Source organism: Empidonax traillii, unplaced genomic scaffold, assembly GCF_003031625.1.
Source record: "Empidonax traillii isolate 1590-97213 ecotype Southwest subspecies unplaced genomic scaffold, ASM303162v1 scaffold62:size2133460, whole genome shotgun sequence".
Lineage (NCBI taxonomy): Eukaryota > Metazoa > Chordata > Aves > Passeriformes > Tyrannidae > Empidonax > Empidonax traillii.
Genome location: NW_020955255.1, coordinates 1,390,737 through 1,534,915, shown reverse-complemented (window position 1 = coordinate 1,534,915; position 144,179 = coordinate 1,390,737). Strand labels below are relative to the sequence as shown.

The 144,179-nt window shown below is 39.0% G+C and overlaps 4 protein-coding genes and 3 long non-coding RNA genes across 12 annotated transcripts in view; 3 read left to right on the top strand and 4 right to left on the bottom strand.

Annotated features, from left to right (window-relative positions):
* The window catches only part of ABCD3 (ATP binding cassette subfamily D member 3), a 43,802-nt gene extending 42,089 nt beyond the window's left edge, over positions 1 to 1,713 (top strand). For 4 of the 5 annotated variants that reach the window (XM_027879952.1, XM_027879951.1, XM_027879949.1 and 1 more), the window contains exons 22-23: positions 223 to 279; positions 1,081 to 1,222. In XM_027879952.1, coding sequence (XP_027735753.1) covers positions 223 to 279; positions 1,081 to 1,158 — 135 coding nt within the window. In that variant the 3' untranslated portion in view covers positions 1,159 to 1,222. Of the gene's footprint in view, positions 1 to 222; positions 280 to 1,080 lie in introns of all 5 variants that reach the window. The other variant, XM_027879948.1, reaches the window with a different exon arrangement.
* Positions 1,714 to 2,067: 354 nt separating this feature from the next.
* On the top strand, positions 2,068 to 5,480 carry LOC114055622. The gene is made up of 2 exons (XR_003570783.1): positions 2,068 to 4,850; positions 5,378 to 5,480. It is a non-coding gene; the product is annotated as an uncharacterized LOC114055622 (long non-coding RNA).
* A 9,043-nt stretch (positions 5,481 to 14,523) lies between these two features.
* Positions 14,524 to 20,413, bottom strand: F3 (coagulation factor III, tissue factor). The gene is made up of 7 exons (XM_027879947.1): positions 20,288 to 20,413; positions 19,231 to 19,345; positions 17,022 to 17,206; positions 16,506 to 16,687; positions 16,231 to 16,390; positions 14,857 to 15,128; positions 14,524 to 14,786 (listed from the first exon to the last, which is right to left on the bottom strand). Exons 1-6 carry the CDS (start codon positions 20,355 to 20,357, stop codon positions 14,989 to 14,991), a joined length of 852 nt encoding a protein of 283 aa, XP_027735748.1. The 5' UTR covers positions 20,358 to 20,413; the 3' UTR covers positions 14,524 to 14,786; positions 14,857 to 14,988.
* An 8,372-nt stretch (positions 20,414 to 28,785) lies between these two features.
* On the bottom strand, positions 28,786 to 66,858 carry LOC114055619. Of its 2 annotated transcripts, XR_003570781.1 has the most exons (5): positions 65,009 to 66,858; positions 61,210 to 61,299; positions 48,157 to 48,284; positions 31,192 to 31,247; positions 28,791 to 29,358 (listed from the first exon to the last, which is right to left on the bottom strand). It is a non-coding gene; the product is annotated as an uncharacterized LOC114055619 (long non-coding RNA). The 2 variants fall into 2 exon arrangements; XR_003570780.1 differs by having other exon boundaries at positions 28,786 to 31,247.
* On the bottom strand, positions 39,372 to 42,887 carry LOC114055620. The gene is made up of 3 exons (XR_003570782.1): positions 42,690 to 42,887; positions 40,676 to 40,783; positions 39,372 to 39,521 (listed from the first exon to the last, which is right to left on the bottom strand). It is a non-coding gene; the product is annotated as an uncharacterized LOC114055620 (long non-coding RNA).
* Positions 66,859 to 78,782: 11,924 nt separating the features above from the next.
* Positions 78,783 to 115,556, top strand: SLC44A3 (solute carrier family 44 member 3). The gene is made up of 16 exons (XM_027879944.1): positions 78,783 to 78,869; positions 78,975 to 79,082; positions 81,577 to 81,719; positions 82,303 to 82,439; positions 83,825 to 83,918; positions 85,261 to 85,430; positions 85,986 to 86,075; positions 86,730 to 86,854; positions 87,967 to 88,153; positions 95,571 to 95,736; positions 100,154 to 100,310; positions 102,652 to 102,729; positions 111,382 to 111,519; positions 112,081 to 112,317; positions 114,120 to 114,218; positions 115,303 to 115,556. Exons 1-16 carry the CDS (start codon positions 78,813 to 78,815, stop codon positions 115,306 to 115,308), a joined length of 1,992 nt encoding a protein of 663 aa, XP_027735745.1. The 5' UTR covers positions 78,783 to 78,812; the 3' UTR covers positions 115,309 to 115,556.
* A 3,717-nt stretch (positions 115,557 to 119,273) lies between these two features.
* Positions 119,274 to 142,374, bottom strand: CNN3 (calponin 3). Its single transcript, XM_027879945.1, has 7 exons — positions 142,220 to 142,374; positions 124,289 to 124,410; positions 123,778 to 123,844; positions 122,434 to 122,571; positions 121,818 to 121,934; positions 120,945 to 121,091; positions 119,274 to 120,390 (listed from the first exon to the last, which is right to left on the bottom strand). The coding sequence occupies exons 1-7, from the start codon at positions 142,274 to 142,276 to the stop codon at positions 120,043 to 120,045; spliced, it is 996 nt and encodes a 331-aa protein (XP_027735746.1). The 5' UTR covers positions 142,277 to 142,374; the 3' UTR covers positions 119,274 to 120,042.
* Between the last annotated feature and the right edge of the window lie 1,805 nt (positions 142,375 to 144,179).

Below are 144,179 nucleotides of genomic sequence, written 5' to 3'. Positions count from 1 at the left end.
GAGCAAAAGAATGATGAAATAATTTAAAAAGGATAAAACCCTTGTTTGCCTTTTTTCCCCCTGCAAAATATTGTATTAAGGCTATATATGTCTAGTGTTAATAATAGTCTGGAAGTTTGTGGCTGTGAATTTAAGACCTTCATCTGATATCATGCTGAAAAATAAATAACACCTAACCCATAAGAAAAAAATAACTGTTTTTTGGGTATTTTCATCATACAGGTTGGCATCACTCTCTTCACTGTTTCCCACAGGAAGTCACTCTGGAAACACCATGATGTATGTAGTCTTTGCTTTACTCAGAATATGTGTAGGTCTGAGGGGTGTGGTTTTTTACTGACTTTATTAAATTGACTTTGCAATTCTAGCTGTTGTCATTTTACATCCTAATAGGTCATGTTCTGGCTTTGATTTTTTTATTTTTTCAAGAATTTACTTTCATATTCCCCTTTCACTATTTGAAATAATCTTACACTTCTAGTTTTGAAGAAACACTATCCAAAAATCTCTCTGTGTATCTGTAAAAGTAGCTACAAAAATATGAAAGACTCACTAGGTGGTTAAGTCTTGTGTCTTAGACTGAAAAAAAGTCTTGAACTAGAATCCAGTTAACAGCATGGAGGTTTTTTGCTTTCACTATACCTAATATACCTATGCTTTAAAGAAAAGTTCATCTCTAATACATGGATTTCTTTTCTTGCAAACTTAAAATTTTACTACTCTTTTTGTGCAGACAGACTGTATGTGTGGGTTAAATTACTGAATGAACACACAGGGATTAATGTATAACTCAAAGTATGTTGTCACAAAACCCAAGAGAGCAGTGTTGTGTAGGTGTGGCTGTTAGCAGACTGATGTATGATATGCAAAAAACCCAGTTTAACGTTTTTATAGAGGCAGTTGAATGTAATGAAATGTGAAGCAGAAGCAGCTTACCCTCTGGTTAGCTGAGTTTAAGATTTTGCTAAAACTTTTAAAATTTTTTTTATTTTTAAAACTACTTCAAAATACAATTTATTTAGGGCTTTATAGACCTAGTAATTTTTTGGAGGTTAATAACATATATTCTTTGTTTTTCAGTTCTACTTGCATATGGATGGCAGAGGAAACTACGAGTTCAAGAAAATAACTGAAGACACAGTTGAATTTGGATCTTGAAGTCATAAACTGAACTGCTAGAGACTGATGATTGCAGGAAGTGTGTAGAATGTCAGAAAATGTACCATAAAATTACTCAGCTTGTTAAGCATTTACTATTATGTAGGATATTGCTAATTGTGTATATGTTGGTTTAATTATTGATATGTACTAAGAATGTCCTTATTCTTGTGGTTTAAAAACCTGCCTAAATTAAATTGGGCTTAAATTGGTGTAACCTGATTCATCCTGGGATGCAAACCATTTGAAATCGGCTGATTTGACTTTTGTAGACCTTCTTTCCCTTCACTGAAAAACCCTGTTAAAATTAGGGTTGCTACCTCTCTTGTTCCTGCAAAGCAGTCCTGGATTTTTGCTCTGTTCTATGCATATTTCAGAGTGATCTTATGCAGTGCAGGACATTGTCCCATCTTCAGATCTGTGCCCTGTGAAATGAAAGAGCCTTTTCCTTGTCCAAGCCTTGTGATGTAGCCAATGTGCCCTTGCTGAAAAAGGATGAACTGAAACTAAAAGACAAAACTAATTCCTTCTGGTGGTAAAAAAAAAAAAAAAAAATTAAGCTTGTTCTTTACTGGGTTTTGGATTCTGTTTAGCTTCTGTCTGTCCATGCAGTTCTCTCTGCAGCTCAGCAGTCCCGTTGTCTCCCAGTTTAGTAAGAGCTTCATCCATCCCGTACCCCAAATGCCCTTTTTCTCTCAGAAATTGTGGTAGTGAATAGTTGAGGCTGAGGGAGGAAAGGACTGACACACAAAAGAAAGGGGGGAAAGAAAAGAGATTATATTTGTATCAAACAATCTTGTGAATGTTTTTAGCTCTGAAAAAAATGAATGACTCCCACAAGAAGAAACAGAGAAAAGATTGTGGGTCCAGTCATTCCCCTCCTTAAATCACTAAAGGTTAGAATGGGCTCAAGCATGTTAAAGCAGTTACTTTTTCCAAGTTACTCCTTTTCTCCCTCTTCAGGAAATCAGATCTACTTATGATCTGAATTTGAAAGTCAGGATAATGGTACTCCCCGTTTGGTCTTCTAGGATGTGAAGCCAGAAACAATGCTTTCATTTTTATGTTTATTCTCTTATTTGTCATGATGTTTCTTGGTTTCTGATACAAATTATTTACTAGTGATTCTTGCTGTTGTCTAAGGATCTCTAGTCCTTGCTGGTTTTTTTGTTGCAGCTGCCAAATCCCTGTGAAGAAACCAAACTCTTAAGATGGTTTACTGGGACAGTTTTTTCCATACAAATGATTACTGTGGTTGTCATTTGACTTTGACAAACATAAATGAAGCAAGGTGTTTTTTGTGATCAGGGAATAAGAAGGTATAATTCAAACTGAATTGCAGTTTAGGCTTTAAAACAAAAATTTACCATACCTGTTGTACAGTGAAGGTCTAGTAGTTTTTTAGTGTTCCATGTAAGATACAATATAGGAATGCACTACATGAAGGCATGCAGAAAATATGCAATACATCACTTCTCTGTGCATCTTTTATCAAGGGTTTAGGTTAAAAAAACCACCCCGAGTTTTTATAAAATGGATATGTACTTGGATGCACTGCTGATTGTTAATTTTTACCCAGTTTGATTAGTCATGATCTTTCATGCTGAAGTTGCTGTCTATTAATGTTTTTTTCCTTTTATCACGTTTCTTGCCCTTACCTGCCACTTTCAAAGTACTCCAATGCTGGTATAAGAATCTAATCACCACAGTAGATTCAGAGTACAATGCATCAGTGAAAATCAAAAAAAGCTGCTCTGTGAAGTATAGCATATTCAAGAGAATAAGGTACCAGAATAATTTTTTGTGCTTGTTTAACAAGAAGGCAAATAGATACCTGATTTAACTAATCTCTTTTTCCTGTTCACTCAGATTCTCACATCAGCTGTAACGTAGCAGGTAGCAGCATGCTGTATGTGAGGTCATAGTCTTTTTTTAATTGTAACCATGAAAATAGGGATGCCAGGTAGGTTGTTGTGTCAGGAGGTTTTTTTGATTTAAGTTTTATTTTGTGGAAGTTCTCAGCACAGATGCAACTGCTTCTCTTGGAAGGGCTGTTTCAGTAGCCTTTCGGAGAAACAAAGGAAAAATTAATCTCTAAAATGAGAAAGTTGCTGTGTTCCTTGTGATTAGGGCAGTCTTTTGCAGTGGAGTAGTAAACTTGGGATACTCTAATGTATTTTTTAATGGTGACAAGCAAAACCACACACAGCACACTTACATAGCCCCCCAGCAGCCAGTCCCAATTGTACTTTACAATTTAACTGGTTATAACAGAATTTTGTGTAATCTCTTATTTTTAAAACTAACAACAAACGAACAAACTAAAATCCACCTCCAAAAGCAAGGAGGAATAGGTTTGCCTTTAGATGCAATGAAGTTTGTTGAAACTGAGGATGCTGGTATCTCCTTAGGGCCAGAACTTAGTGTTTCTAAACATACTAGAAGGAAAGAAAAATATTATTCTGTGCTCAATTGTAAGAAAGACTTATAAAAAAAGTATAAAAAATAATGATGTTTTAGAATTATATTCTTAAAAGGCCTTACACTAAAGTGTTTGAGATAGACTTGATCTAATGGGAGATTGTAAAAACTCTAATGAAAATGATCCAAGTCTCAGTTCTGTTGCAGAATTGCACTGTGATACTGTATTTTAGTTGTTATGTTTCTTTAATAGCACAAGCTGGAAGTTTGTAAATTGGAATTCTGCACTATCTTGGTAAGACAAAGTACTGATGAATACTTTCAGTCTCAAACTGTTGGTGCTTTGAAGACGGTACTGGTAGTAGTCAGATGGCTGCATTTCAACAGTGGTGGGAAACATTCCTGTGTGTAAATACTGTAAAGTGTTTTGGAGGGGGAAATGGCGCTATATAAATGTAAGACATTAAGTGCCTCTGAAATAATAAACCTAAAGATAAAATATATCTAGGCTTTTTGTTTCTTAATTATGTGAGTAGGAATTTTGTAATAATTCAGTGAATGCATATTCAGTAAGTGTTGGGTTACTCAACAAGCCAGTTGACTTGTGTTCCACTTATAAAACATCTGCAGTACTGCCTGAAATCTGACTTGGAATCAGCCAGGTGATGCCATCCAGTTGTAGGCTTAACCAAGTACATGAGCTCAGTACTTGAAGATATGTTCTTAGAGCAAGTGGATTATAGGTGCTTTTATCTCTTTTAAACTTGCACTGAGATTACCTCAGTTGGTTACAGCCTGGTGCTCATAATGCTGAGGTCATGGATTCAATCCCTGTATGGGCCATTCATTTAAGAGCTGGACTCGAAGATCCCTGTTAGTCCCTTCCAGCTCAGAATATTCTGTGACTCTGACTTCTCTCTCCTTTGTCTGCTGACCACTTCTTTTCCCTTTATTGATTTTAGAAGAGTATGGACTTGAACAAGATTAATTTAATAGCAGTACATACTGTGGTAATTCTTTTGAGTGCTCCCTAATCTTTGTACTTTGAAGAAAATAAGATAATCACTTTCCACTTTTATTGTATTTTGTATTTATGTGGTGAATTTTAATCATTTTCCTTTGTTGTGGTAAACATACCAGCTATCGGGGACTTGAAGCACAATAGTGTAAAAGTGCAACCAAGATATGCTTGAATTAACTGATTCTAAAGTGATCATTGTTTTCTAATACTAATTAGTACTGATTTTTCCATTTCTTAACTGAGATTAGTTGTGCAACAAGTGTATTGTGTAGCATTCTTAAAGGGTAGAGCTCCCTTAAAAAAGGAAATGTCTCAACCAAGGATGTAGTTTTAAAAATCCAAGTGTCATTCAATTTAGCCGATGAGCTAGAGAGATAAAAAAGGAACTTCTGTGTTGTGGATGGCATGTTTAATATTTAAATTTATCTTTAAATTAGCGTGAAGTCTGTTACTTGTTCAACTCTGGGCTTTCAACTATGCAGTTCTTTCCAAATGTTTGGTTTGTGTGCCTCAACACTTAACTTTTTCCTTATATAGAGGGAAGATACTAGTTCCTTGAAGAGTAGAACTGAAACCATGGAGCAAAAAATTCAAACTCCTTTACAAAGATCAACCCCCCATATTTTGAGCACGTTCAATAACCTCGGTCCAGTATTTCTGAACGTTTACTAAAGCTCCAGGCAGCTCTCCCCTCTCAGCAAAAATTAGGCATTCTTGACAAAGACTGTTTGGCAGATGATGGTGCTTTCTGCAGGACTAGCACGACAGTGGAATAAGCTGCAAGGTGAACAGAACATCACAGTGCACCTTATCTTCCATGTCAAGTGCAAAGCATGCTTTACTGCATCATGGATTTATTTTTCTTACAAAACCAAACCAAAAAAAAAAAAAAAAAAAACTGCAGCAGGAAATGTCCACAAAAATCCAACCTACCTCTGACCCTTGTCATTTTTCTGGGGAAAGTTGTCAATGTCCTGACCACTATGCAGGTTGCGGGGGCGTTTCTTGCCCGTATGTGGCACAGATAGAACAGGTTAGACACACCTGACTGTACAGCCTAAATTCAAGATGGCTTTAGCACCATTTGAAAGTGACTTTACTATATACAGTACTATATAAAAATTCTGGATGAATTGCCAGTGCGTTAGCGCTGTGCTGTACGCTGGAGAGGATGGTTAGTGAGAAACAAAGCGTCATGGGATGCTTCCATGACACTTGACACACTTTTAATTAAACCTCATCCAGTACTGACAACTTAAACAACTTGAGTTTGGCAGAATAGGGAATTCAGTCTTCATATGTCTTAACTCTCTAAAGGCACAATATCCTATGGCTTAGGATGGGAGAGAAAGAACTAATTTGGTGGTTCTTCTATCGAATTAATCTCTGCACACTCAACAGTCTGTCACCTAATCCTTGATGTTCTGAAATAATCTGGAAATGTGAAAAAAATAATAAGATGGCCTATTATCGAGGTAGGAGTTAAAAATCCATTATTAAAATTGAAATGTAACTGTCATGCGTACGAAGAGATGTCCTTAGAAACGTCCAGGATAGTGATCATCTGAAATCCCACTGTGAGAAATAGCAGGGGAAAAATGGTTGTCTCAATTTTAAAGAGAAAATAAACCACAACTTTGGTCTGTCAAGAAAATCAACAGTGTGCAAATTGAAATTTCTGCTTATAAAGCTGCTGTTCAAAACAACTATTTCTATATATAATGTATTTGCTTCTATATTAGATGTAGATAACCAGGTGGTTTGTGCCAGTCCCTTTCATGAGCATGGAAAGAGCTTTCTTGGTTTTATTAAGCAGTGATATATAGCTATGTCTGGAGGAGGTTTGCTGGGTTTTTTCCTTTCACATGTTGAAGGTTTTTATTATGATGCCTTAAACTTGACCTGGAAGTTTAGAGTGGCTGTGCACGTTACAGGTTCCTATATTATGTTTGTTTGTATCTTCTGCTGAAACCCATCCTGTCATGTGTATTCAAACATTAGATGAAACTGGTTTCATTCAACTCAAACCATTCTGTGATTCATCTTGAAACAGAAATATAGCCAGGCTAGGTTACTATGAAAGCAACTTGTCTTTTGTATTAAAACCTTAGAAAAATTAAAAGCAGTCTTTGAACTGCTGCATCGTTTTCTCTCCTTGTATTCAAAAGCAGAGCCAGGTGACAAGCATCCTGGAACTTCACAGACAGAAGCTGTTTCAAGGGAATAATTTGAAAAATATGAGAAATTCGGGGATTAAATAGGAATAATACTCCTAAGCATCTGGTGACATTCCCCAGGGGTAGACTTGGGAAACTAAAGACATTTTGCCAGTAATCCTGAAATGAATGCAACATAATTGTCCAACTGGCATTTTAAAAAGGAGAGGAGGGAAACTTGGACACTGCACTTATGTGGAATGTATCTTTCACAAACCAGGCTTAATAATCACAAACTCTCTTACCCTGGTTAGAAACCTCCCTCTTTGTGATGTTTGACAAGTCTGAACCATAAAGATTGAACTCATTTAGTGGTGAAAGGAGCACTTTTGCTGTAGCTCCCAATCCCATTCCCTGCTCTGTCCATAAACCAGCATCCTTATTCCCCACCCATCCCTTGTCTTGGGAGACAAGTGGCATCTACACATGGTGCTGCACCAAAATAGAACAGAACTGGAAAAATTAGGTCAATTCTGTCTAGATGAAACTAAAACTGCTGGGATTGATTTCCTTGGTTAGAAATAGGGAACTCCACCTACATGACTGAGCAAGTTTTCTATATTAAAATAACTTCAAAGTATGGCACAAATTGAAGCTGACTTTTTAAGCTTGATTATAGAAGTTTTGGGAAATGATGCTCTGAAAAATACACTCCATGTGTGCAGTTGAAGAGACATCTTCTATGTAACCAAATATACCTCTAATCTTCCTAGACTGAGTGGTTTACTGCAAGCAGGTGCTAAAAAAATTTTGATTAATTTTAATTGTTGTGAATCGTGACAAGGTAAGTAGTGTGAAGGTGCTCCCCAAAATAACCTACCCTTTATTTTTTTATTGTAGCACTCTACTGCAGGCATTTGTTGCCACAAAAGCAGCAGAGCTAAACAGCTGTGTCAGAAGGTACTAATGTGACAGACTTGGTAACACACTAAAAGGTGAAGTATCTTTAGAGGAGTTAATAAGTGGATATGTTTAGGAAAAATAATGGTTAAAAAGCAAGGCTTGTGTGCTGGAGGCTTCTTAAAATTTGGATCCAATCATATATTGCAACAGAACTCTGAAAAGCCAGGAACCCTTTGCAAAATTTTTTCGAGCTTAGAGGGAATTAAGGGCCAAGGTCAAATCTACACATTGATATGCTTTTCTGTTTTAACCCACAAATGCTAACTACATTTGAAAAAAAAAAACCTTTTTTTTTCTTTTTCTTTTTTTTTTTTTCATTATTAGAATACTTGTATTTATAATAGTTCTAAGTAGAGAGTTTTGGAAAGGGGGCTTGAGGTTAGTTCACAAAATTCTCTTCATGCTTAGGATGTTACCTCTGTGAACTTCCTCAAAAAGGCCCTGGGGTGCATCATGCTAGTGGGATAGAAGGTACTTAAATAGATGTGTCTGAGGGACAGTGGAGTTCCTGTGCACACCACTTACTGTCCCCAAGTTTGTCCTACAGTGTAATGACCTGTGTGAGAGACTGGGCACAGAAGAGCAGCCCCTCAGCAGGGACCTGTTTTGACTTCTTGTGCCTGTCACTGCCTTTAGAGTGGGAGGTCATTTCCCTCAAAAGATGTTTTTGGGTTTGCTCCTGGTTGCAAACACAGCTGCCTTCCAGCTATTTCTACCCATGCCTTTCTTTTCCTTGCTACTGGACAGATAGTGTGTTATCACAGTTCCAAACATAGCTTGTACTTCAATGTTACTTACAGGGCTTCTGAATTTATGATGTGCTTCTAGAAGACTTCAGTCCCTTCTCTGAGGTTCTCAGTCCATTCCTCTGAGAGTTAAAAGGGCAGCAAGAAGAATCTGTTTTCTGTTTGAAGCATACTAAGGAAAAAAATTCTGGTAAGAAGCTTAACAATCAGCATGAAAATCTCCTAATTCTGAGCTACTTCCAAGTTTTCTGAGACTAAAGTTTGTCAGGAGAAAGGAGTATGGTTTTTGTGTGGGCTTCAACACCAAAGTGCAAACAATGGGTAAATAAGTACTAATGGATTGTTAACTGGAGCCTGGTTTCCAGCAGTGCTTGGACAACATAGGGTATGTTACAACCCAAGGTTCCTGGAAAACCTGTCATAGGGAAGTACGGAACAGAAGATGGGGGGTGTTTGGGAGGAGGGAGCTGCTCCAGCCCTTAATATGTTTGAACAGCACAATGATACCTATCTATTGCTCTTCATTACTAGAAAAGAGAAGATCTAAAAAATTTCACGTGCCCTTTTCCTTCAAATTTTGGTGAAATCTGGATTCGAAGTGGGTCTTGGTGTGCTAGCCATTTAGGAATATTTAGGTTGTTAATGTGCTGGTTATGCCTTTTTTTGCCACTTGGTGTCAGCTTTTCTAGGCATATGAAGCGTAATAACCTGATACAGATTGCAGAATCAATGTTGTAGAGATTGCTCACAGAGTGCAAGTTGTGTGCTGGGCCACTGTTGCAATGTAAGGAACCTGCAGTGTGAAGGGCAGAGGAGGAACAGATCTGTGGTGTTCACAGTCCCACCACTGTAGTGACTGTGGTGGTGGGGACAGACAATGGTGTGGTTGCACTCTTGGGAGCTTTACAGAAGCAAGTGATTGTGTTAAGAGTAAAGGGGAAAGATGGGAAATCAGACTGAGGATCATGTCTGTGGATGGTGTGAGTTGGTGTGAGTGGATGGTAAAGTATGAAGGCAGCAGAGGGAAAAAAAACACCACCAAAACCACACACAATAAAACCACATGCGCACACACACACAAACCCAATCAACAAACCAAAAAAACCCCAGCAAAACAACCCAACCACAAAAATCCACAAACTCCAAGAAAAAAAACAAACCCACATTTCTACCTGGAATAATGAGTCCTTCTTAGTAGCGTAGGTTTTAAAATCTCACTTGTCATTCTAGCTCTTTTATTACACTAGCTTTTTAACTGAGATATGTGACTACTGAGTAACTAATTAAAAATTACCATGTGATCTCATTGGGAAAATATTCCTCCGTTCAGAGGAAGGTGGGTTTTAATTAAACCTCTTTTGATGAAATAATTTTGTGAATGTAACAGTGACAGTACTTTGCTACTTTAATATTTCTTGAAGTAATAATGTGGAAAATTTGAAAATAAAAATAGAAGAAAATCCATCGGGAGGAGTAAATGAGATCTGAAACTTTGAATAGTCTTTAAGTTCAGTTTAGTAAGTTCATTGCTATTTTAAACAAGCCACTAAAAAAAGTAGGTACAATAAGAAGGTACTCAAAGCAGTGCCAGCAAATGTTCTGGACGTTAATGGCTTAATAATAGTGACCAAGTGAAGCCGCAGAGTGTAAAGCAAAAAATGCTTCCACGATACTAGTATGTTCTTGATTGTGATTACGGGATATAGATTTATTCAGGTTCTATATTTTGATTGAAATGTGATCCTGCCCAGTTGTTGGCAGAAATGAGGCAGTGGGTTTGTCTCTGGGGAAGAACAGGTAATGGAAGTGAGTAGGAGAAGGGGGAGAGGAATGGAAACATCACCAAAGGAGCCAGGGGAAGTCAGGAGCAGAAACACGGCGAGCTTCTTACAGAAGCCAGTCACTAAACGGTGCCACTAACAGTGCTCAGCTTTGACAAGATGTGAAATGGGCACAATCTTTGCAATTGGGCATATGAGACAGGACCTGGCTGTGAAACCCTGGAGGAAGTCAACGTGGCTTTGTGTTTATAACTGGATTTTACTGGAAGAAATCATCCTGAGGGAAATCTTCCTATGAACTTGACTAATTCAGCTACAGTTAGAGGCTGAGGAATTATAGGGAAAGATGGTCTTTCTGGTCTTTTGGGGAAAGAGGCTCTGTGGGCTGAATGAGAACCTGTGCCAGAAGAAACAGAAGGATCTCACTGGTGGGAAGATTTCTCATCATATGGTGTAAGGAAGAGATTTGCAGCACATCTCATGGTCTTTACACCTTGAGCTTTTTTAACAGTCCTGCTGTAGAGCACTGGAGGGCACACATCACCAAATAAGGGAAGAGCAGCCTTTGTGGCAGTTTCTTTTTAAGGGAATGGGCGTACTGTGTCGGGGAGTGCATGCTATGGTGAGTAACAACACACCTAAGGGTTGGGAAAGGATTTTCAGCCGGCCAGTTCCTGATTCTGTCCTCTCTAGCAGGTTATTCTTTTCCTGTCATTCTCAAACATGAACAGCAGGACAAACATAGACTTTGGAAATCATGGTTAGTTGTATGTGGATAAATTCTGTGTAATTAGAAGATTATTCAGTTGACTTTTGGATCTGGTACTGTGTATTACAAGGTTCTGAAACTGTGTGGCAATCACTATAAACCTGCAAAACAATCAGCTTTACAAAACTGAACCGAGAGGGTAATCTATCACAGCTATTTATTCTCACAGTGCAGAAACTCTTTGTCCCGAGTTGTCACATAACTAGCGATACAAGTTAAGCTTCTAATCATGTTCTTCTCTCACATGCCTCTCAGCAGCAGCCTTCTCACAGTGGAAAGCTGAGTCGGCCAGAAATAGATTAGCTAAGGTGTTTGCTGCCACATCTATCATAGATACATTTGTGAAGTCCTGTACCATTGTTAATTTTAAATAATGGCAGTAATTTAATTGTCTGTAATGCTGTTAGGGCTGACAAAAAAGCAGCAGAACAGTATCAGCCTTTATTCACTGATGTGAAGAAGAATGAGGTTTTAAAGCAGTACTATAATATCAAATTGGTTTATCATAGTATGCAATGTTACATGTTCACTTGTACAAGGACAGAACACAAATACGGTGTCATGGAACGGTGCAAATGTATTTATACACTTGAAACAGCTGGATAACTTTTCCGGTTGACAAGGAGCAAGGCAGAACAGGGGAACTGGGAGCATTGGTAGGAACCTGCTTGCTTCCAGGAACCTGCTTAGAAGATGAGCCGGGAACTTTAGTTGCATAGGAAAAGTCTTCCCTATATTCTATCATTTCCCTGGGTGTCTGGCTCCGTCTTAAATCCATACAGTGCTGAAGTGGCCACATGTGTGTTGTAGATAGGACCTAGTCCTTCTCCCTGCTGCCAATACCTTTACTGGTAAACAACAACTTCTGCCCACTCTGATACTCTGAGAAAAATCTCTGCATAAAACATTTTGCGTGGGCTCAGCCCAAGGGATGATACTTGCGGAAGTTTGCAATTAAAAAACCCCTTTCTCAGCTGTCTCCACAGAAAGCAAAAAAGTTGAAATAGGATCTGTGAGCCCCGTGACTCTGGTTACGCAGCATTGTTGGATGATAACATGCTGCAGCTAGGAAACAGAAGTGCTTCAGATTTCCACCACTTCTGCAGTCACGGGGCACTCTTTTGCCATTTAAGGCACTTGTTTGCAAGTGGGTATTTTCTTCCCTCCTCTTTCCCCACCTTCTTCCCCCTTCTTACCCCCTCCTTCTCCCCCTTTATATTCAGAACAAACCAAAAATCTCTTTAAGTAATGAAGTATGATTTGTAGCATCGTTCTATGTAGTTTATAACAAGCTGCTGCATGGTCCAGTTTAATAAATATTATCCTGTAATCTGCAGGCTTTCTTTTTCCTATTAGCTTCCTCTTCCCTTTTCTGAGCTGGGTACTGAATGAAGCTGAGGAAGCAGAACACCACAGGGAAGGGAAGTAATGATGACATCTTTGGAATGTTTTTAAATTTACTCCCACAAGCTCTTGTGTTTTTGATTGCTGTTGTAAGATTCTTTTTCCATACAAGGCTTATGAATCAGCACAAAATGCATTAAGCATTTATTTCACAATATTAGGTATTAAGTAAATGAGGTTTTTTTGGGGGTGATGCTGGTGTTTGTTTTCTTCCCTCTGTAAACTGAGAAATTCAAGAACAAAGAAAACCCCCATAAAACACACACATTCGCCAGAGTCTTAATCCATACATAGATGGATTTATCCCTGTAACACAGGGATAAAAAATATAAAATACAATTCTGTACAAGTTGATAGTTTGGGCTATTAATTTTTTAAGGTATTCCTTCTCATGAATACAATGGAATACATACCACTGTGGGAATCCCTATGTGATACATCTGGAGATGTCTGCTATGCTTTCCCTTAGAATAAAAAGCTCTGAATGCAAACCCTGACTTATTGCTCACGTAAGTGGACAGCCAAAAAGTGACTCAGGACTTTTCAAAACCTTTCATCAGCTTGTGAACTGTGGCTTCTCATAGTTTTATCCTCACAAGTAGTAGGTGCCCTGGTAGTCTGTTTTGCAGAGTCCTGGTTAGACTTCTGGCAGCTTCCCCACAGTGCTGTCACAAAATAAGTTTCCTAAACATATTGTTAATTTAATTCTGAAATGAAAACTGTACATTGTTTTGAAAATTAAAAGGAAGTCTTATTTTTCCAGTCACCTTTATTTCACTAGAAAAGTATAAATTATCATCATAAATACAGATATCACCAGTATAAAAGTTAGATTCTCATTTATAAAATAAATATTAAAAGACAAAGAAACATGTACCTTCAAATCCCAATACCAAGAAAATTTGATTCTATGCCACAGAAACCATTCATCCATCACCTGTTTAGTTAAAAATGATGTTCAAAATGTACTCAATACTGCTACCTATTCAGTGCTTGCATGAAGTGAGTTATTACTGACTCAAAGCCTGCAATGTATTTGTTCTAACACTTACTTGGATCTGTCAGACTACCCTGTCAGTTCAACTCTCAATGTAGTGTAATCTGGATATACTTTCCAGATGAATTGCAGGTACCTGCTTCAAGAGAGTTCCTTACAAGTCACCAGTAGAGTAGTTTCAGTTTGTTTACCTTCAATTGTCTATATTCAAAGATAAATAGACCGAGTTAACTTTATCCAAGAAGTGCAGAAATAATAGTAGCAATTCTGTCACATCTGAACTAATAGATCATTTCACCAGTTAATAATATTAAAAGGCAGATAAATACAGGTTTTGTTTCACAGAAACAGAATTATGTTCCTTTAGTTAGGTAAAGTACACGTATTTTTCAGAAGTAGTGTTCTTTCCCCTCACAAGTACCATAAAGCCGTACCATAAATCTTCTGGCTTAATAAGGCCACACTGATCAAGTCAAAAGTACCTTTAGTTCAGAGTCCTGTTTCAGACAGGACAATAGAAGAGGCTTGGGAACAGTCTATGAGAAGGGTTAAGCTCTCTGCAGAGAGAGCTTAAATTAGAGATATGGGCAATCACCAACCGTATGAAGTATAACAAGGGCAAGTGCTGGATTCTGCACCTGGGACAGGTGCTTTGTTTGTAGACTGGGGAGTGAGAGGCTGGAGAGCAGCACTGCAGAAAGGGCACTGAGGGTCCTGGTCGATGGCAAGCTGAATCTGAGTCAGCAGTGCCTTGGCAGTCAGGAGGGCCAACCATGTCCCGGGGGGCAGCAGGCAAAGCATCACCAGCCAGCCGAGGGAGGGGATTGTTCCACTCTGCTCTGACCTGGGGCGGCCTCACCTTGAGTATTGTGTGCAGTCCAAAGGAGGGCAATGAAGATGGTGAAGAGCCTTGAGGGAAAGCCGTATGAGGAGCAGCTGAGGTCACTTGTTCTGTTCAGCCTGGATAAGAAGAGACTGAGGGGAGACTTCTTTGCCATCTACAACATCCTCATGAGGGGAAGCAGAGGACAGACACTGACTCTTCACTCTTGTGACCAGTGACAGAACTCAGAAAAATGGTATGAAGCCAAGTCAGGGGAGGTTTAGGTTGGATATCAGGAGGTGGTTTTTCACACAGAGGGTGGCTGGGCACTGGAACAGCCTCCCCAAGGAAGTGGTCACAGCACTAAGCCTGTCTGGGTTCAAGAACTGTTTGGACAACGTTCTCAGACATGCTGTGTGTGCCTTAGGGTATCCTACGCAGGGCCGGGAGTTGGACTTTATGATCCTTGTGGGTCACTTCCAACTCAGCATATTCTATGATTCTATGATTGTAACAGATCACCAGAATACTCCTCCAGCTCCGGCCACTAGTGATACAGGGGCTTCCTGATAGCTAGATTTTTCATCTGTGACTGCCTAATGGAATTTTTAATCCACATAAAATTTGGGCTTCAAAATTCCTGTTTCAGAAAGCCTAAAAAGCTCCACCCAATTATCCAATTTATGGTTTTTTGTTGTGGTGGATTTTTTTGCCTTGGTGCTGCCACTGGTGTCCACAATACTTTTTCCTTAGACACCATTAAGTGGTTCCTTTTCTCTCGCAGCTCTTGCTTTCTTGCGTTTACACAGAATCACTGGCAGGACGATGGCAAGAGTGATGACTGCAATTGCAATCACTGCTATGATGATAAAGACTTCTGCTCCATATTCTGTAGGGGAGAAAAAAAGTACAAGATTGAGTTATCAAAATCCATAATGACACAGTGCTACAAACTCTTAGCACTCATTCCACTGAATGAAAGAATGCTTTCTATATTTTACAGTACCGCAGAATTCAGTGTGATCTAAACACATTTTACATGAATTTGCTGAACTGAGGAAAAGCTTTATTTCACCTGGTTCACACTAGGTTTTAATCTAGTTTAGTTAGTGCACTAAAATGCCACACTAACACCACAAGAATAAGTCAAACCATTCCCCCTGTCCCCACATTATTTCTGTTCAAGTAGGAATTTATTCTAGGTTATAAGCTAGAAAACACCAAGAGAAGAGTTTTCTATTTAAGTTGTAATTAAATTGTAATTTATCATTATTGTGATAAAGAAAAATACATATTTAGATAGGGAAGTTACTTTGAGTTCATTTGCCAATTTTAGAAGTAATTTTCTAGAGTGCAAATATTCTTATCTAGGGGAGAAGAAAGATACATTACAGCAATGTGATATTATTTGAATAATATTGATGACTTTTTATTGAAGAAAGTGTTACCCAGATTGTCTAAAATTTGACTGGCTGATGCACTGACCACTCCTTAATTTATCTACCAGTAAAGAAGCCAATCTGCCAACCTCTGACCTTGTAATAGTAAAGAATGTCTTAGTCTCACCATCTGCTTTAGGGGTAACTAAAGGTCAGTTCAAAGTACAAGTCAGGGGACAGGTTTCCAGCACTCGTATGTTTTAGAGCTAATCCTTCAAGCACTTACTATGGCACCTCCTATTGAAGGGATTTGAGAGAAGCAATGGGGGAAAAAACCAAAGCTGAAGGCTAGTGATGAGATCTGAAGCCTCAGTGACCAGTTATCAATTCAGACAATTTAATCAATACAGTTGAGCAAAACCCTAATACCAACTCTAACTAGCTGAAGATGGTGAACCCTTTCTTGAAGTGAGTTCTTCGAATGAGTTTCCATGTTCTGACTGTGTCTTCTAACTTACACAGTAAATGGTTTATAACAGGCATCCCAATTTAAAGACATGTCTTTTCGTTAGAATGATGAAGACTGTGTGACAAACGTCAGCCGGTACTCACCGTCGAAGATCCCCCTTTCTCCAGTGGTGCAGTGCACCACGCTGGTTTGGCCATTACGGTTTTCTCTGCGGGACGGAACGAATCCCTGGACATAGAAGCAATAGTTCTTTGTGCTCTCAACACTTACTTCAAATGTATGGCTTTTTGTTGTTGCATCTTTCTAAAAAGGGAAAAAAAAATATTTCAAGTGTCAACTAGCACAGAAATTGTGTAACTATAATACAGCTACAGAATATACAAATTTTTACAGAATGAAAACTAGAGTTAGACCTTACCTTTCCAGAACTTTGATCTTTCCAGTAATAGAGCTTGTATTCCAGGTCATGCTGGAAAATATCTCGAATACTTTGAAAGCTTCCATTAGGAAATGTATACGGTGTAAGTGGATCTTTGATCACGACATTCAGTTTGGAACCTTTTTGAGTATAATTCTTTATTTCTGGTTTTCCTATAACAGCTAAACGAAGATTTTTAGAGTTAAAAAACTGACATCATCTTTTCTACACGACATGCTCTTCTTTCTTCCACTCTCTATTAACTTCCCATTTCAAATCTATTCTAAGTTTGCAAAGCCAAAGTAATAGGGTTAAGTCCTGGATTGTAAACAAGTATCTTTATCTAGTACACAGTGTTAACAAAGCTTTATGCCTGAATGTCTTCTTCAATATCAGCATGGCTACTATAAGAATCTATTGAAAAAACCTTTAAGCTCAATCTAAACCTTGTTTGAATCAGTGGAACTAATTTTGAAAGGAAGTTTATAATAAAATTTAATTGGAAATCCTACTTACTCTGACTATAAGGAGTAAATTTTTCAGAAAGTGCATAAGGTGGTTCTTCAAAGTTATCCATCCCCGCGGGCATTACGGACAGTATGTGGGCTACGTAGGTCTCTTTTACATCCTTGAGTGCATCAGTAACATCACACTCTGTTTCTGTTGTCAGGATGCATTTTTTTTTAATGTCAGATGTCTGTCTGAAAAGAGCAAGAAAGAAGTGTCAACAGTTTCCTACCAGCCACTTACATATTCAGATAAGTTGAAAAACATTTTCCACTTAAACTGTGTAGATTTCCCTCATCCAGTAGAACAGTCTTGCAGGGGTAATTGGCCAAAAAGGAGAAGACAAAACTTCAGAAAAACCTACTGTGTACAGCTATATTTCACAATTCAAAGTAGAATCAAGCAAAGTAACTATGATCCATATGACAGAAATATGTTATTGGACCCATACATGAATTAAACATTCAGTTTTTATATTAATTGATAGAAACCATAAGTAATTCTGATTTTGCACTTTTTTGCAGCTGCAGAATTTATTTTTAAAAATATAAGATGCCTAAATTACTTTGAATGTTTTATCCTTGATGCACGTGAGAACTATTGCCTTAAGAAACATCAGCTGTTATAGGAAGCTCTATTGACACAGTTTAATGTGACAACGTCCCCACATATATGGTTTTGCATCTACGCAGTGGCAAATGTCACTAAGAACCAGACAGTAGCAGCAAATGTCATTGCAGAATTACAATTTAAAAGATATTGACAAAAACCACTTATCTTGATTTTTAAAGAATAGAAAGCAGGTCCATTTACTTGAGAACTAGCAATGAGACCAGACTTCCTAACAAGAAGGATTGGAAAAAAATGTTATTACTCCATTTTTTCCTTTTTTTATTTTTTTTTTCTGGTGAATTAAGGAAAAGAAAAATTGTGTGATCTGAGCTGAAAGAGCAAGAGTGCTGACTTTTGAAATTAACAAATAGGTTTTCCTCAAAATAGGTCAAGTTTTATTTTCAAGAGTCAGCTGAACTCCCTTCTCACCTCACCAGATTTCTTATGTCACAGATCAGTTATTGATAGTGTCACAAGAGACGCTTTGAAGAGGGACAGAGATTTGATCTTTGTGATGAAACAAATGTACTCTGTAAATGTACAGACACGAGAAAGCAAACATTTAAGCACATTTACTATGGAACAGCAACCTGCCTAAAGAGGTGCTTCTGTTGCAGAACTACACCTGATTCTACACTAAATCTTGGGCAAACAGATTTCAATTTTTTGCAAGCAAAATCACTGGAAAGAAACTCTAGGTTCATGAATTAAAAAAATTTTGTTCTGCTAAGTGTGTGCTTTTAAGTCTACTAATCTAATCACTCCCTTAAAGAATGAAAGAGCACACTGGGCCCTTGCACTGGTATTTCATCCATTAGTCATGAGAGAGCTCTCCTGCCACTTTCAGAGACAGAAGAGACTGCAGTACCACTTTTTCATTAGTATGTAGGAGGTTTGATGATGCATTTTCCCTTTGAAACGTATTTAATAATGCTCTATATATTAAAATGGGAGCTAAGAACAATATAGAATTATTACTGAACTTCATGGAAGTTCCTGTGCAGTTCTGAAAGACGTGTTAGACACTTTACATAAGCTGGCTACCTTTTATGTCCACAATGTTTTATAGCTTACATAAAACATGATTACAGAGGAAGTGTTGGCAGAGGTAGACAAAGGTGATTTTTAGTATTATCCAGCAAGACAAATTATTCATTTATCATGATTCACCAATTAGAATAAAATGCGGACTCATTTATTAGACGCCTCCCTAGACTGAAGACAAAAGACTCAGACCAGACACCTTGAAAAACATAAAAAAAGGTGAAATTCTATCTAATACATGGTATCTGAGATTGAGCATCAACTTCTTCAAAGTATCCTGGCCTAGATCTCTCATGAGATTGGCCTGCACCAAGCCCCAGAACTGAAATACTGATCTCTAGCTCAACTCTCCATTTTTTAGAGTGAGCAAAACCAGAAACCTGAACCACATATCATTATAGTTGGATACAAAGAACTATTAACAGCTGGGTTGGCAATTCTCCTAAATCCTAATGTTTGGGCTCTTTTCCTGCTACATTTACTCTCAGAAATATTCAAACACACTCTATTTCCATCTTCTTTAATTGCCATTAATGGATATACCTTGGTGTTATCTACTTACCCATGTATTTCTACAGTATAGAAGTAACCTGATGGTTTTGGCTGCCACTGTAGTATAGTTTTAAAGTTGATTGAAGACCAAGTTATATTGACTGCTGTTGGTAGTGCTGCATAGTCTTTAAATACAGAAAAGAGAAAAATATCAGTCATATTATATGTAATTCCTGTTTCCCTTCAGTTACCGTTTAGGTAAATGAAGCAGTTGCTGTTAATTGCTACTTGGAAAGGTTGTTTTTGGGGAAAAGGCTCAGTCCTACCCTCTGGGCTCATGCTTGTCTTACTAAAGGAATGAGCCCTGGCAGAAGCGAGAAGCACAAGAATATTATTTTCTGTCTTACAACTCCAAAATCGATGAGTTAACTTATTTGTAATTCTGTCTAATTAGCCCTTTTTGAGTCAAGACCTCTGAAGACAATACAAAAGCTTGAAGATTCACATGAGAATGTTCAAGCACCAAATAAATGTGGTGCAGTTCACCAGGACTCGTGGCCCCCACAAGCGGATGGGAGGCCGCCGCGGTGACCCATGACAGTCACAGCTGCTTCGGGGAACTGTCTGGGAGGAAGCCGTATGGGAAAATCCCTCGTGCCCCTGTAAACTCTGGAAATCCAGGGTTTAACTGAGCAGATTGGGAAGAACTTGTTCTCAGATTACCACCTTCTCTACCTCTCCGGCAAGCTCGGAGCTGGGGACGAGGGGAGGAAATCTTGCACCCTTACGGCAACTGCCGACCCCCAAGGCAGCCCCCGCTCCCCAGCACCGCCCCGGCCGTGGACAGCGAGGAACCCCCCCAGAAGAAGCGGGGGGGGTCCGAGCAGGGGCCGCCGCTGTGCCAGGGCAAGTGCCCGTGTGAGCGCCGCTGTCCCGCGGTCCCAGGGCTAGTGCCAAGAGCCGCTGTCCCGCCGTGGCCCCGGGGCCAGTGCCGCTCTCCCCCTTCCCGCTGCTCTTCTCCCTCGGGGACACTCTGTCCGAGGGGTCCGAGGGGTCCGAGGGACCGAGTCCCGGCGCCGATCCCCCGTGTCCCGCCCCGTCCCTCCGCCCCGCGGTCCGTCACGCACCGGCGGCGGCCAGGCGGCACAGCAGGGCGCTCAGCAGCAGGGCCTGTCCCGGGCCGGCGGAGCGCAGCATCCTCGGCGAGCGGATCTGGCGGGTCCCGGCGGGTCTGAGGGCGGTGAGTGCAGAGGGGCGGGAAGCGCTGGCTTATATGGTCGGGGAGAGGCGGGGACATCGGCACCTCCCGCGGGGCAGCCGGCGCGGCCGGCGGTGGGAGCGGCGGTGGGAGCGGCGGGGGCCGGCGGGACCAAGGGGCAGGGAATGTGGGCGGCGGAAGCGCCCGGGTTGAGCAAGCGGAGTGGGGGATCTTCGAGGAAAGCCGTGAGGAGAGGAGCACTGAGGGACGGGCGTCGTGCCCCGGTCCCGGAACCGCGTCCCAGGGCACACCTGGACGTGCCCCCCTGCCCGTTTGGTGTCCCCATACACTTGTGCCGCCCCTCGCTTCCCCTCTTGGAATAATGGTGAAACTGGGCACCACTGGATAACTAGCTTCAGCCCCTGCCAACCTTTGGCTTGGCTGTCAAGGGGCAAACAGAACCCCAGCTCGGAAATGGCTGCTCTGTGGGGCAGCTGGTCATGCAGAAGTGATGTTGGGTTAATTAGCTTTGATCCTGTACGTTCCGAAGGGCTAAATATGTCAGTCCGTGCCTCTCCACACAGAACGTCGGACACTGGTGCTCTCAAGTAAATGACATTCTCTGTTCCCTCACGCCTCAAGAACGCGCACCCTCTCAAGGCTCACCTTGAGACACTGGACACCAAGTAAGTTTCAAGTGTTCAGGGCTTCGTACCTCTCCTCTTCCATAAACCAGGGGTCTGTTAACCCTTTTCCCACAAGCTGACATTGGAAAGGTATTCAATTTTAACTGGTAACAGGGAATTTGCCTCTGACAGAGAGTTTTCTGAATCTCAGCCTTTGTGCCAGGCTCCTTGGCCCCTCTGGGATATATGTGGCCCTCACGGTGCTCCCTTTCTGGGCAGTTTAACCAAGCTTCGGAGCCGGAGCGGTGCGTGCTGCAGTTCTGTCTAATACTCAAGCTCTAGAGGGAGCTGTGTTCGTACTGAGCTCAGGGATCTGCCTCGGGAAGGTGGGAAACAGGCTATGCGGTAGAACCTGTGTCATAGTCCAGGGAGATATATACATTTACAGTCTTAAGTTGACTCTTCTTTTTATTTTGATACTGCTTTGTTCAATGTATCTGGAAAATATAGGTAAGAGACTAACTGGGAAATTTCATATTTAATTGCTTTTAGTTTTCAAGATTGACACATACTTAGATGCAAGCAATCAGTTCTGTCTAATAATGCAGAATAAATGCATATGGACCAAACTACAAAATCCGTTTCAACCAGTTTACAATTCATATAGTGTGTTCCAAGGCACACCTAAACCATGGATTTTTAAATTACTGGCATACCTTCATTAAAATCTAGCTATACACCTTCTCATTTTCCTGCCTTGTTTTTGATCAAATTGCAGCCATGTCTCTATGTAGTTGTATGCCAGCATTACATCAGCCAAAAGTATACAGACCTTGTGCGTCTAGCTTTTCAAGATTGTGGCCTTATAAGATCACAGCTGATTTTCAGAGGACTTCACAAGGAGAAACAGTAGTCACTTGTTTAAAGAAAAGAGATGCTTATATGGAACTTTAAAATCACCTTTAGGCTTTAATTCTACCTAATTTCCTTGTAGTTCCGTCACAAAAGATGCAAAGTGGGTCAGCAGGGGTTTCCAGTTTTCATGTAGATAATCTAAGGATCCTCTTCTCTTTCTCATCCTTCTCATTCGCACCTCTCCTGCCATGAACTCCCATACATGAGATAGGTGAGGAACCATCCAGACCTTGTCCAGACTAACCAGTGTGACCGCTGTTACCTCATTCCAGTTTCCAGCAAGATATTTTGGTGTTCACTAACATTAAGCTTTTAGAGGTCCTTCTCTGTGTTGCTGAATGAGGGGGGTACCAGTTTGCCAAACTAAACAGTTTAAACCAGCTTACCTACCAGCTTAGGGGAGTTGTGTGGTTAGAGGAAACGGGATAACTTTACCAAGGTAGCCATTCTGAGGGAATGAAGTTGAAGGGAAAATTTGAAAGATGGGGGAAAGACAGCATGCCAAGGGGGGCAGTGTAGCTAGATCAGGCTGGCATGGGAAGGGCATGACGGAAAAGGGAGAAGCACTGAGGTGAGGAGCTGCTGCAGCCTCTGCTCTTCTTGCTCCTCTTGGACCAAGTGCGGATTTGACCACAGAGTGAGAACTGCTCAGCACTGCCTGGCTCCACTGAGAGCAACCTCGCAGTACCTGACATGGATATCTGCTCAGCAACTAGCAGTGTTACTGTGACATTCTGGTCACATTTCCTGCCCACTTCATCGTATTTTAGCAGCTCATTTAAAACAGAAAAATTGCATCTTATTTCAAACATATGTTTCTACATGCAAGCAAGCATTCTGCTCACATAGAGTTTTGACCATTTTTTGAGAAACTTAGTGTTTGGCTCCCATAGTGGAATGCCAAAATGTAGGCATCGACTCTGTACATGTTTCTGACCATTTTAGTCGTCCTCTGCTCATTTTTACAATCTGCAGAGAAAAAAATTACTCCTAAGCTGAAATCCATATTTTCTGAGTGTAGTCATCTAAAGGAAGTCAAATTAATTTATTTAAATGTTGAAATAAATGGAACAATACTATTGGTGGAGGATCTTGCAGTGACTTTTTAGAATATGTTGGAGACATGCAAGAGCACAAGCCTGGCTCCATGTTTTAGTTTAGATCACCTCTTCCACTCTGTGACATCTTCACCCTGGTGAACGGAATGGAATCAAGGTTGTTCACCGTTGCGAAGGTTTGCCAGATTACAAGTGGATCTACAGATTTTCTTCCCTTGATATGTATGTTACAGAACCAATTCACATATTGATTATGGGAAAAGCGATTAAAAAAAAAAAACACCAAAACACACAGTAAATCTGTTCAACTCCCTTTTTTAAAAAAGAAATACATGTATTTATTTTTACTGTATGACCTGCCAGGTCTTCAAACTGGTTCTCTTAGAAAGAGCTACAAAGTAATTACTTGCTTAGCAAAGCAATTGCAACGCTGTGTTTTCTCTACTGTCATATATAATTGTTGAAGTGTAATGCCTCAGGTGACATCAGTGACAAATAGGTTTCTTTACGTTGATAGTTTTGCAAGATTGTAAGTAAAATTTTGTAATACTTATTAGGGTTTTGAAATTTTGTAGTGTTATAAAACATTCATCATTCCCTGCTAACATAAAAGTCAGCAATATTGTCATGCTCAATAGTGTAAAATTTCTCTTGAGTAAGATCTGAAATCTCTGGGAGCTTTTTCCAAAATGAAATTGCTCTTAAAAAACTACAAGTAGCTGTGTTTATTCCTGAAGTCTCCGCACCAGTGAAAGCCCCAGTATGGTGAATTCCTTGCGTATCCCTGATTTTCTTTTTATCTAAACTATTGTAAATGATTCTGTGATTCTAAAATTACCTTGTGATTTTTTAAAATCACATGCAGCTTAACTGAAGATAGCAGAGCTGCACTGGAATAGGACTGGTTTAAAATTTAAATCCAGTTCTGACATTAATGGATCTTCCTTTCACTCTTTGAGAAAAAATAATGAATAAGCAAAGTTCATATAAAAATTGTAATCAGAAAAAATATTTCTTACAAGGGAATCACACGGACAATATGAATTTCTTGTTGATAGAAGAAATCAAGAAGCAAATATTTGTATGTTTTTTTCTGACATTCTGCTTTCAAATTTTGTGTTGTTACCACATTAGTCATATGCACATCTCCTCACTTATCACATCGATACTTTAAAAAGAGATACTAGCAAAAGAACAAATCTTATGGGATTTTTTGTGTCTGGATGGGCTTTGGGATCCTGTGTGGAAATGATGCCTGCTTGGGGGAGAGGCATCCCAGGGAGGGAGGCTTTGAGCCTTTCCCACACTGAAAATTCTTGTCATCATCCCTTCGGTGTTGACTCCAAGTTTCTATTTCTTACTCACAGAACTATGTGTGATGCATTTATTATCCTTTTCAAAAGTTTGGTTTGCAGCATTATTTCCTAAAAAGGAATTTGACCAACAGATTTGCATGCATTCAATTTCTGTGATCTTCAGGAACACCTCAGGGTAAATACAATTGTGTAAATGAAAATTTAAACTACGCTTTGGTTAGTTTGGTGCATAGAAGACTTCAGAAAGCAGATGTTGATAACAATACCACAACTGTGTTGTGAGGAGGGATGGGGCACTGCTGCAGTGCCGTGTACAGCTGTGTTTGTTTACTAGTGACGCTCTCCTGCTAGAGGGCAAGCTATTACAAAAGTAGTAATAAATGTCATTGAAGCACAACAGAAACTATGGAGATAGAGACTAAACTATATCAATTCCCTCTGCACCGAGATGCTTTTGGCTGGCCAAATCAAGCTGTTCCAAGGTTGAATTTGTTGTTTGACTCTGTGATTCTGTCTATCTTCCCTTTATTCCAGGTGTTCCACCGCAGCTGTGAGGTAGCCTCTTGGGGTATTTAGTTTACCCCATGATATCTTAATGACATCTCTCTTGTAATATTTATTTTTCTGAAATGACACTAGACACAACTGCAACTTCCAGACCTTATTGACTTAGGTTTTTTTCTTGTGCCTCAAATTTTTGAGGAAGAGACTAAACTGAAAAAAAGGCAACATAAACATTAAGTGACAACAAAACCTGTTTAAAAGTAGGCAAGTACATTAACAGTAACATCTCTCCAGTCTCAGCTCATGACTCTTTACATTTGAGGACTGAAATAAACGCATTTTACTAGGCAGTTATTTATAACTGTTAGAAAAACTTATTTCTCTTTCTTAGCAACTGTTAAAAAACATGGATTTTTTAATATTAGATATAGCATATATAACTTCTCAGTGAAGGTAGAGCTAGTCAAATTCAGTGTTCTTTAAAAATATTTGGTGTGATCATGCCTTGAAGATTAGGCAATTACACGGGTAAAATAAACAAAGCTTAAATTTGAACAAATATGGTCTCTAGGCTGTCATTAAACTTAGGAACTGTGAGAGAGGAAAAGGTAAACAGCACTCTGTTTGACTTTGTTATTATAATGTTTGATCCTCTTGTAAAATAGCTTTCTCTTTTGGAGTAATTTGATACTACAAAAAATATTCTGCTCTAACCAGCAAAATTAAATTGAGAATTTCTTTAATATCCTGCATCTCTTTGTTGATGCTGCCTTTATCGCCGACTTGGGGGTGAGTAGATTAAAGATAACTGGAAAGTGGATCAGTTTAACTGTAGGAGAATAATTCTGGATTTGATAGTCAGACATAATAACCCTGCTATACCAATGCAGTTCATCTGTTGAACAGCACAGGAGACTTTATTCTGAATTATTTTTCCAAAATCTGTTTGTGTGTGTCACAACTAAGGAGAGTCAATGAGTTTATCAAAAACAGATTTGACTCTTAAAAAAATACCAGAAGTTCCCAGTTAGTACTGATGTATAGAGGGAACTCTTTTATTATCATGCATTTTGAATTATGGTCTATGCACCAGTAAGGACATGAGGTAGATATGGCTTTGATTCTCCAGCTTCAGGCAGTGGATTGCTGTGTCCTTTCTGTCATCCTACTGTTCCATCACAGTACCCCACTTTTCTCCTTCCCGAGGAACATTAGCTGCGCAGTGTTTCTCACTGCAGTTTGTATGTTGCTGTACATTACTACAAGAGTCAGCATTGATTCCCTCCTTGATTAGAGGCAGCTTTAAAATTCTGAAAGTTTTCTGTACAATGGCAAATGAGTGATTTCTAATGATTGACAGTACAGTGCAGTCTTTATTTTGAGCTTTCTAAGTTTCTATTGCAATCAATTAGGTGAAAAAATATTATTCTAATCACTGCAATTTAATATACTTGTGTTTCTGTTTTCCTCAGAAAATGAAGCATGTCAATTATAGCTGAAATATAATATTGAATATGAATTCATATTATATTAGTTACTGTGTGTGATTAAAGAAAGGCTTTTGTTTAGAGGTTTTGAAAATAAATAGTGGTATGCTGTTCAGAAGAATATATCTAAAGTTGTATCTTATTCTTTAGTAAAGTCATAATGGAAAGAACACTATCCAAACACTACTTGTATTATATATTTAACTTGACATAATTGCTCACAGATTACTGAATAATTAAATATCACTGTAAAGTGAAATTGTTTTTTAAAACATGAAACAACAGCGTAAATAAGACATAAAATTTACTAAAATTAGCATACTTGTGCCCCCAGTGTCAGAGTTTTTTGTTTTCAAGGAACAAAGAAAATAATAAAGTACATAAAAGGCTAATGCAGCACCATTGATTTGAGCATTACATTCCTGTGTGTGTGGAGCAATCCTTCTGCAGAAGCCAGCACACAAATGCATTCTTTCACCATATCAGGGGGCTGACAAAGTGCACATCTAGTGACTGTGTGAATTGTTTTAGGAGTTAGTAAAGAAGGGATGAGAGGAAACATCCAGTAACCAGTATTCAGCTAGAAAAGCTGTGTGGTTCATACAAAGAGCTGAATGTTGAACCCTGAAAGTCTCAAGGATTTTAAAACAACTGTGTCATTATATTCCGTATTTTAATGTCTTAGGAGTCAAGTCAGGGTCTCTTGTAAATGCTGGCATTCCAAAGGGTTACCTTTGAACATGTAGATGTCTGATTAGCTCTGTTTAGAGCTTTGTGAGTGTATTTGAGAGGAATGTAAAGTACGTAGAGGAAATATGTTCTTATGTTGAGTGTTTTCCTCAGAACAAAAACTAAAAATGATTGATCAATCTGAATTTCCAAATCTTTTCCCATAAAGAATGCATACTTTCAGATTATTCTATTAACAGCTGGATAGGCTAGGATTTTAAGTTTGAAAAACTGTTTTTATTTTAGGCCAGATAGCTTGTTCTTTCCCCATGATATTTAACTTCAAAATAACATCAGACTAGTTTTTGTTTCCTGGTATGTCTCCATCATCTAAACCACACTGACTCCTGCTGAGACCCCCAGGAATATGTTGGACTATATAGCTCTTCTTTTTATAGACTTAAAAACCAACTTGCATTTAGACAAACATCAGAACTATTCACTTTTTAAATATAATAATGCAGCATAAGACAGAAGAGAAATGTAAGTTCATACTAAATGAAAGTTCTCTACTCATTCTTTCCTACAAAACACAGTCCTGCCCTCTAGGTTTGCTCTTTTCTCCACAGTCATTTATGGGTTGCAGTAAACTTGAAGAGTCCCTTTATGTCCCTAGAAAAAACTTCTTTTTAAACTCAGTTAGGAGAGTTGGCTTCAAATTCATTGATATTCGTTCCCTGATCTTTGCAGCAATCATCTCCCCTTCTCTGCTTTTACTGCAGGCTCCTTCTTGCCATGCCTCTCATTCATGCTTTTTCTCCTTTTCTTTTTAGGAGAACATAACATACAAGACATAATAAACTGCAAACATCTAATGAGAGAACATCCACTGCAACATTAAGACAGAATGTAATTCTGCAATAAAAACTCCTTTGTAAGAAGAATTCTAAAATTATCTCAAATGCTGCAGGCCCTGAATTTTGTGGCTAATCATTACTTCACATGCATTTGCTTGTTTTTCACTGTTGGCCATTGGAACCAGACTTGTCAGTTCTTAAATATGTAAGTACCAGAACAAAAAGATGTGAATTGTCGCCTAGTAACTCACAAGACTTGGCAAAAGACTTCCAGAGTTTTACAAGTTTATAAAGCAGGGTCGTAGGACTTATTCTAATACTGGCACAAATACATCTAAATTCCCATTAAGAAGTTAGGGACAAAGATTTGAAGACAAACTACTTTTCATCTACAAAATGTAGTAATCTCAGGGCATACTACATTATCTATAGTATCCTTGTAAGCAGTTGCCCGTCTTGGACTCTGGTGAATGATAAAAGGCACTAGTGAAATCAGCTGAGGTGTAGGAAATGCTTGTCTGAAGCTTAGCTTTCCACATAACCACTTTTATTTCACATTCAGTGAAATAAATGACACCAGTCAGCTAAACCTAATTTGACAAAGAACACCATGATGTGGAGTAAGAGCATGCAGATGGGGAAAATCATAGATTTTCCAGGTCCTCCTTATGAAGAAATATTTTCTACATCTGGGATGATGACCTAGAAGAATTAGAATTTGAGAATTGCCTCAGACTGTTCATTGAGAACCAGATTCTCCTGAACATGATGCACAGAAGACATCCCTTCAAAAGAAAGGCCTAATCATCACCAAAACCTAGAAGTTAGAGTAAGAAGGACTAACTGTAGTTATTTTCCTGAGGCCTCTAACCTACAATTGATGTTGTTATGCAGTACTTACATCTTAGTTTCCAAAAATAGTTTCTAAATCACTATATAAAAAGTTACATACTAGATCTGATTTAAAAAAAACTAAAAACAAACCCAGAATTTTCTATCATCACATTTGACTTAAGAGGCATTTCATATTCTTTTTGTGTAACAGAAGTGCCATTGAATTCAAAGTGCATGACAAAGACATACAAATTTCAGAAATGTTGACGCTTATCAACTTGAGAAATGACCAATTTATACAACCTTGAGTTGTGCTCATGAAAATAAAATTCATACTTATGTAATGAAGTTCAGTTTAATAAAGTAATAGCAGCACTTCAGCATATACAGAGTGCGCCGCTTGAGAAGAGGGTTCCAAACAGGATGGCTAGATTTGTGTCTTTTCTAACTCCTCAGAAAACCAATAAGCCTGATGTTCAAAAAGTATGTGAAGCAAGTATAGTCTTCCCCTGTTAATCAGTGCAATGGCTACTTCTTTTTCACTTTGTCTTTTGACAAGAGGATGTGAGAAGGGAGAAGGAAATAGAATAAGGTTGGGTCTGATAGTAATGCAGAAGCATATTTACATTCACACGGGTACACAGATACAGCACAGTATAGCTCATGCTGAATCACCCACAGGTATGTCCAACAGTTAATCTTGTTCGAGGTAGTTCCATTTTCTAGTGCAAGTCCTATATGTAGGGGGAAAAATTACTGTACAACTTGCATAATTTCTGCATAGATGCCTTTGTGCCAGTAAAGGTCATTGAGTATCAACAACAACTCCCTGTGCTAGCAGCATATTAGTTTTTAAAAGATATAGGAAGATTTGGAAAGATTTAGCTAGATATGTGTAGCTTTGCCCTTCCTTGTGAATAATCTGTAGCATCAATGCTAATATTTTTCTTTATCGAATATAATGTTGTGCAATACTGCAAGACACTAAAGGCAGATGGCAGTGGGTCAATCAATTAGCAGTCCCAAGAGGAGTAAAATAGACTGTGGACCTGCTGTTGCAGTCCTTGATAGTGTTTCCATTTTCCTGCCTTTTTTTTTCATGATCAGCCCTGATAAATTTTCCAGAAATACTTTAGAAAAAATAAGCCGATATCATTATCTAGATTACTCAATTCCAATCTTAAATATTACTTTATTTTGTTAATAACTTTGTTGGAGTTTTAAGATCTTTTAAGTATTTCAATTAAACGCAAAATCTGGCTAGGCAAACAAAGTCTCGAACTGCATTTTTCAAATGTTTCACAGGATCCTTTTCTCCCTCTCCTCTCTTATTCTGAGAGGCACGATTGACACAGGCACCTCTTGACAAACAGCAGAAGCTTGAGCTGAGATTGTATCACCTTGGAATTTTAAAATCTCAGGAGGAATTTGAACCCTTGGTGCTGCCTTTTCAAACACTTAGTACTGCCAGGCAGAGACAGACATTCAAAAGGACAGGTGAAGTTCCATTAAGAGAGGTTAGAATTGGTTGGATTTCAGCTTTCAAACTCTTTTGATATAGTATTTAAACTCTTATAGTATAATTCTGCTTATATCCAGACTTGCCATCTTGTGTTGAGTCCAAAGCTATGACCTCTGAATCTGAAAGATTGCATCCACCCCTTCTGTTTCTGAATATTTTATAGGTTCTCAAACTCATTCAAAGTTCAGTAAGTGTTTATTCTTTGTTACTTGTTTGAAAAGACTGACTGAATTAACTGGGAAATCATGTGTAGTGGTCTGTAAAATACACAACTAAAAGTTTTGATTCTTAATAAGGTTTTTGAATTAATCATGCACTGAGAATTTTCTCTTTCATTAATTGTGCAATTCCTAAACCTTCTTATGATAAAGATTATGGTACTCCCATTTTCTAGGAAAGAAAGGATGTAGCACTAGGAACTGGAACTCAGACAGTTTCTGAATATTAACGTGGTCTGTTTTGCCCATGAATTGACTAATGCATTGCTCAGTGATTCATTTGAAGCAGGAATCTGAGAAACAAAAAATACTGGACTCACAAAAGCTTTTATGGGGTACTTGAAAGAAAGGACGGAGTCGGACATTTTCTTGGACTTAGACTTGATGGCACAGAAGAAATTTGAAGTCAAAAGAAACTAAGAGAAGGGCACAGGGAGGCACATTTTCTTGCTGCCAGAAAAGAAGCAGGGAAGTTTTGTTCTGCTTCTTTGGCTATTTTGCCAGTGATCACCAACATAGACTCCCATTTGATAAAGGCAGGCAGGGAAACAGCTTTTATTAGTCTCTTTTACCATCCCCCCTTACTCTGTCTTCTGTAACTTACATTCATAACTTGATCTAATTTAATTCTGAAAGAAAACTGCTCTTCAAAAACGAATGTTGCAGCGAAAAATGCAGTTAAGTAAACTGGCTCTCAGGTTTTAGTGTCTATAATAGCACTACATTTTGTCTTGATCACTTGGCAAATACAGCTTGTGTTCCATATGTTTCCACAGCTGTTGCTCAGCAACTAATTCCCCTATTAGTTGAGAGGTTTAATCCTTTACCCGGCTGAGTTCTCCATCTCCGTTCAGGTCTGTCCCACCAATTCTTCCAGTTCTCTCTCTGTCAATAGAGAAGTCGCAAATAAACAGCATGTTAAGTGCAATGGAGATATAATTAACATTAGATATTTTTGTATCCTTAGCTTTATTTATGCCTCAGAACAGTAGTTCTGGTGAAATGTTTTACAATAATTTGCTTTCAGAGACAAGGGTAATTAATATAAGTAAAAATACATAGTCATTACATCTGTTCTTTACTTGTGTTTTTTCCTGGATAGCTTACTTGCTCCAGATAAGTGAACTGTAACAGCAAGGCTGGAATATGCGAATAACTATACAGAAATCCTTTGACTAAGAAAGTTGTGCAGGTTTAATTGTATTAGCAAATATTTTCAGCATAAATCCAGCCTCACCAGTAATCAACACCAGAACTGTGTGCTAGGTTTTTGTTTCAAAACTCTGATGTTTTTTGCTTTTCATTTGGCCTCTTTATTTGAGGCCAAGTGAACTTTTCCTTTTTGTGCCCTTTTTTTTTTTTTTATTTTGAGCAGAAATGTTCCTTGATGTATTTCCTCTCATGCAACACCAGGTAAAAAGTGTATGAAAGACAGATGTAGGATTTCTGAAGAAGAGGATGTGGCATCAGAAATAGGGAAGTTTGGAGATTAGGACACTTTGTCATACCCTAATGCAATGCTGGATCCTAATTTAATGATCTCTATTAAATGCCTCTTACCATTCCCTCTTCTAATCAATATGCTCTCAGAAACTCTATTGTCTATGCAAACTACCTATTACAAAGTTTAGAGTACAAAATTTACAATTCTGTAGTGTCACCACACACTTTTTTACATGTAAATGCTTATACAAGCCGCAAGGCATAGAAGAAATGGACCTGGTTTTCTTAGTGCCTGTGACATTCAGTAAAAAAATGTATCTAGCTAATTCAGTTTAGACTATTTTATGTTTTGCTCTTCTATGAGGAGGAATAGAAGTAGCCCATGAAGTCATATGAATGTTGTTACATTTGTTGTATTGGTGACAATGCTTTTTTGCTGCATGATTTTATTGCTTCCTTATTTTTACTTCTGTTTACAACTACTAGTCCTTGTTCTCTTTTCTTAGGCAGTTTTTAGAAGACTAAAAGGGACAAGTCCCCATAAATAACATCTTGATTTATGTGGATATTTCCAGACAAAAAAATAAACTGATATAATTTGAAGGAATAAATTCCCTGGAACATCTCCAAATTGATATTGTCCACATGGGGAATCAATATTATTTAGCTGAAGACTGTCAAGACCAAACTAGTCATTCTCCTTTTAGCAGCACTGTTTATTAAAAAGAAGAGCTCACCCCCACACACACTGCACGAATTCTGATTTAATAAAAACAAAGAAAATGCTTTTAGCTCTACAGTTCATCTCATTGTTTTTATCTCACTGCTTGTGTTCTTGCACTCTTCTCCAGACTTTTGCTCAAGTAACAGCATTAGTGTGGTGCCTTCAAAAACTGGAAGCTGAACTCATGACTGAATAGGTCTGCACCTACAACACAAGGGATATGGGGAAAACAGCCATGTTTCAGGAGTTCTTTTGCTAAGAATTCTTGGATTTGAGACAAAGTATGCTTTTAAATCACTGAACCAAGTCTATTAATTTATAAGGACTTGAGAATCTTTGTGTAATATAACTTGCAAAACTCAATCCGTTAATTCACCTATTATAGTATAGAGCTTTGAACAAACTGACCTAATGTACATAAGAGAACACAGATAATACCATCACTGAGAATTTTCACTGAGGAATTTGCCCCTCTCCTTATAGAAATAAAACATTAAACTGAGAAACATGGAAGTAATTTCAGCTTGCATATAAACAGCTCAAATAATTATTATTTGTATGTTTTAATATTAACTAATTTAAATATGATATGAAAACAGCAGGGACCCTTTTTTTCCAATTATAGCAATAGGTAGACTCTTAAGGCAGGTAGACTCTTGTTAAAATGAGCATAATGTTTTCCCTTGCTATCAAGCATTTGGACTCAGATTTTCTAGGAATATGAAGGCATGACGTTAAAACTGCAGAAGCAATTAAGAGAGCATCATGTTTGCAAATTGAATGGCAAATCTGATCCACCTGTTGCTGACTGCTCATTTTCAGGGCTCTGTGATTTCCTGAAGTCTCTATCTACAATCATACTTTTATTTAGAATACACAGGCTAGACAAGGAGGAAAAAGAAATAAAGCAAGGGCTGAGGTCATCAAGCCCACTCAGGTGTCCACCATCTACAGGAGAGCAGGGACTGGGCTCCTGCTGCCCAGGATGACATCTGTTGTTTTCTGCAGCCTGATGGAAGGTTGTCTCAGCTGTGAATTCTCAGGTTCCTCCAGTTAGCAGCCTGATTACCTGAACTGTGCTTAAGGATTGTACCAAATTTTTCCACTGCATTACTTTGACCCACATGAGGTTGGACACCTTCACTGAAAGCATGAGGTATGTACCAATTTTTATCTTTTGTTTTTCTTATTCAGTATTTTCTACAATGTTTCAGTCTGCTTTTGCTTCAGTTTTATTTTCCCCCAGATATACTTCTTGACTCCAAATCTTTCTTTAGAGGACCAGCTAGAGAAAGTTTTCAAAATGTCTTCTAAAGCTTTGTTTATAAAATGCTATATCTGCAAAACTCAATTAATGATTGTCAGACATTGATGGGAAAATACCTCACATCTATCACTCTAATTGTCAAATGAGATTTTATGTAGCAGAAATTAAGATGACCTGGACAAGGAGTAAATCTCATTAACTTTGCCAATTAATAAATTGAGAATGAGAAGGAGCATAGTTCCCCTCCACAGTTCAGCAGTAGTTTATAAAGAGGAGGGACCAGTTAGAGGAAAAGAAGATATCTTCCTTTCTGAAAGGCTTCAGTCTCAGCTAGAAACTTGCATTCTTTTCTTCTTCTGCACTTCTCATCTGTTGTGTGGTGACCAGACTGAAGGTTTGTAGCAATTTACTGTACATTTGCTTATGTTTTGGGGGATGTTACTAACTAGAATTTTGTAGCTACTCGTACCTGTATGTCTATTGTTTTGTGGTATGATTCGTGGCAACATTTAGAACATGTTATTTCTTTACTTGGTTTTGATATGTTGAAGTTTCTAGTAGTTGGCAAGTGGTTAGGGGCGTTTTTTGAACTAAAATCAGGTATTGAGAAATGTTTCTGTGTGAAAAAGCTATAAAGAAGACCTTGTTATTAATTAGGAATTTAGCCATGATTTCCAAATATCAGGTTGGTTGGTGTTTTGTTTGTTTGGTTTTGGTTTGTTTGGTTGTGGTTTTTTTTGGGTTTTTTTTTGGAGCAGAAAATTCATGCAGCAGCTAGTGAATACCTTAACATTTTAGAGCTTTTTATCCATAAAGAAATAAGTAAGTGGTGAAAGGGGTAATACAGAATCTCTCCCATATTACAAATGAGTCTTTAATTCATGTTACAAAAGGCATGCATTGCACTGTCTGACACTGCTTATATGAAGATTGCAGTGCAGAATGTGTCTTGGCCTATTTAAAGATGCACTGGCACCTCCCCATTTTCCACACCTCTTGGAATGAAGCTGGATGCTTGCACAGTACATTTAAGTGGACTTGGAGTTCATAAATAGGATTTTCGGTTTCCTGTAAGCTTCTACATAATGGGATAAAAAACAATGGCCTCTAGACCTCTCCCAAGCGTTTTATACCTGTCAGACAGAGAGAAGGGAAACTACTTTCTGTAAGAGATATCTGAAATTTTCAGAATGGAGAAGGTCCAGTGAAAATGTCAGAAAACTGACAACAAAAAAGTGCAAAAGATATATAAATCAGTGGGATGTGACTCCATTATAAAGAAAGATGTTTCCAAAATACTTTTTAATCTAGTATAATGCTAGAATTCCATATGTCTTTGCATCAATACAGTTCCCTGTGACTGAAGGTTTTTAGTATCATCTAAAAAGTGGTTTAGTCTGAAATCCGTGAAAGTTGATAAAACTCACAGAAAGCCTTTGTGATTTTGCAAGCATTTTCCACCTCTTTCTGAGGCAGAGAGCTGATAATGCAGCCTTTTAGAGGGTCCCCAAGGAAAATGAAGTTCTTCCAAAACATAAATATGTAGTTTGAAATCACCAGTCACAGTCATATGAAGATCTGTAAAACAAAAGGAGCCTTTTTGGCTTTCCCCCCACCAACAGTGATCAGGAGAGGACTTATACTGTGGACAAGAGGGTGATTGAGCTCCACATCAGTACTTCAGTAAGTGCTTTTAAAGTAAGTGCTTCACCTTCAATCCTAATTGTCAGCCAAGATTTCTAATTCTTCCATCTTTGCAGGAAGGTAATGCAGTGGTGAGATGGGCCTTGTAATTCTTCATATATTATTAGGATTCCTAAGAGGTACCACAAGCAGTGAATAAGATACTAAAAGCAGTACAGTCAATTAATAAAAGGAAATAATAATCTAATCTGCTAATGGTCAATAACTATTCCAGTGACTGAAGATTTTAACAGAGCAGCCAATATAAATGGTACACTATAGCTGTTTCTAGACCAAGATCAAGTCCACCACTAAACCATGCCCCTAAGTGCCACATCTACATTTATTTTGGTGAACCATGAGGGAAAAAAAGCCTGTAAAAAGGTGCTCAGACACTTGATTTGAATGTTTCATCATCTTAGAAAATAATCCTTAAAATGGCACTTATATCAACAGCTCTTTTTTCTTTGAAATGAGTTAATTTAGATGTTATAATTCAGGTCTTATCTACTCTGCCAAAAGTAAAGTGTTATTGCATCTATAAACCACTCATCTTTTTATTCTTTCTTTTTTTTTTTTAATCCAGTGTAACTGACAACTATAATTCTGTTTTGCATCTTTTGAAGCATATATTTCTGGTATTTCTTTATTATTTGTGGTAGCCAGAGGATAGAACTTATTTTTTCAGTCTTGTATCTTTGCTCCATGTTGATATTTTATGAAACACTTTCTCTGATTCCTACCAGAATAACAAATGGTATTTTTAATTTAAAGATATTTAGCAATGTAAATGTCTTTCTGCAAAAAGAACGTAGTGAAGATTATTCCAGTTTGTGTATGAGAGCCAGAGAATTGTGTTGAAACCTTTAGAGGTATGGTTCTGTTTGGAGTAGGGGTGGGGCTGTGTGGTGGGAAACAAGAAACTAGTGAAATAAATGGAGTTTACACTGCAGTTACTTTATTTATAAGTGGCTTTATCTAATCTATACATAACTTAAAATTTTCAATTATATCAACAATTATATTTTTAATGGTCCACTGTAAGGACTGAGAAATAGAGCAGTGGGCATGCAAAATACCAAAAATATAAACTTTAAGGTCCCTTCCAATAAAAATCATTTCGGATTTTGTGACTGTAAGATTTTTACTGACAGAGGAAAGGCACTGATTAAAATGTAAATAATTTTTAGTCTGATGAATTTTACTTACTGCTGTCATCCATCAAGTAATTTTTAGTACAATCAAAGCTTATGATTTGTTTCCTCTACAAAAACATTTTAGTTGCATTTACAATACTCTTCAGACTTGGTTTATCTGTACCACAACAAGAAAATCTGTATTGCCTTGACTTACAATATGAGAATGAAGCCATAGCCTACAGCTCCCATTTCATTTTCTGTCACTGCAGGATGTGCACAGTGATTGTACAACATTCTTGGCTGTATCCTTGATAATCCCAGGACATCTGGGCCAAAACCTCACCATACTGTAAATATGTTCAGATCAGCAGAATGTAATCAAAAGAGGATGAGCTGATCTTCTGCCAAGACAGCTAGCCAAGTAGGAAAGGATTTTAAGAAGTATTAATTAATCATTTTCTAGGAACATTAAAGATCTGCTAATTGTTCGGGGAACTGGAACAAGAGATAGCTGTAGCCAGCCAAAGGTTGTTCTTCTCAACAAAACAGTTCCCCCCATACCAGCTTTTACACCAGGCTCCCTGTTGTTGTTTTGAAGAATCAGCTTTGTAAAGAAGTTTGTTATTTATGAATTGAAAGGAGATGACCTGTCTGTCAGTAGAAGTTACATAGTACATTCCAATTCTAGATTGTAGGCTTATATTACAGATTTATCGCACTTAGTTTTCTGTTGTGCTCTAATATGACCACTGTCATAGAATTATTTTACTTATCTAAAGCAGGAATTCTTGGCAGATGTGCAATGGGAATTTCAGAGTGTTGTGATTTTATTTTTTTTTAATAGATTAAATTGTGCAACAATGTGTACTAGGTTATAGCCAGCTCCAGCAGTTCTTATAGTGAATAATTAATTATTGGTTATATAATATATAAATATTTGTCAAATCCAGTTTACTTCTTTAAGAAGTATTATCTTTACCAGGGACTGCAATATCACCAGACAGACAAGATACTGAAGCGGTTTCAAGTCTTTTTTTTTCGTCTCTCTCTTTTTTTTTTTTCTTTTCTTTTTTTTTTTTTTTTTTTTTTTTTTTTTTTTTTTTTTTTTTTTTTTTTTTTTTTTTTTTTTTTTTTTTTTTTTTTTTTTTTTTTTTTTTTTTTTTTTTTTTTTTAGTTAGGATTTTACTAGTAAAAGTTGAGCCTCTGAAAGGCAATGGTGACCAGGTTAGATATAAATTAAAGCAGTTTTACAAGGTTTTGAGCTTTCAGGTTGGAGGAAAGATAACAGCATTGTAGGAAAAGAACCATCCATGTCAGCAGCTTAGGTCAGCTGCTGCCCCAAGAGCTCCTCACCTTCAATTTACAGTTAAAAGGTTAGGGCTCATCATGTCAGTTTTCTTTACTGAGCAAAATGTCACAAACTTAAATTCAAGCATTTCACCATGTTAGGAAGTAGCTTCAACCAATATTGCAGTTATAGGACTTTTGATGACTACAGATAAATTTAAATGTTATCTAGGTTAACTTGCATCATGAGTGACACTCCAAGTCCTAATCTCAGCATGCTGATAAAATTGAAAACAAAAGCTTTCTTCACTCTAACAGAAATTATATATTTGTAGTCAGTAAATTGCAGCCATTTGATCCATGTGATCAAAGTAGGTTGAAGCCCAAGGACTTGATGATCACCCAAAATATGATACTAAAGCAACATGACAAAAGAACGAGCCTGTGTCTCACTGCTCCCATGAGACAAATAGACCAATAGGAAATGTTTCACCTTAGTAAGATCAGAGAAATTTTATTTACTGATTGTAATGCTGATTGGGATTCATAACCTCAGTGAGACACTTCTGGGTGTGTACTGTTATAATAAATGCACACATTTCACTGAAGAAATTAAAAGCTCTTGGCGCTAATAAGGGATATGATCAAGGCAGCATTTATTGCTAATGACATGTGTGTGCTGCTCATAAGGCACCACCTCGCCCTTCAGTAAAAATTGCAACAGACCATTTTAGAGATAAGAATGGGTGGGTACAGAGAGCGAGTTTCTTGCACAAGGACGTGTTGCAAAGCGTAGCGTGGGGACTCAAGAACATTTCTTTTTTCCAGTGAGCTAATAATAACGTACTCCACACAAACTCTGGCTTGTCAAATCCATGTACCCCACTTTTCCTCACCTTGGGGGACAGGATGAGAAATAAGGGCTAGTTTCAGAGTGACAAAAAAGCTGTGTAACTATAATAGATGGTGTGGTGACAATTCCTTGATAAAATGTGGGTGAGTCACACCCTCAACACAGACCTCTATGTAAATTGTGCAGTCTAGCCCAAAATGTCTGGCTGGAGTTTACTGACTAGGGTTCATTTTAGGTTTTATTCCTTGGCGCGTTGTTTGTCATGCAGCTCTCTCACCATGTCTTTCCCTCTCCTTCTTCAGGGATTGTTTTGTTGCTTGGTTGTTTTTTTCTTGGTTGGTTTTTTTTTTGAGGTTTTTTGTTTTGTTTAGGTTTTATTATTAATATTATAAGTATTTATATTTATTTTTTTTATTATAAGTGTTGCAGTTGCTGGTCATATGTGTGCCCCTCCTCAGAATGATTTTTTCCATTGAGGGGTGCAGGAGCAGCAGATAAGGCCATGTTATTGACTTTAAAAGCCTATCTTCTGTTTGGCTTTTTATAGATTAACAACAGTAGATATGTCTAGCTAGCTTCATAGTGGTATGGAAACATAAGGAGCCATACCAAATAAACACGGAGATTTTTGTGGTCCTCGGTCTTTTATAGCCATTGGAGAATGAACAGGATTTGGTTTTCAATACAGCTTTCAGATTAGTCAAGCAGAAAGTAAAAAATAGAGTAACTATCTCACCTCTTTTTGGGGTGCTTGAAAGAGCCTGGTAGATAAAGAGATAAAGAGGAAACAAATGAATCAGATGACTGGAATGAATCGTTGGAAGGACAACAAAGGCTGGTCAAAAGAACTTGTCCTGAAATAGACTTCCGTGCAGCAATGCCACACTTAACCAGACTAATTGTCACTAGAAAGGACTTAATGTAATCATACTGTTGATTTAATTCCTAATGTACACTGTTGCATTTGTCTGCAGTATCCAGGGAATTACCTTTCATCTTCAAGTATCTTCCTTTCAAACGATTCTTCAGTATGGTCATTCAACTATGACCACAGCTACTGAACGATACTAATGATAATACTTTAAAGGCATATGTTGGAAGAAGTCTAACAAATAAGATTTTGCTATAATGCCACTTTTCCATTGATTTGTGATTTCATTTTAATCCTATGTATGCTTTCCCTAAAAGCGTTGACAAAAAGGCAGCAATAAGTATACTTGCTATGACTGTAAGCTAGTCATGAATATACTGTTACACAACATTACTAGCTGGGATGTATATAAAAAAAAATTGGAACATAGAGCTGTGGGAATTTGAGACTATTGCAGATGCCAAATCATATAATCTTTCATAAAATGCTCAATTTCATGAGGAACATTTGGTTTGGGTTTTGAATTTTTTTTCCTCATTATAGGACTGTTCCAAAAAGCATTACTACTCCAGTAGTTACCTAATTCCTTTGAGAATCAGCCTAAAAGTACTGATAGTCACTTTGCACTCATTTGTTCTTGTGCTTAAATTTGGTTTTAATCTGAATAGTTTTTTTTCCTTGTCTCCTAATTTTATGGTTCTAAGGAAGAGAGTAACCTCATAATTTAGGCTAAAGTTGAATGCTAATTAATCTAAATACACACAGCTGTGTTCAATCCACTTGTTTGTACTGCAATATTGACTTTGTAATGTAAGGCAGGGCAGACCAGGGAGTGAGGTATGATTTCTATTCTTTATGTACAGTTCCACAAACTTGGATAGACCTGGGAGGCATGTAAAAAAGACTGTGGTAAGAATTCAGAACTTGTTCTGAAGCTTTCAATGTCAAAATTCAAATACATGTGTCCTTTACAAAGCAGCTGAATTGTATCTGCAGCCAAGAAAGAACTTATTTAGGTAAAAGATAAAAAGGTGTTATCTCTACTTTTCTAATCTTCAAAAATTCCTGAAACTTTCTCAGAGTTACAGGTGTCTTAGAGAAGTTCTTATCCTTACCTTCTTAGGTGTTCTAGGGAATGTCTATAGTAATTACCTGAAGAGCAGATAGAACATAACATGAAAGTATTTAAAACCAAAATGGATTGGTTCTTCAGTCCTAAGTTTTGCAGTTGGCAATTTGCCATCACTATGAAAATTACATCATTTCTGAAATGAGGGCTGCAAGAAGTTTCAGGAAGTTTGCAGGGTGCAGGGGAAACAAGCAATTTCATTGCTTGTGATGATGTGACACTGTGAAGCGGGGCCCTTTTTCAGGGGAAATTTGTTTAACTCCGAAGTTTTTTCATTTCAGGAATCCATGCTAGAAGATTGTTTGTTTACTAATGCTGTCGACTGACTCTAGTTACTACTATGAAAAGCACTGTGGAAACACTTACTGAAATTATTTTGTGAGCAGTGTAGATAGACTATTTCTGCAAGATGCAATCTGCTATAAGGGTACTCGTTATACATGGAATACTCCACTGTATCAGGTATGCTTCATTTCCTAATGACAAGTAGAGAAGATGCAGAGAAGACAAAGTTTCACTGACTCTTCAGTCTTGGAATATAGTAAGAAGAGGGGTGTAGTGCTAAAAAGTGAAGTGAAATAGAAATGTGGCTGTGGGTATGACCACACGTTAAGTGGCATTGCTAACACTGGCTGGGGTTAAGTGTGGCAGGTCACATGCAGCTACTGTCTAATGAGCACAGTGTGCTCAAAAGCAGAGGACTTAGCAACTCCACAAAACCCTTCTTGGCTACTGAACCTGTGACCCTGCGGCTCACATTAGACAGTGTTATTTTAGTGACTAAACATGGCAAAAAGTGAAAACTGTTCAAATATTTATATTAAAAATGTCAAGATATCGTTTTTTAAACTCTCTACTGATATTGGGAGGATGAAGGCTCTCTCAGAGAGGTTAGTATACCTGTAATGCTCATCAAATTTTCCTCTATTTAAAAATTCTGAAGCCTAGAAGTTCTTTTCTAAACTGTTTTTCAGAATGCCTGAGCAAATAAACATAGCAACTTCATGGTTTTTCCAGATGAAAATATAGTACTATCATGGAAGTGATATGCTGATCCTCAAATTCCTTTGTTTAGAATTAGAAAATAAATTCTCACCCAAAATATAAATAGTGCAACTGCATACATAAATAAAAAAGCAATAATGATATTGCATGTGAGCACTGAGAACGCTCTCTCTGTGGTTAGCTTTCCAGGGCCAAACTGAAGAGAATAATTTGCTCTCCTGGACTGGTCACTCCTGAGAATGGTGTCCCAGGGAAGGCCAGGTCAGTGGAGTCCCATCTCTGAACAGCAGAACTGTCAGTTTGACACTTGGCTTTCTAAATGGGGAAGTTTGCACAATTTCTTCAGAAATGTGCAAACGTGTTTTCATTTAAATATTGTTCTTCTGCTTTCAGTATTCTGCCACATAAAAGCAATACATACAAAAATATTCTGAGATTGGGGAAAGTTTCACAATTTCAAAATAGGACCAGATTCAAAAACCGACATAAAATCTGAAGTCATAGGTGGTTATTTGCCTGTATCATTATCATCTTGATCCTCAGATCAAATAAATTCATGTTAGTTGCATTGTCTTCAGCAGTTATACAACTTCTTAGGAGCTGAAAATTTAATCCAGTACTTTAAATTTAAAATGGCTCTAAAATCTTAAAATTACTCTGCAGTTGTGTCGTCCTTTCAAGTTCTTATTACTGAAACATTCATTTTTCGGCCATCCTTTATCCCTTTCAATTGTCTCAAACACTTGTAATAAGTGCTGCTAATACATAAGATATTATGTATTAAAATGATATTTTAATATTATATTATATAGCATATAAGCATATAATATAATATAATATTATATAGCATATAAGGAAAAACACTAACAGATGTTTAAATTCAAAAGCACTGAGAATTTTGGTAAAAGGAACAGGTCTATTTACCTGTGAGTGAATGGGTGGATATTAAATGGAGCAACTGAAAACTAATTGTGTTAAAAACTTATAGCCTTCTACTACATAGATCTGTTCTATAAATATTTGGGAGTAAGGATGTATGATGTACAAACACTGTGCAACAAATGTTGTGTTTAGTCGATAGTTTGGGTTGAAGCCCAGTCTGACATGACACACAAATTCTGTGTGGAAAGATTTTATGATATTTTCTTTAGTGGATAGTTTGGGCAGAAACCCAAACTGGGTCAGTAAAAAGCCAGTGCCAGACAAGCCTGGCTTTATTTTTTCCCCTGTTTTTCTATAATTTATCTTGAGGCTCCCATCTCTCTGTCAAGCTTGAAAAGGTTCTTTTTGGCTACAAGAATTCCCCTGGCTCAGGCACCCACAGCTTTTAAAAACTAGAACAGAACGCTGTAAACACAACAGCGCTAAAACCAGTTGTCATTGCTCTGTTTTCTGTCCCCAGGTCTTTCACAGGGCTAAGCAGCTGCTGCTGTGGGGCACATGGACATGAGGCCTCTGAAAGGGTGCAGGAGAGCCTGCTGAGGGGTGTTGGGGAGGCAACGCTCAAGTGGGGCACCAGGGCCTGTGCACCCTTGTTCTGCTGGTGGGGTGTGACCTCTCTGAGCTGGCTGCACTGTTCTGGTTGCTCTGGTTTCATAAAGAGCCATCAAATATAATTACAAGCTTTAGCACTGTTGGAAGAGAACCTTGCTTCCCATGGTGTCTCACGTGCTGTTAGGGTGGAAGGAGCCAGAGGAGGAAATGCAGCAGAGCTGAGCAGGGCCTGGGGCACCAGTGGGTGATGTGCTACAGGGGGGAGATGAGGTGGGTGATAAGACAGTAGGCTGGGCTGGGCAAAAGTTCTGTACTGTGGTCTGGAGAGGAGGAAGAGAAGGAGGAAGATGTTGGGAGGCAGGAAGGTAGAGGTGGGAATCCCCTCTTCAGTCAGAGGGCCACAGCCAACTCCACAGTTATACTGTTCATTGTGAGTCTAAAATAATACCTTGACCTTCAGCTTGGTGAACTCTCTTAGCCTGTCAACTCCTAGCACGCTCCAAAGACCCCACTGACTGCACCAAGACTGTTCAAACTTGACTAGTCCCTCACCGATTCATTCTTGGAATCTTCTTTGCTGCCACTATCAAGTTGAATGTTGCCTTCATCCCTGAAGCCATTAAAAATAATTTTGACTTGGCTTTTTTTCCTAAGTTTGGAACATTCCTACTATGCTATGTTCCTTTGGTTTCTACAACATCACTGCTACATACACAGCAGGAAGCAAGGTTAGAGTTAACTCACACATCTCTAGCTGTTTGCTAGCTTTGTCTTGCTGGAAAGAGAATTCTGAGCATAAATCATGGTCATCTGCAAGGGCATTCTTATTGCACAAAGTAAATAGATTCATAAGAGATGCTTTCATTTGCAGATGTTAGAATCAGTCAATCCCCCTGAAACTGCAGCTCCAGAATTACTTCAGCCAAGGTAATTTAGTTTTCCACAACCCTATTTCCTTATATGTTTTGGCATAAGCATTTGGCATAACAATTTTGTCAGCTAAACTGCCAGAAAACTGATAATATAAATAATAGTCTTCTACTAGCTTAGCTCACAGAGTTGACTCACTATAGATCAGATCATGGTACACCAACTCACATTTAAAATGTTTTGGTGCTGCATTAGAGGCACAATTAATGCTAGTGATTACAAGAGAAATAATTGTAGTCCTTCCTTCCAGCTGAAGAGTAAAAGGAAAAAGAACAAAGCATTGAGTTTTGTAATACCTTCAGTCGCTTTCCTGGCTAGACACATGAACTTATTTGACTCATAGAAAAACTATGATCTCTTCCAATTGTTTTACTTTCTCTAATTACTCAACTATCCCATTTGGTTTTAGTCACTATCCAGTGTCACTTTTAGGAACAATAAGCAATAAACGGAGAGTTAACTGTTTCTTTTTAGTGTAGTAACAGAAATACCTAGTAGAATAACAGAATAATTTCAGGATAGAAAAGCATGCCTTCCTTAGTTCAATAATAAATTAATTCTACCGTTTTACTTGTTGATGTGTAGACCAAGAAATAACTCCTGCTAGCCTAAAAGAAACTGTCTGCAGAAGAGATGACTCTCTTAAGTCTACTTATGATGCCAGATAGTGCTTGGTAATTGAAACTAGACAATCTAGAGATCAGTAATAAGATGCAAATTTTCAAAAGTCACTGTAAAGCAGAATATTAGATGTAAATATTATTATAGGTTTTATAATGCTTGAGGTTATTCACAATGGCAAAATGTCTTTGTGAGGCAGATGCTATTACTCAGATACTTCTTTAAGCTGGAAGTTTAAAACCTCTAGGACTGGTCTGGGCTGTTTCCTTTGCAGAAACAGCTTTAGTGATACCTTTCATACAAATTAATCTCAGATGAAAGAAAAAAAATTCTGGTCATGTGTTTTTGCATCCTCTCTTTGCATCTAATGAAGCCTGTGTCATTTGGATAAAGGTACTATATACAAATAAAAAACTTTCACAATTTATGGGCAAACCAGTCAAAATGTTGTAGAAAGGCAGATTGTAAAAACAACCTGTGTTGTTGAAAGCTTCATGATAAATACTGAAATCCCAGAAATGTAACTTACTAATAGTTTATTTTAGTCAGGAAGATTAAGTATGAAAGGCTTAGTCCTGAGGTAATAAGGTTCAACAAGTTAGTGAATTAGAATTGTAATGCCCTATGGCATCCCAGCTCTCTGTGGAAAATACGGTGTTGGTCTAGGCTTTATTAATACCTCTTTTTCCTCACAGCTTACTATCGCTCTTCTCTAAAGGGCAGTAACTTGTTCAGCCTTGGGCAGCCTGAATCCCATCAAGAAAAGAGGAAGGACAAATCATTAGAAATCTTTTCTTTGCACCATCCTGGGGAGGTTAAGGCCTGTTATGCTTTGCTATCTTTCCTCTGCTCAGTTTTCCCCTACGCTTTGGAAAGCATCCCAATTTATCTTTCTATGCCTGCTCACAGGTGGGTACAGTTTGTTCCTTTTGCATAACTGCTTCTGTGGAATGCTCCTTGACCTCTGATGGTTTGGTTTACCCATATAGATGAGCTCATATCAGTTTATTTTTCAAGGGATTATGAAGTCCAGCTGCATTTGAAGTTGTTTGCTGTATCAGGTTCCTACACTGATGACTGATGTATGTATTGACACAGTAAATGCCATTCCTCGTGGCGTGATCAAGTTTCTTGTCCTTGGTCAAATTAATTCTTCGTGTAACTGCGCTTTTGAAAATCTCTAGAGTGAATGTATCATAAGATGTCCTGTTCACAAGGAGCTCTTTTAATGGCTTCATTTCTGTCAAAATTAGTTCTTCTGGCTTTGTTATTTGTGCTAGTGTATCTCTGCTAAGATCAAGTGTGCTTCATTAGAGTAAGCAGAAATAAATCTAACTAATTTCTTCTTCCATATGTAGCCACAGTGCCATGACAAAGCAGAAAAAAAAAATCAACCATAACTAAACCCCCAAACTATCAACATATTATCAGCAAGTTTTTCCATATCTGTTGAGATTATTAAATAGCAGCACAAAGTCAGAATTAACTGCAGGACTTTGAAAGGTCACAAATTGACACATCTGCAGCACAATATTATGCCAGAAGGGTGAACTGGTTAGAAAAATAGAATGGACGTTCTTTAAATATTCAGAAAATTCATTTTCCTAGACAACTCATTATGCATTTTTCCAAGACTGTGTTAGAAGGTTTCATGGAAGAAAAATAATTTAACTGCTCAAGGATAGTAGTATGAAGAATATTTAATTCTTTTTATTCAATAGAAACTCCATGCATTTCCTGATTTTTTTTTTTTTAATAAGCATGGCTTTTAAAAAATATTTGATCTGTCAGAAGTATCTCTTACTGAGTTTTTTAGTGTGGGGTTTTTTTTTTCTGTTTGTTTTCTTGTTTGGGGTTTTTTCCTTTTTCTCTTTTTCCCCATGAACATCTAAAAGTAGAAGCTGGGTACTACTGTCTTGTGCACTGCCAGAAACTTTTATTCTCTTTTTACTTACATCTGTGACATTATAATCCCAATAACAGGTTTAGCAGAAGTAGCTAATGTAGCATTCTCAATTATTGACTCTTTCCTCAAGAACAAGTAAATTAACAAATGTACTCTGGAAACCACTGAGCAGGGGATCTCACAAGCCATTCCTATAGGGACTCTTAAAAAATATTTACAGGCCAAAGCTATACCTGGAATATGGAAAATCCATATTTGTTAATTTAATGGGAAATAGGCATTTGTATCCTTTGGGAAAATTGCAGAATATTAGCCTAAGGATGTATTTAGGTATCCTCTCAATCTTTTTGTGTTGTTTTGCTGAATATTGTACGGCATGCCATACAATTGCTGAGAGAGCGTTCTATTTCTGTACATGTTAAATTCTTGCCAAAATATACAGTCTACTGTGCTGTCAAACCTCAAGAGACTTGATAATTTGAAATTCCTTTTGCTGATATGCTATCCCATCACTACAGTCTTTGCCAAAAGGCAAAAATATCTGACAGTTGTATTACCTAAAACATTTGCTGGTCCAAGAAATCTAATTTTACCAAACATGCCTTGCTGTGGGTGAGTGTACTTGCATTCTTAAGAAACTGCAGGTATGTGGTAGTGTACAGATGCCAGAGAGAATGTTTCTGCAAAGGTTAGAAGAACAGTTAGCTTCAAATTCTCCTCACACTTCTCAGTATACTACCATGTTACTTTGTCCACCTTAATGACAAGCTGCTGTTTGTTATCAGAGACTTGTGATAGAGGTTATGAGTTCTGCTTTGAATAGACCTCACAAAGATAAAACTTGTCATGAGTGTGTATCTAGAAATAAGTAGGTGAACTGCAGCATTGCTTGGACAAACTGTAGAGTTCAGAATTTGGGTCAGTCATAAAATTTGGCAGGGCAGGAGGAGGGAGTTGCAATCTGGGTGAGATATCTTATGACCAGTTTATGCAAATACAAGGTGATTAGGAACCTTATCTTCTCAGATCCCACCTTTTGTATTCATGTGATCAAACTGGCTGTGCAAGGGCAGCAAGGCTCAAGTGCTGATGCAGTGTTAACAAGAGACCAAATTCAGGTGTTAACACTCCAGTTGCTGGAGTCTTCTATTACTGAAGACAAAAACTTTTAAACTGCAATACAACTTGTTTCTCTTTCCTTCATCGGTGACTAAAATTGAAAAGAAAGTCATAATAAAGAAGCCAAAGTTGTTGCACTGTAAAAACAGAATCAGATAAACATGCTGATCTCAAAATTTTTATAAAATGCATTTGCATTCTTCTAATTAAATAAATTAGTTCACATCTTGTACTCTTTTTAAGAGCATAAGCTAAAAACTCTCTTATCCTCAGATATGAATTCATGGTGAAGATTTTTGACACTGCTTTCCTGTAATGCACATCTTGAATGGTCAGAATGTACAGATATTTCCCTCCGTCTGCTCTGAGCTTGCCTTTCAGTGCCAGAATTTCCATTTCTCATTTCCTTCTTTTATCATCACATCCCAGAATGGATGGTGAGAAGCTGACTTTACGAAAAAGGTCATGAATTTATTATTAATACTAAAAACACTTTCTTCATGTTTGCCAGTTTAGTAATGCACAGGAATAGATCTTGAATATTGTTACATTTGTAGCAACTCAGAATTCCTGGGGTATTGGTTCATTAAGGGAAGGACAACACGGCTATTCTTCAGGTGACTGACAAATCCACTTTGACTGTTACAATTTGTGGTCTTATCTTTTCAGTAAACCACAGCACATCCTTATGGTTATAGAGAGAGCAAGACACAATACTGAGCTGTGTCAGTCAGAGATGTGAGGAGAAACTGAGGCCCTACCATTCCACATAGACCTTTTCCTTTAAGATGAGTTGTAGGTCACTAGAATTGTGTGTAATTAGAATACACAAATAATAAGCCATGAAAATGTGAATCTGGAATAATAGAAAACACTGCTTTGCTGGGCATAAGAGTCTAATGGGATGATTTGTAAACAAATACATTGCAAACTCAGAGCACAAACTATGACTCCTTTCAGATGGGACTGAAGTGCTCCTGGTCACTCCACATCTTCCAACTACAGTTGGGCTTTTTGGTTCCAGGACTAGTCTAGAATGTGTCACCACTGTAGGTATCTGGTCTGCATGTCCATCTGAACAGATCATCTCCTACCTCACCTGTTATTGCAGTCGAAGCTGCTTTCTACTCATCCCAGGTCATACCAGCACTGGAGCTGCTCCCTGCAGCAGGTGAACCCCCTTCCCACAGGAGTCTCCCAGTCTATACAGTTTCTCATTTACTGTCTCGCTCTGGCTGCCTCAGGCTGTACCCTGGAAGTTTTTCCACTCTGAGCATGTCCAATTGCTCTCAGGATGAAGTGCTCCCCTTTCCCAGGCAAACAGGTGACTGTTCTTCATCCTGTAAAGGACTTGTTCAATATGCCTCTCCTAGAGACTGCATAGGAACTTATAATGTACACTGGTGTTCTTCAGGGACACTGGGCATTGCACCTGAGAACGAGATAACTGAAACAATGAAGTGTCTCTGCACCTTGTGGTTCCTGAGAAACTTAAAAAGTTAAAGAAAATAGTTCTGCTGCTGGTTAGAAATGTTATTTCCTGTCAGGTGAAAGGTGAACTCACAGACTTCAGGTTTTACCACCTGGAAGCACTGGTAGCTTTTTGGCAGTGGATGAAGTTTACAATCATGGTCAGCAGATACTGCAGTGTTGAGGGGGAAGTCTGATTTTGCATGCACCTGTTTCCAGGCATGGCTCGAATGGGAATAATGAAGCGCTCTTTGCAAAAACATTATGGGATGATGAGGGTGTTGGGATCTGTACAGCTGTCTTCCAAAATATGGCGTTACTATAAATTAGCCTGGCAACACCCCAGAGCAGAGCAGTGGGAAGCAATGAGTAACAGCTCCGCCTATAAAGAAAGGGACTGGAAAACAGTCAGCCTGAAAGGTTGATTACAAGCTTCCATAAAATAACATTATATCAGAGGAACTTATTAGGCAACCTGAGTATTTCACTGTGTCTGAGGAAATGAGTGAGCAACTGAGAAGAGCACATCAGAAGAAATAGAGAGGCTCATAGTTGGATCCTCTAATGCAAGGGGCCAAAGTGTACTGTTTAAGTTATATGGCTCTTCTGTGAAGCTTAGCTCTGCTGGTGTGAAGTGACTGATCGAAAGTGAAACTGGTATAGGGACTTTAATTTGGATCAATAGCAAGGAAATAAATAAAGTCAGGAGACCCCATTCAGTCCTTTCGACTCACTTGCATCCTCATCCAGTAACTACTTATGTGTGTATCTCTAGAATAGGTAATTTAGGGATCTTAATTGTTCTATAGGTACAGCATAAACTGGAAATAAAACATTTTCTACCCAGAAGAACTTACTGTCTGAGCAAGCAACCTAGGGAGAACTTGGTGTGGGGAAGGAAGAGGTGGCTCATGAATGCTTAGGAGCAGGGATGAAATTCTACCAGGAGGGGAATCTACTCAGAAGGGGTGGCAGTAGAGGAGAGAAACACTGAACTGAATGGACAAGACAGACTGGAGGGCAGAGGGAATGATCCCAGAACCCAGAGATAGGAGGGGAGAAGACAAACACCAATTCAAGTGAACAGCCCTAATCAGCAAAATGGTGAGAGGATTCAAAGTGGGAATGTGAAAAGTGATTAAGCATTGAAGGGGATTTCTAAACTCTGGCATATTTCTGTGTTCCACATAAGCTATACCCAAGTCCAAAAAACAAGGCTGCCATCATCGTGCATCTCGTTTTCCTATATGTTGCTGTGGAAGCAGTACCGCCTCTCCCCACACTGTCTCATCTATACAGCTCTTTAGAACTGAGGCTTCTTCTTACAAGCTTGTAGGAAGGCACCATGCTGAGTTCTTAGTGTTCACTAGGACATTGAGACATTATGATAAAATAGTAATAATGTAGAAATTATATAGAGAGAGACAGTGTATGACCAGACGAACCAATGTATGTAGATAGTATAGATAAAGACATCTTTGGCTATCTACCAGTTATTTCAAGTGAGATATTCCTGTGATCTTTCAATATATCACACCTTAGACATAGATGAAGCAACCTTTGAAGAACTGAAAACTTTACATGTATAGGATTGTAACAAAAGTATTCTAAAGCAGCACAACTCCTATGGAGTACATTAGCAGGTACAGGCTTTTTGAAAGTAGTTATATTCACCTTCTGCCTTGTATCCATAGTTACTAACATATACACCTAAAATCTGTAAGCTGTGTATCTGTGCTTCTTCAAATAGGGGTTGTTTCCCCAGTTTAAAGGGTATTTTTACTTGCGTTATGCAGACTCTGACTAGAATATGAAGTGGAATGAAGCTTTCATAAAATTATAGAATATGTTGAGTTGGAAGGGACCCCATCATCGTGTCCAACCCTTAATCCTGCACGGGACACCCAAGAATCACACCGTGTGCCTGAGAGCATTGTACAAACACCTCTTGAACTCAGACAGGCTTGGTGCTGTGACCACTTTCCTGGGGAGTCTGTTCCAGTGTTCAGCCACCCTCTGTGTGAAAAACCTTTTCTTGGTACCCAACCTAAACCTCTCCTGACTCAACTTCATAACATTTCCTTGGGTCCTGTCACTCGTTACAGGATCAGTATCTGTCCCTCATAAATATGTTAAAGTATGCAATGAGGTCCCCTGTCAGTCTCTTCTTCTCTAGGCTGAACCTGTGACTCTGTTTATTCTCTGAAATCTTTATTATTTTCATTAAGCGAAAAGATAAAGACTCAAGAATCCCTCACAAGGAAGCGTATTAAGCCATGTCACTACTGATAGCTATTTTTGTAGTATATCTGTTTAAAACCCCCACATCTTTGTCCATCTGCAGGTTTTGGATTACTTAACTTTTTATTTCATATAAATCATGCAAAACCCTCTCAGAATAACATGCTGAAGGCCAAGCCAGGGCAACACCTTATAAGGCATTTCATACCAGTTCCAACACGTGTCTCAGAAAACATCTGTGAGCACACGGAGTGCTTTCCGCTGATCATCATAGTACGTGAGTCAAGCCTGCAATGCCTGGGGAGAGGAGTTACTTCTTAAAATGTGTATGAAACTAAAATGGAGTTGAGAGAAACTGTCCTCTAAAAATGGAATTATTTTTCTGCCACTGTGAAGATCATTTAACTAGGATCTCTTAGGAAAAAAAAAAAAACACAGAAAATTCAAACAAAATGTCCTCAGATATTTTATGTTACCTGCCTAAGAAAATATTTCTTCTTATTTAAAGCAGAAGGAATGACGAGATGTCTGAATTTACCTAAAAATGAGAGTTTCATGTAAACAAACTGAAACCAAATAATGTTTAGTTCTGTAATAAATGCTTTTGGATTAGGCAACTGAAACTGAAATGTTACTGAATTAAATTTTTTGCTTTTAATTACAGGCAAATCATTGGTTAAACTTTCTAACTGACAAGTGGCTTTCCCCCTTCCCCACCCTTGTGCATTATATTTGTGGCACTCAAATAGGTTAATTTTTTTAAAAGGCACAAATAACCTATGCCCTTAAGGTGCCTACAAATGAGGTGCTTGATTCAGCCATTAGTGTGGGGTCAGCTGCACAATTCAGGCCTCAGTGAGTATATCCTCAAAATATGTGAAGAATTTGGAGCTGGAATTTAGGTTTGGGTCCCTTTCAAATTCACCATTTTCCAGAAAAGAGAGGAAGGAGTCATGCACTTCAGACTGAAAAGAGTCCTTCAAAAGTTTAATATTAGTCTTTTTCCAAATATTTCCTCAATTAGTTTTAGACTAAACTGTCTCATAGTCTTTTGGATTTCTTTATGGCTTTCTGGTAAAAGCACAATATAACAGAAGTGTGATATCATGGGTGACACACTGAGAATAATGCAGTGAGCACAGGGTTAAGAGGCTCCTTTCTACTCTGTTAAGAACTTTTCCCAGCAGAAACCATGGGAATCTGATATGATTACCAGCGTGCTTTCTGCAGAACTGTGTCATTATTGTTAACAGATTTTGCAGTAAGGAATACATGTGGCAACTTCCAGAAGAAGACATACTAGGCAAAGGGCTGAAACTCTGACCAGTAATTATTGCCAGCTCCTTCCTACCATTGCCTCCCACATCAACCACTAAAAGTGAAACTTCTTTGTGGGAGCTCCGGGCAGCAATTCCAAGAAATGTTTTTTATTATTTTTTTCAGAAACTACCTAAAATATTTTTGTAAATTTTAATAAGAAATATTTCAACCAGCCATGTGTTCAAGCTGTTGTTAATTCTTTCAGAACGATCTTCCTGTGAAAGTGGCTCATGAATGTTGCTGGTTTAAAAAAAAAAAGTAGGAATTAGGCTATTTATAGCTTTAATGACTAAGCATATAGACTGCAATAGTTATACATGAGAGGAATCTCATGATGTGAGACCATCTGGTAGTCTATGAAGGAGGCCAAAGGCAGTTTTCAGTGCACATCTGTAGGCCATCAGGTCGGGCATATCCCTTCCAGAAAGAAGAGCTGCTTTTACAATCATTGCATGCAGCTTCTTTTCAGAAATGAACATTTTGTTATTAGACTGTTATCCACATAGGATGTTTTGTCTGTCTGACAGCCTGGAGTTTAAGGATGGGACTTACTTCTTTGTAAAAAGGTTTAGAACTGAGTGAATTGGCATATGCTCTTAAAATAGAACACAAAGCAATGTTAGAGGTTTATTCCTTGAATAAGGTCTTTAAAGTCAATAGATGTTGCAGCTCTTGAATTGTGTCTGTTAGAGATAACCTATAAAAGATTAATAGAGTCTAAAAAATTGATTATTTTGGTTTCATTACACCAAATGAGGACATGGAATGTGAGTTATTCATTCCTTTCCCTTTATCTGACTAGGTTTTTATTGCTTTAGCCTTTTAGTTTTAGCTGGATCTGCTAGATCTTATTTTGAAAGGCCAAGTGGAACAAATTAAGTAAGAAACAGTGTTTCTTCCAATTGTGAATGAAAGTCTTAAAAAAAGCTATAGTAGTAATGGTCATCAATTTTCTATCAAATAAATTTTCACTAGTAAACTGTGATTTGTTTGAATGAGTTATTGGCAAAGAATATTTCATTAGTTTATTTTTTTAAAGGGCTTCTAATACCATGCAGTTCCTTGTTAGAGTGGCTTGGCTGCTTCCTTTCTAACTCATTCAGCTTGCTTCTATGGAGTGCTGGCTTTCAGGACTTCACATCTGGGGAATATCTGCAACATCATCTGTTTCAGGGTTTAAGATTGCTCAACTGTTAAGAATGGTCTTAATGGCTTTAGTTCCCAAGCATGAATTTCCTCCTCAGGTGTGCTTCTAAGGATGTCCTGGTCCCTGGAACTCAACTTCTCAGTTGCTCATGTCTTTCATAGGGGTCAAAGACCACAGGTAACCCTGCAGTCTAGTTTGCTCTGTAGTAAAAGCAGTATGTACTCCACAGTACTTCTTCTGGGAATTCGGTTTTCCTTTGGTTCTTTTAGGTGTGCAATAGAAAAGGCAGAAGCATCCATCGAGTGGCAGTGCTTAGCTCTCTCAAAATTAGGAGGAAAGGAAGTTTTTTCCCCACCTAACTTCTTTTTTCTTATTTTGGAATTCTAGGTAGTGTAGATGGAATTGTAGCAAAATTCCTGCATTATTTTGTATTGTGGAACGGATTAGAACAACAAGGCGGAGTTTGTATTTTAGCATGAGTGTAATTCTGTGTCTTGAAGGGAGAGTTTGCTTTGAACTTTTTCCTTTGAAGGGTTGAAGAGGGCCTCCACTTTATGTAATATGTTTGATTCTGCACTGAAAAGGCCACAGTCTTTTGCCCTAAGCCCTCTGGGAACTTTAGGTAGCTCTATTAGATAGACAATGATCTTAGATGAAGTTAAAATCACCTTTATGTGTATTTCTGTAACACAGATACTTTATACAAACCTGTATTTCTTTCCTTCTTTTCACATAAAATGGTGGAGAAGAGTCTCTGACCAGCAGTCATCATCTAGCAGTTTGCAAGCAGTATGCTGAACAAAAGTGCACAACCCTGAGCAAAAGTATGCCAAGGTTTCATACCAATGCTGTTTCTGGCCTGTGAGCACTATTCCAAGCAAAATACTGTCAGACAACCCAGTTCTATTATGTATTCATAGGAACAAGGAGTAAGTTCTCATTGTAGCACTGAACTCCACAGACTATTCAAAACCTTTTACTAATGAATTTAAAAGAAATAGAATACTAAGAAATACCAGAAATTAAGTAACTTTTATCTGTAGCAAAGCAATTATATGCATCTCTTGAAAGAGTTATGTACATTTTTTTTCAGTGAGTTTATACTGACCGCATTACACACATATGGTAAAGTAGTAACTAATTGTGTCAGCCAGCAACCAAAATCCCCCAGATGTAATAACAGCATTCAGAAGCACCCATCTACAGAGTAAAATCTAGAATACTGTACATTTGGCTTTATATCTTGCCAAATGCATCTATACAGGTCCTCTCTACCCGATAGTGTACTTTCTGCTTTCTCGTTCCAGGTATATCAGCTAATGGTTTCATTTTCATTGAAACTATCTCAAAAGTTTCCTTTGTTGCTAAATGGAACAGGAGATTTCAGCAGAAATCTCACCTTACCCAAAAACAGCTTATCTTAATTCTTGATGAAAGGCAGTTTAATTCTTCAGGCTTTTCCTCATACCTCATGTGTTCTGTCTGTTCATGTCTGAGTCAACGTTTAGTTGAATTGACTTGGAGTCTCCTGGGCATTTTGCACATTCTGCAAGAACGCTGCTTTGCCCATGAATTGGTTGCTAGAGACCACTAAGGTGTATCACCTACCTGGAAATCAATTTCTGAAGTATTATTGGGAATCTGTCCAAACAGGAGGCTCTGAACCTCTCAGGGCCCAGAACATGCAGCAAGGTGCTCTGAATTCTGGGACCTGTACTGTTTGCCTGTGTCGTATCAGGTGTGGCTATATAAATATCATGACTTTCTGGACCCTTCTAGTGTTTCATTAGTCCAGGACATTGAGTAAACATTAGATTTGGATGCTGCACTTACTACCAAAGACAAAAGAACAAACAGGCCCTCTGATCGTATTCCCGGAAGAACTCCGGTTATTTTGTTGGGCTGCCTTCCACATAGTCATTCAAATGGTGAAAAGCCCAAAGAATATATTGTTTCTTTTTGGGTGCTTTCTATTCCCTGTCCTGCCACTGTGTTGGGGATTATATCCCCAGGAAGCCTTAGAATAAAGGAAGCTGATCAACCATCTGCTGAACAGCATGTACAAAACACAAAGTTCTCTGACCTCGGACAAAATCTGTCTTGATACTGGAGAATCTTGGTCAGTCACAGAGGGTTTGTGGGAGTGGTCTGCTTCCCAAATATATCCCCAGAGCTTTGTTACTACACTGCACTCCAAGGCACTTTTGTTCCCCCCTCAGGTTCCTTTGGGCTACAGACATCTCCCTGCTGTCTCAACACTGTTTTCAGCAGGATATTGGCTGACGATCAACAAGTGAGTGTCAGAAGGACAGTATTTTTCCATTAAATGTTCTAAGACTCTTTCAGGAGCCAGGCCCATGCAGCCCAAACTTAGGTCTATATTTCTAGGTACCACAGTTGCTTAGTATCAGTTAACATCTTCCTTGTCTTCCTGTGCACAGGCTAGAAATGTACATCATCACAGAGGCAGCCCAAATATGTACATGGACATGACAAACTGCATTATCTGGTGCATCTTCCCTAGGTTCTGAATACAGACTGAGGCACCACACAAATGGGCAGCCTCTGCTCTTGTTACCTCCTGAATACAATACAAAATAAGAAGACCTCTCTGTTCATCCATGTGCTTCTTGAAACTGCTAAGTCTTCATATTATCCAACAACACGTAAAATAAACTAAGCCAAACTGTACCAGGAAGGGTTCAACATTTGGGTTTGACCCTTACAAGATGCATTGTTATAATTATTATAATTATTATACCCCATAATGGGGTTTAATAATTATTCATAGGATTTGTTATTAATTGTTGCAGCTGTTGCTTCAGCAGAATATGCTATAGGGTTGGTTTTGCTACTCCTTCCCCTTTTACTGAATCTTCTGGATCCATATTATCCCACAATTGTCTGTGTTGTTCATGTTTTCCATTACATACAGGTAACCCAGCCCGAGCAATGTTTGTCACAGCTCCAACAGAAAACTTGTCTGCCCCTATTACTAATCAAATCAGAAACAATGAAGTGGTTTAGCCCACTGCCTGAAAAAAAGGAATAATCTTAAGCATCTAAGATCAAAAAATCAAGGAGCTTCTTCTTTTGCAAAACAGAGTTATCTTTGAGCACAGACTTTTAATTAAACAACTGATTGCACCACTTTTGAGCATAAAAATGGATTTTCAGTCAGAAGAAAACTGCTGTTTTACTTATGTAATTATCAGTCTTATCAATATTTACAGATATACACACAATTTAATATATAAATATCCAAACTATTCTTTCAAACACAGAAAGACTCTAGTAAGTTTGCATTTAATTTAATTGGTTTTATTAATTCAGTCATTACTTGTGTCAGTGTCTTTCACATTGATTTTAAATGAGTGTAGGTAGGTACATGTTTAGAGCCATACACCAAAAACACAGATTCACACAGACCTATTGAACACAGTTGGTGTTTCTTGTTTCCAACAGCTAGTTTCCATTTTTCCCAGGACATTGTACCTCCTCCTTGCAGAGTGGTTTGGCCACGATTTCTGTGTGAGTCAGATGTTCTTCCTTTTCCATAGCCTCCCACTTCTGTATCAATCATTTCCAGATTTATGGAGCAGAGAAATATAAAGCATTTGAGGACTGAGCAATGCGGTGAAAGATTCTAAATTTAAAAAATAATAGTCTTTTAATCTCTGCAAACAAACTGGCTGGTCTGTGAATTGAAAATGTATAACTAGCGAAAACCAAACACCAGATATTTTTTGATACAAAGGGATCTTTCTGTAGAATATGAATTTTAATTTAAGAACTTCCCAGTCATCTTCTTGGCATAGATTTTAAGCTACAGATGAGACACTTAATAACTTTTTCTATTCCCTAGCACACAAAATTCTAGTTTGTTTTTTTCTAAAAAGTAAGTCTAATGACTTGCTTGTATCAAATAGTCACACTCATGAATAGTCAGACTTGGACACCAGTGAGGCCAGCTGAATATGTTTCTTTTCCCACACTGGTGAAAGAAAAAACTTAATTATGGACAAGTTATTACAGCAGAATGTGTTTCCCCTAATATGTGCAGTAAATGTCTGGTTCAGAGAAAACTGAACAAAGCAATTTGATCTCTTCTTTTGCCAGCTATAGGGCCAGCACTTCAGCCTGTTAGTTTCTTAGAAACCCAGCTTAGAAACACTGCATTTTCCTATTCACTGTTGGTCTGACCATAATTGTCAGTAGGTAGACTGAGTGAATACCAGGAATGTGCTGATTTATTGCAGCTTTATTGCAAACAGAAACCAGATAAGTAATAAGGAGATAGTGCACTAGTAGAAACTATTTTGAAAAATAAGGGGTTTGGCATCCAGTGATGGTTTTTTTTTTTAATTTCTGAAAATATGCTATCCAAATACAGACTTGGAAATATGTAGGTGGACTGATAAACTCTACTGCTGAAAAAAATGGTCTGCCTTCTGACCTGTTATGCTTGTGTCTGTTCTAAGGAGGAAGTCATAAAGCTCCTTATTCAGAAACTGAAAAAGCAACAGCCAGCAGTGGAGAGCACGACGCTGCCCCAGGGGAACAAGCCCTAACAATAGGCTAATGAGAGTCATCTGTCTCAAATTAAATAAATATGCTGGAAATGGATGAAGACAGATGTTTTTTTCAAGTCAAATATACGGATGAAATCTTTCCAAACTCAAAGGAACTTTGCTCCTGATGTGTGATTCCTGTGTACCCAGAACTCTGCCAGAGGCCTCCCACTCCAGCAGTCTGTTCCAAGACCCTACAGGAAGACATTAAATACTGAATTTCTGGTTCTTCCAAAGCATTTGGAAATTTCAAACCAAAATCTATTGAAAATGTTGCAAAGTATTTATACAGAAAGATCCCTCCTTTATTTATTTGGAAACAGGTATAAAACACCCTCTAACCCTCTTTTCTTAGGCAGCCTACCTTTATTCTGCCAAAGGAAGCACGAGTCCCAAGGCCAAGTGAGCTGTGAGCCTGATGTGCTCTAGATAGGCTTGGTAACATCCATTTCTGGTAAGGCACTTCTATTGAACCACTAAGTCATGGAACAGAATAGCAACCTGGCTGGCACCTGATATTGCTCTGAAGTGTGATGGGCTGTGCAGTGGCAGACTGGGCATGAGCAGGCACAGATATGTCTGTGTCACTTACACAAAGGGCTGCACAATAGTCCCTTTCCAATGCTTGCATGTTCACCCAGAGCCCATGTGTGAGCACAGACTCATGTTCAGAGAGTCTGGATACACAGTTTAATTATGAAGACACACATTTAAACCACTATATAAGCAGAGCTGTCAAAATGTAGCCTGAACATGTGGATAAATGTTTATACTTAACAGATGCCACTTCAGGAGAAGTCAACATAATTCCCACCAGCAAATTCTATGCCAAAAGCCCTCTTCAAAGTCAACAAGACTAAGTTTTCTCAGAGAAAATCTCTGAGCTGGGAGTTCTCTGAATCTATGACATCTTCATTGGCAAAAATGTGCTGGATGATTCTGAATGTCACAATACTGCATAAAGACATACATCCTGTAAGCAGTAGTCAGGCTACAAAATGTCTAGCACGTAGATAGCCTGAAACACCACCTGAAAGAATGCTCAGAAATTAACAAAGAGAATGAACCCCATGCATTCTTTATGGTTTGCATCATCAGGCAAACAGACACGTATCTTACACTATCATTACTAAACCACATAGCTTAAAAAATTATTTCGTAGCTTAGAAAACGAGTCCATGAAAAGTTACAGTCTTAATTTTAAGAGGCCATGACTGTGCAAAATGTGTGTCCATATTTGTAGTGTTGTTGGCCAAACTGAGTACCTGGTAGTTGCATTTAGTGTTCTCTATCTTTTTGCTTCCATTTTCTGGGCACTATATTATTTGCTAAACACAAATGTTCTTCCCGTGTTAAATTTAAAACTGATTGTTTATGCGATCCAAGCCAGGTTTTAATCAAGTTCTCAAAGGTGAAAATCTTGGTCACAATATTATTTAAGTTGTACTATCTCATACCGTATTTGCATATGCTACAAAAAGGATCAAATAGACTCCTGATCCAGAGACTTAAGACTTCTGTCCAGCATCAAAACCAAAGGCATTGAAATTCCTTGAGAAATACTGTGCTTATTTCTATCAAAAGTAGAAGCAGATAGTCAGAAATGCTTTGGTGGGGATAATCACTTCTCACAAAGTCACCATCGCGATTTTGAAATCTTGGTAGGTTCCCAGAGTTTAAAGATACAGTTAAATAGATTCTCTTCATTTGAAACCAATGCCAAGTTTTAACTTCTTTAGCTATCTCTTCCTCTGAACCCAAGCTAATTACCTGGCAATAGTTCAGCACTGTAGTGATTACTGATCATATTTCAAAAAATATTTCTTCACTGTGGTAGTGTGTAATAGGAAACAATGAGATGTAAGGGTATTTAGTATTCTTTCCCTACAACTAAACCAATCTCAAGGAGAATGTGTTTATATTTGTTCTTACATTTCAAGGTATTTTGGAGAAAGCAAACCAAAGTACTAATACTAACAACAATATTATTTTTTTTAATCTGAAAAACACCACAAAAGGGAAGTGGAGGCCTTTCATTCTCAGAAAAGGAAACTGGGTCACAGGGAATCAAGCGCTTTGGTCAAATCCATCTGCACATCTTATCTGTCAGTTCTGCTGAACTGAGCTATAGTGCATTTATTTATATTTATAAACATATATATATTTATATTTTCTGTAAGGATAGGGCATATCTTTTCAATGTTAGATCTGCTCAAATGTAGTTGTGAGAACCATGATCTTTTCTGAAAGTTTTGTAAAATAAATGTCCCATGAAGTGGTAATAGTATTTGATTGGCTGTAGTGACACATCAAAGCAAGTGGCGTAAAGTAATGTGCATAATAAGCAAAACTCCTGGGTCAGTGGAGAAAGGCCTTTGGCAAAGGGATTTAAATCAACAAATATATGTTGATGTAGAGATTAGACAAAGTTTCTCTTATGTAAGAGACAATGCCTAAAGGTTATATGACTTCAAAAGGTACTTTATTAAAATAGAAAAGTGTGCTCTCTTATTGTCACAGCTGAATACATCCCACTTAGCTGCTGTTTTATATTTTAATGCTGTATGTTTCACTGCATTTTCTGATAAATGGTAGAAAATTAAGTTCATATTTTTGTAAAACCACCTCCAGTGTATTTAGGTGTTATATACTAGATAGTATACTATCATAGCTTCCACATCTCTCTGTGTTTCCATGACACCTTTGGTCATGGAACTGTTTAACCAGCAAAAGAAATAAGACCTGGGGGATCATCTGATTGTGCAAATTCTTATTGTTACACTAAGATCTGTTTCTGAGGTAAACAAACTTTCATTTCTCCGTTCTAGTGTCCTAAAATAGCTGCTTTACTTGTGTCAATATTCATTCACAAACCTGTGTGAACAGATTTTTGAAACACCAAATTTCACTTTATTTTTTCTTTATCAACTTTTATAGGAATTTAGGATTCACAATGAATGCAGAATTAAGATATGTTAAGCTTTTAATAAGGTAGATAGGGAGCAGCTCCTCCCTTTTGATTTCATTGTTTTTTTCTGTACTAAGTTTTCTATAACACAAAATTAACTATTTTGGTATTTATTTCTGTCTTATTACCAGTAGGCATTAAACTCTAAAATGGGTCTCTAAAGCAGCTTGGTTGTACCATTTTTACACGTAATGTATTCTATTTATATTGTAGGATATATGAGCTGTTACATTCAGAAATACTGTATTTTGTCTCACAGTATATGTATGTATTGCTATATACATATGGATACATATGCTTGTCACATACATACACATACATGTAAATATACGTGCACCACCCAGGGGAAAAAAAGCTCATTTTCAAATTATGCCTCTTCTTTCTAAAGGCAGATTATTGCTCATTGCTAAGGAATGTAACAGTCCTATTCATAGCAATTTCTGACACAGCATTTAGTATAACCATACAGAGACACAACAAGCAAGAGAACTGGAAAATATTTGTGTAGTTATTAAGTGCTAATAAAACTGATAAAGAGCATGACTGCCACAGACATTATGCAACGTAGAGTAGTAAGATCTGTTTCTAAAGGATGTGGTTTGAAAGAATAGCGAATAGTTTACAAGAGTTAGAATTTTTTTTAAGGGGTAGCATTACTCAGCAAGTTTTACATATAAGAGTCAACTTTCTTCATTTCTTTGGGATTTTCAGATGTCCAGTTTTAGCTGGCCATGGGAAGTATATAATTCATGTTTATTTTTTAAATTGGGGAAAGGACAAATTTAGGAGAAAGAAAAGGATAATAATAATAACAACAACAATAACCATGTCATGAACTCTTTCACTTCTGAAGTTTAAAATAATTTAGAAAAGTGATTTGTCCCATGTCAGAGGAGATAATAAAGGTAACTCTTCAGCTAAGTGGATGGAGAGGGTGGAAAAGGAAAGAATGACAAACTGTTCAATCAACTTTGCCACAAAGAAAAATAGATCATCAGGCTGCAGTCTCCTGCCTTGCACAGTGGTGCACTGAAGAGAGTTTTTGACCTCTCAGGCACATTGCTGCCACTTGACTCAAATCACTCCAGACAGCAACCCATTTTTTGCCAAGTGTTTCCAGGGCGGATCATGGGACAGAGCATGTTGCCACTTGCTGTATGTGATTTCTTTTTCTCCCTCCTCATTATGGTTGTCTGGGCACAGAACCAAGGTCTGGACATTTCGACACTCCCTAGCCTCTCCGCTGTGCTGTTCCCTGTTCTCACTCCACCCTGGTTGCCACACCTGTGCCTGCCCTGTCCCAGGTCATCAGCATTTGGGGGGGCCTGGCAGCCATCCCCTGGGACCCGGGGGCTCAGCAGGCACCCATGAGACACAAGCTCTGCCAGAGTCTGTCTGCTCTGTAGCCATGCCAGGGACTCATTGTATTTCTGGCCCAACCTTAGCCTGGTCCATTGGTGACCCTCCTCAGCCCCAAGCCTCACACCTCTGTGCCTGCCCCACATCTGAAGAGGTGCCATGAGCTGCACCTCTTCATTATGCTCAAGGTTCATTCTCATGTTCCTCCCTTGCCCCAGGTCTCGCTCCTTCGTGCCTGCCTTGCCTCTGGAACCCTGCCTTTCCAGCTCCCTTCTCACCACACCTGGTTCCAATCATCCTCCCAGCCCCTAAGCTTTACTCCACCATGTTTACTTTGGTTCCAAAACAGCAGGAGGCCACAGCTCCTCGATGCTGCCCTGCCTGTCCTACCACCTCTCAGTCCAGGTCCCTGGAGCTCTGTGCTGCACCCCCCAGCACCACACCTGCTCCCAGGACTCTGTGTCTCCTGTCTCCCTTTCGGCTTTGAGCTCAGTCCCACTGTCCTATGTCATGACTGCTTGGTGGCACATATAGAATTGAACACAGACAATGCCCAAACCTCGCTAATTTGTGGTTTGTGCTCTTTGGATGATCAGTGGGTTTCTGCTTTACTAGGTGCAGTAATCTATTTGTTCTGCCATGTAGGCATGAAATGAAATACAGCACAAGATTTCTGGTATCAAATGGTTCCTGGGATGACGGGTGTCTGCACTGACCTGTTGTGGCTCACTGTCTACCTTCTGTAGCTCACTTGCATAATTCAGTGCTTTCTATATTGCACTTTTTATGGCCTTCTTAGCCTTAGACTGAGTGCACTGAGTACTGTGGTTGTCATTACTACAAGTATTCTTAAAAAGAAATTTCTCTCTCTGAATTTCTTCTTGTCATTATGTCATTAAGTAAATTTTACATACTTATACCTAATTTTCTTTCTTTTTTTTTTCCTGTCTGATTATTAAGTGTAAGTGTGAAGCATAAACTCCTTTCTAGTTTCAGATCTGACATCATAACCAAGAGAGTTCTCATATACTGTCTAAGCATTATTTTTGATCATCAGAAGAAAACAAACCACATTTTATTTCAGGTGGGAGGGTCTCTGACATATACTAGAAAAGCAAACACCTTTTCTTCTGATCTTGCTTTGACATGTCCCTTTGTTACTTTAAATTACTATTGAGGATTGTCAAATCAACTATTAGGCTCTGCAAGGCAGTTCCAGTGGTGTCTGGATACTTCTTAATAAATACCTACAGTCAGAATCTTAAAACTCAAATGCAAACCCAAATTTTCTTCAAACTGAGACTCATTTGGCACAAGGGAATTTCGGTTAAGTTTCAGACTACACAGACTTTGAGAGAGAGTAAATAATATAGTTTTATTTTACAGAAACATATCTGGAGTGAAAATCTCAATTTTACTTATTTCATTAGTGCATTGAGAACATTTTTGTATCAATAGAAGTATTTAATGAATGTTTAATTCCTAAAGTACTTTGACCACAAATTTATTAATACAATGTAGATCCATGTCAACTCACCTAGTAATGCAAAAATCAGAATGGAGGACACCATCATTAAAACATATATTATATATTTATACAAGTGAAATATTGACATTTTCATAGAGCTCAGAAGAAAAATAAGAACCAGAATGCCAAAATGCCACACTTAGTCATCATCAGAAAAAAAAACCCTCATATTGAAGTAATAATTATTCTAAAACATTTAATATCCATTTGCTTACATTTCAAATTGATTCAGAAAGAAACAGTATTCCTTTCAGTGTCTTCAGGGAGATGGAGTTTGAGGAATTTCATGTCCCCATTCTCTACATTGTCTAGTAAAACATTTCTAGTAAAAAAATTCTTAAAATTCATCACACAAAAATGTCAAATGGCATCATCATTTGCAAGTTTCACCAGCTGCATCCTGCAGAAAACAGCACTGGCTCAGACGCCGGAGGTAAATTTGACATTGCATACTATGCAGCATCTGAAGGGCCATCAGGACTGACTTAAAAAAAATGTCTTGATACTTTGGAAAGACATTTTTGTCTTTGCAGGATAAATACAGTTTCTCAGAAGGCAGCATTACTTACATGTGGCTCCTCAAGCCTCGCTTCCCACAGTGTGTGCAGATAGCAATGTCCTGCAAATGGCAAAGCAGGTAATGGTTGTGATCATCCTTAGTGTATGTCTGAAGAGAGCCTGCATCTTATGTTTGCTATTTCATCTTTTCCACAGCACCACCTCCTCCATCCGAGACATCTTCTGTGTCTAAGTTAATCAAGTCAACGACTCAGTATTGTCATGACTTCTCCAGGGCTCCATACATAACATGAGATAAACATTTTGTATTTACTGCTAATCATCATTCATCAAGTTGTTATTCTTGGCAATTATGCCAAGTCCATCTTTCCAGAGGGATAAACACTTGCAATAAATTGAGCAAGGCTGGACCCTGTATAGTATAAATGAAGGAGAGTTAATCACATCTTGTTTCCACTGTTATGGTTTTACTTTGTTTTGTTTTAATTTTAAGCCATGACCAGGGAAGGCTGTTTGGAGTAGCTGTTTCCTAAAGAATACACTTTCAAGATGATTGTTAAGTAAATATTTTGTAATGTGAAGATACTCCATAGCTCCTTCCTGCATTATTTACAGATTTTCAGCCCCATTCACTTCAGGCATTTTTACACCGTTTCCTAAATCAGTCAGCAATTAACTGACAGAGGGATTAAGATGTTTACTGACAATTCTGGGAATGAAATAGCACTGTAACAGTAAATAGTAGAATGGGAAAGATAAAGATTACTAGGCTAATTCTGCGGACAATGACAGAGCAACGTTTTGACTATCAAACACATATCCTGCAAAAGTGCCGAAACCTTGATCAGAACACCTTGGTCAAAATTGGTCCAGACTCAACTGTTTATGTTTGGCATTCCCTTAAAGCCTTAGAGCAGAACAATTAGCACAGCAGATTCATTTTATACATTTTGTGAATGTATGTTCAGTTAGAATATTCAAGGTTACTAGATTTTGGACAAGTTGCCATATTTTCAAAGCAGTAGGCTTGGAGGAGCTGGAGCATGAGGAACATTTCTGTTCCATTCCAGACAGGAAAAGTCAGGTCCTGGGATACATTCTGGGGCCCCTTCTCTGTCTCACAAGGATCTTTGCAGCAGGGAAAACATTTGTCTTAATGCTGTGCCCCGTCATTGCATGGATGAACATACTATTTAGTCTAGATTGGTGTTTGCTGCCTTTTCTGGTAAGGTGGTTGCTTGACTGCATTGAGGAAAGCCATCATGTAAACCACTACTATTTGGTATTTCAAGGGAAGATAAGTAAGTTGTAATTGTTTGGGTAAACACAGTGTTATTTACTGCTTTACAGTATTACAGCTTAGCTGTTCTACACATACTAATAGAAAGTACAGAGGACATGGATATAATGTGAATTTTGAGCCTGTAGGAGCCTGCAGGCAGTCTGTGTTTGCTAATAAGCACTGACAGCTCTGCTAACTGCATGCACTACTGTGCATATGTGAAGTGGACAAAGGAATAATCTTTTTTGCAGTCATTTACTTATTGCCTCCTGCTGTCCTGCAGTGGTGCCTCTCAGTAACAGGCTGATTCCTGCCAGCCTAGAGTTCAACTGGAAGTATATACACACAAAGTTTATTTTTATAAGACTTTACTGAGTATGTTTGTCCACTTGATCTCTTATTATAACAACAATTTTAATTCTTGTAAAAAATCCAGCTTGGCAGTTCCAGAGACATTTTCTGCCTGTCCAATAGGCCATAACTACAGAGCTACCCCAATTCAGACCACCTGAACTGTGCAAGCCCCATTTGGTGGGGCTGTGAATCCGAGTGAGTCAGCTTCTATCACTCATTCCTCCTTTATCTACTTTTCATTTGTTTTCTCTTTTCCAACTTTGGTGTAACAGGGTAAAAAAAAGACTAAATAAACCCTAGAAGGAGTACATTAGAGACAAAAAAAGAATGTATTGCATATTGTATTTTCTGTCCTCATTATATTGCTTCCTTTCAGAAGAATGAAGTAATGACTCTGCCATCTGGTATTTGTTCCCTGAAAGTTTTCAGACACTCTGAATCAGTCACAAAAATCATTATTTAATCAGTTTCATTTTAGGAGGAAAATGTATACACAGTCATTACTGTAACAGACAGTGAGTATCTCAGCAGCTGTTATTATGTGGTCTGTACTCTGAGAACATCAAAGTTTGGATGGTACTGGTAACTAATAGTATGGCTAACTCAAAGTCCCTATGCACAAACCACAGAAAACAGGGGTAGTCAGACAAAGGTGTTTCCGTCCCTGGAGAGGTTCAGGCATGATTTGTGACAGCTAGAGAATTAATTTGTTGAGCCATCAAGAAGGACAGCAAATATTAGCAACCAGTGTATGTTCTTCCTTACAGTTCTTTCCCCTTTAGTACAGTGAGAAATGACAGATGAGAATCACACTGAATACCTGCTTTCAGTTTTGTCCCCAAGCCTTACTGTTCTGCTGTTGAAATAATGACTGGGAGTGAGACTCATGAGATTTTTTAATTCATTCTGTCTATAATATTCATTCTTACTTATAAACGAGAACAAAGAAAAAATAGCAAGAGATTGTTTGAGAAACTTTGCTGTCCACACTCCTAATGTCTGTTTTCTCCCTGATGACCCAATCACTTAATATCATTGTTCTCAGGCACATCTCTCCCCTCTCTCCTTCTCCTTACCTTTTCTGTTGCAGAAGCTTTTGCTTTTGACCTTGGAACTTTGGAGGCATCAGGTTGTTTTTTTCCCTCCGTCCCACCAAATGTTCTATATTATACCCAGCACTGATTGCCTCTTGATATATATGCATGGAATCTAAAGCAGAATGGACAACTGCCTGAAAAATAAAACTCTCCAGCCACTGTTAAAAACCTACTTCACAGATCTCTAGAGGGAAGGAAGTGAGATTTGCATATGAGGATTTCTAAATTATAAAAACTTCCATCAGACAGGAGTTTGAGCAATACGGAAGTTCCTTCCAGTTACCAAAATTACAGATACTTCCGGAAATCTGAAGTGTTGTAGAATACTAAAGTACCAGCACTGAGTTCTCATGGAAAAGCCTGAAAAGCAAGCTGCAATATGAAAGACTAGTGGCTTGATTTACAAACGTATCAACAGAGGAATTTTTAAAATAAGGTATAAAAAACCACACTGCCTTGTCCACACTAGCAGCATACCATTTGGAAATTAACTATCTTTACACTTTTAGTTTTAAACAAAGGCTTTAGGACATTTCACAGCAATAAGAACTGAAACACAGAGTACAGCTCATTAATACAGATAAGAAAACTTGCAGCCACTTCCCACAGAACTGATCAGATGCCATACAACGGGCTACATCCACGACACACGTTGTTAAACGATGGCTGAAACACTGTTTACTTTGGCCCTCACTATTGGTTTCATAACTGTCTCGAAAGGAGAGTGATAAGTACTGCAGACCACACATGTTAAAATTCCATGGCTTATGTCTACTGCTCATTTTAAAGAATCAGATACACATTGAGTATATACTTCTCTGAGACTGTGTCTTAGTGAGAATGGAAGTTGCATTGTTCTGTGGAGAGATACAAAACTACTGTGTGTGTTGATGGTTTTCAAAATAATTCAAGGAAATCTGGCTCCAGCTCTGACTCCTGGTGATGTGGATGTTGAAAGTTCTTTGCAAATAGCTGATTCCTGGGGGAAACATTTCACAGTTCAATGTTTTTATTCAGATTATATTATCTAAAATAAAAATATTTGGGGTTTAGTGACTATTATCCTAATACAAAATTGAATGTTTGGAATTTTTAAAACAAATTAGCTGGAAATAGGAAAACTGACATATAGTGGCCACTAGTTTTAAAGTTTCAGAAGTCTTGCTACATGACTACTATCAAAGTTGTAATGTATATACAGTTTACATTTTTTTCCTTACCCTAAATACGGTGCATAGCAGATTTAATCAGATTAATGCAATAAACAAAGCAAAGATAGCATGTTTTTTATACACAGATGAGTGAGTGCTTTAGGAGAGTAGATGAACATGGCTGCTCCCAGTTTAGCAAGCAAGAGGCAGGACTGAAGCATGGAAGGTTAAAGATACGTGCTTGACAGCAGAAAGTGAGGCACAGAAGAAGGATCTATCCCTCCATGTAACCCAAATCTTATGCAAATTTTTCCCACAAGAATGAGCAAACAAATTACTACAAATGAGTAATATCTGGGGGCACGCTGTGAGTGTGAGTTGCTGGTAAATCCTGCTGTGTTTCCAAATACTTCATTTTCAGCCATAGCAGCCACACCACTACCTGCCCCATGGGTTTCTATGGGTTCAAAGAGAAGTCAGAGCAGAATCACCTTTTTGCCTCTAGTTGTCCTAGAACAGTTATATACACAAAACAATCAATTTCTAAATAGTTTTTTTAAAGGGCATGTTATTTATTTTCTGAGACAAGTGTTGACAGAAAGCTGGATTACTACTAGCTACATAATTGACTTTAAATAGGGAAACTTGAAGCGTAAAGTTCAAAGGTCAGCAAGGTGAAGTGTAGTAAACTCTAGGAATAAAACTTTGCATCATTAGCCCATAGATGTTTGTTTTGTTTTATTCCTACAAATACCCTTTACCGGTAGACAGGAAGGATTATGGGAATTCCCAGACACCTGCACATCCTTTGGGTTATACACTTGACTAGTTATTGTTATCAGCAATGTTATGTTGTGCAAACATGTTACGTGAACAGGAAATTATTATACTGACATTGCTCAGAGGACTTCAAATTTTAGTCACTAGAAAGAGGGTCAACATCCTTTTTTCAAAATATCTTTCCAGTATTAAACACGCAATGATTGCTGCAAAATGTGGTTTCCTCAAATAGCTGCTCAAAGGAGATATTTTTACCTTCTATCAAATGCTTTTGTATTGTACATTACCTAATAGTTTTCTCCACTGCAATGATACAGTTACTAAGACAAATGTAGCTCTTGTTGAGAACAGCTAGTAGAATGATAACTCTTTTTTATTGTGTAAATGTTATCAAAGTACAGTAGCAATTCCATAACTTTACCCATAATGTGACCGACTAGGAGTACTGTTATTCTATTGTTTAATCCCAAAAGATAAGTAGCAGTCCTTAGTTTATGTGCAAAGATTAAAATAAATCAAAACTGCAAAAATATCTAGACATTCACATACATTTTTCTTTATATAGGTCTCAGTGTAATACTGTATCTCATTTTACCTAACACCACAAAACATTTTGGACAAAGAGATTGCTTATTAAAAGCATTATGAACAGAGTGATGAGTTGTTATTGCAGAAGTAGCACTGTTACTTGACAAGAAGCCTCAGAAGGATTCAGTTCTTTAATCTTAGTAATGGAAGAAAATTAACTTTAGTGACAACACTACAAGATCAGTTAATATTGATCTTACTGTTATTGTAGGAAAACTATTTTGTCTTTAAATGATCGATGGAAATATTGACACAAAGTGATTAAATACTGTATGAAAGTATATATTAATACTGGAAGTTCGAGGAGGCAAAGGGATGGAGCCCTGAAACAGAGTAGGGCTGGCCAATGACATGGAGCTCTGTTTTTAGAATCCAGCTGCTCTATCTGAACTTCATGCATATGTGCAGGATAAAATTTTATGAGAAAGTTTGATATATAAAGTGTAACAACATAATGGGATAATGGAAAAATTTAAGTATCGTGGAAAATACTTTAGACTTCATGATCTCTCTCTCTGAAACAGTAGCTTATACTGTTCCATCCCAGGAATTTTTAAGAGAGTATGAATTATTTCTCTAGCTATTCCACCTTTAATTAGTATTGCAGAACTGGACCACTGTTCTTAGCAAATATTTCAGGTATTGAACTCTTACCTATATTTACATAGGCTATGCCTTTAAGGATGACTACAGAACTCCTATGAGTTAGAGCTACACCTCTGAGAGAGGGGCCTTGCTGCTGATTCAGTATAACTTTAATGAAGATGAATAAACTGTTTATGTAAGTCATGCCATCACGTATTCTGTAACATCACCACTGACTGCCGGTTCCATGACTGCATTCCACTCACTGTTGATTTTCTTCTCATGACTAATAAGGTGAAACATAAATTGAGCAGATAATTTATGATAAGTCTCTGTAAAAACATGAAGGTGAACCAAAGGTAGTATAAAGAATAGGTCAGATAAAAAATATAAGTCTGTGGGCCATTGTCTGACTCAACATGACTAGCCACATATAGATTTTTTTAAACTTGCTGTTCAAGTGTCAGTGTTCAGAGAGCAGATTGATGATTCTTTGACAAGGGAGCTTATTGGCACAAAGCAAATAGATAGTCATGTTTCACCCTGCTCTTAACAGGCTGAGCAAAGCAGTGTGTTCAGTATTCTCTTTTCAAGCAATGAAGATGCCATGTCTTCAAGTCTTTTTAATGTGCATTGCAGTAAAACTTTGGATCCTGTCTAGTTTTTTAAAAATGTGCAGAAATATGTTATTACCCGTGAAGACCCTTATTCTGGAACTCCTGATTAAAATAATCATTATTCTTCTGTATAGTCATTGCAGTAATAGTCCGTGCTGAAGTCTACAAATGGACTGCTACTCTCCTGGCTGCCTGTGCTGTTGTCGGGAGCATCAGTTTTGAATAAACTAGATGGTCTAATGCCTTCTCTATATAAAAACTGTTTTTTTTTTTTTTTAAAAAGCAGAATAATATATGCTGCAGTTCAAGCCTCACTAGACATTAACAGCCTTTGTTTTAAAGAGACAGGTAATTAATACGGAGAGAATTGTTCATGCTTTTAAACCTCTGTACAGTAAACATCTAGACACAACAAAATTAAATTAGGCTGATTTTGTCACTACAGGAACCAGTGAAAAGCAGTGCTGGTTAAGTCCAAAACCAAAAGCAACAACAAAATTGCACTTAAGCCACTCAGAAGATACTGTATCAAAACCATGCTCTTTATTTTGCCATTTAGAGCTGCTGTGGACAGGCTGACACAACTGCCCGAGAGTGACATCAAGTGGGAAATGTGTGGGGCAGCCGCTCCTTCTGCAGTCACAGCATTTTGAAAGGGCCTAACACCAAGCCTACAGTCTAAAATGTCTGTCTCAATTCAACATGATTACTTTTCATTGGCACTCAGTAGCTGACTCCATTAATGTAAATATCAGTGAAGCATCCTGTGGTGGCAGAAATTACTTCCCTTTAGTCCTTGTAATGATTCTGTTGCTTATCTTAGTGTTGATAAAAAACATTGCCGTGGTCTCCACCAAGTAATTAAAACCTCTTACCTTTCCATTCAGAACTAGACCTGACTGTTTAGGTCACAGATAGTTCTACACACTCCATGTGGTTCAATTTGATGCCTTCTGCAACCCTGTTTTATTTGGATTTATCCTAGGTCATTTCGTTTTCTTTGCTGCTCTCAAGAATGTCTTCCACCCTTTCTTCTATTTACATAATTCAGAGAACAAGCTACCCTTCTCCAATCTTACAAATCCACATCTTTTACTTTTCAGTTTATCTGAAACTCAAACAATTCCCTTCCCTGTTTTTTTTTTTCTCTTTTTTTTTTTTTTGGGGGGGGGTGAGGAGTGGGGATGTGTAGAGTAAAATTTCTCCTCTGTTCTCCATATTGAGGCACTCAGATATACTGGCATGTCTACTCTTTGGACCAGAGAGGGACATAACAGTCCTGAACCACGGAAAGAGCTCCAGTTCAAGCTCTTTTATCTTGTGCTTCCCATACCATTTACCAGCCAGATCCCTAAGTACATTGTAATCCTGACATCCCTCAAAGGTACAGCTCTAGAGTTGCTTCTTGTCTGGCTTGGTATGTAAAGTAACATGTGATCCTGAAAGATTGATCCTTTTGCTCTTTTCTAAAGGCTTGAAACGAGTCACCAAAATTTATCAGGTTCAACTTGGCAAACACTTTTCTAAGGTCAGGCTGTGCTCTAGCTTGTGTATTGACAAGGATGAAAGGGCTCTTTGTGCAGATCTCTGCTTGCTTGTGTGGAAAGTGGAACAAATTAACTTTGTGGCATTATAATCCTTCCTTGAATGATTCATATGTTTGGTAAATCCCAGGAGGGATGGTCACAGTAGTAAGCTAAAACTATTGAGTTTGGCAATGAGATGTGCACGCTCTATTCTTCTAGACCCCTGGATAACCTACTCAATAATCATTATCCTGAAATAAAAATGCCCAGGAGACATCCAGAAGAATGTGGGATTATTGTTAATTGGAAGCTGGAAATAAGTATCTTATTAATTGGTTATTAATTTTTTTAATTCAAGTTACTTTTAAAGCTGAGAAGCAGAGCATCTCAAACATCATCCAATTGTTAGGGAAAAAATTGTTTGTTTTATCTTTTGTCCAATTTCATCATAGTATGTATAGCAGAGTATTTAAACATTCCAGCTGTAAACATATTATCAGGTGGGATTTTTCTAGATAACCAAACAGAAAAGCTAACATGGACCATCATAAAGAAATTAACTCAAGTCATCAGAAGGATTAGATTCTCTGGATACACAGGACAGATGTCTACCAGTGGATCCAGTGGAGTAATTGACAGTTAGCAGGCTGATCAGAAACCTGGCAGGGTGATTTTTGTTGTTAGTCAGGCCTGACAGGGCACTTTCAGGTCAACATTGCAGATATTTGCTAACAGAGGAAAGGTGATACTCTGCTTGTGAAAGGGAGTGGTAGCAGATCCAGATTCTTTTGATCGTTCCCCACAGTCTTATGTACCATCAGGACTTGTGCTATTGCTTGTTTAATTTCCACATAGCTTTCATGCTTCTCTGATTTACCCTCTTCTTCCCATGCCAGTTGTATGCCTCCCTACACCAATTTTAACTGCCCTTAGTTCTCAGGTTCCTTCTTTGTTCAATCTTCACCCATCTCCTCCTGGCTCTCAGTCTCATTCACATCCAGTCCCACCCTTCCCTCAAATCCTGCGTGCTGTCCCTCGCCAGCCAGTCCTCTCTCCACCTCCTCTCTCTGGCTGCCATTCCCCTATAGTCCTAGTCTTCCATTTTACTTTCAGACCTCTGTTTCTAGTGTCTTTGCTGAGCCAGTCCTGGCTTCCAGTCTGTTACTGTGGCTCAACAGAGTCATAATGGCCCACTGTCTACAGCATTAGGGTAAATGCTTTTGTAATACTGACCTTTATGAATCCCCTAATCCTTCTCAGAGCTGCTAGGCACTGCTTTCCTTATCAACCAAGGTATTCCTTATCAGCTCTAGGAATCTGTTTAACAGCAATAGCCTTTTCTCCTTTTTATTTACATTCATCTCAGGATCCTTCTTTGTCCATTGTGCCCGCTCACCGTCAGAACAATCACTGAAGTCAAAGTATGTGGCAGGTGAGAGGCGCATTTCAGGGTTGTCCAGACTGTCTCAGTCAGACCTGGGAGTACACCATGCAGACACAGTCTACAGAGGCCTTAGCTATGAAGCTCAGCGAGTTATCTGAGCATACACTGATTTATCAAAGCAGTTTGGATAAATGAGGACAAAGTTTCTCAGATGAGGAAAAGCAGAAAGCATTTCTTTCTCCCTGTCCATTAAAAATCTCTGATCCAAGTAATATGTAAGAATTTCTGTGCTACTATTCAAGAAGAGGTACCATAATGTCTGATTCTCTAATTTCATTCTTAAAAATGACTGAATAATTTGTACTGATGTTGTCCAGAAATCTTCAGCACCTGCCATGAGAAATTTCAGACTGAATGGTTCAAGTGAGATGAGGTCATAAATACCAGGTCTCAGAATGCGAACCTGACTAACAGCTTGAACATAATAGGTGGCATTATGTTCAGTTTCTGGGTGTTTCAGTTCAGGATATTCCAAGAACATAGTTACATATGGAGAACAGTGCCTGCCTGCTAAGTTACTGTACTTAAGCAAGATCATTTGAGAGTGATGGAAATTATGCTCAGCTGCACCTTCTCTAATTAGGCAGAAAATGTTTGCTTTTAAGTTGAGTTTCTCAGTTGCTGTGTCCTGCTATTAAAGTAATTGGTGTCTGTTCCTTGTGAGACCCACAAGGGGATACAGATAGGGGTAGTCATCTCACTTAACCAGTCTAGCAAGGAACTGTCATGCTTTCATTTAATACCTTCCTCTCCCAGTCCACATTCCTGCCCCAGTTTTAACCAGGTAAGTTTCTTGGTAAGAAAGTTGAGCCCTAAAGTGCAGGCAGCGCCAGGATTCATTCTCGGTGAACAAACACCACACTCATGAGAAATAATAAGAACTTTGTGATTAAAACAGAGGCTTGGAGTCAGGAAGCTTGAGTTCGTGATTGATTTTCTTCTGTATATTCTGTGTGACTTTATGAAAAACAAATAATCAAAACCAGAGAAAAATGCCCATGAGCTTTCACTGCTGCAGTATTTCTGTTGTTGATGCTGATAGATGTCTGGAAATGGTTAACATGTCAAACATCTTCTAAAAACTATAACTAGTCTTGAATGCATAAATGTTAATCTTCCTTTTTGTGGTTTCCCCATCACAGTACACCAAGCAGGTTGAATGGTTAATGTCTTAAAACACAATTAAATCACTGTGAGTTCCTGGGTACTCCAGTATTGTAATTTTTTTTTTTTCCTTTACAAGAAACATTATATACTACAATGGTCAGTGAAGACTTATGAGTGAACATGGACCCTCATCATAGTATTCTCCCATGAAAGTGGCTGTAGCTGGATACAAGAATGAAATGAAGCATATTAGAAAGTTGGCATCTTGTGCATATAGACCAGGAGACTGAAACCAAAGGCTCCAACCCGGGCATCTCACAATGGAGAGAGAGCACAAGCCAGTATACAACTCTCTGGCAGAGTAATTAGTTTTGTAATCCAGTACTCTTTTTTTCCCAGAACTCATTTTAACCTCATTTCTATTTCAGATTAAACTGAATCAACTCTACAAAATGGCAGTTCTAAAACTCCCTGCTCCTCACCAGCTGCTTGAGCAACTCAGCTGCAGAACCAGGCTCAATCCTGTGAAAGTGGTAAGAGAAAGTTTAAAAACTGATCTTGGCAATTTGGGAAAAATTTTGAAGAATTGGAAAAACAAACACACAAGCAAGAGTTTTTGGTATTACATTTTGGATGTGGATGTTTGAATCCCTTATCCGATCAGAGCTTTGCTTCCTGGTATTTTCTTCAACTGGAGCATGCCCTCATTTGTGACTGACTGCTGGCTGACCACAGCGGCAGCCTCTGAGCACCAAGTGCCGTGTGTGCTGCGGCTCGAAACAGGGAGCGGAGCCCCACCTAGTGACACGCGAGAAAAGTACTCCTTTGCTACTGAGTGGAATGTATGTTTTAAAACAGGAAAAAAACTACCAACAACTTACAACAACTAAAATATTTAACTTAAAATTTAAAAAAATCCTATTCTAATCGTGAGTTATTTTCTGTCATTTATAAGACAACTTTTCCTGGGCTAGTTGAAGAAAAACAAGAATTATGATTGATATTGCTTGGTAAAATCAGGCCTTACTGCTGATGCTGGTGTATTTACATGAACTTCATTTGTTTGGAATCTGGATTTTATTTAAAAATATTTGTTCCGCTTGCTCTTTTCGTTTATTCACAGTAGGAATGGAATGTGAAACTTAAGGAGGATCATTCAAAAAGTGCTAGATCAACAACAAAAGCTAATATTAGCATGTGATGACAGCAAGTCATCAGATTCAAATATCTGCCTTCATCATGGACATTGTTCTTTTTTAATGATTTTCTTAATCAGCTAGTGATTCTCTCTAAGGGTACTCCTTGTGTCTAGGTTAAAGGTTATTAATAATTTAGGTTATTTTTCTTGATATAATCAAAATATTGAACTTCTCCATTAAATAAGAAAGGTTAAATTTCACATGAAACTTCACATCTGTATTTCAAGGGAAAATGGTTTCTTCCATGTATTTTTAGAGAGCAACAGCACAATGTGAAAGAAGAGTTATTTTCTCTATTTAGGCTCCAAAACCACAGAACTATCTTTTCAGTTTTAGAATTTTATTCTAATTGTCACACAAATTATGAAAACTCTGGACAAACTGATGAATAATGAGCATTAAAAGACACAATGCTGATAAAGACAAGAACTATGAGCTGGCTGGAAACTAAATGATTTAATAAATCCTTTTTAAGACATAGAGTTTTTAGAAATCTTTCCTGACATTTTGTCAGAACCACTTCTTGGGAAGGGGGGTATGTAAATTTAAATCAGAAATTTACCAAGTTGTGTTAAGTCACTTAAAATGTCAATTTCAGAAACATTGCACGAGTTAACTTTTCAGGAAAATGTAGTTATTTCCAGTCAGACTAGAAGGACTCTGAAATGCTCTGGGGCAAAGGTTCATTCTTTTTTTTAATCCCAGCTTCTGATATTATCAATTTACTTTTATCTATGCTAGGGTGTCACCAAGGTTTCATTCCACATTTTCTCTGAAGGACTGGAATACATTTTTTTCCCCCAGGCAAAACCAGCCTAGTGCTCTATCTCCTGTACAACTTGGGCCAATTCTTAGTTTTGCAAAATTGCTTCAGTTTAATTTAATTTTAGTGCAGTTGCTGAGGTTGTGTTACTTCTTAAGGGGGACATTTTTTGCCACTGACTGTCAGCAAGAAGACAAAACCATACTTTTAATATCCTTTCAATCAGTATTTTTTCTAGATTATTGATCTGAATTTAGCGAAGATATAAATAAAAAGGCAACAGCACTGAGAAAACATGTTAGAAGTGGCTAATAATTTCTGCATTCCTTGGCCATTAAAGTTACAAGCATTGACCTAATTCAGTGTTATTCCTGTTATTACAGGTTATTCTTGTGCACATAAAATTCATATGGACATCGATGAGGTAATTACAGCCTAACATAGCCTGTGTATTGTAACTGTACAAACAACAAAGAAAGAGAAGCTGAGAAGGATCTATGACGGATTGTATATCGATAATGCAGCCAGACCAGCCAAGTGGGTATCAGTATCAGCGGGCTTTACACCGCGAACAGCCCCTCACATTTTGTGCTGGCAATAATAAATCTTCACTTATTCCCAGAAATAAGCTAATTAACCGTGAAACATAAACTTCCCACCCCGGCCGGAGGCCATGTGTAAACCTGCGGCTGTAGAGCAGCTGCAGGCGGCCCCGTCCCTCTGGCCGGGACCCCCGGGGTGACGAGACGCTCCCGGGGTGACGGGACCCTCCCCGGGGTGACGGAACCCTCCCCGGGGTGACGGGACCCTCCCCGGGGTGACGGGACTCCCCCGGGGCTGACGGGACCCTCCCCGGGATGACGGGACCCCCTGGGGTGACGGGGTGCCCCCCGGGCTGACGGTGCCCCCGAGCGCTGCGGGCCCCGGCCCCGGCCGACCGTCCCGGGAGCTCGGCTGAGGGAGCCCCCGAGCCGATTCCCCGGACGGGAATGCCGCTCCCTCCCGCCGTGGCAGCGGCCCCTCCGCGGGCCCGCCCGGGAGGAGCGGCGGGGCCGGGGCTGGCAGTGCCCGGCCACAGCGGCGGGTGGAGCCGCCGGAGGTGCCGCCGCCCGGCCCGGCCCGGCCCCGCGGCGCTGGTGCCGAGCCCTGGGCAGCGCCGCCCCGCCGAGCCGGCTGCACGCCGGGCCCGCCCGGCCAGCGGGGCCATGGAGCGGCGCGGGGGCCGAGGGCAGGTGGGCGCGGGGCCGGAGCGGGACCGGGGCAGCGGCGGGGGCGGAGAGAGAGAGCGGGGCCCGCGGCGGGGGCCGCCCTCCCCCGGGCCGTGCGGGGCTGGGTGCGGGGCGGGGGCGCCGCACCGCGCTATGGGCGAGCGGCACAGCGGCTGCGGGGGGAGAGCTGCCAGGTGTTCGGCGCTTAAAGTGCGAGGTTACGCTCTTTCTGAATTCTCCGCCCTTTGGAACTTGATTTAATTTTGCACGAAGCTTGTTTTGTACTTTTTTTTTTGGACTTTTCTCTCATTTTAGGGCTCTGGAGATAGTGCTTCTGAACTACAGGAATGGAGACCAGTCATTTACAGAAAGTGCACAGACACACTCTGGCTGCTCCTCTTCTGTCTTTTCTGGGCTGGTTTGGTAAGCACGCTTTTCTCTGAAACACAAAATCAGATCTGAAGTTCATGGGGTTCAGCACAGTGTTATACTAAATCTAAACTGAAATTGTGATGGGCACAGGTTGCAGGATTGCACTGGGACAGATCTGACCTTTGCAGTGGTGCAGTGCTTTATTGTGATGTCTTTCACACGGACTGTTTTAAGTGCTGCCCTAATGCTTTAGATACCATGTATACATGGGGCTGGATTATTTAGAATTCGCTTTTTTGTAAATCAGTCTGGGCTTTGACTGGGCTCTTATGTCTACTTATTTCATACACTGTAGTCTTGTTATCTTGCAACATGTTCACCTGACACTACATTAAGTCATTATCTGACCTGTGCTTAGAAAAGCATGCAGGCTTCAGGCTTTGTCTTTCTCAAGTGTGAATGTTTGGGGTTTTTTTTGTGGTACGTCTGAGTTTAGTCAGGATTCTCGTAAATACTTGATTAATTCCATTCCTAGTAAATCTGTTAATGGAAGCTAGTGCAGAATTATACCTACACATTGTGAATGCTGCATAAATGGAGGCTGAACTTAGTGAGCAGAATAGGTTTTTTTTAATACTTTGGTGCTTTGATCAGTGGAGGAAATGCCAAAAATGAAACCTGTAAATGGTAAATATTTCCAATCTTTGTTTGTTTTCTCTTACTGTTTTTATTGCTCAGTTTCTGTGAAATAGCTTATTGCATACAAATATTTGTTTTCTTGTGTTTGATCTTATTTTTTAAAACACTTTAAAAGATTTAATGATACTGATGTGTTCACACAAGTTAAAAAAAAAATGAAACTACTGTAGTAGTTCTGTGGAAGTGCTTATCACTGCCATGTAGACACACCCCTCCAGCAGTCATACAGATATCTATTACTTACTAGTATTTATTGTTTATATCCATAAATTAAGCATTAATAAGCATTCTGCACTTATAAAAAAAAATCACCTCTACCCACTAGACCTGTAATGCTCATCTTTAGAAGGAATGCTAGAATTTTTCTGAAAGCATATTTCAGTTGAGTTACAGTCCCGGCTCATTTCTCCTTTTCCTTCTGAGAACAATTTAATTATTAACAAATCCTTGCTATGTAAACAAAGTGAATCTGGAAGTATTTTGTTTTTGTAAAAAATCACATCCAGAAGTAGTGTGTCAGCTTTAATTGTGGAGTCTCTACAAAGATGTCCATACTGAGACATTAACATGCAGTCATAATTTAAAAAAAATTACTGAACTTGTTAGACTGTAAAATAAGAGTCTACTGTAAGCAAAAATGAGACTACCCTGGGGACTAAGGAAGTACATACTTACATGTTCGTGTATGAGATGCAGTTTTTGCCCAGATCCCATCTTTAGTCATGAGTGTTAAAAGTAGAAAAACAAATAAAGCTCTAACTTAGGGAAGAAAGTAGTTGTGCTGCATCTGATATGTGCAGTCTGTCTCCAGCACAGCCAATATTCAACCATATCCATGCAAACTAGTAGTAGTTAATATGGAACTGAGAAGTTTTGCTGCTGCCAGCAGCTGGCACGTAGCCCCAGAGCTCAGTGTATTGTCCTTGGTGTGTGTGAAATGTGGTTTGCACCCCATGGGACAGGGGAGAACATTGAATCACTGAGTCCTTCAATAGCTAGAGTGCTGTTAATAAGCCTTTGGGTAAAGTAGTGCTCAGGACTTCATCAGCTTCACAGAAGAGTTGCTGATTTTTGGCACTTGGAAAGGTTCCTTCCGTGGATTGTTTTGGCCCTCATGGGGTATAGGAGGGTTTAAGCTGCATTCCTAGACAAGGTGTTTCATATTGACTAAGGACTGCTGCTACTTGGCCAGCAGAAGTGCTTAGTTGCCCCTGGGGTTTACATGGATCTGATCTACTGGAACTTTAATCTGACAGCAGAACAACTAAAAGGTCAGGGCAGTGTCACCCAAGTGCACAGTATGTCTCTCTCCAAGTTTTTCATGTGTTAAAGATTGTCTCTTCCTGAAATTTCAGTTAACCTGCATTTTGGTTATACTTTGTGTTTAAAAATACCTCTGATTAAATTCACTACCAGCTTCAAGAGATCAACATTTCAGCAGATGTATTGACCGTGTGTGTTCTGAGGGTCACCCTGTAAAATAAGATGCGGTGAGCACATGAAAAATCACCATTTGAGGAATCGTGCCTAGTGACATACATGAACTTCAGTAGAGACTGTGTCTAGCACTTTCCTAATGCTTTCCTCTTATTTTAATCAGGACCCCTATCTTTCTTCTCCTGTGTTACTCTGCTTAATTTATATACTTTCAACAACAGATGAAGGAAAGCCATAAGGAAGCAATAGGGCTAAACCTGTCCATCTGACTTGGTCTGGCCTTGTGCAGAGGGTGAATTTGAACTGTTTGCATCCACAAGGCAAAAATGTATGGCTTAAAAGAAGTATTTATTGAATGGAAAGGAAAAGCAATCATAGCATGATTTCATGTTAAAAAATATTTTAACAGATGTTTATAACTGGCTATGCTGTGATGGCTGGTGCTGCAGAAAGACTTGTGCTTGGATATGACAGCTTTGGGAACATATGTGGGAGGAAGAATGCTCCTGTAAAAGGGGCACCTCTTTCTGGACAGGACATGACTAAAAAAAAGTAAGTACATCAGATAATGTCTAAATAAATCAAACATTTGAGAACTTAATACGATACACATCTTCTAATTGTCAAACATATACATGTGTATCTGTACATCGTTATATTGAAAGACAAGAAAAAAATGGGAATGGTGCAAAATGGTGAGTGAAATTAAAAAGTTTAGATAGAATTTGAAAATGTGCTACGTTGTTATACTTTGTGTTGCCACCTTCTTAAAGAGCATCTTAAATGGGACTTCAGCCAAACAGGCAGTCATTCAATATAGCAGATCTGTGTACTTAAGGAAGTTGCATGTTGAAGTTCCCAGTCATTCCACTAACTCCTTTGAGTCCTTGTAGAATGGCACCCACCTTGTCAGCTTCTGATCCCATATAAGAACATAAATAAGAAGTACAAAAATGTAGCACGTTCTCACATTGCGTCCTAATTTCTGCCTTCGAGTTCCATATTTTCCATTAGATGTGGAAAAAGTTTCATTTACTTTGCAGCAGTTTAAAAAGATGGAAAGAAGGCTCATAAATTAAACCTATAAACCTCAGAAAGCTTGTATTTTGAAAAGAGTATCTTTTTCTCTTTCTAGGTATGTGTTCTTTCTGAATTCGTGCAACCTGGAAATGCAAAGCCTCAAAATCAGTTCACTTTCCTTGTGTGTGTCTAGTTGTCCACAAGAGCAACTCAACTCTTTGGAGGATCTTCAGAGTTTTGCAAGGAATAATGGTGTGCTACGGGGAATATGAATACCTCAGTGTATCTGTAGAGCAGTTGAACAGCTTTCACTTTGTTATTCTTATGTTTCCTACACTAGGGAGTCATTTCCTGAAAAGTTCACGACAACAGAAAATAAAATTTGTTTCTGCTTTATTTCAAAGCCATAGTTTCTAGAAATGTTACAGCTCTCTTATGCAAATTCAAAAGTTGTTGATTAATTCCTGCAGATTGCTGGGATTACACAGCAGAAAACTGGCTGCAGAGAATGAACTAGTGAAGTTTGGAGGGGGTGGCAGTAGGTGAACAGAGTTCATGTGCTATTTGAGAAATTTGTCCAATCAGTTCTCTTAAATATAATTGAAATTATGGTGGAATTATTAATTTCCAGGGGTTTAAAACAAGTGGTTTTATCCCTTTAGACATCAGATCCCAAGGTTTGATATTTCACCTTGTGGTTCAACCCCAGGTGGCAACTAAGTGCCCTGCAGCCACTCACTTCCCAGCCAAAATCAAGACATGCCTAGGAATTTTATTTGATTCTGCTGTTCAAGATAAGTATGATGTCAGAAGTAGCTATTGTGCAAGAGAGGCATGTCCAACATGTAAATAAAATAATCTGTAGCCTAATCTTTATTTTGTGGGGTATGTGTAAACTGCAGACCATATGAATATTAGTGGCTATTTTTATTGGAGGTCAATATTCCATTCTTTTTTGGTTTGTTTGGCAGGGATTGCTATTTAAATAGACAAAATTTGTTTTAATTTAATTTTGGAGGAGTTTGACATCATTTGATGCTATAAAGCTATAAACACCTGTGATATTAGATAAGTATTTGCAGTGTCACTAAGTATTACTGCTTGCATGTTTATTTCAAGGGAGAGGGAAGTCTTGCATTTTGAATGGCTTGGGTGTATCCAGCCTTTCTTACCCAGAAGTGTTGTATAATGGAGCAGAGTACCTGGTAATATTTTCTCTAGAGCCCAGAACAAGTTTCTGGATAAATATATATATATTATTATAATTTATGAGTGGCCTAGTTCTAATGTAGCTTCTGTTATTTTAGATTTTTCTGTTATCTTATCCTAATGAGCAAGAATTAATAGCCAAGTATGGCACTGTGGAATAAACAGTGTGCCTGCTCTCCAGGAAGATAAGTGGCAACTATAGTTAAGTCTAGAAGGCAAAAGATTCCGCTAAGGTTGCTTGAGATTTGCCCAACTAATTTGTTATTTACATTCCCTCTAGAATATCAGGGGTGATTATGGCCTGCTAAGGGATCAAACCAGAAGCATAAAGAAAACTTCTTTGATAATGTGTTTTTCTCTAAAAACTTTTACTAATAGTAAGTTACCTTTTTCCTTTTTCTTTCCCCCCCTCCCCCACCTTTTTTTAGGTTCTTTTCTTTGCATTTACAACCTGAATGTTTCCAGTTACACACAAAATTCAAAGGCAGCTCAGCTGTGTCCTGCACTGCCAGTTCCACCAAGGTAAGAATTACTGGGTATTTTACAACATCCTTGAGTCTGAACAGCTTCTTATGGACTATTTCACCACATTTTTTATTTGAATTGATGCTTTACAGTCAGGATGGTTTGGCTTTGTTTATTTATTTTTGTACATCTTTCATATGTGCCTGTGAACATGCCAGTGTCCTGTCCCATGGAATAAATAGGGACTGCGTTCCCTCCATTCCTCTATCCTTTACAGTATTTTCCTTTCCAAATGAGAACTAAAACACTCCATAGGAGGAACAGCTTACCTCCTGCACAGACTTTCACTCTCTTTTTCAGTGCCAAAGAAGAGAGCCTGTGATCTTGGGCCTTGCTGCTTATCCTGAACCCAGAAATTTCCACCAGAATAATTTCATAGCCAGCTTGCTTAAAGCACAGGTCTCTGGATGGTGCTGTCTTTATAATTTGGCATTTGTGAGTTAACATCTTTAAACCCACAGTTTTAAATTCCACTGTGTCATGAAAATACAGCAAAGCATTGGAATCTCCGTGTTTGCAGAGCTAAATCATCTGCTCTGAACAAGAGGAAATGGAAGAACAAAGAGAACAGAAGAGAGCAGGAGACACATAAAAACATTACATACTGTGGATCAAAGGAGAGCGTGTAAATTGATAAAAAATGTGACATGTTTTACTTATTTCTTAAACTTTCTAGGCTATTTTGTGTTTGTCAGCAAATTCAGCTAATTTATTCATCTTGCACAGTAATATTTCATTGTAGAAGCAAAGCTAGTCAGGGCAGTTTTTAATTGTTGATGACTAGACCTTTCCTTTTTAGGTATGAATGTGTCTTTGACCATTGTAGTGCAGCACTGCCAAAGTGGGACAATAAATATGTACAAGAAGCTTGTCTGGGAGTGCCAGATAAGTTCATACATAAATATTTGGGGTGTTAGTTGTATCTTACAAACATTGTTTTGATGTGGTTCTTAGAATGCTTATATATCATAAAACCAATACAAAGTGTTTGTGATCTAGAATTATCTACAACAATGTAGGTTATGGCTATATTAGCATGAATTTGGGTTTTACATAAACACACGGGAGCAAAGGAGGTGAAGCCAGACTAGAATGGGAATAGAAGCTCTGTGCTGATGGTGATTGAGATAGTAAATTTTTTTTCCCCAGACTGGTCTTGAGTGGATCTGTTCTGGTGCAGTGATACAGGCATGATGTTACTAGGAGTTTATTTTGCAGATGAAACATAAAACTACCATTTCTAACAGCGCTTTCTGTGGAGAGTGGTGGAATGGATCTTTGTGGATTTGAAACTGTCCAGTAATTAATATTTTTTGCCATCTTGTTTTTAACCTTCCAGTAAATCCTTTCCATTATTTAATCGATGTGTTCCACAAAATCCTGAATGCTATTCCAAGTATGCATCTGTCTTAATAAGCATGGTTAATGAAATGGATGTTTTTCACCGAATTCTGAGTGGAATATTGGCAGGAAGAGATACTGTGATAGGACTGAGTGTCCTTGCACTAGGTAAGGTTATAAATAGTGAATAATGATATTCAATTAAAAGGTGGGATTTCAAATGATCCTATTAACTTTATATGTTTAATTTAAAAGTGGTTCTTTCATGTTTTCTGGGCAGAGTTGTTTTTAAGAAAGAGTGTTTGTATTTTATCAGGAGGCATTTAATAGACTGGTAAAATTCAGCTTGATAAAATATCAGATTCTGTGTTTTGTGATAGGGCCATATACCTCATTTCAGGGCACTGTAGGAAATTGTTAATTGAAAAACTTATGTCAGCATGAACACTTGAACTTAAATCGTATACAAAACATTATTGAAAAGCTAATTCCTGTTGTTAAATATATCAGTTATAAGTTCCTTATTAGTTAAGTTACAGGTAACTGTGTGTTTTAAATGTCAAAAAAGTTGCCAGCTTTAATAAATGCTGTTGCTTTTGAGACCACTGTTTAAAAATAAATGCTCAAGTTCTGCAGGAACCTCAGATTTATATTTAAAGTAAAAAAGGGTTGAGTTAAATGGGTTCTAACACTCCTATTAAACTTCCTTTATATATTTTTCAGCCTTCTCTCTTATACTGGTTTTAGCCTTCAGATTCATTCGGACACTTCTGGTCCATATTTTGATTGCACTGGTTGTATTCGGGTTGTTGTGTAAGTATATCTACTGTTTAGCACATGCTTAGTTAAATGGATCACCTCACTGAACTGAAGGAGAGGCAGCTGAACAAGCAGCTATGCTTTTTCTCCACGGCCATCCTCAGTAAGCTTCAGCTTACCATAGCCATTTCCAAGCTCTGGCCTGGCTGCCTTCTGGCTGTGCTGTTCCAGCTGCTGAGTGTTGGGGTGATGGTGATGTTTATTGTTTTTATAGATGTCTGAAAACACCATTTCTTTAGCAGACGAACGCAGTTTGAAAATGCTATCTGAGAATGTTCAGTGAGGCTTTATGCTGCCTGCTTTAGAAAGGGAGAATTATAGGAAAGCATCCAGGTAAACCTTGTCATTCCATGAAAGTTAGCTTTGTATCTCCACAATGAAATGACATGCCTGAGCTGTAGAATAACTGCAGAAAAACCAAATGTTCTGCTGCGGTTTTACCTCAGACTGACAGACCATCACTTGAATTTTCTCTGTGGTCACAGATGCTGTGCCTCTCTTTGCTGAGGGACAGTATTGCAGAGCTGAGCTGGGTTAGGCAGAAGGGTGGGAGATGAGGAGGGAGGCCAGGCAGGCACCAGCCACCAGCAGCAGTGTGCTGCAGCCTGGGGAGCACTGCCCACCTTCATGCTGCTCTTGTCTGCTCAGTTGTCTCAGGTGTTCTCTGGTGGCTCTATTATGACTACAGGAATGATCCCAGCACTGAATTGGAAACAGAAAAGGAAAATGTAAAGTTTCTACTTGGATATGCTATCTTCTCCACAATAGTTACCGTAAGTAGCATTTTATCCTAAGCAATGGCAGAGTCTGTAACTTGAAAACTTGAACTACAGCAGTCCTGCAGCAGAAAAAATAATTCCTCATTCCTTTTAGATTTGCAAATGAGGATAAATTCTAAGATCTGCTTACATGCATTTAAATATAATCATGAAATCATAGAATGGTTTGGGTTGGGAGGGACCTTAAAGATTGTCTAATTCCAACACCCCTGTCAAAACCATAAAAAAATCATTGTTGTGAAACTTGTCAGCACAAGGCTCTACCACACTTCAAACCTGTATAACAGTGTTAGCTTTGGTGGTGTAAAAATACAAGAATTGTGGTCCATCCCTATTTTTCTCTGCATCAGCTCACTGGGCAAGCATGTTGAGTGAACAGAAGAGCACTGGCTCTCTATGAACATGAGATCTGTGGATTCAGCCTACCCTGTGAGTAGGAGAAAGGGGTGGCAGCTCTTTTAGACAATGAAAGGAGCAGTGAAGCACAGGCAGCAGTGTCTAGACCTCAAATTATGGGGTTAAATTCTTTTTTTCTCTCACTGACCTTTTTTTCCAACAGAAAATTTAAGTGTGGCTTGCAACTTTTAAAGTGATTTTTTTAACTCTGGTGTTGCAATGTTAAAGGAGCCATTGCTCAATGTGAGAATACAGTAATTTGCACTTCATGAGACATTTGTCAAAATGATTGTTCTGTTTTCTTGAAGAAGAGTAGGATCCATAGACTGGAATTCACCAGGTATGAATAGTCTGACAACTTACAGTGAGAAATATAAATGTGTCACAGATCAGATTTTTTTTTTATATATCCTCTGTAAATTATGACCTTTCCATGAGATTAATTAAAGTTTTGAATATTATTTTGTTTAAAAAAAAGAACAGTAGCAATTAATTCAGAAAAACAGATTTTAATCCACAGGCTCTTTGAGAATATAGGCAATGTCTCAGGAGGATTTTCCAGTGTGCAGTAAGATTATGTAAAATGCCTTGCTGTTGTGTCTTTGTGAAATCTGTATCCTCTGATCCCACATTTGGCCACTCTGATTCCATTCTGATAATTTTCGTAAGATAAAACCCCCAACAATTTGTCTTTTTACTTCCTCTTACAGGTTGTTCTGCTTTCCCTTATATTTGTACTAAGAAAGAGGCTTCGATTCACTGTGCAGCTCTTTCGAATTGTTGGTAAAATCATTGGCAGAATTCCTTTCCTCCTGTTCCAGCCACTCTGGACCTTTCTGATTCTTCTTGTGTTCTGGATATTTTGGGTTGCTGTACTACTTAGCTTAGGAACTGCAGGTAAGTATATACTTTCCATGCTTTTGAGTGCTATACATTTCCTAAATTCAGTTCTTAAATGTGAGACCTCTTGGTGTTAGTGTACAAAATGTGGGCTAGCATTTACACAGCTGAGTTAGTTGTTAATTTAATTTTATTTCCCACTTTTTTGAGTCTTCTACATTGCCATTTTACTTTATATGTGGACCTTAGTTTTGGTCTTGCTCAGTTATTTAATTTATGAATAAATTGTGGTAGATACACATTTGGTGTATTTAAATGGAGAAAGTAGCAAGAGGAAGGAGACAGATTTTAATGCAGTTGTTATGAAATGAGAATGTTTATAGTCAGAGGAGGTGAACAGTGTTGAATTGTCACAGAGGTTTAGAATGTTGTTTCTGAGCAGTAGCAACTGCTATCATTATTTAGAGGAGTGCAACAGAATTTGGATTAATCCAGAAGTTCTTGCAGTTGTAATGGAGGTGAAAGAATCAATCACTATGAAAGATCCACAAGAACAGATTTTTAGTATGGAAATGGTATTACTGAGGCATATACCACTTTGAGATCTGTCACTGATTGAACCAGGGTAATTTGGATGCTGCCTTGGCTCAGCATCATGCCCCCCAAGTGAAGGAGAGGTTGTCCTTCTGTGCAACGTCACCCAAAGAAGTGAAGCTAAACTCTGTATAGCTCTGGGGATAATTCCTCATGTGGATATCAGCCTTTGTACATGGAAAGCATTAGGAGTTGGGGGTTGGTATTTTTTCATTTTAAATTTCTAGGGCCATTGTTAGGAGCCAATTTTTGTCCTTTGGGTTAGAGCTGATCGAAGAATTGTGTGGATATTGTTTATGGGTTTTCTCTTTTCTGAAACTTGGGAGTGATTTCTGTGTAGAAGACCAGATGCAGCCTTAATATTCAAATGCTTGTGTATTTTTGTTTTGTTTCCACCATCCCTTGATGCAGTGGCTGCAGTAACTCCTCTGTACACAGTTACAGATTCCTGCTGGGCCAGAAAAGCCTCCAGCCTTTCTGTAGCTGAGCCCATTTGGCAAAGCTGGCTGTGCTCACTCTTATCACAACAGCTTCCATCTAAGTCTCACCCTGTTAATTCTGGCTCTATGCAAAACCCAGCTGATTTGTAACATGAGAATCCGAGTCCATGTTGACGTTGCAAATCACTCAACCATTGCTTAGACTGGACTGGGATCTGTTTCCCTCCATCTTTCATTGGAGACTCATGCAGGTTTGCAAGTCTCTGTTTCTGCTGCCTTTTCCTGAGTAGCTCATGTCTGTCAGAAATGGCTGCTTGAAGCAGTTGGCTGGCTGATCATCTGCTTATCCTGCGGAAGGGCCAGAGCTAGCATGGCCAAAACTCCAACCTGCAGTCTCTTTGCGAGTTGTTCCTCCTGACTAAATAGTCAAGCTGATGCACTTTGATTTAGGTGTCATGGATACTCCTTCTGCACACTCCTTTGAGCTGGATTTTCCCATTGCAGAAGCAGCATTGTGTGCTGGACATCACTCTGTGTGGTTGTTACCTTTTCTGCAAAATACCATTTATGCATGGATGGGCCAGGCAGCAGTTATTTTGAAACCTTATCACTGCTTCAGACCAGTCCTTTATAGAAAGGGGCATCTCCTGAGGTATCAACCACTGTTCATTTCATGCACCTGCTTGAATCAGATACAATTTAAGAATGACATTAACTATAGTAAATTTAGTAACAGGTAAATAAAATGAATTATGACACACAGATTTTCTAAATATATAATTAACAAGAACCATTAGAGGAAATATTACATCCTTGATGCTAAGTCAACCTGGCTTACTCTTAATGTGCCCACACAAGGATGTAAAGCTTGCCTGTATTATATCTAAACTTAGAAAATACCAGTTGTGTCTGTTGTACTCAAAAGGTTTTGGAAACACAGAAATCATTAGAAGAGTAGAAATATTTTAGCTCATGTGACTGAAATAGATTGATGATAAAAGCAAGATGGGGAACCAGTTGGGTATTTCCTGGATAGTTTTACAGACTTTTCAGGAAAATAGCAACTTGCACATTATATCCAAAAGCAAATTCTGCATGTATTCACAGGGAAATAAAACCCAATAAAAACTGCCTTTGAGAGACTTTTTATGCTTTTTCCATGTTGTGCCATTTTCCTTCATTGGTTATATTCTCCATTTCCTGCTAGGCATTTTCATTCAGCTTTTTTTTTTTTTTTCCCTCTGCCTGCTTGGAGAGTAGGATTTAAACAGTTTATGACTTGCTGTTACATTCATAGTGCAGCACACAACTCCTGACTCAAAGGTATTTTATTTTTTGACTTCTCCCTAGCTTAATGGGAATTCTGATGTTTCTAGTGAGTGGTACAAACAGTACAGCACAGAAGGCAGCATGAGATTGCTGCACAGTAGAGTGATAGTAAATTTTCAGTTTTTAAAGAATTGACTTTTTGTAGATTTAGAATAAGAAGGGAAGGTCATTTTCAGGCACGTAATTGTCAATATATTGCTTTTTTTGAGCAATCTAGCAAAACATGTTTTCACTGAGATCATAGACTCATAGAATTAACTGGGTTGGAAGAGACCTCCGAGATCATCAAGTCCAACCCTTGATCCAGCCCCACCGTGATTACCAGATCATGGCACTCAGTGCCACATCCAGCCTCATCTTAAAAACCTCCAGGGATGGTAAATCCACCACCTCTCTGGGCAGGCAATTCCAATGCCTGATCACTCTCTCTGTAAAGAACTTTCTAATATCCAACCTAAACCTCCCCTGGCAGAGCTTAAGCCCGTGCCCTCTTGTCCTATTGCTGATTGCCTGGGAGAAGAGACTGACCCCCACCTGGCTACAACCTCCTTTCAGGTAGTTGTAGAGAGTGATGAGGTCACCCCTGAGCCTCCTCCAGACTAAACCACCCCAACTCCCTCAGCCTCTCCTCATAGGAGATATTCTGGCAGGATATTTTTAGTGTAGTTGTCAGTCCTTATAAGATCTTTCTGTTAACAGCATGTTAATATTTAGAAAACAATGTGCATTTGATATATAATCAAATGCATTCTAAGTTACAACCTAAGTGTGAATGCAGATAGAAAAATGCCACTCTGTGTATTCGATTATTTTTCTGGTTAAAACTCCATTCTCTTTATTTCACCTCTTGTACTTACAGTTATTCCTTTTGTTAAGCTGTCTCTGCCGAGTGGTGGCGGTTGCTACCCAAGTGCCCTCGGAGCTCCTGGCCAAGTCCGGGAGCGGAGGTGTTCCCGTGCCGTGGAATGAGCTGCAGGAGCGCCCGTGCCCGCCGGGTGCCGCTCGAGCAGTGCGAAAAGGGTGTTCCTCCCTCTGCTCGGCTGTTTACAGCTGCTCTGGTCACAGGGGTGGGAAATTCCTCCCGGCAAACAAAGGCCATTTGAGCCTTTGTTTTAATAATCCGGGGAGGGAGTGATGGAGTGTTTGATCCAGCCCTCAGATTGAGAAGATTTATACAGGTGACAGAAGGTCGATGTCAGCAAGGCAGCTGTTTGGATTTCTAGTCCTTTACTCTTACCTCAAATTTGTTTTGTAATTCAAAACTTGGACAAATGCACAGCAAACTAGATTTGGTATTGAAAATATTCCTTTAGATTGTATTTCAAACCTTCAACCCAGATATGAGTCCTCTGAAATGCTGGCTGTTCCAGCCGCTCACTGTAAAATAGCTTGTTGGGGATTGTTCCGCTGTTCTAGAATGACTAGTACTTACACGTTGTGTGGCCATAAATACATACAGTATTGTATGCTTAATGCATTGACAGAACAGCTCTGCATTATTTGATTTCTACAATTGTCCTGTAAATGGGAGACATTTCTTTTTCTTTTGGGTTTTGGGGACTTTTTGCTCCTGTTGAGAGTATTTCTCTGAAGATCTCCAAAGATATGCTGTCTCTTATAGAGCAATTTGTTTTTTTCACTGACAAATAGTTGCCTATCCAGGATTCAGTCTGTAAAATAGAGGTGGTGATTTTCTTGGTTTTGACACTTTGAATTTTTCTTCTGACACGCATATTTTCTGGGTCTATCCAGGCTGTAGTTTAAATGCAAATATACCAAGAAATCTGAAAAAATGAAATGTTTACAAAAGCACTAGTCTTTTGTGTAATACAGAGAGCTGGGTAAATGAAATTGGCTTGCTGCTGTGCTGCACCTGTTCTTAATATTTTCCTTGCATCTTCACTAGTTATGTTATATTTGTAGTGTCTCTGCATCTTAACCATTCTGGAGCACTTGATGCTTGTTTCAGCTGTGGTGCACCTGATCATTATGGGACCACACAGCTACCTTATTTACATTCCCCCCAAAAGTTAGTGATACTGTGAGAAAAAAACTAACTTCTTGGGAGCCATAGAAAACGATAGCAACTGAAAGGTACTTATGCACATGACTCATTTGAAACACATGTATAATCCTATTAAAATCAGCGGGACTACTTATGTATTTTAAGGTAGGCACCTGCCTAAGTACCTTGGTAATTCAAAATCTGTAAGAGCAGCAGAGACTGAGTAAATTCCAGACCTAGAAAACTAGGAGAAATGCCAAGACTTCATGAGACCTTAGGCAGCACAAGCAGTGGCACCAGTTAGAACGATTAGCTGGCTAGGAATGGAATTCAGCTGTGCTTTGGAAAAGCTGATATGTCTTAGGGTTATTGAGTTTTATTGTTTGTTAATTTGTGGGTATTTCACTGCAGAACTTGAAGTGGCCATGTGGCACAGAAGAGCATGTCTTTCAGCTTTGCAGCATGCAGAAGCTGTGAGGTCCACATGGCATAAATGCTGTGCATGTAATATCGGATGAGAAGGTGGTGTGAGATTTTTGTGTAATGAAGGTGCATTCTACAGGCCAGTGAGCAGTAAAACTGCCACATAAAGCTGTGAAGTAGCAAAACCAGCAATAAAAATGTATTTCCCGCAGGAGCCTTGACGTTGCAATTACAACCAGCTAGCTTAGCTGTAAATATCTCTACATGGAAAAGCACTAAATAAAATAAAACAACAAATTCTGTTGCAGGAAGCATGAAGATTCAGTGTATGATGCCAGAACCTCTCCTCGCTTAGCAGTGGGAGGGACGCATCATATTTTCATGTTAACAAGAACTGATAAACAGGCTCTCACTATTTTCTTATCAATGGCTCTTTGTTTCTGATAAGGAAATTGCCAGACTAGACTTCCCAGAAATTTTTGTCTCTTACAACAGCCTACTGCTGCAGGCGTCAGCAAAACCTTGCAGCAGCAGCAGTTGCTGAGTAAGAACATCTGACATAAGTCTGGAGGTATCAAAATGTAGCTGATGGAACTGCATGTGCCACTGTTGTATCCCGGCATTGCTGTGCTGGCTGCCATAGCAGCACAGCACCAGCCTGTGGAGTCAGAGGAGAAACTCTCCTGAGTTCTGCTGCAAACACTTGTGCCTGTTTGCTTTGTTAACATCACTTCTTTTGAAGTATTTGCAGCAGATCAACATTTGTACTGATCAGAGGTTTCCAGATTTAGTGATTCACCTGTAGGGACTTCAGTTCTTTACTGACTTGTTAGTGTTATCACTAAGAATGTATAGCACACCAGAAAGATTCGTGATTATGTAGCTGGAGAAAAATATTCTGTTGACAGATTAAACCATACTTCAAGGCTTTGTTGAAAAAGTTTAGTCTGTGTGAACAGATAGATCACAGTGCAGTACTGAGGAAAATGGCATATCCTTTTCTCAACAGGGTATCTAGGATAGCTTTAAAGTTTATCTGAGCTACTGACATACAAAAATAGCATATATGCTATGTTGACAAAATTATGCGTTGTGGTAGGCCAAAAAGACAGGGAATAACCAACCATACAGCACTGTAAAGAGCTTGCCTGTTCAGCTAAAATTTTTAACCTCTTGGAAAAGAAAATATCTAGAACATATGTCTGTATTTATTCACCCATGTAGCCTTTTTTTTTTTTTTTTTTTTTATCCTTCCAAAGCACTTTAAAATAATGTTGCAGTGTTACTATGGAGTAGATTAATATTTTTCATTGTTTACAGACAAATAGACTTTGGTTCTGAAAACTTAAAAAGCTTGTCTAAACCTGATAGTATTGCTGAAACAAGTCTTTATTGTTTCTACTTTTAGTTATTCTCGAGTAATAAGTAAGAAGTCTGTGGCTGTAGAAAAATAGGCGAGAAGTGAACCACTTCATGGATAGCTTTGTACATGTAGTAGTTTTGAACTTGAAGGTGGTGTGTTGTCCTGTGAGAGAACACAGAATCATGGAATCATTTATGTTGGAAAAGACCTTTAAGATCATTGAGTCCAGCTGTACACCTAACACTGCCAAGTCTACCAAATGAATACATGAAGTATTAAAGCTTAAGTTATATTGGTGTTCTAGCAGTAATAGCCAGTTCTGTGTCTCACTTTCATGGAGTTTGAATAAGAAACTTTTCACCTCCAGAGATTGTTTTATTTGGTGAACATGTTTCTCTTTCAGGTTAATAGACTTAAGGTTTGCTAAAATAAATAAAAAACCCAAACCACGTTATAGACATAGAGAACTTTTATGAGAACCAAATGTCCTAATGCCATTATCCCCTGAATAGCCTTCAGAGTCAAATGCCGTAAATGCATAGAGGAAGATCTGATTGCTGAGTAATCTGAGTTGCCTCCACCTTTCATGAAAAGCCATCTACTGAATATGGAATAAATTCCTAGTTAGTAACAGAAGTGGAAGCAATATTTTTTAGTTTGAATAAGTGAATTTGTCAACATTCCTGGATACAGGATTACCACTGGAGCATATACTACCATAGAGATGTCTGCCTTTTTTTTTCCCCCTCAGAGCAGCCATCTCTATGTGCCTGTATTTTGAACAAAGATTTCAAAGTATAGAGAACATAAAACTAGTGGCCATGGTTCTAACTAATAATAGCAATTAAAATATTTGTTTTGTTTTGTTGCAACAATATGTTATGCATGGTTAATACTTTTCTGCAGTCTTTCTCTTTTGCTTCTTACAGAAAAAAACCTAAAGAATTTCATAACCGTGAATTTATTTCAAATTTGAATGAAGAAAATTAGGATTTCATTTACTTCTGAACTGTTTGAGTCCTCAAATTTTAAATAATGTCTTCTCAAAAATCTTTACTAATTCCTAGCTGTCCTCTTGACTTTAATGGCAGCTGTGTTTTAATCCAAATTCAAATGCAATCTTTTGCTTTTTGCAATATTTTTTTCAAAATTCTATTTGAATTAAAAATGTTATCTCTTTAAGTCTGTAATATCATCTCATTTTTTTTTCCTAATTTTATTGAAGAGAAGTTAAGAGAAAGGATACAGAAGCACTTACATGTTCTTCCCTCCGCTTGTCTGGTTTGTTATAATAATACAATGGTGTGATCCCAACTTCAGGTACTGCACAATCTACTTCAGGAGGACAAGTAGAATACCAAGCTCTGTCTGGAATTTGCTACATGGCATGGTATCATTTCGTTGGCCTTATCTGGACTAGTGAATTCATTCTTGCCTGTCAGCAAATGGTGATTGCTGGGGCAGTGGTTACTTGTTATTTCAACAGGTGAGTGCAGAATTGCCCCTGAAAACTTTTGGGGATTTTCCAGCTTTTACTTTCAATCTTTTTCAAGGAAAAATAATCTGAAATACATTACAATTTATGTCAGTATCTGAAATCCAATTTACTGTAAAATAATGTTGCTTGTTGCAAGATCTGTTGTGTTAGATTTTACAATATGCATGATAATAATGTGACTCAGCCCTACCTCTGGAGATATTAGGCCAAACTGAGCCTTCCTATAAGCCATTAGAGCCGAGTTGACTCTGGTGGAATTACCATTCAGAAGGCATAGGCTGCATTTGACCCTTTTCCAGGAGAGTGCATTAGCTCCAAATGAGAAGCTATCTAGAGTCCTTGGTAATTTCATGTATTCAGAGGCATTTGACCTTTTTGTAAGTGTTCATCCCTGCCCTGGGTTTTCCTTATTCTAACTGCAAAACTGACTGGTCTATTACTCTTTTTTTCATTCTGTGCAGTTATTTTCAGTAAACTGTAAAAGCTTTAACACCATTGTTAAATATTCAGAGATGTGTAAACCAGCTTCCTTGAATTTTATACTGCCCTGGAATGCAAATGTGGAGGAAATGAGGAAAAGTAAAACGAAAGTGAATTGGTTTCATGCACTCATTGTAGGGGAAGATTTAAATCTCACAATACGTGATTGAATTGTTTGACAATGAGGAGCGCAGTAGCCTGATAACATTTTTCCTCATAAGTATTTTATGAGCTCTCTCATCCTCATTGCTCTGTATTTCTGTGCCCAGTGATGAGATTTTCTGATCTGGGAAAAACTCTGGCATTTAAGGCATTTCTTCATTTTGTGTTAGAGGAATATGTCAATAACCTCAATTTGTTAAGAAATTAGCCTTTGAGGAAGGTGATGTGAGAGTGAGGTGGGGAGCCTGGTGGGAGAGGGCTTGGGGACCTTGAAGCACTGTCAGCAGCTGCCTAGGACCATCTGGCTTGGGAAGTGGGGAAGGGAGGCTTTAGGCTTCTTCAAAACTTAGGAAGCAGCTTTCTGTTGATGGTCTCCAGAATGTATCCCTGGATGTTTCAGTGGCTGATCAAGAGGCCTTCTACCTTCGGATAGTGTGTTCCCTTCAGCCCAGCAGAGACACCAGTGCAGGCTCTGCCTGCAGGAGTGGATCCATAAAGTTTTCCTGCAGCAGCCAACAGCCCATACTGTTCCAACCAAAGCAGCAGGGCTGAAAGACTGATAAAAGCCAGTGTCCACCACTGGTTTAAGCAATATTTTACCATTGCATCCAACAAGCCAAGGCAGGACAATGTTTAACAAGTGTTTTGGGAGCCTGTCCTGGACGCGATTCTCTACACAGCCAACAGCTGTGCTGCTGAACCAGTGCTTAGGTAAAAGAGTAAAATCTACAGTGTCGCTTTTTAAAAAGCTGAGGTCTGTAGAGTGATGTAGTTTCATGCTGTTGTTTTACATGGCACGATAGGACCTGAAAAGGGAGGAACTTGCACTTCTGATGTCATCTCCTTTTTTCCCATTGAAGCTCTAAACACAAGGAACTGGCATAGCTGTGCTGCTGTGGATAGTGGGCTCCTCTTTTCTTGTAAGCACATGGAGGAACCTCAGCTTTAGCAGCTGGATGCTGAGGCACTAAAGGTTCATTTAAACTGGCTTGAGAAAGCACAGGAAAGTCAAGTAGTTCTGCGGAGTTCCTGGGCTCTGTGCTGCAGTGCATTTTGGTACAATACACCATATAAATCCCCAAGGCAAAGGCACCGTCCATATCTTGTTCACACAGAGCTGGGAAGCACCTGTAGAAACTGCTGTGATGACATTTACTGCTCTGTTAGGGGCTTCCGCTTTCCAGCTATTTTTTACTGCTGCAGGAACTGGCTGTGGAGTACAGAAGGTTCCTGCTCCCAGTTGTATTGAAATCATTTTGTACCTCTACCATCGAGCTCTCCTCTTGCTTGCCAGGTGACATGTACTGTGTTGAGAGAGTTGTGCTTGGAAGGGGAAATGCAGCTCTTCTGTGGTGGTAATCCCTTTTCCCAGCCTTTGTGCTGTCAGCACAGATCTGCAGAGATGCAGAGCAGTGCAGGAATGGGGAGAGGATGGTTAGCTGCAGGAGCACTCACACCATCAAGGGCAAGGGTTATCTCGAGCTGTTCCAGCAATTCTGAGCTTGTCTGCTGTGTGTTTTTAATGTATTCCCTGGGGGAGCATCATAAAGGCATGTCATAAGAGTTTGTTTATGGTATCTTACAGAGAGACTTTCTTCTTTGCTTGTAAGTGCTCTGAGGAAATGGCGTGGCCTTTCCCTGCGGAAATCTCCTTCCAAGCACACGCAGCAAATGTGCTGCACGGCCAGCAGCCACAGTGCCATCGCAAATGGGGAGGGCTGGGGGCCCTTCTAGTTGGATTAGCTTTACAGGTTACTTATGTTTGACCTGTAATACCATGAATGAAAATGAATTTTGCCTTCTTTTATTTTAGATGAAACATGAATAATAATTATAAGAATTATAAGGAAAATCTGTTCTTTTTTTAATCTGTTTGGAAGCAAAGCAAGAAATCTTGACAGATCCTATTCTTGTGATAATTCCTAAAAATAGGAAAAGAAGGTGTGGAAAAGCGTGTGTAACAAAAAAGAAAGTGTGTAAAAATTTATCAATACTAAGTTTCACATTTTGACATTCCTACTCATTATTCAGTCCGGTTAAAAATAACCCTTCTTCATTTTTCTCTTCAGTAGCAAGTACATTATTAACACGAGTAAACTTTCTCCTTTCTGTGTTTCTTATCACTTGTTAACCTTTGACTTGCAGAAACTTAATAATTTGTATTGCAAGATCAAACTGAGTGTCATAGGTAAGGTGATGTATGGGGCAGAAAGAAACAGTGGTTCAATATGAATAGAATAAGTCATGCATATTGCAATGAATGTGTTCCTAACACAGAAAACTGACGCCTTGAAAAAACCCAACCAAACTGCCTTATTCAGTATAAAATTCCACTATCCCCAAAGGTGTTCCCCTCGTTGTAAGATCAAAAATAATAAATACAGCAACTGCTTTTCTGGAATTTCCTATTTAAAATAATGTGGTATATTCACATATTTAAATACAGCTTCTCAGCTGCAAAGTATTTAGAGTTTTGAATGAACTGCAGTGATACCTTCAGGATTCTTGCAGAACTCTAATACCTATCTTGATATAGTGTGTATAATATAAATCCTTACTGTGGTGAGGATTTCATAAAAATATAATTTTATAACTTTTTAGCCCCAGCCAGTCAGTCTCTTATTGGTGCCTTTAAATTTTTTAGTTTCCTATGAAAATCATTGATTTTTCAAGAAAACAAAGGTTTTGAAGGAATCACTTCTAAAAACAGGGCTTCTTATTTGTGATATGAGGTCTGATCTTTAGTCAAACTGCTGCTGGTTCTGTTGCCTAACTGAATTTTTCAGCGTTGGGCCATTTGCTTAAGAGTTGCTTTATAGAAGGGCTAATTATGAATATTCATTAGTGTGGGGTTTTTTTTTAATCCCATGAAACAGTTTTTAAAGGAGTGAGGGAGTGTCTTTAAGTTGATTTCCTGGGTTTTATGTAAATTCTTGAGAGTGTGTCATACTACTGTCTGTAAAAGACTGACATTAAACTGAGCTTTATAAAGGAACCAAAAATATAAAACTTCTATTTAGGCCATTTTTTTTTGTCTTTGCTGTTTGATTTTGGCAAAGACATTGTTTCTCAAAAATAATACAGGTTATTGTGCACTAGTACTACGAATTTTTAGTCTAAATTATAATTCTAACCGTATAGTACAATATTCCCTTTTTTGTGTATGTATTCCCTTTTAAAGGAAACCCTGCTGAGTGAGAACAAACAAAAAAAATTAATCATTTGAACAAAACATAAAACAAAATTTGGCCAAATTGCAACTATAAAAGTAGATAGTAGCTCTCAATTTTACATTTGAGAACTTGTCATTTTTTTCTACTTTTAATTTTACCTCTAAGCAAGAAATAGTGGATTCATTCCCTCAGGCAGAAATCTTGCAGAAACAACAGTCAAATGAAAGATTGCAGCAAATAAGAGAAGTGACAGAAACTGGAGAGAGGTGTTCAAGGAGTGTTCTCAGATATTACTCACTTCTGTATTTTCCATTGTAGTTTTTTTCCTAGATATTTTTCCATCACGGGAAACAGCCATTGCTTAAGAACTAAACTAATTCAATGGAATTTATAAACTTGGCTGCTTTTTTTTTTTTTTTTTTTTACTAAGGTGAACATTCAAATGAAGTCAGTAGAAAAACTGGAGTAGTTCAAGTAGGAAAGGAGATAATGTCTTAATCCTTAAAATTTTGACGTACTGAAAAGACACAATGCTTATCTTCTTCAATAAGTTTCTAAACCATTTCTAAATTGTTTGCTTTTCTTTCTAGAAATAAAAATAGCCCACCACCTCACCCAGTCCTGTCTTCCATATCAGTTCTCTTTTGCTACCATCTAGGAACTGCTGTCAAGGGCTCATTTCTAATCACAATACTGAGAATACCAAGGATTGTTCTTTTGTACCTTTATAATGTCCTAAAACAAAAGGTAGGTATATGCTTCTGAAAGACTATAAAAATAATAACTAAAAGGTGAGATCACAGGGGGGGAAAAGTGAAAAATATATTTCTTGCTTAAAAGTGGATGATATTACATGGATTTTATATTTTATCCTGTTTTCTTCATTAAGGAAGCTTTTTTTTCTCTCATCTCAGATATCAATGCTTCCTTTTTCCTCTCAACTCAGATAAAAAGCAGAAAATACCAATATTACCCCCCCCCAATTTAGTTTTTATATGGAAGGTTTTTATGAAGGGTAGAGAAAAAATTTGGCAGAATGCTCTATTAAAAATATTTTGCATCATAAATTTTTAAAAAGCAAAAGTAAGAATATTGTTGGATATAAGATCTGTTATAGAAAATATTTCATCTACTTTGTAATATGAGTTTATAGAAAGAATATATGAAAGAAGAACTATTCCTGAGATTTGTGTAGTGTCCAAAACACATCTTTTAAGATTTATAAAACATATAGCTGGGCTATTTTGAATGTTTTTTCACCTTCTTTTTACCTTTCATGCATCACCACATCTGTTATCTTCTGCTGGAAACATGCCAGTGTAGTTAATTCTGGCACTTTGGCAAGGATGAGAGGTCTCTCATGCTCCTTTTAATAGGATAGAAAGATGTGGATGTGGAGGTGTTGGGTTTATGTTGCTTTCTTATGAAAGTTTTGGTTCTAAAGCTTGGTGAGTTGTGTCAACCAAGAACTTTGTATAAAGATGATAGGTGGGATGACTTGGAATATTTTCTGCCCTCAAGAGAAAGCGGGATAAGTGGACTCGCTGGGTGCGCAGCTTGATAATCTGAATAGCTGTAGATTTAATTAGCAAAGATGATCTGTGGCTGCAGCAATGAGCTACAGGCTCCTTTTGGTCCAGTTCCCAAGCATTCAGCTGAGGATGTTACATGACCCATAGCTGTAACTGCTGCTAAAGAGGCTGGAAAGTGCCGTGGCCAGCTCTTGTCCTCAGTCCACAGCAGGATCCCCCCAAGAGTAACCTAATTCCTTCTCATGGGAGAAAGGACAGACTATGGCCCCTTTCACTGAGGCCCTGTCCACGAAGGTCTAGAGTAGTGGAACTGAAGGATGGAGAAGCGATGCTGCGTTCTTGTAGAGCTCACCCAGACTTCACCACCCTTGCAAAAAAATGCTGCTGTTCTCTGTGAACAGAGAAAAAGTTAGGGGTCTGAAAGCTTGCAGGTAAATTTATGGATAATTTTTACACAAGAGTCGTTAAGCAGAGTCAGAGAGAAGATTGTAGCTGGAGTCCCTTGCTGTAGGCTTTTAACAAACAATACTTACTGAGATAATATAGTTTTAGTAGAATCATTTGTCCAGCAATACATGACAAAAGTAAAGTATTTCTCTGTCAGGAATTTGCATGTATTTGCATCACTACTTTAAGGGATTTATTCCTGGAGTATTTTCATTAACCTTTTTGGAAAAAGTTGGGAGGTTCGTGGTTTCTGCACGAACAACAGGAGTTGTTGGGATCTGAGTTTTCCTGTAGTGACTGGAAGATCTCTGCTTTCCCAAGTAAGACAAAAACATTCTGACCCCTTGAAAAAGAAGGTTAAAAAGACTCAAATATCCCCGAACTGAATTTCCTTTTGTTAAGAAAAACAGCCAGTAAATTTGTAAGGTTGCCATGGCTACCAAGATGTCTTTTTCTTATCTTGCATCATCTTTGTGATGAACAGTTCTGAGCTCATGATGTGATGGGAGTACAGGAACATGAAAAAAACAGTGAGCTTTATTGCTCTGTTTCTAGTGTGAAATTAATATAGATCAGTGGTCTAAGAATAGTCTGTTCTACAAGCTTTTCCTTCCTGTCCCAAAAAATGAATGTATGCTCTGAGTTAAAACACATATATGTGCATAAAAGGCCTTCTGCCCATTCTTTTATTTTTGTTCATTAGGGTACCAGTCGTTTTAGAACTGTGAGGGGTTTTTGGTAAAAAAAAAGTTCAAAATCTGTCAGTGTACTCCTGGGTCACTGCAAAGTACTGTAAGGGTTACTGACTTGCCTGCTGTTTTGTTCTCCAAGCAGCTGTTAGCTCACAAAGCTGCTTGCAGCACTTATTTTCTTTTCCCAGAGAAGAATCTTCCATCCACAGGAAAAAAAAATGCCTACAGCTCATCAGTCATTAATACTGAAGGGTTTGAATTAAAAGCAATTCTTATAATCCTAGTGGAAATATCTGCTGCCTAAGTGAAAACTTTAGTAGAAGAGTCAGAAACCTATAAAGCAACTTTTTTCTAAAATGCCAGTTTTCTTTGAGTCTAATTATGTGTCCAGTAACCAATCGTTTCATTTTATTGCAGAAGAATGCAAAGTGCCTGTTCAAGTGCTGTTTCTGCTGGTTTTGCTGCCAGGAAAGTTGCTTAAGATACTTTAACCAGGTATGATTTGTCATCTCTGTCACTCAGCCTAGTCTGGATGCTGTGTGTGGGTGCCAGCCCTGTAACACGGCTAAAAAGCTACAGCCAGTGCCTGTTTCGAGCTGGCCACCTAACTTAAATAAAAAAGCCTTCAAGTGCAGATGGAACTTGTTGCAAAGAAACAGGGAATTGACAAATATGCGAGGTGCAAGATTTTAGAGAACTTTTTAATACAGCATGAGACAGCCCTTTCAGAGGGCCACTTGCTGTTTCTGTTGGTAAGAAGATTCAACATTTTGTTGAGATGTGCCAGACAGGCTACTGAAACACAGAGGGTCCAGGTGGAAGGAAGCAATGAAGAATGAAGAAAAACACCTGGACATTGAACCAGTTATCATTGAACTAGATACGGTGTTTTCCACCTGGAAGTCTTGAGTAAAGGAACTTGAACTCCTGACAGATTGCCATTATCAGTATATCTGGGAATATGATTTCGAATGTTAGAAGTCTTGTCTAAAAAGTATTTTTATTTGGAAAAGGATGATTTCTGCCATACAGCAACTTTTAAGGTACTAGACACTTTTTTTCTCCTTTTCTCTAAATGTGTTCCAGCTTTATATACATAATTGTAAATAATTAATTTTTCTCTTTGTCATTACCCCTTTTTTATGCCTGGTGACTGTGATATTCTTAATATGAAAGGGAATCAGATGTTCATGCTGATTCCTGACTCTCTGATTGCTGAGTTCTTTGTTCTCATTTCTGAAGGCAGTAGTGAAGTAAACAAGACAATTCTCATAAAGGGTCTGACTTGTCCTCTTAAGTACGTGCATAAGTTTAATCTTGGACAGCTATGAAGAGAAAGTTTTTAATTTAGTTCAGCCTAGATTAAATACTTGTGCTGTGAAATCTTTGATGAATTTTCCAGACTTATGTTTTCTAGGTAGGTCTTATGGTCACTGACTTGGAGAGGAATATCAGAGTTCATTTTGACTCCAGGCTTTCCACTTGCAGTTACCCTTTCCCCTTGACCTGGCTTCCTGCCTTTCAAAGAGATATCCAGCATCCTAGTATTTACTTTCTCCAGCTGTTGTATGCTATGTGTTTGTTAAAACAATTAATTACTGTAGTGTTCTTCCTTTTGTTTCAGAAGGCTCTTGTTCCCTTAAAAGATTTCCTGTTTCCTAATCTATTGTAGGCAAATTTCTGTTTTCATATGAGTTGTGGTTTTTAACCTAATGATCATAATACAGTGTTTGTTGTTAGGTAGTTGTTTGAATACCTTTTTGGCAAAGATGATTGTATTCCACGTGTTTCAAATCCAGGGCAGTTTGGGCAACAGTTAGAGAAGAAGAAAAGCAAGACTAGATTTTAATAGAAATTTTATCTGTATCAAGGTCTAACACTGGTCTTAAGTTATTTCATTTCATAGAGTAATTCATGTGTCTAATTAGTTTTTTCTCCCCCCCTTAACAAATGTGTTCAAACCTATTTCTTAAAAATATATTTTGACTAAGATCGAAAATCTTCGTCTTTAATTTTGTAAAATCTGTGGCCAAATGTAAAAGAGAAAAAAAAAGGGGGAAAAAAAAAGGGGAAAAAAAGTCTTCATTTTTAAGCAGCTTTGACATATTGGTTGATTAACAGAAGTAGTGAGCTCTTGAAAGTTCTTACTGAGATTGGTGAAAGCTTCTGGGAATAACCTTTAATTTTCCCATAGATGTTGAACATGGACTTGAGGGGTTAAGAAATTGCTTGTACCTACGTTTCTAAGTTCAAATTTTGATTTTTGTATGAGCTGAAATGTAGAACAGCTGTTACAGAAGTTGGTCCAAAGATCATTGTGTACATTAACATTCCTTACTATATTTTTGCCTTTTATTCTACTATTACTTTCACTATAGTAATAAGCATATCATTAACTGAAACTATAAAAAAAAAAAATCACTTCTGCACTATTTTCTTTTCAACCTGTTGTTACACTGCTTAGGTGATTTAAATTCTTTCTGCTCCTTCATTCACAAGTTTAATCAGGATTAAACAGAGTCCCTTGTTTTCCCTCTGAGAAACTCACAGATGAGAAACAGGTGCTGGAGGAGGTAGCCCTGGTGATAGAATGCAAGCTTCTTTCTTCCCATGCAGAACGAACCAAGTGCTCTGTTATGTTAGCAGAGAGTACTTTGCAGGCTGGAGTGCCATCTCGCACGTGGGATTTAACACTGACTTTGATAGTCGTGTACATCCCTGAAATGACTTATCCTCTGCAGGCTCAGCTAAGTTTCTGTTCGGCTCTCCTGGAAGTTAACTGAAACAGGCTAAAAAGTTACCCTGTCATCTTCCCATCACGGCAGAGTTCTGAACTGGATGCTGACAGTTGCCATATTTCCAGTGGTGGCTGTTGGAGGAGGGGTAATGTAAGCCCAGTGTCCTGTGCAGATTGCAATATGGATAATTACTTTCTGCCTTCCTAAATTTCTCTTGGATTCGCAACTGGATCCTGTGCTAAACTGTGGTGTAGTGTTGCTATGTGCTGTTAAACAGTTCACTCCTTAAGCTGTTCCATTTCAGTCATGGGCAAAGTGATTCATGTGTGTGTATAATCCATTAGTAACAATTGTAAAGCACTCTGGGTTCTGTGGCTGAAAAGTGCTTTCTGAATATAAAGTCATTATCCTTACTTGACAATTCTGTTTGCCAACACTTGTCAGAATTACCACAGATTTTTCCTCTTCTGGCTCTGGTGGCTTCAGTACGTTCCAGATAAACATATCCAATCATTTCAAGTAAAATCTAGGCTCTTGAAATTTCTCTTCTGTAAAAAGAATATACCGGTTTTTTAATGTGGTTTCAGAACTACAAGGCCTGTGTCTCTCCTGCTTTCTGGAGTTGTAGTTGCAGTCTTAACTTTTGATACATCAAAGCACTCACAACACCTTCCCTTTGCAGCCCTGTTGCAGTGTTGGTTTGGTTTTTTTAAGAATGCAACAATTTCAGGATAGTTTTGCTTTTCTGTGTCTGCTTTGTGTTCATCTGCAACCAGTTGACAAAGAGGCTACTCTAAAGTGCAGTGCCTGGGTTTCTTAAGGAGCTGCTGAGCAGTGTGTGGTTTCTCTGTTTCCATCAGTGCAGTTCCTTGCAGTGCAGCCTTCCGGGCCCTGTGGCAGCCGTGTCTGAATTCACAGCGTGTAGCCTGCATTTGCTGCTCCTGAGACCCTTCCCTGAGACTGAAAGCCAGCAACTGTCTGCTGTAATAAACCAGAAGCACGTCTGTCTGATGGTTGTATATCCATGGCAGTTGGTTGTCTCTGAAACTTTGGATGGCAGCCTATCAGGAGGTTGCAGTTAAATGCCTTGTGGAGAATTCACCTAGATAAGACCAAAACTCATGCATGCTAATGTAAGCACCGTTCTCCTCTGCATGCCAAACACGTTGTGCCTCACCCCATCAAGTACTTCTTTTTCCTCCCAAAAACAATACTGCTGCATTTTAATGTTACTGCAAAATTGCTTCTAGATATTGAGCTGAATTTTCAATTCTCTTGAAAATACAGTTGGATAACATGTTAGTCTTTAGTGAAATTGTATTTTAAATATGTTTATTTTCTTTCTAGAGGCCTTATGCATGTGATAACAAGAAATAAAATTCCTTAGGTCTTTACTTGCTCTGTAGGATGAACCATGTAGTGGAAAGAGTTGAACAATGCTGACTGATTCTTACTTTAATAACTCTCTTCGGTAAATATAATGTGTAATGGAAAAGAATGAAAGCTGTGCTTTCTGGACTGCTTGGAAAAATTCAGGAGGTTATTGGAGAGTTTCTTACAGATGGTAATTAGCCTAAGAACCAAATATAACCATTTCTGTATTAGCTGTATGCTTATTGGTTGGAAGTGGAGGAGGAGAATATTCTCCCTGTATTTGTCAGCCACAGTGCAATAGCCTTCAGTTAACAAGGCTGCAGAAAGCACAAAGTCAGTCCTGGAAGGTGTGAGATGAAATACTTGCACTGGAAAGAGGGGGATAAATGCTGTTGTACAAATTGCTGGTTGGGAGATCAGGCTTATCTCAGAGGAGGGACTGGAATATCTTGTGACAAATGAAGGGTAAGAGCAAGCCCATTAGCATCTTGGGACAGTAGGGAGGGACAAGAGGTAGGTAAGGTCAGAAGAAATATGACTATATGTAAACTGCTCATGAGTAAATATTATCTGGAAGTTGGAAGAAGGTTCCTAAGGATAGAGGGACAACTGTCTGGAATAGCTCCAAATGTAAGAACTGGGAGAGGAAGAAGTCCTAAGTGGTTTAAAGAGGGAACTTTCCACTTAAGAAAAGATTTGTATAATGTGCTAATCTGAAATATCCAGGGACTGGAAGTCCCTTCCAGTCTTATGTCCTCATCTCTTCAGTGGGGCCACACAGGGCTGAGTTGCTCTCATTTCCAACCCCTATCTGAGACTCATGATCCAACTTTCTCACCGGGTCAGTAACTGTTGCACAGCAGCCACAGAAATGTCATTGCCTCTTGCTACCACTGGATTTTGTTTTCTGAGGGGCCTCTGCTGGCAGCTGTGACATTTGGAAGCTAAGACACTTAAAAAGGTCCAGCCTGAGCTGCACTGTGCTGCAGTGGGTGTAGCTAACCAGGGCAGCCCCCAGGAGAGATGGCAGCAACAAGATAAGATCAGGCTGAAAATACCAGCAGAGCAGAAAAAGCTGAACTGGGATGTGAGACCAGCATGTCTGCTGCTTCTTTTTTAAGAAGATTCTGTTGCTATGGCAATTCTCTCTTCCCCAAGCTCATTTTATGAAAGCAAGCCCTAGAATGGAGGACTGAATTCAGCTGTTACACAAAGTAGCAATTATTCTCAACAATTGGGAACTTACGACCTGGATCTGAGCCACAGTGCCTTTCTCATGAAACTAGCAGGTCAGTTTTTCCAAGACCTTTGACATTCTGGGTTGTGAGGCACAGAAGGATATATTCTTTAAATAGTTTTTTTCGCATACTGTGGTATTTGGAAGTATATAAACATTCACATTCCTTATTTATTAATCCTGACACTGAGAAATCAGTGTCTAGTTCCCAGGCCCCAGAAGAGCCAGAAGAGACTTGTGTTCTTCAGGGAGGTGGCGGTACAGGACCAACTTGCTCGTGCAAGGATAAAGACTGCTCCTGACCCACAATCCCCCATGCCTCCTGATCAATCATGTGCTATCACTGCTGTTATTGCTTGCTTGTCACCATATCAGAGACTACAATTGTAAAATATCGATTCATAAACATAATAGCTATAATATGTATATAAGGATCAGAGTTAGTCTCTTTCTAGCTTAGTATCCCATCTCCAACAGTGGCTGTGAGTGAATGCTAAGATGGAACAATAAGACCTTTTCCCTGCCCCTGTGCTGTTTCTGAATCTGTTTTCATCCTGGGGACTTCGTGAGCTGAGTGTTTTCTGTGTGTTTAATATGTCTCAGCTGATTCCTTTTCCCTGAACTTCCCAGTCTCCCTTGAGCTCATGTGAACTTTTAGCAGCTAAAGCATCCTTTGTCCAGCAGTTCGCAGATTTATAGTGAGAAGAAATACCATCTGTTTTCAAATTTGGCTTCCACTACTTCATATGGTTCTCCCCCTGCCTGGGTTTTGTCTGGAAGCAAGAGTGATCCATCTAACCCTACCTACCCTTTCTGCATTTCTCATGAGTGTGCAGCCCTCTTACTGCATCCTCCTTCAGTTATCTCTTTTCCAGACAGAAGAGCCTGGTGTTCCCCAGACAGAAGACATTCCATACCTTTTGGATCATTCCTGCTGACCTTCTCTCAAACATTTTCAAGTCCACTAAAGCTTTTGTGCATGGAAAAAGAATGTGTTCTGTAGAAAAACACAAATAATGTGTTTCTAAATCTTAGCAAGTTCTTAACTGACCATGGTCTACCATCTTAGCCTTCTCAACTATCTTTAGTTTGAAAGGCCATTATTGCCCATACCCTGCAATTGCAAAATGAATGGGATATCTAAGCTTTTTATTTCAAAGTCCAAAATTATTTGCTAATATTGGTAGTAGTTTGTATGTGTTAGGTGTTCTCTAGTGAGTAAAGATGAGAAATCATTTGAGCTCCTTTCTGTGCCACACTGAGTTTTCATGGAAACATACATTTGCTTAAATGTTAGATGTGTTTTGTTAGTGACAACGTGGATTTGTGAGTGGCTGGATGGGACCAGGGTATAGGGTCTGTGTGACAAACTTGGGAATTGTGAGGAAAGTGTGTAGAAAAAGATTCTAGGCTGAACAAGAAACCTTTCAAATATTTATTTTTTTCCTCAGAAATGTGTTTTGTTTTGTTTGTTTGTTTGGGTTTTGTTTTGCTTTTTTGCTAAAAGGTAGAGATGACTTGGCTAAGTCTTCCCCTTGTGCTAGTAATATTCTTGCTTTGCCTATGTCTGACTAGTTTTGTAGCCTTCAGCAGTTCATTAATTTTTGTCCCTCTCTTATAATGTTGGATTGTTACATGGCTGCCTTTGTGTCTTGAATATTATGATTTGTTAATGCTCACATGACTCGTTTAAGTTGTAACCGTTATAAATGCCAGTTTTTATCAACTGGTTTGTAACATGACAAATCCCTGTGCAGATACTATACAGTCTCCAGCATTATTTTCAGTCTTAGCAAGAGAACTGTTCTAGTTAATAAATATCAGAAATTCTTTTCATTGCACATTCTTTGAATACCAAAGTGGCTACTTCAAGAGTGCAAACAAATGGGTATTTATTTAAAGTTTGGAAACAATGTTTGTACAAGTGCACGTGCACTTTCAACTTTTTTTTTAATTTTTAAAACACATCTTTTCTTTGCAATTTATAAATGAATACAGAATCTCTCTTTAATTTATTGGCAAAATTTATACTGACCTCACCAAACGAGGATCTGCTCTGTGAATTCAGTTCTTAAGGGACAGAAACAAGCTGGCACTGGCTGGTCTCTTCCTGCTGCCACATCCTGGGCCATGGTGTGACAGCATTCTGCCAGGAAAGGAACAGCAGCAGGATAAATGAAACTTAGCACAGAAAGCATTTTTTCCTATTTAGGAATTAAGCAAACTTGCTTGTTTAAACAGATTTTTATGCAGATGCTCTAAGTGTTTCTATAGAATTCATTGGAGTCTCTAGTTTTGCTTAGAGTAGACAATAAATCCATGGCCTTTATTTATATTTTTTCCAACTATTGATGTATTTGCTACCATGTAAGTACAATATTTACAGAATGTCACTGCTTTTTTGCTTACTATCAGAGAAAAATTGTCTTTTTCGTCTAAAATAAATAACATCCACAGCAAAGAGACAAAGAATCTTTGCATGCAATGTCTTCCTTTCTCTGTAATGTTTTAAGATAATGTCAATATAGCTTTGCTACACTACAGTATGTTACAGAAATTGCTCTGGGGTAAAACTGGACTCTACAGAAATAATTTTTCTTTGCCTTCAGATATCTGAAGTTATTTTATATTTTGAATTGTAAGTAAGAAAAAACAGGTTTTGAACAGGAAGTGTTTTCAGTAGGCCAGTATAATTCCCTTTCAGCAAACCAGTTATGGGCTGGTTTTTTTCACTTCCAGGTGAAGCAGAAAGTAATGTAAGCACCAAGCACATGATGAGGTGTATCAATTCCTTCAGAACAGTAATCCCCTGCATGCTGTGGTTCTTACTGACCATACCAGATGTGACTAAAGGTTGTGTGGCATAATCTGCCTTCTAATATTTTGAGTAAAGGGAAACTACTCGTAAGAATTGCTGGTAAAATCCAGCATATGTTTCAAGCATTGTGAGTTTTGCTTTTCTTTGCTGATACTTCAGATATAGTTTTAAAACCTTGTTGAGGAGTTCCATGAATGGGACATATATGTCAATTTATGCACAAGTGTGAAAATAATCAAATCCACGAAGGTAAATATTCTATCCTCCCCAGCTGTCTAGGCAAGTTTCCACAAAGGGAAATGTAAAATTTTCAATACATTGAAAAACTGGGAGTGCCCCTACTGTCTGTTGAAGTTCAGAGTGGGGTGGGGCTTGTGACCTTACAGTCACTGTTCTAGTCCAGGATCCTTCAGCTGCTCTTTTCCAGTAATTTCCACAGTTGGTTTCACCTTTCATGAGAAGGTTTATTTTATGTCTATAATCATAAGCTTGAATTTCAGTACCATATAAATAGTTTGAAAGCACCATGTATAAAAGCTTTTTAATCATCAACTTTTAATGGCTTGGTAAATACATAACTTCATTATTTCACTTTGCCAGCAGTCTTGAAGATAGATAGCAAATAAGTTTGGATAGTGGGACTCCAGGTGTTTCATGGTAATTGTGTCATATTCATTCCCAAAATTAGAGTAGAGAACTTAGGTGTTTTAAAATAAAATCGATAAAGGTGGGTCCAGAAATTTATTTGGTCACTATTGTAGCATTTGCTAAAGTGGAAATTATGTAGAAAAACTCTTGGAAGTTAGAAGCATAATTATTATAGTAACTTGAAATAAAATTTATGTATTATGCAACATAAATCTTTATATTCCTAAAGATAATATTTCCAAATAGAGTTTAAGGCTTTGCATTTTGCTGAAGTAAAATCTAGATTACGAGTCTTTCGTCTCTCACTGCATTATTACCTTATCTCATTTCAGCATGCATACACAACTACAGCCATAAATGGGACAAATTTTTGTACATCAGCAAAGGATGCTGACTGTATTTTGGCAAGGAATTCTGCACAACTTGCATCCATTAGCTGTTTTGGAGATTTTCTCCTATTTCTAGGAAAGGTAAGAGTAAGAAAAGTACTGTTTTGTAAGAATGAAGTGAAAAATCAGGTTTGATTATCTTTTCATATACCTAAAGTAAATAAAATTTTTCTTTGTTAAAGTCAGTGTTGTGAATGCTATAAAATGAGTTCAGGAGAGAAGAATGTTTGAAGAATTTAATTTAATTCTTCAAACTTAACTTTTCAAATTTAATTCTTCAAATTAAATTCTTCTTTCAAACTTAATTCTTCAAATTTAACTTTTCATAGTCTTTGCAGAGTTATTTAGTTGTATTACAGTAGTGTCCTTGGAGCCACTCTTGCAGTTTCCATTGCAACAAGTCTTTGGTAGATGCATAGCAAAAGTTTGCCTCTGCCCTATGGAATTTACATATGGAATTGAAAAGTGTGACAATTGTGTGATGCTGGAAACTGCTTAGCTATCTCCCAGATGAGATGTGCTGCTAAAATATTGGCTGTAATCTGTTTGCTTCAGGGTTTTTGGGGTGTTGTTGGGGGGTTTTTTAAGAAAGATTTCTACATGATTAATGAGGTTTTCCTTCTCTCTCACTGCCCTTTACAGGTGTTTGTTGTATGTTTTACTGTTTTTGGAGGATTGATGGCATTTAACTACCACCGGGAGTTGCAAGCTTGGGTAGTTCCTCTGTTGCTGGTTGGATTTTTTGCCTACCTGATGTCCCACAGCTTTCTGTCTGTGTTTGAAGTGACAGCAGATGCCATATTTCTTTGCTTTGCTATTGATATGGAAACAAATGATGGAACTGCAGAGAAGCCATACTTCGTGGATCAGGAGCTGCTGGTAAACCCCAGTGATAACAGCAAAAATATTTGAGCCATTCTGAGCCTTTAAACCCTTTTTCTTTGCCCAAGACCTAGTAATTTGAACCCACAATCCACGCTATTTCCTTTCCAACACCTTAGAACAGGATGGACTCAGGGATACAAGTCACACATTAATTTATAAAGTGAAGTAAATGGGTTCCTTGACTCCTGTATGCTTAGCTGTGATCTGCTGCCTTCTTTTAGATCCTACTCTATAAGTAGCGGGTGATTATTTAGGCCGCCTTAGATATATCTTCAATATATTGTTGGTACTTAAAAAATATAAAGAAATAGATGCACTAGCTGCAGAAAGTGATCCATGGGGTGCCCCAAGATTAATGTTTATATTTATTGTGACTCACTGTATGATGAAAAAAGTAAACAACAAGGTATTTCTTGTTGCAAGCAGCAGGTCAGGGATCCATTTCACATCCTATGGATGCTGTACTTCTGAAGAAACTTCATGCAAACCTGAGTTGCTCTGCTTCATACCTTTATAGATTCTTTTGCCAAAACACTGTCTTCTGTCTCTTGATTAAATTCTTCTGTCTCTGGACAGATTGTTGTGTGTCTTTACCCTTGTAATTACCATGTTGTATTACCATCAGTATGTAGCTAATAGCAATGGAGAGCTGTATCTGAAGCATTTGAATATTTATGTGCCATCCCTTTCTTATTAAGAGAATATCTGAAGATCCAGAATTTTTTTCCTTTCGTGTTATTTTTGCCAGTTCTGTCTTTTCCTCCATAAACCATGCAACAAAGAAAATGTTAGTGATTCATGAAAAACAAACTCAGCAGCCAGAGTAGCTCACATGACATGAATGTTCTGGATGGATTTCTTCAGGACAGTATCTGAAGAACTGTTTTGGTTTATTTTATTTTTTTTTAATATTGCTGTCAGAGTCTCTGTAATGTTCATAGAATTTTGTTGAGAACAAAGAAAAACCGAAACCGAAAACCAGCAGAAAGGCAGCCTAAAGATAGGCTTAACCCTTTGTACAGAAGAAAGCAGATATATATTCTTTGGCTTTGGTTCAGAACACTACTTACGCACATGTCCTGGATAGGAATATAACTGAATGGAAAACTCTGAAGCCTTGACCTCTGTTCTTCCCCCTCTGTTTTGCCAAATGCTAAAATACTTCTTGAGCCAATTCTCTTCCATGAAACAAACAGAGGCTTTTCTTTCTCCACTTCCAAACTTTGTAGTAGTTTTTCTCTAACTCTTGTCTTAATTCCTTGTAATGAGCCATGCCCTAGGGCCGTGGGTGAAGAGAGGATTTCCCACAGGGCTAAGGAGTATTCCAAGCAGGACAGGCTGTGTACCCTTTTATGGAAAAACTGGGGGCAGCACATCCAAACTCCTCCCCACTGTATGATCAAGAGTAAGTTTGCTTACATAGCCGAGAATTTGGAGTTTCCCAACACATGAAGGCATTTGTCTGTGTTACAGTTGGGCTACAAACATGCTGGGGGTGGAATGGAGGCTCTGTGGCCCTCAGGACAATGTGCAGCAGTGGGCGGAGAGCCGGGTGAGGGATTTCATACAGCCAGAGTCCTCATTCCTGCAGTCAGAGATGTAACAGAGATTCTTAGTTCATCCTTCTCAGTTACATTCATCACTTTTGCTGCCTCTGCAGAGTCCCTCCCAGTATCACTCAGTGCCATTCAGCTACAGTTTCTTAGCCCCGGGCTAATTATCTTCCTTTACCAGGTATTTTTATTTACATAATGGTTTGCTTTCCCAAATGATCTCACCTTGTTTTTTGCTTGTAGACCTTTGTGAGTCAGAGTGACAAGTTAACAGAAGGGCAAAAACACAGAAGCACAAGACCTTTCCATGATAATGAAGACGGAACAGAGCTCCAGCCTATGGTGAGAGAGGAGCGTGGGATATGTACTTATCTGCCAGCTACTGTGTTTGCCTTTAAGTCCCAAGAAGAATGGATGCAGGTTGTCAGGTATCTCCTGATGATGTCTCACAGCAACCAACATACTGTACCCTGTATTCCCTACTCAGGAAACCCTCTGCTGCTGCAAAATGGATGGATCAAACATTTTTTCTCATCCCCATTCCCCACTGTGCCCAGCAGAGGAGGAGAAAGTCTGAACAGTGGCAAGAGGGTGGGAGATGAATGCTATTCACATAGCCTTTCACATGCCTGCTGCAGCAAAGTCAGAAGAGTGGTAGGCTGCTTAATGTCATGCCAGAACTGCTGAAGTTGCAGAGCTGTAATATCAAGCCTAGAGGCCTTTCCTCTCCACCCCCACCCTTTTTCTTTCTCTCTTTTTTTATCAGTATATATATTTATTTACTCTGTTTTATGGTGGGGTAACAAAGCTGAGGTGCCAGAAGGGAGTGTTTCCCCACACCCAGGCTTGGGAAAGTCCTGACAGTAAGCACTCACGAACTGACATCTGAAAAAATATTGCAGATTGCCCAACCTGAGAGGCTGCCCCAGCAAGTTCAGAATCAGGACTGATTTTCCCCAAGCATTGAGGGGGCCAAGCTAGGGCTGCCAGAGGAAGATCCTGCAGCAACAGCTCCTCTGACACCTACATTGCTGGGCACTACTATAAGCATTCTCTGCTGTCACAGCTACTCACACGAGCGTAACAGATGTCAGGGAGTTTTCTTGATCTGCTTTCAAGAGGTACCAGGCTCAAGCCAACTCTCACACAACTCCGTGGGCATTCTGCTGTAGGCAAAGCACTGCTCCTGTTTATTGCTAGAATGGGGGATAGTTGTGCTTAATTTGGGTCTGTTACTGCATTCTTCAGTAATTTTTTGCCAAGCACAGAAACCAGAGAGTGAGTGGGTGTTATTCCCTGCAAGAAGATTGTGGATTTGAGACACAAAAGAACCTTAATTGTTTTCCCAGTTTATTCTTCTGACATTTAAATGCAGAAACAGAACTAGTGTTACACATTATTTGACTCCTTTTTTCTCTCTTTGTAGACTTGAACGTGAAGCTCATCAGAAATATGAAAGCAGAGCAGCAATAGCAGAAACAGTCTTAGAAGAAAAGTAAAGGTTACCAAATACCCCAGGACAAAGTATTAGTTCTCTAAATCTCTGTTGCACTTTCTGCACTGGTAAAATGACACAGTCTATTTGTATAAAGTATTTTGTGTGTCGTCACATCTGATTTTTATTACTACACTTGTTATGATGGTCTGAAAGTTGTTAATAAACAAACTCCTTGTAAATTTCTACGTTGTCAAACCAAAGTTACTAAGTCAGCGAGGTCATGGAGCTGTTCTTTTTAGCTTTTTGGTATCTCCACTAACGGGATTTTCTTCATGCTTCTCTGGAATGCTGCACCAGTCATCCCTGGATCAGTAAACGTAGAAGCTTTTGTAGAGGAGGCACTCTGAGATGACTGTGTCCTGATTTATTCTGCATATCCAAACAGCCAATTAAGGAACAAACTGAGCTCACTGATGGAAATTACCCCTGATAGAAATTCGCTGTAGTCAAGATAATTAGCAGTTATGAGGTAGGTGTTTCTTTTAATTATACTCTTTTGGGAATGTTTTTTGCAAGTTAGTATCATAAACTATCCACCAGCTTTTCTCCAAAGGGCAGCTGAGGAATAGTCCTTGGCTTTTTTGTAAGTAAAAATAAACAACTACCTTCCTTCTGCAATTGAAAACGTGAAGCAGAAAAATTTGTATCTGGATTTAGAGCTTGACAAAGTAGCAGATGACAGAGATAAAACAAGAGGACAGACACGAGATAAAAGGATGTTATAAATAATACTTCATAGAAACGTTAGTTGTAACATGGGTGTGAAATATGTCATGGAGGAATGTAGTGACTGTCAGGACTCCAGCAGAACAGAAACATGATACGTGTAGACACTTTTAGAAAAACTAACTTGGTAACTGTCAGCATTTTCTTGTGAGTAATTTTGAGGTTTGTTTAAACTTTTTACCAGGATCCTGACTATAGTACACGTCATGGGCTCCACCTCATTCTGAATATGGGGTACTTTTAGATTTTACTCAGTGACACATTTTATTCTCTTTGTTCAAAAGCTCCTTTGTTTGAGGTGGGAAGTTGACTCCAGGGATTTCAGTAAAGTACTGATCAGTATAGGAAGTGAGACATCGCTGCAGGTAAGTGACTCAGAAGCTGCCTTAATGAATAGATTGATAAATCCTTGATTAGTCACAGCTTGGAAGGACACACAGAAAAGTTCATTGATGGCCTGAATGAGAAATTTCTTTCGGCTAAATACTGGTCTCCTGCTGTTTAAAGGAGACTAGTTAGCTGTTAGGGAATGCTAAGAAATACTTTTTATTCATCAGTTAATTAACTTTAGTCTATTTTAATATGAGCCACTTCAAGAAGTTGTGGAATATGGGATAGATGATGAAAAGGGGAAAGAAATAGATTAATTACTTTCTGCCTGGCAGGTGAAGTCGATAATCTGCTGTCTGTGACTCTGCACCTTTCATTATTTAAAACTGCACACTTGGGTACTTCTGCTGTTTGGCTTGTGGATGCTGTGGGAACTGAAAATCCTGATGAATAATGAATAGCTCTCTAACCCTGAGGAAGTGTGCAGATATGGTACTTACAAAGGGGCAAAACTTTTCCTCTGCCCTGGGTCCCAGTAAGATTGCTTCCGAATAGTCATGTCTCCACAATGTAAACGTGTTGTTTACCAATTTACAAGGCATAAAAGTTTTGCTTGGAAGTTGAAAAAATCATTTTTAATTACACATTTGGGATTTCTTCCTGTTTGTATTTGATACTCACACAGCATGCTTTGGCCTTTGACTCAGGAACTCTCTGGTGGAAAAAAAGGAGGGAAATTTTTATCTAAGAATGTCCTTGTTTTCAGACACTTCCTCCTTCAGAGGCTCCTTCCTCATCTCAATGACTCTGTGATTCTGCTCATTGCAATTATGATGCTGTGGCATTGCCTTCACTGCAGCTCTGGAGTGGAGAAAGGACACAAATTTTGGGTTGACTTTTAAAGAAGGAAGATAGTAAAAAATGCCAATTAATCTGGTTTTGAGTGTGTTCCATCTAAGCAATGATGTACTGCCATTAGTCCAGAAATTACAACTGTAAAAGTATGTTTTTGAGAGCCATGTATATTTTTACAGAAGACTTCCACATTTATAGATTTTAATTAAATTTGTACACAAGAATAGCTTTACAGCTTTCAGGTAGAACACAAGACCTCCCAGTCTTAAATACATTACATGAGCAATTGGGTCAACAACCTCCAGCTGTAGCATTCCTGTGTGGCAGGAGTCCTCACCTGAGGCAGAGGGATAAGGCACTGCTACAGAAGCTGATGCTATTTAGTGCTGATTTCTGACTGTTCTCTTCCCCTGCAGGATATTGTAGTCAGGCAACTATAAAGTAGGCTGTATGTAGGCACAGCTCCTGGGAATACAGTTAGTGCTAATTCTGATGGTAGTCTAAGCCGCTTTCAATACTTTGATGCCTGCCCTGCAAAGCAGCCCAATACTGTGTGGACTCTTCTTTCCTGCAGCTATGGAAGATACAGTGGAATGAAAGGTACTTTTATAACTCTATTCCTTAAAAATAGGAGATGGGGACTATTGGTGTCTGTTTACCATGAAATGGCCAAATATTGCAGCCTACTGTTTTAACCAAGGCAGCTTGATTTTGGTCTTGCTTGGTGTGTACTTCAACCTCTCAATTCAGTTATGATTCCAAGGGATACCTCTGTAGAAGACAGAAAACAGGCATACTGAGAAGAGTTTGTGTGTTCTTCTGTTCAAATACACCATAAAGGTGTGCAAGCAGTTTAAAGCCTAGGTTTTGGATTCAGAAAGAGCAGGAAGCAGGGCATGGTCAGGCTTTAAAAAAAAAGACACTGCTTCCATCCAAACTATAAAAACAACAAAGCTTTAAGTATTGATCACAGAACTGCTTTTCAGCATTCAGTACAACAGTTTTACATTGTTAGATGCTATTATTTTGAAGGGGGAGAAACAGTATTGTTCAGGAAGAGCAGGTCTTAACAGACGTCTTACTAATAATTCTTTTGCCTCAGATGAAGGGCTTGGACCAGTGACCTCTAGAGATCCTTTCTAATTTAAATTCTGTGAAATAAATAAGCTTAAGACTTACACAACACACAGGTCAGTTGAAAGTCAGATCACCACATCACTCTCAATGATAAAAGAAACTAATGGAACAAGAACACACAATTTCTAGTCTTGAGGGAAGAATCCTTCAGAAGTCCAGAACTTGCAAGTATAAAACATTTCATATGTGAATGCAGTGAGTTTAAACTGCAGTAAACACTTTTTTAATTTTTTTAACAGAAGTTAGAATCTGCAACACTGACTCCCATTGACACATGCTCTTTTTTCCTTTTATAAACAGTGCAGGTGAATTAGTACAGCCTGTCTGCCCTCCATGGTGAGGAAGAAATCATCCCCCATTTAGGAATAAATCTCTGCTGTCAGTAACTGAATAACTCAGATTGCAGGCCAGCAGGAGCAAAGAGCAGGTGTCTCTTATGTAATCTAAAGCAAGGGTGTTGTGAGTTCTCCAAGGGATGGCACAAAGGCTATAGGCTGAAGCAGAGGCAGCGATAAGTATGTGCAGATCCTCATTGGCCTTGAGAAAACGGCAGGGATTTAGTGAACAGCTAAGGATCTCTGCTCATAACCTCACAGTCATGAAGAAGGGAAGTGAACTTGGCTGTGAAGGAGCTACATTCCTTTCCTATTAAGTCAGTGTCACTCGTTCCTGGGAGATTTTTACAAGGTTGTTAGATTAAATCCCATGGAAAAGAATGAACCCAAACTGCTCCAGACAGGAGCTTTACATTACCCTTAACAAAGGCAAAGGTGATGCTGATTTGGGAATAATTCTTCTAACAGCTAAGCTTTAAGAATGGTAGCATAACAAATGAGACAAGTTCTTCTACATACCTTTAAGAAAAAAATATTTATTTATAAAAATACACTGGGATCAGTTTGAGAAGTGTGGCAATAAATACAGTTCAAGGAAGAAAAAAAGCATTTCTACATGGATATATTATGGCACAATAAAAGGTAAATGCACCAACAATCATGAGACTTAAGTTGGCTCAAGACTTTGTACAAGCTCCCTTTTTAGTAAGACAACTATTTCTAAGTTTGGTCAGTGTTGATAATGGAATGAATACACGATCACAAATGCACGCTTACGTCTAATGCAGGACTTACCATTAGCAAACAATACCTTAGAAACATAGCAGTGATATTTAAATCACTAATGGGATATCTTAAAATTTAATTGGCAAAGACCACATGTAACTTTAAGCATGGAATTCTTTTATCTCCTCTGGAAAACAGAAAAGCTGTAAATATGTAAAATGAAGGCTTAACATGGTATGTAAATACCTACTTAAGTAGAGATTGTGACAATGCATAGCTCCTTATTAAACAACCTGGCTGTACGAGAGCACTCCCCCTTTCACAGTGTTCCTTTTACTTCATATGCAGTTATTGTTTATGCTGTAGACTACAACTGTTACAGCACTAAAGGCAACTAGACAGGGAAAGGGCAGAGAAAGGAAAAAGGAATGTATGTAAGGCAGTATTTCTTTAGGTACATTAAGCGTAGTGTGTAGGAAAGACAAGTAACAATTCCACAAGGCTAGTTTCGTTCTTACTGAATAAAATAATGGACTAATACTGAATTTTCAATGCAAAGCTAATAATCAATGCCCTGGTCACTGTACTGACCATGGTAATCTCTTTGATAGTCATCTTGGTACTCTCCGTGATAGTCATCTGGGTATTCTGCCTGATAATCGCTATCGCTGATTTCTGACCCATTAGTTCCTGTTCCTTGGCTGCCGTTATGGATGACGGGTTCTGTCGGTGCAGCACAGTACTTGGGGTCATACACTTGCCGTCCAAGCCCATACACACTCATTCCCTTCTGTGAAGCTACTTTGTTGGTACCCATTTGTAATGAAATAGTTGAGTTATCCACAGGTTGCAATATGTGCTTCTGATCGTAGATGTCTCTCCTGGTACCTGGTGCCAGCATACCAGCCTAATAAAACAGGATTATAGAGGTTCAGTAAGAAGGTCAAGAGCTGTGATTACTAGATTTACATTTTGAACTAGTACTCCTTACGTGGAAGTGCCAGAAAGTAGGAAGTGAAGTATAACAAAACAGCAGCACGCAGTCACTACAAGCTAACTCAGAAAAAAGTCCTTGCGGAAAGGTACAACTTATGTTCCTCTTTGGAAAGAATATACTAAGTACTGTGGCTAAGGTAGTGCCTGGAAGCAATTTCTTCTTTGCCTCTCTCTAGTTAGTAACTTGAAATGGTTACTGTTTTCTTCTGGTATAACAATGCCAGCCAGAAATTCTGGAAACACCAAGTCATTGTTATGCCTGAAGACATTCAGTACAGAACATACTGGTTAATGATAAGAAATTCAAGTTCTTCAATTACTGCATAAAAGCACAGCTGAACTGTACCCACTTGCTGCTGCCTGTTAGACTTTGCTGCTGTGTGCAACTGGCAGATTGTCCTGTGGCACCGGCTCTCCCTGGCTGAGAGCTGTGCCCCCCTGCAAGGGCCACACCGTCCTGCTTACCTGACTGGCTCCTTTGTTAGTGCCCATCTGTAGGCTAATCGTCGTCTGGTCAAATGGCTTATCAGTTTGCATTTTTGGGTCATAGAGATGTCTTCTAGTTCCATAAGCAGTCATGCCTGCCTGACTGGCACACTTGTTGGTGCCCATCTTTATTGGGGGAAGGAAGAGGTGGACAGAAAAAATGATTTTTATTTGTACATTAAGCACAGTCTAAGGAAACAAATATGGTTGGTAACTGTAAAGTCATTTCAGTGCATGCTTTCCTCATGTAGCTTGACCACTACCCTAACAAATTACCCTTTCTCCTTGCTGAGTTTCAAAAAGAAAAATAAAAGTAGCTGTCATCCTGAGGCATTTCAATGACTGGCACATGCCCAACTGCATTGCAGTTGGAATGGATGTATGCCTCAAAATGTAATAAGTAACTTTTACCTTGGACAGTAATGATTCCTTTATGCTGCCACAACTTCTCTACCACAGGAATTTTAAGATTTTATTTTGGCTTTTGTGACTACCAAGGAAAGTAGAGAGAAAGAAAAGTTTCTACCATACAAGGAGCTTTAGCTATCCAAAAACTCCTGCTTTAAAACCACTTTAAAAGACAGAGATGACACTGCTAATATTAGCTGTTCATTTCTTCCTTATCACTCTTATGGCAGATTTAAAACAAACAAACCAATCTGCCAGGGAGTCACTTGAACTTATAAAGCAAATCAACTGCTTAAAAGAATTAAAACCTCATTCCTCCTTCCATGATAAGAATATATTGTAATTCTGCAGCTGGTTTTGCATAAACAATGTATCAGTTAATCAAAACAAGAAAGTTGTTCTCAAATGTAACAAATTAACTGCAAATCTGAATTTCCTACTTACCTGCAGGCCAATTACACTTTGACCAGCTTTCAGTTTTCCTGCATCAAAACTTCGTGCTTGTTTCTCTGCATATTTGACACCAATATCAATTGTAGTATGAAAACCTTTAGTTTTTGCCTATTTAGGAAGAGGGAAAATAGAGTATTCAGCATTTGAAGTATGTTTTCTATTACTGGAACACTTGCTTTACAGCCCTCATCCTGGGCTCTCAAATGATGCCATAAACAGGTCTGTCTCTACGACAGACCGCGTGTTTGGCTGAGAGAAAGTAACATTTCCCCATGCTATTTGAAGATGGTAATCCACCTGGAGACAGAAGGATATTCTGCAGGGATTAGTGTTCTCCTGTGAGCCTCCCCTGTTTTGTGTATGTACATCACCTCCAGAGCAAGGCCACCTACAGTCAGGAACCCTCACCTTGAACTCCAAGCCTTCCCTGGGGCTGTGCTATCACACAGCCCACTGAAGTGCAACCTCAGAGCACCATCTCAGACTCTGAGTACTGTCTCTCCTCTCCTGACAGGCTGTATGATGCTTTCTGTATTTACATTGGTTGTAAAGGTGCATCTGGATCGGCATGTGGATTTGTGCCAACTTCAGGGGTACAAATACTTACCAGACCTGCTAGTGCCACTAGAGTGGTCTGTACTTGAGTCATATTTCCATTTTCAAAAAGATCATTTGCTTCAAAAATATCATGTGGCTTCATGCCGTAGACTTGGATAGCTTTGATAAAATTCCCAATGTTCTCCAGCTAAACAGAAACAAAAAAAAGCCAGTTTTCTACTCAGTGCTTCAAATCAGAAAGTAAGTAATTTTCAAGCTTTATGATGCTGGTTTGTTTGCTTGTTTTATGCGAGTTCTTTGCCTTGTGCAAGCTTGACAGAACAGTTGGCATGGTTAAGAGTGACTAATGGGAAGTTGGGGATTATTTTTTATTGGTTTTAATACTGATTTCAGAAATCAGACTAAAGGGTTATCCAGCCTGGTATCTCTCCATCAGTGAGTATCATATACTTTGTTAGATTGGGCTTTGATAAGAAAGCTTGTTTTAACTGTGTGTCCCTTCCAAGAGAAATTCTAATCTAAAACCTGCTTCAAATTGGAAAATTTGACATAGCAGCCATGCTATCTGACTTCAGCAACTGATAATTTTAAATAAAATAAAACCAGAACTATGTGGATAGTAAGATTTAACTTGGGCTGAAGGCATTATCTTGCTCAGCTCCTGGGACAAACAAGCTTTGGGTTTATAAACACTATGTGCTGTAGAAATTGAAAAGCAATATGGAATACAAGGAGTAAGGTCTGAATCTCATCTTTCCTTCTGAAGTCTTAAGAGGTATTAAAATTAAAAAAAAAAAAATATCCTCCACCAGATTTAGAAGTGTTTAATGACAAGGAAACAAGGAGGCTAACATAGAAGTATTAAGCTAGACCTTACAATAGCAAAGGCAGTCAGCTCTAGGCAGCAACCCTTCCAAGGCTGTTCTAAATGCATCTTGCATCCTCTCCAGATGCTTTCTCAGTAGGACACTTCATACAGCTGTGTCTAGGTACAAGCAAGCTGTTGACCTAACACCTTGCAGCACTGCCTGGATAGAAAACTCATTTGTGATTTAATAAAAAGTAAACAGCTTTTTTTTCTTAACTTGGAAAAGGCCTTGGTATAGGACTCGAGGTTCTTCTTCCATTTGACACCTCATCTAACAACTAAAGCTCTAATGTTAAACTCTCAGCTGCCACTGATGAGCCACCTCAGCTGTAGCTGCTTTCTGTCAAACACTTCATGAGTGCAGTATCCTCAACTGCTGGATATGTATCATATGCAAACCTGGTGCTACTAAGATTTAAGATGTACCATATTCACAGCAAATTTTTTAATATAGAACAAAAGAATTGTTTGGGGTTGAAGGGGTTAGAGGTGTAGGTCTGGGTTTGGGTTTTTTTTTTGTTTTACCTGGTGCCAATTTAGTTTTGACTGATTAATTTTCTTCACTGATCCTGGCTGCAGCTTATTTATAAGCCTGGGGAGGTGAAAAAGAGGGAAATGCTTAAACAGTAAATCTCATCCTTATACCATCTGTGCAGGCATTATATAATACTTTCACTCATGCTTTATTAGTTGCATTAGTTTCATCAAAATGGTTAATTTTTTGGTTTATACAGAGAGCCTAGCTCAGATCTCAAGTCTAACAAGTCTAATAGACCATAAGAATTTTTCTGTTCCATTTGATTACTGTAGAAATGAGCTTCACCATTAAATTTAGAAACACACAGAAAACTTTTGCTGAAATATAAAGATTTAAGTTTTCATTTTTATCACAGTTTCAAAGAAGTCTCCCACCCTACAGTCAGCAATCTTTGACTGTTACTGTTGATGTGTTTTGAAGGGGAATCTTCAGAAAGTCCCTTCTTATTTCCTCAAAAGTAGAAAACTCCTAAAAATAAGTTATTTAATAAATGCTTACTCGCATAAGATTATGCCATCTTTTAATCCCAGTTGAAAATTTGGACCAATACTCAGCCCTGTAACCTCTTCTATCCAGTTACGCAGATCTTCTTCTATCTGGGGGTCATATTTCAAAGCAATCTGTAACACAAGCAATTATAAAGTTACTTCAGGAGAGAAATCTCCAACTCTTCCCCCCCCACACAAATCCATTTCAGAGTATGCTATAGCAGTTATCCAGTAGCTTTATTGATGGATTTTTAAATTGTATTTTATGCATCAGAGTACAGATATAAGTACTTCAACTATAATGTCCATGGCTTTACTAAAAGTCTGTTTGCAAAAAGCACTTTGAAGCATGTACCACTCTTTCTAGGGTAAGAACTGCTGGAGCTCATGAACAGTCTTTTGACAGCTGCAGAGGAATGAATTTTTTTGAAAAAATATTTGACCCAAGTTGTACTTTGGCAGGAAGTAAGAAAGGGAAATAGTGTGTTATGAACACAAGAATTCTGAATTGCCATACCATCAGTACTACTGCTCACATGTAGATTTCTACAAGGGAAATTTTATATAATAGATTTGAAGCTGAAGATTACAGTGGCTTTGGTTTTATGGCTAGTTTATGATTAATGGAGATGACCTAGAAAGTTTTTCCCTGTTGCTACACCATTAAGAGTTATCTTGCTATGGATTCTGGGGATTCTGTCTGTCTTTGTTTAACTTTAACCTTTATTATGCCTGCTATTTCTCTTTGACCTTGCTGGAAGACTGATGGAATAAACTGTGATCTCATATTTTAATTGCAAAGAAAGAAAACCTGCAATAGTCTTTGAAGTAAAAGTCATCAAGCAAGGCCCAGAGTTGTTAGCAAGATGACTTAAAAACTCCTTTTCCAGATGTTCAGACTTCACTACTCTGTGTCCATTTATGCTTCAGTCACTAGAAATCAATCCATGTGAAATGAATGCTTAAAACCAGTGAACTTCAACAATGCTGGCTGCCAACAGCGTCCGTGTTCCTCCACTCTGCCCTTTGTTCCCTTCTCCTGTACAAAGCAAAAAGCAGCTCAAACTTCCTTCAGCCTAAACCTGCCACCTTTGCAATAATTCTCAATATTGGTGAGTTGGAAAAAAGGGATTCTATCACTGGAAGAAACACAACTTGTTTTGTTTGCAGAAGAAGTAATCTGAGCACAAGATTGTGTGGGATAAATAACCTCCAGTAGTGCAGAGGTTGGCAACACTTTCCCACCTTCATTAGTTGTCCCGCATGGGTCAGTGAGCAAGGTGGGCACGAGGGAGCTACCCTGAGAAACCGGACAGGCAAGCACAGGATGTACTTGCAGTGTTTCTAACTCATGGAAAATCAGCTCAGCCACACCAGTTGCTAACAAATTCCTAACAAGAAGCTCATGTAAAGCCATTCATATTCAGATCAAAATGTAAATTTCAGACCTTTTACATATAATCTTAAGACTTCAGCCCAGGAAGGACGGCTATTAGCAGCTATATTTATACTGCAGGAGATTATAATTCCAACTTATCTGAATTACTTGGAGAGAGGCAGTTGCTATGTTTTGGCTAGCATTTGTAATCTCTGACTCCAAACTGACCAAGCTAAAAATTACAGTATTCTGTTCTCTATTTTTCTTCTAAGGGGAATGGAAAATTCCTGTATCTCTGGCTTTACTTCAAAAACTTGCCTGAGTAATACTTATCTTCCTTAGACTATTTGTAATTGTGGTGCTATGGTGCCTTAGTTACAGATCAGCATAGTGAACTAACCCATCCCTACATTCAGATCTTGATTAAGGTGTAAAATTTTGTGCTGTATTCTGCACAAGATGATAAGGAAAGTGTCATTACTTTTTTTTTTATTCACACCTGGATATTAGATGGCTAAGATGAGAAGCAGACTAGGAAACCTAACTTAAGTTCACAGCTTCATAGAGGACATTGCTGTTGGTTTTGCTCTTTTCAGTCAGTAAATATGGAAGCCAACAACAGTAAGAACATTAAAGGCTCCTGCAAGTGTGGCTATTTTAATCTTTCTTGGCAAGTATATAAAAGAAAAGGAAAAATTTTCCTCATCTAATACTAAGTGCATTCCATATGTGAGATTACAACTGAACTGAGTATTAAGTTGCTGCCCCCATTGCTTGGGGAACTTAGAAGTAATCAGATGGAATTTTATCACTTCTGAAAAGTATTTACTTTATGTTGGAGTACTCTACCATGTGTTCAAATCTTGAGTTTTTCAAGAGGTTTTAAATTGTTTTGGGGTATCACTGCAGTGGTTATCTAGAGATAGGAAGTAAAAATGCTTATATATGGGAGGAAACTTGTCTTTATTGCCACCAAAAGGATTACTGTTATATCTGCTAGTTTTCGGAATCATCTTTACCTACTGAATAGTTTGACTTAAACATGGCAACATTTTTGTTCTATGTTTTGAGCTGGTGGGACACTAGGTTACAAAAAGTAAAAAAGGGTGTTAGTTTATTTGCAAATTATATTCAATCTACCTGAAAAGCTGGAGATGTGAAAATTTTAGGATCAGGTTTCAAACATGTGAGAAGAAGGGGTTAAACAGGGGAGTGACAGGTCAGGTACTACCAGAAGCAAGGCATTATGCTTGCTCTGAATTCTTAGCTCTTCTAGTCCCAGTGGCACAACCAGAAGTTATGTAACACTAAGTTAGTGAATATTTCATATTTTCCACATGTGTATATCAGAGTTGTTCCAGTTTTCCTTTGATTCCTATCTACGGGGCAGAGCTGGAAGCTTTGATATAAATGTAAAAAATTATGTCTTTTTCCACTACTACTAATCAACGTGCCAGCATTTGATCCTTTATAAATACTGAACTTTCGTGGAAGAGACTTAAGTCTTATAAGTCTACAGCAAAAGAAAACATTGTCTACTGAAGAGGAAAGCAGTAGCTAAGCACCTTCAATCAAAGTATCATCAGTGCCATGAAAAAAAGCTACACTTTCAGAATACCGTAGAAATTATTCAATTGTAGCAACGGATATAAAGATTTTATAGAAGTTTAAAATAAGATAGAAGGAAGTCAACTATTAATTTCTTTCTTCTGACAAATGTTGAAAGATTTATGAAGTTGTAAATGCTACTCTTTTTGTTGACGTTTCAGAGATACACATTAAATAGTCAGCAATATCTTTGAAAAGAAACTAATGTTTATGCAAGTGGTCGAAATTATAGGTGATCCAAGGTTGTGGAAAAAAAAGCCTAGGTGTTACTTGCCTATTACAAACTGATATACGTACATTTATGCCAATGTACGCCTCAGGCTAGAATCCTTGGGTTAAATTTGATTCCTCTGGCAAATTCACATCTGATTCTCACACCTAGTTCTGTTCAGGTAGAACTTTCCTGTTTGGGACCTCCTAAAGTTTAAAAACCCTCCCTCCCTCTGTAGTACAAGAACAGCAATCATCACTGTTTTTATCAAGCGTAAGAATTCCTGGAAACGAGTAGAGTTATGTTGGCCAATTTTAATGATCTGTCTGTATCCCTTGAAGTTACTCAGTGTGCCTGTAGCATGTTAAGTCTGAGTGATGATGTTAAACAGTATTTCACACCATAACTGATAGCATATGGACTTTCAGTTGTCCTTTTATACTAATCTTTTCCAAATTACACAGTACACACTGTACACTAAGGGCTACATGTATGCCAAATCTCTAGTTTAAGAGTTCAGCTGTCCATACTGCTGCTACTCTGGAAAAATAGTGTAACAGTATCTCAATAAAGACTTTAGGCACACTGCTCTGCTTTTTACACTGGGAGTAACAAACAGAAAACTTTGTAAGTTAAAAAGCAGATATAAAAGATAAAACTTTCACGGTTGCACATAATGTCATAACAGCTTGCACTTCGTAGTTCTGATGCAATTTTTGACTACAGCTTCAGGCTTTCTCCTCCCATCAGGGGTCAAAAGTTTAAAGTGCAGCATGCTAAATTTAAAGTACTAGTAGGCATTTGAAAAAAACTCCTCTTTAGTCACGAGTTTTAACAATAAAAGCATGTGCTATTCAAAGTGCATCAACAACTCTATCATGGGAACTGTGTTTGTCAAAAAACCCTAAGATTTATATACATATAAAAGTGTAGCAAAGTAGGTTGTATGCTGTGGTTTTCCAAGGTAAATAAAGTACAAGGCCATGTACAGCAAGAGAAATAACCAGGACTTTACTCCAAGATAGCATAGGAAGAGGTTACATATATGCTTTTTCACCAAAGTTAACAGAAAAATAGATAAAGCTCTAAGTTTTGGATGTTAACATTCTTCACAGGGAGAAATTTGGTATGGCCCATATTCTTTCTTAAAGTGACACAAAATTACCAACTTTTAAATAAATAAAAAAAAAAAAGTGGAGAAAGCTTACTGAATTTCTAATAAGTAGAGAAGCATATTCATCTTGTACTGAATTTAATCCATGTTTACCCAGGGGTTTTAATATTACACATTTAGATCATAAACTACTGAAAGCAAATAAAGATAACAAATGGAAAACTCTAGGTTTTAAGACCTAAGGTTGTACAATTTTAACTTTAAACAGCAATTTGTTCCTATATCAACTTTTCAATGTTTATTAATTTGGAACTGAGTGAAACTGAATTGCTGTGGTTTTAGTGCTGCCTACAAACATCCTTTGCACTGAAAGTACTACCCTGAGCAGTGGTTTGTCCTGCTGAAGCCAAAGATGCCAATGCTGATACTTTTTTTGTTTGCTTGACACTAGTTTGGGATGAGATCTTTTTGCTCCCCCTTTTAAGGCCTTATGACAGTGTGGGGAAACATGAAAGCATAATTCTCTCCTGGTATCAAGGCAGAAGCTCGTGGAAGCCCTTACTGTTCAGAAGTGGGAGTTAGGCAGACCACAGCTAGTCCCAAATTATTCTCCAAAATTCATGTTCCTCACCTGCTGTTCCAGAACATAGTTCTGAATCTCATATCTAAAATTTATATGGCAAAACATCTGAGACAAGAAAAGTGTTAATAAATCTAGATATGAATGACCCTGAAAGTCACAGAACAGTAAGTTCTTCTCATAAGCAGGGAGAAGGATTTTCTATTTAATTTTTTTTTAATTATACAACCAAGTTAAAACTTGCTGGTTAAAATTCTATGGTGTAAATAGATTACATATCTAATCTTCAGCTGCAGAGGTGACAGAGTGTGGCAAGGACATAATAACTGGGTATTTAATCCTAAGAGCAAATAAATGGCATACCCTCTAAGTTGAGAGACAGAGAACTTAAAACAGTGAGAAAATAAAAGGTTTTGATTTTTACTGTAAGTGGGTAAGAAGAGGGAGTGGAATGATGGGGTACCAAGATGATGGTCAAATGAAGCTTCTTGCCACATGAGTTACCAACCCAATGACTTTTCACCATAAGGACAAATTAAAATCCCCTGTTAATTTCATGTATGTTGACCTGGACTGCATGCAAAACAAATGTCAGAGGAGGTATATTTGTGCACAAGAAACCTAAAGATAAAGGGAATGTGAAAATCCAGATGAAAACCAAAGGCAGCAGTACTTCAAAAACTGAAAGCCACCATTCAGTATTTGAACATGCATTTTTTTCTGTCATTATGGACTGTTGTACAAAAAGGCAGAGAACACTGTGTTAACATTAATATTGAAAGATCTCACTATATCCCACTGTGCTGCTTAGCACAAAAATTTTACAGCTGTATCCATTTTGCTTAATATTCAACAGTATTTTTTTGTTATGTGTAGCATAACTGATACCTTGCCAACATCTCACTGTTCTCTCTGTAAATCAAAATTTAGGCTACAATCTTTAACGGAGGGAGGGATGAGCATCCATCCAAAATTCCTGGCATTCTTCCCGTAGGCACCAGTTTAAACTCTGTGAAGTAAGAACATGTCATGGCTCAAAGTTTCCAAGTCATCTTACAAGTACAGATACCTGTAGTCATGCATGGCGTTTGTTGCCAGCTCAGCCGGCTGGAAGAACTGTGTGTTCTACTTCCTGGCTGTCCAGCAGGACTTTGTGACAGCGTGCAAACTATTCAAGAAGCAAATGCTACCATCTCTTCCCCCAGAGTGCACTAACAACTCAAACATACATCTGCCCTTGGACTGAATACCGGTTCCCTCTCGTTCTTGGCAGCTGCGCTACTGCAACTCCTTCACCCAGTTTTTCTTGCACTTCTTATTCTTGTCATGTCTTATCATAGTCACAGATTTCTGGCTTGTAACTCAAATTCTCCTTAGTCATCAGCTTCCACTGTCAACTGTAACACCTTCCAGTCATGACACCATATATTATATTTCTTGGTATTAAGTTCTTCAGCACTATTTATTTAGTCTGTGTATTGCTGAACTACTTAAATTCCTTCACAGAGCATAGTTTCAGTAGTAGTCATTACCTACTATTTTAAATCATTGTTTTTTCCATTCAAAAAAACACTGGGATACAAAATTTCTTCTCAGCTAAAATCTAACCTGATGCACAAAAGCCTGTTATTCCCTGATGGGAACTGAATTCTTGCTTTGAAACCTGCCCCTAGTATGACTGATATGACACAGCAAATCTGGGCAGGCTCTGACATCACTCGCAGTGATTGTCTTTGAAAAAACATGCTGAGTGCTGCATGGAAAATACTGGTAGTCTGCCACACTGACAGACATCAGTGATGCCTAGTTAATCTTGTTCTGACGGGGGAGGAAAAAAATTCTTACAGAACAATCTGGTGCACAAACAGAAAAAAAAATCCAAAGCACCTGAAAACAATTTAGTTTTTCTAGCGGTAATCCAGGAAGCATCTCCTGAGACAACTACTGTAACTCTGGGGGAACAGTAGTTCTCAAAGCCTAGACAGAGCCTGCAAACAGAAAAAATACCATCAATGATCACTTGATCTTCCTCAGAATACTTTTCTAATCTATTGCTACTACAGAAATTATACAGGAAATTATACATTCTTTTAAGTTTACTTATTTTTCTCCCCAATAGAATGGCTTTTAAAACATGTAACTTCACAAGAAAACTGTATGGTGACTCTGTAGCTCTTCCCCAAGGCCCAACTGTGTTGAGAAGTCTTACAAATTCACCTTCCAAATAGGACCACAAAATCTGATTATTTCAGTCTGAGTCTCTCCATACTTTTTTCTTTCTCTTCTAACCATCTTCACGTACCAAAACCAGAGGAATTAAGTTTTACAGCAGCAAGCAGCTAATTGGTAACTCAAACATTCCTCTCAAAACAGTTGGCTAAAGAAAGCTGATGTCTATCACTGCAAGTGTTGCTAAAAAAGTTCCTCAAAATGCACATTCTTTCTTCCTCTTCAGCAAAGACACAGTCCGTGCTGCATTTTCTCAGCACTTTTCCCAAACATAAACCTCAAGACTCTGCTCTTGTTGCTCCTCTTTTGCCCCCACACAGTAAGCTCAGACACTTGACTGTTCCCTGCCAGGTGTGATCACAGGCTTGACTGGAAAATGAACCAGATGACATGGCAGGTCCTGGGGTAACAGGCATTTCCCAGTTAATAATGCTCAGTGTTTCCCACTGACTGCACTGATACTACTTGGTTGTCTGTCAGCCAGTGCAAGTTTAATTCTATGAACTCACATTAGCTGAGCAGGCTGAGAGGTGCCTGGGATAAGTATTCATAAAGAAAACACAGATTTCTCTCATTCTTACCACCACTTCATCCTTGCCCATAGTGATTCAATCTGGCTTTTTTTTTTTTTTGTACTTTAGATTAAAGATGTGATTTCTTGAGAATGTCCTTAGCTGCTTCTAGATAGCCAAGTCTGCCTAAATTTATATTTCATAAAGGTAGTATATAAAAATCTTTCAGTTTGCAAATAGCACATTTTTCTGGTTGAGGTAATTTTCCCTATAGCCAGTTTTCTTAGCAGAAGCACAAGAAATTGAGAATTTTATAACCTAAGCTTTAGAAGACCTTGTCTTTCATCTGCTTCAGCTATTGTTTTGCTTTACTGCCAGCAAAAATATTGGAAGAATGAACTTGGCACAAAAAATAATAACCTGCTGCTCCTGGCCTTTCACCTTACCCTCTCCCTTCCCATCTATATCTCTGACCAGTTCAAGTTCAGTTGGTGATGCATGATGTTGATTATAAACCAGAAAACATCCAAAAATATTTTGGTATAGCCACCCAGACAAGCTGTGTTTTAACCACATAGAAAGTGTTATAATGATATTTAAAAAGATAGGTGATTACCCTAATCATGTTAGAAAATATTTACTTAATTTTCTAGTAATATCCATCTTTTAAGACCTACCATGGAAATGTAGAAGGTTACTGAAGAAAGTCTAAGAAAAGTAAGACAGAGTGACAAGATCTATTAGATGAACTTGTAGCTCAACTTTTTATTTAACGAAAATGTAGTTTTAGTAATGTACAAATCAAGCCATAAGCCTGCTACACTGAAGTTTAAATGCAGAAGAAAGTACTGCTGTGAAAGAAGGAAAGTCAGTCAAACTCCTACGCAAGGGGTTCTGATTCAACACCCTGTAGGAACTTCCAAATCAACATTTTTCAGCAATTAAGCATGAGCAGAAAGAACAGCTGGCACTCTAGGGGTGGGTAGGGCATCCAAAACTCACAAGGCAAGTCGTGGTCTCATTATGCTGCACACCTGAATTGACAGTAGGTTTGAAATATCCAAGCAGCAAAAGGTGTGGGCAATGCTGTGCTGCAAACGACTGCGAGAGATCTCAAGCCTCAATTATTAAGGTTCCATTATTCTTCTGTAGAACAGAATGCTCAGTACCAGTACTTTACCTCATATTTAATCTTACAGCTTTTTTTTATTATTATTAAAACCTGCTAGGTTCTTTAAAGTAGCTTTCCATATCACAAACATTTTCATACCATCATTTATTAATGATAGAGGTTGCTGTTAAGATAGATCATAATAAAAAGGCATGAGTCTTTATTTTCTTAGTAAGTTACTTGTACTTTTTACTCGTATGAGGCATGATTAATACAGCAATGTCAGCAAGGTAAGAGAACAGCTTCTTGCAAAATTAAGCAAAGAACATTTAGTCTTAGAACACTAGATAAGTGCCTGAACTACGTATGCCTCGTTGATTTAACACTGACTTTCAGATACGATATACAGCAGAACTTCAGATTGATCCCCCTTAATGTTATGAAGTTAACCAAAGCAGTGGCAGCTCAGGCTGGTCAGGCAGTGGGAATCTCAACAGGAGCTGCAGTGCAGGTCCTGCTCCAACACATCCTTCTGTTTGGTGTGTACTGGCCTGAGCTCTGACTCATGTTAAGCATGGGCAGAACACAGAAAGAGGTAGGAGTTGCCTTTCACCATCAGCATTTAAATATAACCACATCCCTTCCCAAATGCACATGTATGTTATGCCTTATCATTTTATGTGAAGGCTTCTAGTATTTAGTCAACTGATTAGGGACAATAGAAAAATACTTTTCAATTACATTAGTGTTCCTGATTTTGCTTGAATAAGATAATGCTCTCTGTCTATAAATAAGAGGCTGTAGCAGTGGAAATATCAACAGGAAAGCACTATAACAGGAGAACTTTCTTAGCAGAAAAGCAAAGTAAGTTTTTCTCAGTAGTAGCAAAATTTCTTTAGAATTCATCTATAATTCAGCCAGCTAGGATTTGCAGTAGAAAAGATTCCACCTCCGTGCAAGCATTTCAGAACAGCAAGGAAGTGCAGAAATATCTAGTTTTTGCGCAAACCTCAGAAAATACTCGTCGTTCAGGTTCTGCAAGGTGTTTGCACAGGCCACATGCAGTTTCACTTCACTGTACCTCTTAAGGATTACTCTGTAATCAAAAGGTTGTCTGCCTGAATAAAATCCTCAAGAAAAATCATGTGTTGACCCCAGAAGACAGGGTCAAGTCTTGGAGGGGAAGCAGCAAAGGTACTGAATGGTTAAAGTCTGGTTTGCAGGAGCAAGCGTGCCCAGAGCAAGTTCAGCCTCCCAAGGCTTAAAGCATGTTTGGCCCTGCTGCTGGGACCAGGCACAGCCTTTGGAGAGGGTCCAAGCAGGGCACTAGACCGTGGCTGTGACAGCAGCACTTCATGCCTCACTGCAATGCCTCCTCTCCCTGCCAGCTCCTCCAGTGTGACCAAAGCCTTCGAGTCTTTGTAATTTATACATCCAGAATAGCATCCGCTTCGAGGAAGAGCTGGTTTTATATAAGCAACAAGAAGTTTAATTTTGTCTCCCCTCCAGATATCTACTAAACTCTGCACTGGCTTGAGGAGGAGGAGGAGAAAGGGGGGGGGGGGAAGGAAAAAAAAAAAAAAAAAGGAAAAAAAATTTACTGAAAGTTTTTTTGTTTTGTTAGGTTTTTTTAACAGAAAAAACACCCCAAACATAGAACCATCCACCTGAAGAAAGTCAAAACTGTTTTTGAGATAAACACTGTAATTCAACCCCACTAAATAGAAACAACAACATAAGTTACTGGGAGGCATTACTGAAAAACCAAAAGTATTTACTCAAAAGAGAGTGTTTGCTGCTGAATATAGCTGTACAAGTTAACAGTTGTTTAGAATCAGATACTAACAAAAAGCATTTTTAAGCAAAAGAGTCCCTCTTAAAGAAAAGAAAAAGGATTTTCACATGATCTCACTTAGAAAAAATCTGTTTCAAATTGCCCTACGTGTCCTGGCCTCAAGCCCGTTTTCACTGAAGGCCTTTCCTGTACAGTTCCATAGGGGATGGGAATCTCTACAAAGTTTGCCTTAAAAGGACGTGTCAGATGCCCAGTCTATACGGTGTTAGGCAGCTACAGAAGCTAATAATTCTGACTGCAAAGAAGTTTCTATCTTTTATTCTCCAAGGCAAATTATAAATTATTTGGAGACAAGAAAAATCCTCCAAATTAATGTTCCGTCAAAAAAAGACAAGGCGAGACAAAAATCAACGATGCGCCGTTTTCCCGAAAAAATGCCTCCATCCAATTATCTTTAAGGGCATTGACTCAGCAACAGGAATATAATAGTATTTTTCTCTAAATTTTAAACTAAATCAAACTCTGAAACCACACAAAGAGTACATTCATTTGTAAATTTTAAACAAGTAAGCATTAATGTAATGCAAATCACTTTTTATTTTCTGAGAATGCTAATCCCATTTGATTGCCGTGACTGTCAAACTCTATTTGTTCTCTTCAGAAGTGTTCTAACCATAGGAGGTATGAGCTTGCAAGAAAAGGATGCAAGACTTGATAGTTATACTCTTGAAAAAATTAACCTTAGCAAGTTTTTATGATTTTGTGTCACTGGTATAAGTTTTACTAAAAATGTATTAATCTATCACAAAAAAGTCACTCTAATACATTAATACATTAGAACATATTTAAAGCACTTTCTGTGCATGTATTATATTTGAAAGGGCAGACTAAGGTTAAACATAACCTAAGTTTTCAGCAAACATCCTTACTCTTCATTTACTTAGGCCCTGTGCTTTGCTGGTGGCAGCACTAACGCTTTCTATCTGTGCCATCCTCGAACACACACACGAGCAGACCGGTCCAGTGCTCCACCTCTGCTCTGATGTTCATGAGGCAGCAGCATCTAATCCCATCTAGGCCATGCTATTCATTCCCTTCCTCCAAGAAAAAATGGTGTAAGCTGAGAGACAGACCTGGAAATCACATCCCTTGCTCCGCGCCTTTCCTGGGGCAGCCACCCGTGCCTTGCAGTTCAAGCGTGGCTGTGCACTGTTCCAAGGGACGGTTCTGAGACACATGAGGCCTTCAAAAGACAACTGCCAGCTTTGTAACAGTGTGTCAAAATTTACTGGGGATTTAAACCACTGGGCAAAAGAAACTAACTCCTGTGTCAGTGGTTTACAGCAACAACTGCCAGATGTCACTGGGACAGCCACTTTCACAGGTCTGTTTGATCTTACCAACTCAGGGGCTACTGACCAGTGAAAATGAGTATGGGATTTGTCTGCCTTGTGGGGTTGTGCAAGGGCTCTCGTGTTTGTGGACTTGGGCAAGTGCACAGAACACGCAGTGCTTGGCTACAAACACATGAGGCTTTAAACAAGTGGCATGAGTGCTAATATCCAAGCTGCTGGCAAGAGAAGTGTTTCCGTGGCAAATTACTTGCTTCTGCTTATTGTCAAAAGAGATGTATCACTGCTATGAACTGGCAACCCAATGCTGCGCAGGTTCCATCACCATCAGTCTGTAACTGTTAGTACGGCTACTCACTACTGCTGTAGTGTTAATACTTCCACTGAAGTAGCCACAGAACTGGAAACCTGTACCTGATCATGCCCAAGAGAACAGACCTGTCCTGAGATGGTAACAGTGAAAGAGCAAAATTGATTAGACACATCAAGATAGAGCAAACATACTGATATAGACAGTAAAGGATGAAGGTGAGTGGAAATAGTGCAGTTAAGATTCTCCACTGCTGGAATATCTTCCTCCTTTAACAGCAACAACAAAAAAATTAATCAAAACATACAGCTATTGATTAGCTATATGTTAATTTGCATTAATACCATTGCATTAATATCAACATGAGAACTCTTTACACATGTGGCATCTTAAACTAGGAGAATACAAATTAATGGGTTACTACAGCTCAATAAAGCCAGTGATTGATTGGGTTTCTTTAAAAAAAAAAAAATCTTCTGCAAAATTTCCAGCAAGAGGCTCAACTCATGTTTCAGCAATTTCAGAAGTGCAAGGGGCTTCTGCCCAGAAAGGGAATGCTCCATGATCTGGAAGTGGAGGGCAGCATGCAGCAGGACCATTTTCTAGTACTTATTGTTGAACCCAAGTTACTGAAATTTAATACTGTCAGTCAGGGTAAAACTAAGTATCAGAAAGAAGTAACCAGAAGGGATATTGTAAATAAATTGAAGAATTCTCATCAATTAGTTACTGATACATTAAAAAAAATGTATCTTACAACTAACAGACAAAATATAAGTTGTCATTGTTTATATCCTTAATGTGTTTTTAAGTGACACATGTAGTTATTGTGCCAAACATTGATTGACTCTAAGTTTAGCTATAGAATTATTCCACTGTCATATTTATGTGGACAGTTTTGCTGTTGACTCAGTTATCAAAACTGTACCATTAAGTAATTTTCTCTTGTGTCAAATGCATTCTATGCATCTAATTGACAGTTTCTTGACTAAAATTATAGCAGTTTTCACTCAGCATCTCATTCATCTCTGTGTATCACAACTATAAAGGAGGACTGGGAACAGCCATTAAAACCAGGATGCTTGAAGATTAACACATTCAGATTTCTGGAAGTCGACAAATATAAAAGATAAAGTTATGAACTGCAGATCTGTTACCAAAGCCTGCATCCAGCTAGAAAAAATTTCACAGTTCTTTGGAAAAAATACAGGAATTGGACACAAAGAGAAAAGTTTTAGTGCTTTCCACAGTGAAACCGATGCTTGCCTAGGAAGTGTTAACTTCAAGAGCTACAATCAACTATCAGAAACCATGAATTAACTGGAGCAAGCTGGTAATTTAATGTTTTCTCTTATAAATTCTTCTGCCATTTCCTCTGAAATTCTCTCTTCGGTATGTATTTGTATTATATTTCTGACAGCACCAAAATATTACTTTTTAATATATTCCCTATGCAGCAAAATGAAGCCTTGTAGAATGCAAATGGTCATGCAGGCTGATTGTACTTTAAACTAAACACCTGAATTTAATTCAAAAAGTGTAAATGAAAGATATTACTTTGTTAAAAGTCACAAAGATATCTACACCCAAGAGAACGGGAGGGGAGTGAAGAGATCTTATACTGTCAGCTAGGATGACAGAGGACCTCCTCCTCTGCTCTCAAAGCCCAAGTTTTCACTGCCTTTATCAAATACAGTCTCAATTTTTATTATATCATTTTAGAAAACATTAATAGAAATGCACTTTATCGGCAGCAAACATTCTTACTTAAGAGTCATAGAATTCAGTGAGCAAACCTAAAGGTTTGTGAATAGCCTGGAAGAAGTATGGAAGGGTAAACCAAAGTAGAAACAGTTGCATTTTGAGATGGAAAAGGATATTATTTTGAAAGGAGTGGTGAGAAAGAGGAAGGAGAGGGTCTAACAGTTCAACTACAGGCAGCCAAAACTTACCTCATTATTAAATCACTAATTAAAAAAATCTGAAAGTTAATGATTAGAATCTAGTTCCCAGATAAAACATTTATAAAGGAAAGCAATTTCTGGACAAAGCAATTAAATCTGTTTATTTGGTCTGCAGCAAGTAAAATGCAGGAGAAGAATTTTCTCCTCAGCAGTTTCAAGAGGAACACAATATTCATAAGTAGGACTGGTTAGCATTATTCACCACAGACACTTCAATTCTTTTTCATTAATCTGTATTTGCCCTCGAGAAGGAAAGCAGGAAGTACTACTGCCCTCCTGCACACTTGCAAAATAGGGAGATATTTTGTTTACAGGCTTCATTTGTCTAACAGCCATCTGTTTAAAAAGTTTGTTTCCCTTCCTCTCCCATCTTGCTCGTGCTTGACCTTTCAGGGTGGCAGCTGAAGGGACAGGATAACTCACCTCAGTTACTCTACTGTCTTTAAAAAGTTTGGAAAATGGTACGGAGCAGTGACAGCTTCCTGACACTTGGTAGCTTGGAAGGAAGGTCAGGGACACAGAAAAATCAAATGCTATGCAAAATTTAACTCTCCATACAAACCACATTTCTGCCCATCCTTACTTTCTTATGAAGATGAAACTGGCACTGTATCAAACATAAGCAGAGGGAGAAGATAAATGCCTGCCCAATACAAATAACATTTCCATGGGAAGGGTGGAGGCACTAGGAAGCAGCTGAATGAACTGGAACCTCTCCTTCTCCTGCCCAATGTTCCTGTTTGCTCCACACCTTATGCAGCAAGACAATGGAGCATAAATCAGACACAAATATAAAAACAAGTTTGGAGCTTTATCTAATTGAATCCTCATCTCATGCCATGCTAAACTCATGTACTGCAGAAACTCTCCCATTGCTCAAGAAGAAAATTATTTCTTGCCTGCAGAAGAACCCATCCGTTTCAATCAGCTTAAAGGGCTCCTCACTGAATATTTGTTTTGGATCAAATATCTTCTGTGATCTCAAGTAAACAGGGAATCAGCTTCAAAGGGATTACACTAGTTTGGCTACCTACACATTTCTCATGCAGACAAGTTTCCTTACAGCTGGGAACTAGTACACAAATTCCATGCTTTCTTTGTAGGAATGAGGAAAACAGATCCATAACAGAGACCAGACACCGTATTGGTGTGAACTAAGGTAAGGAGCAAAACAAGAGAAGGGTGGAACCTCAAAAGGACAAAAAAAACCACAACCACCTTAAATACCAAACTAAAAAAAGAAATATTTTAAGCTTAGAGTCAGATTCTTGAATTTATCAATTAAATAAAATTCTTTAAAAGTATTTTGATACATTGTATTCATCTATTCAAATATCACAGTAAACAAAAGGTCTCTCTAAAAACTAATAAAATGTCAAAGGAGAAAATACAGAATAAAACACAAAACCAAGTGATTTTTTTTTTTTATCTAGCACAGCTGGACCCTCAGGCAGCATGGCTATGAACATTGCTTGGGGATTAGCACTGAAAATTTCAAACAAGGCTATCCAATGTTAACTATCATTCAACTAGGGAGGTACTACAGCTTCTTATAAACACTACCCCAACACCACAATAAAATAACCCATAACACAATATCTTGCACAAAGGCTAGTGTTTTAGAAAGCGTGATTACCATCAGTAGCAAAGACTGATCTTCCAAGAGTTGCAAACTAGATGTTGTTCTTCAAATCTTCATGAGACAAAAGGATCTTGAAAAGGAATTTCTGATCTTTAGAGAGACATTATTTGCTGATCCTCTAGATTTATACAGAGAAACAGACACACATATAATCACAGACCTATGAAAGACACTAAATTGGAAGTACTCAATATATCTGTATATAACATAATTGCTATGAAATTCAATCTCTTACAATAAAAACAACATTCTAAAAGTTCAAGCCTACACTTTTTCTGGAGTTTTTGTTGTTCATTGCAGGTTTTTTGTTTGCTTGTTATTTCAAAAGGAGATGAGTTCATTCATCTGTGGCACACTTGAATTATTTTCTATGGCACTGCTGCACTGACATTTCCAAGGACTGCAGCAGAAGTCTGCAAACAAGTAAACTGAAGCTGCCCCAGAACATCCATCCTTCTGTAATATTGGCATTGAAGAAAGCAGAGAAGGCAAATGAAACAACACTCAGCGGGATGAAGCAGAAGGTCCTTTGCATAAAGCTATGAAATACATCAGTTTCCAACCCTCTGTTAATGCACGGTCTTGGAACAGTTCCTCTCAGGAGGCCCTAAGGAAGCTGATGACAATAAGAAACTGAAAGAAAGAACAAAGACCTTCTTCCCATCTTGTCCCCATTAAGGGATCACCATTAAGCCTACATGAGTCTGTCAATATTTTTTAAACTAGAAGAGCATCTACTTTCTTCCTAATTCACATGCAATAATACACAACATATGTTTTAGTCTTTTTTTTAGGTTGGGTTTTTGGTGGTTTTTTTTTTTTTTTTTTTTTTTTTTTTTTTTTTTTTTTTTTTTTTTTTTTTTTTTTTTTTTTTTTTTTGNTTTGAGTGTAACAGTGTAGATAAATCACTAAGTTAGATGCTGGAAGCAACTGCTCTGGAAGACATTTGGTTACATGATGTCATCAAACTTTGCAAGCAGAACCCACAACCATCCTGAGAAAGCCAGTAGAGACAAGAAAAAAAAAAAGACAAAACTTTATTTTGTAAAGCATAAATTATAATGTTTAAAGTTAACTACTTTTCTCCCTCCTCCCCTTTCTGCTCAGCTACAAGTAAAACAGGATTTGGGGATTTGCTGAAGCCTGAAACCAGACGTGTGTGAAACAACTGGTTATTAAATACCACGTTTAAAATTTATGCCTGTGAATAAAGACACTGAGCACCAACTTATCCCCGCTTGTTTAGCGGTGTCGTTTTTATTGCAAAAGTCTTTCCTCTTCTCAGGTAATTGTTCGCTGCAAGGTAACAGTCAGTGTAACAGGACAACATCAGGCACCTTTTGTTCCACACTGAGAAAAACCTCGGCAAAGCCGCGCGCAACCCCGGGGCCCGGCTGCTGTCACCGCTGGCTTTTCTGCCCCTTCTAAACCACAGTGCCCGTCGCCGCGGTGGCCGCCGGGGCTCCCAGCGGGGCGCAGGGCTGCGGGGGCTGGTCCCGCTCCGCGCTCCTTTGTGCGCCCCCGCGGGGCGGGGCGGGCGGGCGGACAATGCGCGTCTGTGCGGGGCCCGCGCCGATTGGCCGCGCCCGCCCGTGCCCGTGATGTCCCATGATGTCATGCGAGAGGAATGCGGGGGGCGGGAGGGTCGCGCATCGCCCCGCTCGGGGCACCGACTGCGCCCCGCCCGGGCCGGCCCGGCCCCGCCGGGCGCCGCTGCCCCCCGCTCCGCTGCGCCGGCCGCCGCACGGCCCCGGAACGGCTCCGCGCTCCAGCGCCGCGCCCCGCGCGGTCCCGGCGGGAGGGCAAGGGACGAGCGGGATGCCCCATTCCGGGGCTGCCGGCACGGGCAGGTGCAGCCGCGGCGGCGGAGCGAAACGCGGATCCGCCCGGCGCTGACAGCTCTGCAGGTCCCGCCGCGGCGGCGAGTTTCGGAGCGGGGTCGCGGAGGGCAGCGCTGTCCCGGGACGGTGGTGGGAGCATCCCTGCCCGGGAGCCGCCACCGCGCGGGCCGGGCGGGACCCCCGCCGGCAGCCGGAGGTGGCGAAGCCGCGCATCACATCGCGCCCCGTCCCGTCCCGCCCCGCCGTCCCGGCTTAGACAAAGCCCGACGAGCCCCGCGCCGCCGCCCCCCGTACCTTGTTCTTGACCTCGGCGGAGAGCCCGTAGGAGGGCCCCTTGTTGAAGTGGGTCATGTCGGCGGTCTGCCGCGGTCCGGGGGCGCTGATCGCGGGCGCTGGCGGCTCGGGGCTGAGGCGAGAGTCCGCCCGCGGCCGCGGAAAGTTCTAGTCCCTCCCCCCCGGCCCGGCCCCGCAGCCGCCGGAGCCGCCGCGCGCCAATCGCGGCCCTGGGCCGGGGCAGCCCCCCCGGGCCGCCGGGGAGGGGGCGCGGGCCGCGGGGAGGGGACCCCGCCCCGCCCGGGCCCGCCCCGCCCGCCGCCGGGCGCCACACGGGGGTCCGGCCGGGGCGGGGAGCGGAGCGGAGCGGGGGGACGTCAGCGGGAAGGAATCCTTGGCCAGCGGGGGCCGCCGCCGCGGAATGCGCCGCCGCCGCCGCGGATTTCTGCGGCACGCGGCGCCCCCGGGGGATGAGGGGGGGGGTCTCGGCGAGGGAACGGCGGCCGCGGTCCGGCGCTGCACGGCCTCCCCGCCCCGCTCAGCGAGCGGCCGGTACCCGGTGGGAAGCTCCCGCCGGACTGGGATGACGGCACTGAGGCGCAGGGAGGGAGGCGGTGGCACTCCGTTCCTGGCGATGCCCGCCCTCGGGCCCTTCCCGGACGGTGCGGGACCGGGGGCTCCCCGCGCCGCCACAGAACCCTCTCAGGAACCCCGGCTGAAGGGGACCGACCGCGGGCAGGGCTGGCTGCCGGGAGAGCCCTCGGCCGCTCCTGCACATCGCTCCCCGATGCCTGAGCAACTTGTGAGGTTCCTTTAAAAGGTTACAGAATCTCAGAAAACTTGGAAAAGCGCTGGGAGATGGCGAGAGGGGGGAGGGAAGAAGTGCACAAGTCGTCGAAGTGAGATTAAGGTGTCGCAGGACGACGGGCTCATGCTCATTTCGAGCTCGTGGTTCCTTTGCTCCGCGTTGTGGTAATGGATCCCGTGGGAGCCAGCATCTCCAGATTTTGGTGCGGGTCACCCCCTTCCCTGCGGCATTAAAGCACTAATGGACAGCGCAGGGCTGTGTCGGTGGCCGCTGCGGAGGACGGCCAGTCTGCTCAGCCGTAGGAGTCCCAAACCTCTGTGGTAGGCACAGGGCACACACACGGTTTGCGTGCTGGGCATGCCAGTGGGATTACACGGGATCCAGCGGTGGACCACGACTGGCTTCGGCACTGAAGTCGCCCTGGAAAGCGAGTACACAGTGAACACTTGGTCCATTGAACAAAGTACTGACCCGAAAATACAGCACTGTACTTCCTTCAGTGTTAGTGTAACCCTAGGCATACAAAGTAACCTTTCAAATACAGTTAAATTTTAACAAATTTGAAAACAATAATCGTAAAATGATCTGCTGGTAGGACTAGTGGGATAAGGCACAGCAGGCTTTTGGAGTCTGACTGCTGAAGCTGCGGCCCACTTAGCCACCTACTTGGTATCCGGCAGAAAGAATAATTCTGTGCTTCCATTTCATAGCAAAAAGTCAGGAATAAGAGTTCTAACTCCAGCTGAAACCAACGGGGCTCTTTCAAAAGACTTGTGGTGGAAGCCCTGTGGGGCTGTAACAGTCCTGAGGAACTCGCAGGGCAGCCAGGAGGTTGTTTTATGCTGTGGTGCTGTGGATCAGCTCAGCTCAAACCGCTTCTCCGCTGCATAGCCTCTAAGGAAAACAGCCAGGGCTGTTCCTAATTAAAGGAAGCAGAACTGCCCAAACTGCCCATTGGGAAAAGGAAACTGTGCAAGAGAAGCAGGAAACTGAAGAATGGGGTGAGGGAAATGGCGGTTCGCGTAAACATAATGAAAGTTCATTAGTTTTCAGACATTCATGTTGGGATAAACTCATCTCTCATGACCTCAGAAAACATGTGATTTAGGACTAGATTCAATATCCTCCAAAGTACTTGGAAATGTTTCCCTTGACTTAAGTGAAGTTGGATCA

What these genes read in the sequence shown, in the direction of transcription:
- F3 (XM_027879947.1), bottom strand. Translation starts at nt 20,357, where the DNA reads ATGCTGCGCTCCGCCGGCCCGGGACAGGCCCTGCTGCTGAGCGCCCTG. An exon ending in TATACTGTAGAAATACATGG is followed by an intron (nt 17,207 to 19,230) that starts GTAAGTAGATAA and finishes TGCTCTTTTCAG; the next exon opens with ACAGACATCTGACATTAAAA. An exon ending in AGAAAGGGGGATCTTCGACG is followed by an intron (nt 15,129 to 16,230) that starts GTGAGTACCGGC and finishes TCTCCCCTACAG; the next exon opens with AATATGGAGCAGAAGTCTTT.
- SLC44A3 (XM_027879944.1), top strand. Translation starts at nt 78,813, where the DNA reads ATGGGCGAGCGGCACAGCGGCTGCGGGGGGAGAGCTGCCAGGTGTTCG. An exon ending in GTTACTTGTTATTTCAACAG is followed by an intron (nt 95,737 to 100,153) that starts GTGAGTGCAGAA and finishes TTTTCTTTCTAG; the next exon opens with AAATAAAAATAGCCCACCAC. An exon ending in ATAATGTCCTAAAACAAAAG is followed by an intron (nt 100,311 to 102,651) that starts GTAGGTATATGC and finishes ATTTTATTGCAG; the next exon opens with AAGAATGCAAAGTGCCTGTT.
- CNN3 (XM_027879945.1), bottom strand. Translation starts at nt 142,276, where the DNA reads ATGACCCACTTCAACAAGGGGCCCTCCTACGGGCTCTCCGCCGAGGTC. An exon ending in CCGCCGAGGTCAAGAACAAG is followed by an intron (nt 124,411 to 142,219) that starts GTACGGGGGGCG and finishes CTTGTGTTACAG; the next exon opens with ATTGCTTTGAAATATGACCC. An exon ending in TAGTGGCACTAGCAGGTCTG is followed by an intron (nt 121,935 to 122,433) that starts GTAAGTATTTGT and finishes CTTCCTAAATAG; the next exon opens with GCAAAAACTAAAGGTTTTCA.